Here is a 128,944-nt window from a genome sequence, read left to right on the forward strand (position 1 = left end):
CGTGCTGCTTGGAACTTTTTGTTCCAGGTAGCGAATCTTTAACAACATTTGAAACCGATTTCCTGATTTCGTCCAGTAGACATCAGTACCCAGAGAGCCGTCACAGTTAACTTTCCGGAAATTAGTTTTCTAAAGCTGCAGCAAATTCTTAATTAAAATCATCTTTTTTAAGACTAGTGAATTAGTTTCCTGAAATTATTTTGTGACGAGGGAAAATGAAACGTGATAAAGTACCAAGTTTATTCTCCACTTTTGTTGATAGCGTGACGAATATTGTCTAACTATACTAGTATTTCAACTTTCCACTTTTACATACCTTAATCCCTATAAAAAATGATTATAATATTAATGTTAACAATAGCAGTAATCCGTAATATTAACATAATAATCGCTATATGTGTGTGTGTTTGATATTAAAATATAAGCTTGCACAGAAGCTTAAATAAATGACAGAGTCCCCCCTCCTCTGTCACACATAAAACATATTTCTATGCACCTAATTACAGGGCAGCCTTATCAAAAAGGCTTTTATCAAACGCTAAAATGCATTTATGTAAAAATATATATTTGCCTTTAAATAAACCACAATGTCAGAGGGAAGATATTAATCCTTATTTTTAATTCCAAATTTTGGTTTTAAAGATAAATATTGATATTGTGAGCTTTACTCTATAAAATAAAATATATGCCGATAAATTAATGTACAAACATTGATACCTGTTTTATTTACGTGTTACCTTATGTTGATTTCGGGGCTCATCGTCCCCGCGGCCCGGTCATCGCCCAGGCCTCCTCGTTGCTGGATTAGGGGGCTCGACCCAGGTCGTTAGGTCGAGCCAGAGGGGGGGGGGGTCTTATACAATTAATAATGTCATGTAAACTGGGAAACCGGTCAAGTTGATTGCGGTCAAAGATACCTAATTACCCAACCAGCCAGACGTCAAACAAGGGCGGGTAATTTACCCTCCAGCCTGTGGCAAAATGAACGACAGGATTTTGGGGAGGCCATTCTAATAGAACCCTATTTCAGTCATGTTCTTCCTATTATAGGGCCTATTTCAGGCCCTATACTTACTCCGGCCAGCCTATGTCCGTCCACAGGAGCGGGGCAAGTAGCACGGGCTATGGTGAGCCCGTAGTGGACTTACCTGGCACAGGAGCGGGGCAAGTAGCACGGGCTATGGTGAGCCCGTAGTGGACTTACCTGACACAGGAGCGGGGCAAGTAGCACGGGCTATGGTGAGCCCGTAGTGGACTTACCTGACACAGGAGCGGGGGCTTGAGACAGGTGTTGTGACGGTAACAGGAGCCCCAACACCTGTGCCAGACCTGCAGCCTAATCACCCGTCTATTTATCTAGCCTAAGATGACAGGAAAGTCAATTTAGCCACGGCAAGTTGGGACAAAAAGTTAGTTGTGTTAAGCGTGTGTTCGGCCGACACAAAGGCGTAGATAAATGAATGTTCGCATGCGTATAATAATATTCGTGGTGCTGGTAGCGGAGGAAGGTATGCGTCAAAGGGAACGGTTGAGCATATTCTTTGTTGTTCTTCAGCTGGTCGACGGTCTGGTCGGGCGTGCTGGACCTGGTCGTGTGAGCGACATGGATGCGTGTACTCACCTATTTGTGCTTCCGGGGGGTTGAGCTCTGGCTCTTTGGTCCCGCCTCTCAACTGTCAATCAACAGGTGTACAGGTTCCTGAGCCTACTGCGCTCTATCATATCTACATTTGAAACTGTGTATGGAGTCTGCCTCCACCACATCACTTCCTAGTGCATTCTATCTGTTAACTACTCTGACACTGAAAAAGTTCTTTCTAATGTCCCTGTGGCTCATGTGGGTACTCAGTTTCCACCTGTGTCCCCTTGTTCGCGTACCTCCCGTGTTGAATAGTTTATCCTTGTTTACCCGGTCGATTCCCCTGAGGATTTTCTAGGTTGTGATCATGTCTCCCCTTACTCTTCTGTCTTCTAGTGTCGTAAGGTGCATTTCCCGCAGCCTTTCCTCATAACTCATGCCTCTTAGTTGTGGGACTAGTCTAGTAGCATACCTCTGAACTTTTTCCAGCTTCGTCTTGTGCTTGACAAGGCACGGGTTCCATGCTGGGGCCGCATACTCCAGGATTGGTCTTACATATGTGGTGTACAAGATTCTGAATGATTCCTTACACAGGTTCCTGAACGCTGTTCTGGTGTTAGCCAGCCTCGCATATGCCGCTGATGTTATTCTTTTGATTTGGGCTTCAGGAGACAGGTTTGGTGTGATATCAACTCCTAGATCTTTCTCTCTGTTCGTTTCATTAAGTACTTCGCCTCCTATTCTGTATCCTGTGTCTGGCCTCCTGTTTCCACTGCCTAGTTTCATTAACTTACATTTACTCGGGTTGAGCTTTAGTAGCCATTTGTTGGACCATTCATTCAGTCTGTCTAGGTCATCTTGTAGCCTCATACTGTCTTTCTCCGTCTTAATCCTCCTCATAATTTTTGCATCATCAGCAAACAATGAGAGGAATGATTCTTTACCATCTGGAAGATCATTTACATATATAAGAAACAGTATGGGTCCAAGGACTGAACCCTGCGGGACTCCACTGGTAACGTCTCGCCAATCTGAGACCTCACCCCTCACAGTGACTCGCTGCCTTCTGTTACTTAGGTTCTCCCTTATCCAATGGAGTACCTTTCACTCCTGCCTGCATCTCCAGCTTTCGCATTAGTCTCTGGTGTGGCACTGTGTCAAAGGCTTTCTGACAATTCAAAAATATGCAGTCTGCCCACCCTTCTCTTTCTTGCCTGGTCGTAGAATTCAAGTAACCCTGTGAGGCAGGACTTGCCATCCCTGAACCCATGTTGATGCTGTGTTACAAAGTTCCTTCGTTCCAGATGTTCCACTAGCTTTTTTCGCACAGTTTTCTCCATCAGCTTGCATGGTATGCAGGCTAGGGACACTGGCCTGTAGTTCAGTGCCTCCTGTCTATCCCCTTTCTTGTTTATCGGGACTACGTTTGCCGCCTTCCATATTTTTGGCCGTTCACCTGTTGCCAGTGATTTGTTATACACCATGGAGAGTGGCAGGCGCAGTGCTTCTGTTCCTTCCTTTAGTATCCATGGTGACATTCCATCCGGACTTATTGCCTTTGTCACATCCAACTCTAGCAAAAGCTTTCTTACATCTCCACAGGTAATCTCAAATTCCTCTAGTGGTGCCTGGTTAATTATTCCTTCTCTTATTTCTGGAACTTCTCCTTGCTCTAATGTGAAGACTTCCTGGAATTTCATATCGAGTTCCTCGCACACTTCTTTGTCGTTTGTAGTGAATCTGTCTGCCCCTATCCTCAGTTTCATTACCTGTTCCGTCACTGTTGTCTTTCTCCTGATGTGGCTGTGCAGCAATTTGGGTTGGTTCTTAGCCTTGCTTGCAATGTCATTTTCGTATTGACTTTCTGCCTCTCTTCTCATCCTGACATATTCATTCCTGGCATTCTGGTATCTTTCTCTGCTCTCCAGTGTCCTGTTATTCCTATAGTTTCTCCATGCCCTTTTACTTTGCTGCTTAGCTAGCCTACATCTCTGATTAAACCATGGGTTTCTCATCTTCATTTTACTGTTTTCCTTTTGGACTGGGACAAACTTGTTCGCTGCGTCCTTGCACTTCTGCGTGATGTAATCCATCATATCTTGGCCGTCTTTCCCTTTAGCTCTTGTTCCCATGTTATATCCGTTAGGAATTTTCTTATCTTCTCGTAATTTCCTCTTTTGTGTCCTCGCTTTTGAAAACCACTTTTATCAATCGATCTTTGTCCTTGTTGTACCGGCCAAGCCTGAAAACCTTTTCTATATTCAGTTCTTCCCCCTCCATCTGTACCCCTTCAAGGATCTCTGTGGCCTGTGGACTGTGACTTTGTCCATATCTCTCCTCACCCTTGGAGTGGCCCCTATTTGCTCCTTAATACCTACTACGACTACTGCTCTTTTCCTCTCTTATCAGTCGGCTGGTGCATCTTGCTGCTTCCTGAGAAGTAGCAACTTTCATGGCAATTTCCTGTACTGCAGAGAAGACTTCCGGGGTCCTTCTAAGTACGTCTGCAAATGAGGGTTGTAGTGTAGAAGTCCCTTCTATAGATACATTACCATTACGCACAGAAATCACAATTGCATGATGCATCAAATGAACAAATCCACAAGGGCCGTGACGAGGATTCGAACCAATTGCATCACACAATTGTGATTTGTGTGTGTAATGAAGTAAGGGCGAAGAGGGAGAACGGCCTATTGACATAGCTCGAGTGCATGGGGGAGTTGTGTAAAACCCTGGTTTGTGTCTCGGAGAGGCTGCAGGATCCAGTAAGTTCAGTAGAACTTCGGTTTCAACTCCTTTTGACCATGCTGTAGCTCAGTCGATTAAGGCGTCTGGGATGCTCTCGGACGCAGGTTCGAATCCTCGTCACGGCCCTTGTAGATTTGATACATTACCATCTTCCTGAGGGCTGGATCGTGTCTGATATTGGGGATTCTCTGGGGCCCTGACAGCTGGCCCACACGGACCAGGATACACACTACTGAAGCTCAAATAGTCAACAACCAGACTCAACCTCTCAGTATTGATCAGAATGTTCCTGTCTCAGCCCCTCTCCCCCCTCCCTGTCTGTCTGTCCCACTGTCTCGCCTCTCTCTCTCTCTCTCTCTCTCTCTCTCTCTCTCTATCTATCTCTCTCTCTCTCTCTCTCTCTCTCTCTCTCTCTCTCTCTCTCTCTCACACACTCCCTCACTGCCCCGCCCCTCTTCCCTCCAATTTTGAATTCACTGGGAGAGTTTTCAGAACACTTTGTACCAATTTAAAATACCGAGAATTTTTCTGATTTTGTTTTATTTTCAATGTTAGCTTCTACGGCTTTATTCTCTCGTGTTGTGTGTGTGTGTATTTACTATTTGAATTTACTATTTGTGTCTGCAGAATCGAGCTATTAGCTCTTGGACCCCGCTTTTCTTTCCAATCGATTATTCCTATATATCTACTACATATATTTCAAACACACACACACACACAGGAAGCAGCTCGTAGAAGCTGTCTAACTCTTAGGTACCTATTTACTGCTAGGTGAACAGGTACATCAGGGTGAAAGAAACTGTCCCTTTGTTTCCGCCTCCGCCGGGAATTGAACCCTGGCCCTTAGGACTACGACCCCCGAGCGCTGTCTACTCAGCCGCGAGGCCCCCTTAACATATATGCGTGTGTGTGTGATATTGAAACAATGTTTTGTAAAGTAGTTCTTATATTTTGTTATGATGATGTTGCTTAAGATTCGCTACTTGGAACAAAAAGTTCCAAGTAGCACGGGCTATGGTGAGCCCGTAGTTATGATAAACACACTAATATTTATATATATATTCTCTGTTTACAGAGTTCCTGAATGGTGAGATGTGACAGAGCCAGCCTCGATTCATGTCATCTATTCAACTCCATATAACTTCCCTTCCGTATAAGGCCTATGAACCAGGCCGTCAAAATCCTATATTATAATAATTCTTGCCTACGATGAAACTGGAATTTAGCGCCGATAAATGTCAAGAGAATTAAGAATCATCAAGAGAAAATGACTTTACCGCTAACTAAACTAAAGTTTAATCGCCAAAGTTATCGTAACATTAAAGAGGGAGATAAGCTTGAAAGTGACTTGGTAATTAGGAAAATGGCCTGTAAAACTCTATATATATATTATCAGCACAGGTTCCTTGACGACATTCATGCTAAAGGAGTTAGAACAAAAAGATAATGTTACTAAGAAAACGCGATTAATGCAACTAGAGAAAATGGGATTCAATTTACATAATAAGCCGTTGTATTATTGTATGATAAACTTCGATAAAAATAAACGAGAGCGCATACGACTGAAAGAATCAGCTGCAGGCAGACAAAACACACGCGCACACGCGCACACACACACACACACACACACACACACACACACACACACACACACACACACAATCCTGTTGATTGATGGTTGAGAGGCGGGACCAAAGAGCCAGAGCTCAACCCCCGCAAGCACAATTAGGTGAGAACACACACACACCCACACCCACACACACACACACACACACACACACACACACACACACACACACACACACGGCAACGAATACACACACATTTAACCGGACGAAAAAAAATGAATGGACTCGTATATGCTATTATATATCGCGCGAAACAAATGGCCCAGGAGGACGGGTATATGCCCCCGAGGTATGCTGGGTATAACTGTGGCAGCAACACAAAGTCTTATGTTTATATCAACACTCAACTGACATTTCAGGGTAGACTATAAACAGAATATTGTAAATTATATTTGAGGTTTTATTTTTAGAAGAGTGATAAAATGAGAGTGAGAATACAACAGAGACGGAACAGAGGAAGAGAACAGGATGAGAAGGAATTGAAGATAATAATAGAAGGAATAGAAGAAGGATAGATATTCAAATATCCGCGGATAACAAGATAACAGCAAAATACAAATGGTCGCCGTTATCATTTCAGAGCAGAAACAAGTAATTATGGATTACGGTCAAAGAGAAATGAAACTATGTAGTGGAAAGAATGACACCTTCGGCACTTATTTATATATATATAGTTGTAGAAAACTTTTTTCGTAACAAAATGTATTCCAGATCAACATTTTTCTAAGCAACGTGTTGTCCAAAAGTGATCCAAGCCTCCACTTAGTGAGCCCAAGTGCAGGTTCGAATCCCTCGGGCACAAACTCGCTCAGCTTAAGCTCTGATTCTGAATTCATATCACCTGTCTCTCAGCTTCCCAACCAACCAACCAATCACACGTGCCATTCTCGCACTCAACCTAATCCTCAAGTTGTGTTTCAGAATCAGGGCTCAAGTATAGCTGCTATATTTACTTAAAAATTTGTATAAACTGAAAGTTATTGTGTGTGTAGTATATATTACATAATATTTATAAAGTTATCAAATATATGATTGGTAGATGTACGATTATTTGAAGCCTAATGTGATTATATATATATGTAGAATTTTAGTAAAATAAATGGAATATTGGAGTTGTTTAAATTCTTCAAACCCAAATATTTTGTTTTGTTTTTATTGTAGCTAAAAAAAATCACTGAACAAGATTGAATTAATGATTCTACAGTCCCCCCCCCCCCCCCACCCTCAACCTGTCCACTTAGATCGATAAAAAAAAATTATACCGAAAGACTTTTTTTTGTTATAGTTCTTCCTGTCTACGACGCCAACGGAGATTATATTCACCGGGAAATTGCAAGAACCCAACTTTAGGAAGCAAACTGGAGAGCGATCATTTAATCTCCCGACCTGTTGCTCGGCGCTTCCCAACGTTGGCATTCCCAGGAGCTCGGGGCCGGTAAAACATTACATTAAATATATTGCAAGTTTGCAACGCTGAGCAACTCTTGAAAAGTCAACATTCCTGCAATAATGTTTCAGAAGTTTTATTGAGTGTGTAGGCGCCAGCGTGTAGGATAACAAGCGTTAAACACAATCCTAATTCTCTGAAAAGTGTTTTTGGTATCGATCTTAAGGGACTAGATTCACGAAACAGTTACGTAAGTACTTACGAACCTGTACATCTTTTCTCAATCTTTGGCGGCTTTGTTTGCAATTATTAAACCAGTCAATGAGCTCCGAAGCACCAGGAGGCTGTTTATAACAATAACAACAGTTGATTGGCAAGTTTTCACGCTTGTAAGCTGTTTAATAAATGTAACCAAAGCCGTCAAAGATTGAGGAAAGATGTACACGTTCGTAAGTGCTTGCGTAACTGCTTCGTGAATACGAATCCTTGACGGTAAGCGAAGCCTCGTTGGGTGGGTGTGTGTGGTGGTGGGGGGCGGGGTGGAGCACGACCCCGAGGGACGCTGTCTCCTGGAACAACTACTGCCTGTCTCAAGACATCAAAGAGTGTCTTTGTTGTCGCTGGTTTACCTGCCAGTGTTGGCTGGCACCCAGTGTCAGGCAGTGCCACACTGAGGGCCAGTAACCCTGACCCGACTTAGTTCTTCTGCCCCTTCCTCGGCATCCTTCGCCTCCTCCACTAGAAGACAAATACCGTCCAGGGGAGATATATATTATATATATATATATATATAATATATATATATATATATATATATATATATATATATATATATATATATATATATATATATATGCAGAAAATCCACAGACAAATGTGAAAGGAAGTGAACGTTTCGGCCTGATTAAAGCCGTTGTCAACACCAAACTGTCCTAGAATCGTGGTCATTTGCATATTATATATATATATATATATATATATATATATATATATATATATATATATATATATATATATATATATATATATATACAGGTTCTTGTATATTATTATTATCAAGATCAGCAACATACGAAGATGTTAGGCTATGACTTAATATTATTACGTTGATGTGAAATGATAACGGCAGTAATTATTAATAAACAAAAGCATAACTAAAAAGCGCTATCAAAATTACACAAGCTGCATAATTTCCAGCCAGCCATTAGCAATGGAAGCCAGCTATCATTAAACAGTATTAAAATAACAGCTAAACTCCCGACAGCTATTTTTTTTTTCTCTCCGGCATTAATTTATACTAATATGAAAGATTTCCGCGCAAACTGAAGCATTTAATATTGCATATGGAAATTGTCGAGTCAACATCATGCAAAATAACGTAAATTTAAGTCCTGTGGAACTCAGGCCAGACTTAGAAATATATTTTATAGTTTATAAAAAATTAAAATGTTTGAGAGCTTAGGATTATGTCTGACGACAAGGTTATTAACGCTGCGAAGCATTATTCTTAAGCGAGAAACAATCCTTGATGGCACTGGGTATGTCAGGGTGACGCCCAGTGTGTATGGGCACACTGCTTAGGGGCCCCACGATTCTAGGACCACCCCCTATCCCCCTATGAATCGCTAATTACCGCCTACTGGTCATGAGAGTGGATAATTACTCGAATTCCCGCTGGAAAAATCTGGGATTGAATTCCCTTTTCCAAATTATATTTATAATATAATTTGTATATTACTCTGAGGGTAATCCTGTGATTTAGCGGGCATCAGAGGGCCCCAGTGCCCATCATCTGGGTAGAGGGCCCCAGTGCCCATCATCTGGGTAGGTCCCAGTGCCCATCATCTGGGTAGAGGGACCCAGTGCCCATCATCTGGGTAGAGGGACCCAGTGCCCATCATCTGGGTAGAGGGGTCCCAGTGCCCATCATCTGGGTAGAAGGTCCCAGTGCCCATCATCTGGGTAGAGGGACCCAGTGCCCATCATCTGGGTAGAGGGGTCCCAGTGCCCATCATCTGGGTAGAGGGACCCCAGTGCCCATCATCTGGGTAGAGGGGTCCCAGTGCCCATCATCTGGGTAGAGGGACCCCAGTGCCCATCATCTGGGTAGAGGGCCCCAGTGCCCATCATCTGGGTAGAGGGCCCCAGTGCCCATCATCTGGGTAGAGGGCCCCAGTGCCCATCATCTGGTTAGAGGGTCCCAGTGCCCATCATCTGGGTAGAGGGGTCCCAGTGCCCATCATCTGGGTAGAAGGTCCCAGTGCCCATCATCTGGGTAGAAGGTCCCAGTGCCCATCATCTGGGTAGAGGTTAGCAGAAAGGTTATGGTGTTTGACAGCATGGGTAACCTCAGTAAATGTAGCCTAGTAAGGATAAAATAGGTTTGACAAGAGAAATACGATGAGGCTATAATCACAACACAACTCTTTCTCCTCTCTCTCTCTCTCTCTCTCTCTCTCTCTCTCTCTCTCTCTCTCTCTCTCTCTCTCTCTCTCTCTCTCTCTCTCTCTCTCTCACGCCCCAGTACCTGGAATGTAACTCAAATGGTTTCTACGAGTTCCTCTACTTCCTATATAGTTCCTGAGGGGCCCCCATAGACCCATGTGTGTCTATTTCCATCTGGGTTAGTGCGGGTGGTCCGTCCATCTTCATACCGCAATGTTTCCTAGGCTTTTTGGGGGGAGGATATTGAGAAGCGTTGGACCTCGAAGGTGCATACGGTGTTATATATTATTGGTTTATTTATTTGTATATGTACAAGAAGGTACATTGGGTTTATGAGAGCACATAGCATTGATGTTTTGCCATTTTTGTAAAGCCGCTACCACGCATAGCGTTTAGGGAAGGTCTTTAATCTAACAGATAATTTTAAGTAGGTAATTTCTTGGAAAATTGAAAAAACTGTTAACAGGTACATTGTAAGAAAATTTGACAAAGATTAGTAGGTATATTAAAGTAAAATTTGAGGGTTATCAACAGGTACATTGTAACATAATTTGAGGATTATTTCATGTCATTCACCATTTCCTACCATATTTTTCCACTCCATATTCTACGTTGCAAAATCTGGGACTTGGCCTTCCTGTATCTTCCATGTATTAAGTAATACCTCTCTCTCGTCTTCTCTCCTGAGAATATATTTGAGAGCTTCGAGACGGCTCCAATAGCTTAGGTGCTTTATCGTGTCTCAGTTCAATGTATGTTCTCCACATTCCCAGCATTTCAGAAATCTTTTCTGCTCTGAAACATTTCCTCCCTCCGCCTAAACAGGCCCCCCACCCACTTCAGGGGTACCTAGGAGAGCGTTCTTATCCTCCTCCCTCCCTTAGCTATAGGCTGCACGCACAGAGAAGAGAGAGAGAGAGAGAGAGAGAGAGAGAGAGAGAGAGAGAGAGAGAGAGAATGAGAGAGAGAGAGAGAGAGAGAGAGAGAGAGAAAAGGGGACTTATCAGGGGGGAAAGCGCCAAGCCATTTCGACTATATATTATAGCACTTGGAAGGGGTCAGGATAAGGATTTGGGATGGACGGAATGGTGCCCAACCACTTGTGGACGGTCGAGGATTGAACGCCGACCTGCATGAAACGAGACCGTCGCTCTACCGTCCAGCCCAAGTGGTTAGGCAGAAAGAAAAAAGAGAGAAAGAGAAAGAAAATTAGAGAAAATAAGAGAGAAAGAAATAAAAAGAGAAAGAAATGGACAGAAAGAAAAATATAAAGGGAGAGAGAGAGAGAAGGTGGGAGAAAGAGAGGGGGCAGAGAGAGAGAGAGAGAGAGAGAGAGAGGAGAGAGAGAGAGAGAGAGAGAGAGAGAGAGAGAGAGAGAGAGCACAGACCATGAACAGGGGACACAAGAACAATACAGACACAAGTGAGACAAGAGACAAGCAAGAGACACGAGATATTCCGACAATAGCTACCAGAACCTCAAGTGCCGATAGCTAAGCTATATTACAAGCAATTACAAAGGCATAATTGCTCCTAGGAGTCGCTTCCCTTGGGAGAGAGAGAGAGGTCCTGTGTCTGAGTCACAGCGTCCTGTCAGAGAGAGGTTACCTTGGGAGCGAGGAGAGGTTACCATGGGAGCGGGGACCATCCAGGTAGACTTCTTGCTGTTCCAAGCCATGACAATTACCATCCTCCAGCGACACTGGAGACGAACGCCTCACATCTCGTACCCCACTCCAGCTACTGTCCGGCAGGTGGAGGCGACATACACGGTCGCTACTGTGAACTACGGGTGTCCGGAGGGTGCGGGGCGGGGGGGAGCCGACACCATTACAACATTAACACACTTAGAATAGCAACGCCTCACAAAATATTCACATTTTCTATGCCTGGGACTCGGTAGGTTGGGCTGTAAACCTTGGGTCCGATTCTAGGCTCGGCTAAAAAGAGAATTGGATTCAGTACAGAGTGGCAACTCTAGAGAACTTGGCTGCATATATCAACCTCTACGGGGAATCCAACTCTCGTTGTGGGTTTAGAGTCAGCTACTCGGAACAAAATTTCCATAGTGAGCCCATAAAAATCCTCGCATATGTGGCTACGCTACACATTTCAGCATCGTAGCCTCCGCAGACACCGCCCGCGGGAGGGAAGGTAATGGAACGCCATCCGGAACGAAGCACTTGACATAATGCAACAAGGCGCCAATACGCTTCAGGCTGTGGTAACCCAGTATGATGGAGGCAGGAGAGAGAGGCGGAAGAAACTGCCCGAAACGCTTTGCATAATAGAGGCTTTAGACATTGTCTGTACTAGCTCTATCTATAAATCCATCAACTTTTGTATCTTACCCTATATGTATGTACTTTACCTGAACAAATATTTGTATTTGTAAGAGAGAAAGCAGTAACGTGTGGAAATGCAGAACGCGAGGTTAGTAAGGCAGAGGTGACTAAAAAATTTGGTTAGGCTAACATGTTATTCAGAGGCCCCACTGTTGGTTAGGCCCGTGGGTAAGGTCATTCTGGTGAGTAAAAGCTCTAAGCTATTATCACTGTATCTTGAAGGGATATAAGGGCAATGAGCTGGGATTGGAGGATTGGCCGGAGGAAAGGTGCCCAATCACTTAGACCAACGAGGATCAAAAGCCGACGATTCTATACCAACCAGTCCGAGTGAATGATGAGCAAGGAACGTGGGAGGACGGTAGAACGTGGGAGAAAATGATAGCGAAATTGACATAATGTCTTGTTTTCTGTTCGAGGTCCTCTGGTTAGGTTAGGCCACGTTAGTACATCAGTTTCTTGACGTTGGGAACACACGAGAACGTGCTGTTGAACGCCGAAGAGAACGAACTTCATTACGATCACATCGGCAACAATTACGACTATTGGCTGCCACATGGAACGCTAAATGACAGTGAAGAGGTTAAAAATATTGCCGAAACCTAGAAATATAACCTTTAGAGAAGAGGAGCAGAGTGGATATGATCACTCCCTACAAAATACAAAGATTGTTGCGAGTTGCTTGCTGGGGAAATACGGTCTATACACATTTATGATTGTATAAATCGTTTATCGTGGACCGGAAGCCTATCTTTATATACAATATATACGAGCAACAACATCAAGAAACATCAATATTAAACAAAAAATGTGATTACATTGCACATAATAATTATATATAATAATAATAATAATAATAATATTTTATTTAGGAAAAGTACATACATAGATGCAGAGTTACATAGAGTCCAGATAATTTATAATTTATAATTTTTAGGCATCGCTCGAGGGGTCCCCCAAGGTGGAACTACTGATCCTCCCCCTGACTACAACCTTACAACTGTATTTTGACCAGACCACACACTAGAAGGTGAAGGGACGACGACGTTTCGGTCTGGACCATTCTCAAGTCGATACAACTGTACCCTAACTCAACCCGTCCTTTCATAAATTACGTCGTCTTTCGCTCGTATGCGCTACGGCCAAAAGAGACCGTAATTTGAATTTTTAAAATAATTGAAAAAATTGGTTTAGATTTTTTTCCCCAAAACAGCAAGTTAATGGTCCTTTGGTAGGTTAGGAAGGCAGGAAGTTCTCCTAAGGTTTCAAAACGTATTGAAAAGCGTTAATTGAAAATTTCTTCTTCTAACCTAACAGCCTAAGCCAGAGGACCCAAAACAGAAAACGGGACAGTACGTCACTTTCGTGAGCCGATTTCATTTAAATTACGTCTTTTTTTTTTTTTAGCCTGAGTGCCCATACGAGCGAAAAGCGACGTAATGTGTAAGAGGATGAGTTGAACTCCCGGGTACCTTTGTACAGCTAGGGGGGATAGAGGCATTAGGTTAAAAAAAAAAAAAACATGCCCAACCATTTCTGACGAACCCGGGATCTCTGATTATGAGTCCAGAACGAAGTCATCTGTACTACGAGACCCCTGAATGTGTTCCCTAATCGGTCTTTTTTTAATTTATGTACGAAACGTGTTAATGCATTCATTATTTTTTCCCCACATTCTTACAGACAGGAAGCCTACAGTTGGAGTTAACGAGACTTCCTTCCTTTGGGCAAACTCCTGACCTTCTCCAAGATGCGACCCACAACAGTCTACTGCTTCTAGACATCGTTTATACCTGAAGATAGCCGTCAGGTATAAGAGGAAGGTGTCCAAACGTCCATCTAACTCAGAGCCAATCAGTTGTGTCAATATGCACAACACTCCACGAATCTGTAGATATGACTGGTGGAGGTCGTTATTTTTGGGGACACCTGTACGACTGCCCTTAACTCTGACGTGAATAGTTGTGAATAGGAAGAGAGGCAAGGTGAGAGGAGAAAAAGAAAAAAACAGTGAACTGCTTGATGTGGTTTTGGGAGTTCTTCTAACTCCCCAAGCCCCAAGCTCGGGGTGTAGAAGAACTCCCCAAGCCACAAGCTTCTACTCCCCAAGCCCCAAGCTACTAGCCCCTTCTACTCCCCATGCACCAAGCTCGGGAGTAGAAGAACTCCCAAGCTACTAGCCCCTTCTACTTCCCCAAGCCCCAAGCTACTAGCCCCTTCTACTCCCCAAGCCCCAAGCTACTATAGCCCCATCTACTCCCCAAGCCCAAGCTACTAGCCCCATCTACTCCCCAACCCCAAGCTACTATAGCCCCTTCTACTCCCCAAGCTACTAGCCCCTTCTACTCCCAAGCCCCAAGCTACTAGCCCCTTCTACTCCCCAAGCCCAAGCTACTATCCCTCTACTCCCCAAGCCCCAAGCTACTAGCCCCTTCTACCCACCCCCGCTACTATAGCTCCCTTCTACTCCCCAGCCCCAAGCTACTAGCCCCTTCTACTCCCCAAGCCCCAAGCTACTATAGCCCTTCTACTCCCCAAGCCCCAAGCTACTAGCCCCTTCTACTCCCCAAGCCCCAAGCTACTATAGCCCCTTCTACTCCCCAAGCCCCAAGCTACTAGCCCCTTCTACTCCCCAAGCCCCAAGCTACTATAGCCACTTCTACTCCCAAGCCCCAAGCTACTAGCCCCTTCTACTCCCAAGCCCCAAGCTACTATAGCCCCTTCTACTCCCCAAGCCCCAAGCTACTAGCCCCATCTACTCCCCAAGCCCAAGCTACTATAGCCCCTTCTACTCCCCAAGCCCCCAAGCTACTAGCCCCTTCTACTCCCCAAGCCCCAAGCTACTATAGCCCCTTCTACTCCCCCAAGCCCCAAGCTACTAGCCCCTTCTACTCCCAAGCCCCAAGCTACTATAGCCACCTTCTACTCCCCCAAGCCCCAAGCTACTAGCCCTTCTACTTCCCACGCCCCAAGCTACTATAGCCCCATCTACTCCCCAAGCCCCAAGCTACTAGCCCCATCTACTCCCCAAGCCCCAAGCTACTATAGCCCCATCTACTTCCCCAAGCCCCAAGTTACTATAGCCCCATCTACTCCCAAGCCCCAAGCTACTAGCCCCTTCTACTCCCCAAGCCCCAAGCTACTATAGCCCCTTCTACTCCCCCAAGCCCCAAGCTACTAGCCCCTTCTACTCCCCAAGCCCCAAGCTACTATAGCCCCTTCTACTCCCCCAAGCCCCAAGCTACTAGCCCCTTCTACTCCCCAAGCTACTATAGCCCCTTCTACTCCCCCAAGCCCCAAGCTACTAGCCCCTTCTACTCCCCAAGCCCCAAGCTACTATAGCCCCATCTACTCCCCAAGCCCCAAGCTACTAGCCCCTTCTACTCTCCAAGCCCCAAGCTACTATAGCCCCATCTACTCCCCAAGCCCCAAGCTACTAGCCCCTTCTACTCCCCAAGCCCCAAGCTACTATAGCCCCATCTACTCCCCAAGCCCCAAGCTACTATAGCCCCTTCTACTCCCCAAGCCCAAAGCTACTATAGCCCCATCTACTCCCCAAGCCCCAAGCTACTAGCCCATCTACTAGCCAGGAAGTGAAACGTAATACCAGAAACCATGGAAGAAGCAAAAGTAAATAGGGATGAGGTAAAAAAAACAAAAAAGAGTAACAGAAGAAAGAGAAACTGGCTAGAATAGAAAGTAAGAGAAAGGGTCAAGGAGATTTAAGAAACATTTAAGTTGCTCTACCGGATCTTGGAGTTCACATTATAATATAATATATCCCGCAGCCTCGAGTATTTTTCACATTTAATTGGGTGCCGCGAAAAATGATAATATGAGGAGACATGTTACAACTGATATGAGTGGGACTCTATGGGTTACTGGTACTATTAATGGGTATAGGCAGTTAGAAGGACAGGAGTATCAAATATGGGAGAGCTAAAAGGCCCGGCCCCCAAAATAAACTATCCACAGTAGTAATAACTTGCTACAAGACCAAATATGTTAGTCTAAGGGTTGATCACTGCGCTCCCACCTTGGAAGAAGAGATACTCTGTAATTCATGTACTTATTTATTAACCCGTTAACAACCCCCCATATACACTCACACCAATAACAATAATAATAATAACTTTACCACACTATCTTACGTTAAAAGCCTTGGTCCACGTAGGCAGGATACAAGGTTTACACTAATAACAAGCTAGGGTAAAGTACTACTGGATAAGCACTGAAGCTGGATGCAGCTTAGGGTAGTGAAACCACGTGGGACCCTAATACAAAACACAACACTTAGGGGTACCCAAACACTGGCAAAATACTATCCCCAGGTCTCCCCAATCGTTACTACCAGAGTAGGCACACTTACACCATATAATACTTAACTTAAGGGTACAGGAACTTCAGGTAAGGGAAATAAGTAAGAGGAGAAGGAAGGAGAGTAGGGATACAGCCACAGAGTAAGTCTTAACCTCACGCCACCAGCCAAGAGAAGAGCGAGCTCCTCGCGACCACCTGGCCTCCCTCATGTCGTGGTGCCGGAAGGAGCCTAATTGATCGTGCAGCTAAGCACATTAAAGATCTTCCCCTATGCAACGTATTGTTACTTTATGAATGATTAGAAAGTATTAGTAAGCAAAGTTGGTGCCTATGTTATTATTTAATAATCAACCCCCAGCTCAGTCTTTAAATGCTCTTTGAGAAACAATAATAGTCTTACGTCTGGCAGGGAAGATACAAACAATTTCCATTCGAAATGCGCCAACTGTACTACTTAGGAAGTTTAATAGCTCAATTTTGACCTCTGGTTTCCACTGGAGAACCCAGGGTCGTAACACTCCTCCCCCCTTCAGAGAAAAAAAAAAATGTGACTACTAGAATAGTAGTCATATTTTTTTGTAAGAGTATACAGAGAAAAAGAAAAACATGACAAAACAAAAAAAATCAATCAAAAGCAATTTCTCTGCAAAAAAAAAAAATACAAAGGAGTTCTCTGAAGAAAAAAAAAACATACACAACAAAAATAAAAGAACAGGGAAGTAAATAAATTGGACACGGAATATTTAATGTCACAGGAGAACCTAAAAAAAATTAACTAAAGCATGACGGTTGGTAAATGGCTTTCTGTGGCTCAGATGAATGTTATTCAGGCAACCGGGACAGAGCGTCGGCTATCACGTTGAGTCTGCCCGGTAAGGTGGGTAATGGAAAGATTGAAGTCCTGTAGGTACAACGCCCACCTGAGGATGCGTTTATTCTTACCCTTCATCTGAGTCAGGAAGACTAGTGGGTTATGGTCCGTGTACACTTCCACTATATTACCTGTGAGGTAAACTTCGAACTTTTTACATGTTAACACTAGCGCCAACGCCTCTTTTTCTACCACTGAATAATTGCGTTGCGCCTTGTCGAATTTCACAGAGTAATAATATACTGGGTGTTCCACCTGATCATCCCCAGTTTGCAACAACACTGCACCAGCACCCGAGTCAGACGCGTCAACATGAATTTTAAACGGTCGGTCGAACCTTGGACTAGCAAGCACTGGGGCGGAAGCTAAGATCAATTTCAAATTTTTAAATGCCTCTGCACAGTCTGATGACCACTTAAATTTAACGGCTTTCCGCAACAAGTCTGTGAGAGGAGTGGCAACACTGGAAAAGTTCTGACAAAAACGTCGATAGTACGCACACATACCGATAAATCTTTGAACGTCCTTTTTAGACTTTAGTACTGGATACTCCAGAATGGCACTGATTTTATCTTGCCGAGGTAACACTTTTCCTTGGCCCACTTCATAACCGAGGTACGTCACTGTGCCTTGGCCAAAATGACACTTTTTAGCATTTAAGGTAAGATTTGCCCTTTTCAAGATGGCAAACAACTGGCGTAACCTAGCTATGTGGTCAGCCCAATTACTGTCAAACAGCACGATATCATCTAAATACGCCCGACAATTTGGCACCTTAGCGAGCAGAGAGTTCATGAGTCTCTGGAACGTGGCAGGGGCATTACGCAAGCCGAACGGTAACACTTGATACTCAAAAACACCCTCGGGTGTCACGAACGCAGTGAGCTGTTTAGCACGTTCAGTGAGTGGGATTTGATAATACCCCCTCGAGAGGTCGAATTTCGAAACGTACTTGGCATTTCCCAACTCGTCAATGCAGTCCTCGAGGAGGGGCAGCGGATAGGCATCCACAATGGTCACCTTGTTGAGCTGCCGATAGTCGGTGCATAATCGCCATGAGCCGTCTGGTTTGGGGACCAAAAGGCAGGGCGAGCACCAAGAGCCCTGGCTCGGCCGGATGAGGCCGTGCTGGAGCAAGAAGTCGACCTCCTTCCGTATGATGGCCTTCTTTTCTGGACTCATCCGATAGGGTTGAAGGCGAATGGGAGTGTAGTCCGTCAACTCGACATCATGGCAAATGGCATCAGTCTGGGTCGGGACCTCCCCGAACAGACTGGAGAATTCATCAACCAACGACTGCACCTCTTCACGTTGGGCCATCTGCAAATGGGACAGTTCCTCCACAGCATTCACAGAACTAGAATTATTGAAAATGAGATTAGTTGGGTCCCCAGAACAATCATCCCCTCTCTCACTGGAAATGGAAACATTGGTTAGTGCAATGGGCCTGGGGCCCTGGAACTTCTTCAGTCGATTTACATGTATGAGCATTACCTGGTTACGTTTGTCAGAGTGCCTCACTTTGTACGTGAGGTCCCCAGTCTTTTCTGTCACAATGTAGGGGCCTTCGTACTTGTGGGACATAGTGTTCCCTAGTCGAGGCTTTAATACCAGGACAGGGTCGCCAGGCTGAAATACCCGTAACTTAGATTTAGCATCGTTACGTTCTTTCATCTTTTCTTGGGCCTTGCCAAGATACTTTAATGCAGCCGCCTTGCAGTCCTTGAGTCTCTGGTGGTGTTGCGCAAAGAAAGCCGAACCTTCGGATAACGTTACGTTCCCTAACAGATTCTCCTGTAACATTTGCAAGGGTCCACGAACTTTATGGCCAAAGACTAACTCCCGGACAGGCCCCCACTTGTTACAACTGATATGAGTGGGACTCTATGGGTTACTGGTACTATTAATGGGTATAGGCAGTTAGAAGACAGGAGTATCAAATATGGGAGAGCTAAAAGGCCCGGCCCCCAAAATAAACTATCCACAGTAGTAATAACTTGCTACAAGACCAAATATGTTAGTCTAAGGGTTGATCACTGCGCTCCCACCTTGGAAGAAGAGATACTCTGTAATTCATGTACTTATTTATTAACCCGTTAACAACCCCCCATATACACTCACACCAATAACAATAATAATAATAACTTTACCACACTATCTTACGTTAAAAGCCTTGGTCCACGTAGGCAGGATACAAGGTTTACACTAATAACAAGCTAGGGTAAAGTACTACTGGATAAGCACTGAAGCTGGATGCAGCTTAGGGTAGTGAAACCACGTGGGACCCTAATACAAAACACAACACTTAGGGGTACCCAAACACTGGCAAAATACTATCCCCAGGTCTCCCCAATCGTTACTACCAGAGTAGGCACACTTACACCATATAATACTTAACTTAAGGGTACAGGAACTTCAGGTAAGGGAAATAAGTAAGAGGAGAAGGAAGGAGAGTAGGGATACAGCCACAGAGTAAGTCTTAACCTCACGCCACCAGCCAAGAGAAGAGCGAGCTCCTCGCGACCACCTGGCCTCCCTCATGTCGTGGTGCCGGAAGGAGCCTAATTGATCGTGCAGCTAAGCACATTAAAGATCTTCCCCTATGCAACGTATTGTTACTTTATGAATGATTAGAAAGTATTAGTAAGCAAAGTTGGTGCCTATGTTATTATTTAATAATCAACCCCCAGCTCAGTCTTTAAATGCTCTTTGAGAAACAATAATAGTCTTACGTCTGGCAGGGAAGATACAAACAATTTCCATTCGAAATGCGCCAACTGTACTACTTAGGAAGTTTAATAGCTCAATTTTGACCTCTGGTTTCCACTGGAGAACCCAGGGTCGTAACAAGACACATTACGTCGCCATGAAGGTAAATATTATCACTGTTCACCGGACGAGGCTTTAAGGGCGCGCGTTTATCTTCCCGCTCTCTTTGAATTTAAATCATTTTTAAATTTAAATTATTTTCAAACAGAAACGGTTTTATATAGTAGCCAACCTAACTGAAGCATTAGGCATACCATATAAAAAAAAGGCAAGAATTGAGAATCCCAGCAATACAATCTGGTTCAATCTCGACTCACAATCCAGAATTCCGGGTTCGAATCACGGGCGGGACAGAAATATTTGGGGCCAGATTCACGAAGCAGTTACGCAAACACTTACGAACCTGCATCTCTTTTCTCAATCTTTGGCGGCTTTGTTTACAATTATTAAACAGTTAATGAGCTCCGAAGCACCAGGAGGGTGTTTATAACAATAACAACAGTTGATTGGGAAGTTTTCAGGCTTGTAAACTGTTTAATAAATGTAACCAAAGCCGTCAAAGATTGAGGAAAGATGTACACGTTCGTAAGTGCTTGCGTAACTGCTTCGTGAATCTGGCCCTTGGCCCCCCCACCCCCCATTTCCTATCACCTAATCCAGCTGCTCACCTAGTACCCAAGAGACAGATAGCTTGTTGTAGGGGTCGCATCCCTGGGGTTCAGTAATTCGACCTTGGAAACGACCCTTGACATAAGCCTAACATTATATATATACACTGGCTACCTGTCCCCCGACACAATGAATTATTGATGTTGGAGCCGTGTTCAAACATGTCACCCTGGGTGAGGCGCACAATTCAATCGTTACGTCACTAACTGATGATTTTTTGAGATATATACAAGAGTTGTTACATTCTTGTACAGCCACTAGTACGCGTAGCGTTTCGGGCAGGTCCCTGGAATACGATCCCCTGCCGCGAAGAATCGTTTTTTCATCCAAGTACACATTTTACTGTTGAGTTAAACAGAGGCTACAGTTAAGGAATTGCGCCCAGTAAATCCTCCCCGGCCAGGATACGAACCCATGACATAGCGCTCGCGGAACGCCAGGCGAGTGTCTTACCACTACACCACGGAGACTGACTTGGGGGGAGGGTATTTGACATTTCACCCGGGAAAATCCAACTTAAAAGAGACAATTAGAACAGCAAAAGTAATTACGTAAATTTCTTGAAAGTCTCCAGCCTGAGGCGCTTAAAGAACGAGGCAAAGGTCACAGAGTTACAGAATAGATGGTAGTTTACACTGACGGTACAGCAGCAGGGGGGAGGGTTCACAGTGAGGGTACAGCAGCAGGAGAGAGAGCTCACAGTGAGGGTACAGCAGCAGGGGGGAGAGCTCACAGTGACGGTACAGCAGCAGGGGAGAGAGCTCACAGTGACGGTACAGCAGCAGGGGAGAGAGCTCACAGTGACGGTACAGCAGCAGGGGAGAGAGCTCACAGTGACGGTACAACAGCAGGGGAGAGAGCTCACAGTGACGGTACAGCAGCAGGGGAGAGAGCTCACAGTGAGGGTACAGCAGCAGGAGAGAGAGCTCACAGTGACGGTACAGCAGCAGGGGAGAGAGCTCACAGTGACGGTACAGCAGCAGGGGGGAGGGTTCACAGTGAGGGTACAGCAGCAGGGGGGAGAGCTCACAGTGACGGTACAGCAGCAGGAGAGAGAGCTCACAGTGACGGTACAGCAGCAGGAGAGAGAGCTCACAGTGACGGTACAGCAGCAGGAGAGAGAGCTCACAGTGACGGTACAGCAGCAGGGGGGAGGGTTCACAGTGACGGTACAGCAGCAGGGGGGAGAGCTCACAGTGACGGTACAGCAGCAGGAGAGAGAGCTCACAGTGACGGTACAGCAGCAGGGGAGAGAGCTCACAGTGACGGTACAGCAGCAGGGGAGAGAGCTCACAGTGACGGTACAGCAGCAGGAGAGAGAGCTCACAGTGACGGTACAGCAGCAGGGGAGAGAGCTCACAGTGACGGTACAGCAGCAGGGGAGAGAGCTCACAGTGACGGTACAGCAGCAGGGGGGGAGGGTTCACAGTGAGGGTACAGCAGCAGGGGAGAGAGCTCACAGTGAGGGTACAGCAGCAGGGGAGAGAGCTCACAGTGACGGTACAGCAGCAGGGGAGAGAGCTCACAGTGAGGGTACAGCAGCAGGGGAGAGAGCTCACAGTGACGGTACAGCAGCAGGAGAGAGAGCTCACAGTGACGGTACAGCAGCAGGGGAGAGAGCTCACAGTGACGGTACAGCAGCAAGGGAAAGCTCTGTACTCTAAAGTACCGTTTAATTCCACAAATATATGTATTTTCACAACATATTTGTACATACGCACACAAAAAATAGTTATATCTCAGGGTTTGTTGTTTAAGATTCGCTACTTGGAACAAAAAGTTCCAAGTAGCACGGGCTATGGTGAGCCCCGTAGTGGACTTATCTCAGGATTTTCAGCCTCCATATTTACCTTGCGACTTTCTTACACGCATCTTACGAACTAATAATCTTACTTACGAACTAATCTTAATCTTATCTTACGAACAAGCCAGACTCATTACAAGTCTTACGAGCAAGCCTCATACCTCTTAAGTTGATGCATAGGCTTGTGGAAATATTTCTTTCAAAACTGGTTTGTATTATACGTAACCAAAATTCCATAACTATATTATAAATGTAATATATATTCCATAATTCCATAATTATAACTGTTCTCGTAATTAACAAGCATACATTAGACACAATAGGTGTCTACTGGCAGGAATATTCCAGCGTGTTCAAAATCCATCACGTAATTATCAACTGATAGCAAGATAGCAAGATAGCAAGAAGGACGTTTTACTGGGATTAAAATAGTTATTTTTTACGTTTCAAGCTAAAAATGTTTGACAGTTCCACGAATGAATGTATTCAAAATACATTAGTTTAACACCAACTGATAGCCATTGTTCTAGTGGGCATTGATTTTATTTTTGTTACGACACGGCCCGATACAGTAGCCTGTGATATGCCGATACAGTAGCCTATGATATGACGATACAGTAGCCTATGATATGACGATACAGTAGCCTATGATATGACGATACAGTAGCCTATGATATGACGATACAGTAGCCTATGACACGCCGATACAGTAGCCTGTGATATGCCGATACAGTAGCCTATGATATGACGATACAGTAGCCTATGATATGACGATACAGTAACCTATGACACGCCGATACAGTAGCCTATGACACGCCGATACAGTAGCCTATGACACGCCGATACAGTAACCTATGACACGCCGATACAGTAGCCTATGACACGCCGATACAGTAGCCTATGACACGCCGATATAGTAACCTATGACACGCCGATACAGTAGCCTATGACATGCCGATACAGTAGCCTATGATACGCCGATACAGTAGCCTATGACATGCCGATACAGTAGCCTATGACACGCCGATACAGTAGCCTATGACACGCCCCGATACAGTAGCCTATGACACGCCGATACAGTAGCCTATGATACGCCGATACAGTAGCCTATGACACGCCGATACAGTAGCCTATGACACGCCCCGATACAGTAGCCTATGATACGCCGATAGAGTAGCCTATGACACGCCGATACAGTAGCCTATGACACGCCGATACAGTAGCCTATGACACGCCCCGATACAGTAGCCTATGATACGCCGATACAGTAGCCTATGACACGCCGATACAGTAGCCTATGACACGCCCCGATACAGTAGCCTATGATACGCCGATACAGTAGCCTATGACACGCCGATACAGTAGCCTATGACACGCCGATACAGTAGCCTATGACACGCCCCGATACAGTAGCCTATGATACGCCGATACAGTAGCCTAGTGAGAATAATACCGAAGAATACTATTGAATTAACATAGATAACGTTGATTCAACGATCAATTAATATTACTCTTAGATTACTTTCCCAATGGGAGGTGGGAGTTACCGAAAATAAAAATATATCTTCTGGTAATTGCCCTAAACAAAATTGTGCCAGCCTGGTGTGGGTTATGTAACTCAGACATTATATATATATTTCAGAAGTACCAACATGTTTCTCAATGTGTCCAAACTGGGGCAGGAAAAAATAAGTTTAAACACAAACAAGATACAACCTTCATATTCTCACATGCTAATTCACGTATTCTAAACAAGGTGATTACTGAACTATCGGTGATTACTGAACTAATCACCGTTTCGCGAGCCTTTTGTCGTGGGTTCGTATCCTGGCCGGGGAGGATTTACTAGGCGTCAATCCTTAACTGTAGCCTCTTGTTTTCGCAACAGTAAAATGGGTGAAGTCTAATCCATTTGTGATTGACTGCTAACAAACTTATCCGTAACGTTGACAAGACGTTCTACATATGCTATGTAACTGTTATCATTTTTATAAATTTTGCAAGTATTTTACCTACTTATAAGTTTCTTAGATTAAGGACCTGCCCGAAACGCTGCGCGTACTAGTGGCTTTACAAGAATGTAATTACTATGCTATGTATCCTCACAATCCCAATGTACCTTCTTGTATATATATATATATATATATATATATATATATATATATATATATATATATATATATATATAAATAAATAAATAAACATATTGCCCGAAACTCTTTGCGTAATAGTGGGTTTAGGCATTGTCTGTACTAGCTCTATCTATAAAGCCATCAACTTTTTGAATCTCACCTTGTATGTATGTACTTTACCTCAATAAATATTTGTATTTGTTGTATTTGTATATTGTTTGGTCAAAAGTTCAACAATAGAAAACTTAAAATTAAAAATACCCAAATTACGAGCAGAGTAGATGGGAGTAGATGGGTTGTCAATGTTGATATTGACAACAAACTACATTTTCACTGTCATATACAAAATATTACTAAAAATAAAATGTATACAACAGTAGACATTCTGCAGGCGATGAGTCACAATAACGTGGCTGAAGTATGTTGACCAGACCACACACTAGAAGTTGAAGGGACGACGACGTTTCGGTCCGTCCTGGACCATTCTCAAGTCGATTGTCAACAATAAAATCACAACCGACTTGAGAATGGTCCAGGACGGACCGAAACGTCGTCGTCCCTTCAACTTCTAGTGTGTGGTCTGGTCAACAAGTAGGCATTCTCTCTAAAGTCAAAAGCTATGTTCCTCGCCCTGCCCTAGTTACTCTGTATTATTCACTCATTTATCCATATCTCACCTGTGGTATCTGTGCTTGCGGATCCACTACCCTCTGGTCCTGGGTTCGATCCTGGGCGCCGGCGAGAAACAATGGGCAGAGTTTCTTTCACCCTATGCCCCTGTTACCTAGCAGTAAAATAGATACCTGGGTGTTAGTCAGCTGTCACGGGCTGCTTCCTGGGGGTGGAGGCCTGGTCGAGGACCGGGCCGCGGGGACACTAAAAAAGCCCCGAAAATCATCTCAAGATATCTCAAGATAACCCTTAATTACCTGCGACCAATCATTACTCAACAAAAACCAGCAATTAGAATATCAAATTCCAGTCCCAGACACCACTCTGCTCCCTTACTGAAATCTTTGAACGTGTTAAATATCCTCAAATGTTCTCTATATCTACAAAACTCTGAATTGCAATAGCAATCGTGACCTTAAGCGCTGCCTAGAAGGCTGTAATAGAACTCATGGCCACCACACGAGGAAAAAATACCTCCTTAATATTCCTAATAATGAGGCTTAACCAAAGCAGAAATGCTATGCAAATCAAGGGTCCCAAATTATGGAATGGCTTCTTGAGATTATTGATTTCGGGGCTTTTAGTGTCCCCGCGGCCCGGTCCTTGACCAGGCTTCCCCTAATGTAGTTAAAAGATATATGTAGTTACGTCTCTTAACCAGTCTAATAGATTGATTGATGAAGATTAAGCCACCCAAAAGGTGGCACGGGCATGAATAGCCCCTAAGTGGTGGCCATTTTAAGCCATTACCAGTATCAAGAGCGGTGAGTCTAATAGAGAGACTTAAGAAATATCTACTTAATATCATGTAGTTAATATCAATATACTCGATATCATATGTAACTAATGTCTCTGACACTACACTGCTATTTATGTCTCTGACATTTTCCAAATTTTATGTTGTTATTGTGTTAATCTTTTCTTACTAATAAACATGTTCTTTCTTAATTGTCATCAAATTTTGTGCATTTCATTTATAATGTGATTTATAAATGAATTGCAAAAAAATAATACTGACGGAGGCAATAATCACTGTGTAACAGTGGTCACCTCACCGTATAATATAGATGAACTTGCAGTATATAGTATACCGTTTTCGGGTTCATTTAAATTAAATATTTTAATTACAAATTAAATTAAAAAATTTCAAAGCTGGAAGTTAACAATTATAAAATAGCATAAGAACATGCAAAAAAAATAAACTTACCGTATGTGAACTGGGAATTACAAATAAATAACATTAAATTAAGACAATCACAATCGACTTGAGAATGGTCCAGGACGGACCGAAACGTCGTCGTCCCTTCACCTTCTAGTGTGTGGTCATCAATAAATAACAAAATGTCATGATAAGTAACACTCCCAGAGTACAGACCCACAGTGCTGGCATAAATGCCAAGGACGGCAGTTAGTGAGAGCCGGCTCTGGAAACTTTAAAATGCCAAAAAACAACACATATGACTTAACTGCTCCCTGTAGTAGGTCCTTGTTTGTCAACGTTGCCAGACACACGATCAAAGTCTCGTTACACTCCCGGGGTACGGTGGATAATTGGATCATGGCAAAAGTCTGTATATATATATACTTGGCCTAGGGACAAGAGTAAGCCTATGTATAGGCCTCCAGCCGTCGAGACCTCACATCACTCACTGACTGACTGACAGATTGACAGGTGAAGACTGACCCCGGACACGTGGTCACCTGCCCCGGGGAGCTACCAAGAAAACGGAGGCCGGTGGGAGGTATAATTGCGTGTCCATTGTTTAATGGTACTTACGGGCTATTCATGCCCGTGCCACCTCTTGGGTGGCTTAATCTTCATCAATCAATCTTAATGGTACGTTTTCGTACTCTAAAGAACAGCATCATGATGGGTATATTCAACTCCTTGTTTAGTATTTGATTTATCTGTATTTTGTTAAAGTCTTATGGACGTTAGTGCTATTAATAAGAGTTGAACTAGCTTCATGAAACAGGTTTTGCTGTAAGTGATGGTATGTAAGTTGTTACTTACCTGCTGGAACTTACCAGTTTGGTAAAGTATATTGGTTGAGGCAGGTGATGGGGGAAGTATTAGGAGTTATATCTAGTAACCTGTCTTCGATGCAGCTGGTGGGTGTATTGGTATGGCTTATGCGTCCTCATGAAAATCTATTTCCATCTTTTTATAGTTCTTTATACTTGATTTATAGTCTTTTTTTAATGTTCCTTCTCTGGCTACTATGCAATATCACTTTCATACATCCTCGTGAAATCTATGAGTGACTGGGGGACTTATAGTTACGTATAACTATTGCACTCTTTAACCAAAGGTTCTGAGGGAGTATGAGCACCGAGGTGGTTTAAGGTATACATTGGTGGTTTAGTGTTTGGAACAAGCAGAGTAGAAAGCTGCTGCTGCTGCTACTGCTGCTGCTGCAAGGGTAGTTAGTATCCATCGACAGCCACCAGTGTGATGCGACTATGTTGGGAGTGCATAAACTTCTTCACATTTGAGGTATTGAGATAAGACTTCCTTGCCAGTCGCTCGTAGGTTGTCGTACTTCCACATCCAGATTTTGACCTAAATTTTACTCGAGGGGGCCACAATCTCTAGTTGCCTCGGAGACAGAAAGCCAGCAGCTTGTCAAAGGTCTCATTATTGTTCCGGAGGATTTTTCCAACTGGAGTAATGTCTTGGCATTTACAGCTTTGGTGGGTAGGCGATTCCTTGGGTTTATGACCCTATTTTTCCAAATGCAAATATGTCCTTTAGAAAGCAAGGTTCATGCTTGGATAAATTAGTCTAGATTGGGGCACACCAGACGCTTTTACAGTTGAATAACCACTTCCTTTTCCTTCAAGTCAAAAGTTCGTTTGATTATTCCTAAGGTTTGGTTGCCTTTTTTTTAAAGTCAACCCCCTTGTGCAACTTTTAATGACTGGTGGATCCTAACTTCTAATTTTTGTTCTTCTTTGTCAATCTTGCTGCATGGCGGTGTTATGTTAATCGCGATGTGCATGTTATGCCCTACATGCATGGTCTTCCATTTTCGATATTAAAAAGCAGTTTGCTAGTCTTCTGACCATTTGTGGAGTTCATGTAGATCTCTTGTAAAGTTTCAATATCGTTTTTGCTTTCTACTTTACCAAAAATCCTAAGTGTCATCTGCAAATTTGATGTCGTTTGTAATATTCTCATTTATGTCTTTGAATGTATGACAAAAAGGGTTGGCCCAAAGATGGTTATCTTGAGGTTATCTTGAGATGATTTCGGGGCTTTTTAGTGTCCCCGCGGCCCGGTCCTCGACCAGGCCTCCACCCCCAGGAAGCAGCCCGTGACAGCTGACTAACACCCAGGTACCTATTTTACTGCTAGGTAACAGGGGCATAGGGTGAAAGAAACTCTGCCCATTGTTTCTCGCCGGCGCCTGGGATCGAACCCAGGACCACAGGATCACAAGTCCAGCGTGCTGTCCGCTCGGCCGACCGGCTCCTTATGGTACCCAAAAACCTTAAGGGGAGCGGTCGGCTGAGTGGACAGCACACTGGACTTGTGATCCTGTGGTCCTGGGTTCGATCCCAGGCACTGGTGAGAAACAATGGGCAGAGTTTCTTTCACCCTATGCCCCTGTTACCTAGCAGTAAAAAATAGGTACCTGGGTGTTAGTCAGCTGTCACGGGCTGCTTCCTGGGGGTGGAGGCCTGGTCGAGGACCGGGCTGCGGGGACACTAAAGCCCCGAAATCATCTCAAGATAACCTCAAGATAACCTACCACACTCACACAATGCTTCCAGATTAATTTCCATTTACATACATTTCTAAATTCAAATGAATGCCTTTTTGCCTGTTTCAATATGGTTATAATCAACTTTAGTGCTATTACCCAGGACATTGAGGTGAGATTGTCAAATATTATATTTAATGTTTGTGTAATAAATATATATCAAATATATATCAGTTTACATTTTATTCTTAAAGCAGGAAAACAAACAATATACCGTGCCTTGTAGTCAAAATTGGTCATAGCATGCAATGAATGACACTACCCTGCAAATGATTCAGCAACTCTTCAACATGCATAGTAGTAACAGCTGTCATACTACTGTACCAAATATAATGTGTACAGTACCATGGGCTCTACAAGTCAATTTATACTTGCTATAGACCTGTGAAATCATAATTAAATCTACCATTGATATTTTCAAAATACAACTAAGATATAAACAATTCTTCTAGTCAATTAGCATTTAACCACCTCAAACGCGTGCACCAAGCTCTCAACAAAATGTGTTCTTTTTATGCTTTCCAATCAAGTTCAGCTTCGGTAACTAACAGTGATGTAACTGTAAATAAACACAGTACGCAGTACGGTAAAGTTGAGAGTTCAGCACAATCATAAAATACACCATGATAAAACTTCTAATACTCCAGTACACTAAAAATTTATTTGCATGCAATTTAATACATATCAAAATTTTTTTTATCAATCTGCTAATCAATATAGTTTCTTGTTAAGGACAGAAAGCCTGTTAGGCGTATCCAGGTCCCACTAGGTCAACATCCAACCTTTCCTTGAATAAAATTCCACCAACAGTTGCCTACCAACTCCCTATTTACTGCTAGGTTAACGGAGGTATTAAGGGTAAGGGAACATGTCTAAACATCTCTTTATGTGTGGGAAGTAAACCCAGACTATCCAGTAGTGAGCAGATGCTCACAAAAACTATTTCAATGTATTCTAATTTATGCACAATTAGGCAAATATGTGCAAGAAATTATTATTTATATACCCCTGGTGGGTGGGGGTGTGGGTGTGTGGCTACTCACAACTGTGTGAGTAGCACAACTACTCACCTAGTTGTGCTTGAGGGGGTTGAGCTCTGGCTCTTTGGTCCTGCCTCTCAACTGGCAATCAACTGGTGTACAGATTTCTGAACCTATTTGGCTCTATCATATCTACATTTGAAACTGTGTATGGAGTCAGCCTCCACCACATCACTGCCTAATGCACTCCATCTGTTAACTACTCTGACACTGAAAAAGTTCTTTCTAATGTCCCTGTGGCTCGTTTGGGTACTCGGTTTCCACCTGTTTCCCCTTGTTTACGTACCATTCATGCTAAATAGTTTGTCTTTGTCCAAACTACCCTGAGAATTTTATGTGTGGTTATGTCTCTCCTTACTCCTGTCTTCCAGGGACATGAGGGTTGGCTTCCGTAGCCTTTCCTCTTAGCTCATACATCTTGGTTCTGGGATTAATCTGGTGTTTTCTGAACACCAGTCAAAAAAATAACTGATTTTATGACAAATGCAGTCCTGAAAACAAAACACTTGCAAACATTTAAACATTTATTTTTACAAAGATTTTGGTATCAAAATTTGCACAAATATGTTCTACCATTTTAACTAATAAAACAAAATTGTGACAAAAGATAGCAAGAGAAGCATTTATTCTAATTACTGAATATTGCATAGAAGTAAATGCAATATAAAAAAGGTTGTTTGCAAGTCATGGTCTAGGGAGCCGGTCGGCCGAGCGGACAGCACGCTGGACTTGTGATCCTGTGGTCCCGGGTTCGATCCCGGGCGCCGGCGAGAAACAATGGGCAAAAGTTTCTTTCACCCTATGCCCCTGTTACCTAGCAGTAAAATAGGTACCTGGGTGTTAGTCAGCTGTCACGGGCTGCTTCCTGGGGGTGGAGGCCTGGTCGAGGACCGGGCCGCGGGGACACTAAAGCCCCGAAATCATCTCAAGATAACCTCAAGATAGCACAATTGAATCCGTTTGAGTAAATTCCAATACAATACGTATATAAAAAATTAAAGGGATATTAGACTTTAAAACTCATTTAGGCAAGAAAGAGACTACTGTATGTCAGAATTTACTTGGGTAATTCAGCATGGGTCAAAAATGAGTTAGCTAGGATATACTCCACATATTTTATCAGTGACTTAGTTTTCATATCTTCATATTTTGATACTTGGGTTTGTACCGTATAAGGTAAACTTTATGGTGGACAATAGTCTTGCCGTGTCAAACAATAGCAAGCACAATTTCACTTCCATGAAACTTATGTAGTTTGGTATCAAATACAAAGTACTTTATGTACTTTGGTATCAAATACAAAGTACTTTATGTACTTTGATATCAAATACAAAGTACTTTATGTACTTTGATATCAAATACAAAGTACTTTATGTAGTTTGGTATCAAATACAAAGTACTTTATGTACTTTGGTATCAAATACAGAGTACTTTATGTACTTTGGTATCAAATACTAAGTACTTTATGTACTTTGGTATCAAATACAAAGTACTTTATGTACTTTGGTATCAAATACTAAGTACTTTATGTACTTTGGTATCAAATACTAAGTACTTTATGTACTTTGGTATCAAATACTAAGTACTTTATGTACTTTGGTATCAAATACAAAGTACTTTATGTACTTTGGTATCAAATACAAAGTACTTTATGTACTTTGGTATCAAATACAAAGTACTCTATGTACTTTGGTATCAAATGCAAAGTACTTTATGTACTTTGGTATCAAATGCAAAGTACTTTATGTACTTTGGTATCAAATACAAAGTACTTTATGTAGTTTGGTATCAAATACAAAGTACTTTATGTACTTTGGTATCAAATACAAAGTACTCTATGTACTTTGGTATCAAATACAAAGTACTTTATGTACTTTGGTATCAAATACAAAGTACTCTATGTACTTTGGTATCAAATACAAAGTACTTTATGTACTTTGGTATCAAATACAAAGTACTTTATGTACTTTGATATCAAATACAAAGTACTTTATGTACTTTGATATCAAATACAAAGTACTTTATGTAGTTTGGTATCAAATACAAAGTACTTTATGTACTTTGGTATCAAATACAGAGTACTTTATGTACTTTGGTATCAAATACCTTTCACCAACTAGTACTACAATGTACACAATGACATTTTGATGTCCAATAACTTCACAAAACCTAGTGACATTACCTCATTACAAACTATTACAAATTATATAAAAAAAATCTCACTACTAATACCAAGAAATATTTCATAATAATATTAGAATATTTGTTATGATCACTTGACATTCCATCTAAGGAAATTACAATGCATGTTAAGGTATCCACCTGAACTAAACATGACTTTTGAAGCTGAACAATTAATCAGCAGCAGAATTATGGTGGTACAAATATGCTATCTCATTATTTAGCATTAGTTAATGCCCACAATGTACAACTCATACTTCTGAAAGCTTCATGGCATCTTAAAATATGGTTTAACTATTCAAGTAATACCGACGTACATCACAATGAAAAATTTATCACAGATGTACATGTCATGACAAAATGAGTATCTCACGAACAATAAATGCCTCGGGCACAGCAGTGTTAAAGAAATAACTAAACACATGGTGTACGTACCGAGGCACACATCTTTGTTAACAGACAGCAAATGAAAGAAAAAATTACTTATGATTAGAACACTTAAAACCCCTTTGTAAAACTATCCTTGATCCACTGAACTTGGTTATCTTACTCGTGTAAACTCAAGTAACACTAACACGCAAACAAAGTCTCACAATTGTGATACATATATCTGTAACAATCATCTATATTCAAATTTATATTTTCTAGAAATGAAACTCACATTCTAATAAAACATTCTCCACACTGCAAATTTATTACAAAACTGGATAAAAATCAAATTATCAAACATCACCCTTATCAGCAACACGAAGTTGAAACATAAGTTAAGAAATATCATCCAAATACTTAAAAACCTCTGCCTTTTTCCATCAATTAGTTTTCCAGCAGATGCTCATCTCATCAATTAAAACAAAAACAAAAATGAAGCTATACCATACTGGCATCCTTGGGAAAATGTATCGGCAAATACAGTACATAGAAAATACAATCACACACAACTGATGCACTAATACAGATACAAAAAGCTAATCAAAGTTATAGGTAAAAGATGAATTATGGATCTGGAGCAAATGTGTTGCTATTAAAGAATGCAGTGGGCATGAACAGAGAATGCTGGCCATGTACAAAGAATGCAGGCCATGTACATAGAATGCAGGCTATGTACATAGAATGCAGGCCATGTACAAAGAATGCAGGCCATGTACGAAGAATGCAGGCCATGTACGAAGAATGCAGGCCATGTACAAAGAATGCAAGCCATAAACAAAAAACATTTCAGGTAGGAATGGTAATACATTGACTAGTAGCCATAAAAAGCTTAAGCTACAAAACATTCACTTTAACTTATTACACTCAAGTGTGACATTATACATGAAACCACATCATTAACATCGGTCACCATAATACCAAAAAAAAATATTACCTACTGCCTTCAGTGCAGTGTAACAAAATTCACGTTCTCCATTCGTAATAATGTGTCATATTTACAGAAAAAAGATTAGGCAACATTTGTAAAATCTTTTTCAAAAACTTTAGTCACACTTCTATATTAACGTGTCGGTGGTGACCGCAATCATCTAACTACTTGCCGAGGAATACTACACAAGTGACTTGACCCCCAATATGAAACCTTTGGGAGCTGGAGCGTAAAGATAGTTATTATATGTTTCATATGTATTAGAAATATGAGGAAACCAAAAGCTCAAGAATAAACATAAAAGGCAACTTCTCATGCCAACATGTAACATAACAAGAGTAGATGTAGAGGACCTTGGTCAAGTACAGCATGCAAGCCTCTTATGATGTGCGGCTTAAACACGGATAAACGGATGTATAATTATGTACATATTTTCCATTAGACCTCAAATTAAAGAGCATCACACAAAGCATTCAATGCAAGTTGCCTCATTAACGGGAAATATGAAACATAAAATTTATTTTTACTGTACGTCCTCGCGCACGGTACTGTACGTGAGTACGTGTACAGTACTGTACGTGTACACATACTACTGTAGTGTCCTACTGTACACGAATATTGACGAGCACTGTTGCAATGATTTATCACTTGGAATATTTTCTAAACAAATTTGTTCTTATATTACATTGATTTTTTAATTCCACTATAGTTTCCCTGAAGGAATGCCAATTAAATAGTTAGACTGTTAACTGTAAAAAAAAATCAAAGCTGATGTTCATCTAAAGTAATGTATCTTTAAATCTTCAGCTTATCATGAACTAAAAGCCTAAAGTACTATAAATACTTCTCCTGAAATTATTAAGTGAATAATTAACATACAGTATAACCAATTTAATACCACAATTACTGTAAAAATTTAAAATATATACTTTTATCTCAATTTTGGTCAACATTTTGTTATGGTTTTCACCTGCATTCAGGCTTTTATCTCCATTTCAATATACCGTACTTGGCTAAATCAAAAAAACATCTCACCAAGAGAGCATTCCAGATTCTTTTAACTGTGTTGACTAAGCTAAAGGAACATCCTTCTACAAGCCCACACCAACTTCGCTGTACACATATGGTTATGAAACCATCTCTCGAGAGTTAACTGAAAAACAGTACAGGACCAGTACTGTACCTTTAAAATTACCTATTCTGTTTCTACAACATGACTAAATAAATCTACTAGACTAATATTCGAAATGTACATCAAGGAACTCTCACCTAAAACATGACCTAGAAATGAATTCTCTCCAAAAAGGGATGTTTGATCCAGAGGAAAGAATTAAGCATTTTGCATCACCCAACCATCACACACCTAGGGGAGCCGGTCGGCCGAGCGGACAGCACGCTGGACTTGTGATCCTGTGGTCCTGGGTTCGATCCCAGGTGCCGGCGAGAAACAATGGGCAGAGTTTCTTTCACCCTATGCTCCTGTTACCTAGCAGTAAATAGGTACCTGGGTGTTAGTCAGCTGTCACGGGCTGCTTCCTGGGGGTGGAGGCCTGGTCGAAGACCGGGCCGCGGGGACACTAAAGCCCCGAAATCATCTCAAGATAACCTCAAGATAACCAAAATACAACTTCCCAATAGAACACTGATTCAGGTACAAAGCCTCTCCACTTAGCTCACTTAATTCAGATAAAAAAAAAAAAATTATACTAGACTGACTAATCAAATCACAGCACTCAACTAACAAAATGGGCAATGAAGATACGAGAATTATACTAGCGAGATCAAAACCAGTAGCAAATTCTAGGAACGATCAAGAAATGTTCAATTCAGACACAATAAACCTTTACAGTACAGAATATACACCACGTTATGCCATGATTGACGTCCTCAAATCAATAAATTCCAGTCGCAAGACAAATAGTATAAAGCCGCAGAAATCGTGGCTTTGTGCCAACAGACTTGTGCAACACTTACTAACGTGCAGCGAGTAAATAGTAACACTAACGTTCCCTACCATTAATGTAAATTATGACTTGTGCATAACAGCCGTTGTTCAAGTAGAGAGGGCATTTCTTTTGGGGGGAAAACTGCTATTATACCAGTCACAAGTTCCATAAACCACTTTCCAAATTTCTGGATTGAATCAGAAGGCAACAAACTAGCTTTTTCTCTGCCTGAATTTGTAACATGCTAACTGGAAACATAACCCTCCAAACCTGGGCTAAAACCCCTATACACAACAGGAGCAGAAACACTTCAAATAGTCATTCAGCACTTGAAGCCTCAAAACACTTTCACGCAAGAACTGCATTTATCAACAGACATTGTAAAGTTGTACCAACTTTTAGTCCTTTTTATTACGTCCTTAATTATAAAACTTTTAAAAATCAAGATTCCAACATGCGATTTGGCACAAACTCTCATACTAGGCAGCTAGTGTGAAAGTTAGTATGAATTATGTATAATGACTAATACGAAGATGTATCATCAGTGCATAAGGCACAAAATAATTATGGAATCCATAATGTAATTATATATATATATATATATATATGTATGCCTGTGTGTTGTGTAAACATATAATTGTGCATGTTGTGTATATGCATGCACCTATACGTACATGTGCGTGTATTTTTATGCACATGCACATCTGTCTGTCCTTGCCAAGTTCTGCTCATCGAGATGTGCTTGCAGTACCGAGCAATTTTTTTAGACCTGCTTTGTGCAGGCGTGTACTTTTATGTGGCTACAGCTATGCAAGCATACACCGAGACACACATGCATATATGTACATGTACACATACACACACAAGATCTACTACAGTACAAAGCAGTACTCAACAACAATGATTTATAAGACAATTTTCTTAATATTCCTTCCTTGGTTTTAGTATAGCAATTTCCTTTAAAATACACACATACACACTCATAAGTGCAACTGTTTTACTTAAACCTTAGTATCCACCATAAAAGAAAACAAATATGTATGTTTTGGAGTTTTAGTCAAGAATTTCACACATACAAATTTCATCTCTTACAAGAAAAACCAATTGCTTATTCCAAATTGTTGTAATAAATAAGTCTTCTTTAGTGCTACTGTACACCGCATAAAATGATATCATACCTAACTGTGGGTGTCATCTTCAACATACACTCGTGCCACTTCTAGTGCAGCAAATCTGGTTTAAGAAACCACTAAAAAGTTTCATGTCTTATGACAAAACATTTCTAAGCAGTTGTATTATCAAGACATTCATGGATGCCTACAATATCGGTAGCAATTTAAAGTTAATTAAGAAACGCCAAAGTTTCCTTGCATGTGCTAAACTTCACATAGATGAGATGTGAAGCGGGGTGGGTTGTGTTGGGTTGGCTTAACATTCTGTACAGTACCAGTACATAATTACAGTTCAAGAGAGAACTGGATAAGCAGCTCCAAAGGATACCTGATCAACTGGGCTGTGACTCATACGTCAGGCTGCGAGCAGCCGCGTCCACCAGCCTGGTTGATCAGTCCAGCAACCAGGAGACCTGGTCGACTACCGGGCCACGGGGACGATAAGCCCCGGAAGCACTTCAAGGTAACCACCCGACTTCACCAGGTAAATTCACCATTTTCATTTGCAACTAAAGTCAATAACTAATTCCTGTAAAAAACTAATTAATAGGAAATAAGAGGGGGACAGAAAATAAATGGAATTGAAAAAAAAAACCTGCTTTCATTAATATAATAACATACTGTACATCTATAGCATAACCTACGACGAGAGTACCAAACCACACAACACAAGATGGAGAAACGACAGTGTTTCGGTCCATCCTGGACCCATTATCAAGTCGTGATCACAAGACATGACAATGAATGGTCCAGGAAGGACTGAAATGTCGTTGTTTCTCTGTCTTCTGATGTGTTCTTTAGTTATCATATCTTCAGCCACGTTATTGTGACTCGTCGTCTGCATAACCCATAACATTGCTAGTTCAGTATATAATAGAACCATTTGTTAAAAAGATTCATACATATTTGTTTTCTTTCAAATAAAGCAATGAAATTTTATATTCATATATATATATATGTTTATTTATAACCATATGGATTAATATTCTAAAATTTTCAATACCACATTTATAAAAAATTTAATCCTGATATTAAACTGATAAAAATTGGTATAATTTTGTAAAGTGAATTTGATACTGGTGTACATTATATAACTATGATGACACCAACATCTTTCTTCCACTAGAATGCACATTAACATCTGTAACAAACCAACAAGATGAACAATTCAGGTCCAGCCAAACCGTACAGCCAAATGATCTTTACAACAAATTGCCACTAGCAAAAATGTTTTCAGGATCAAAATACTCCTTAATAGCTCTGACTGCACCTATGCTCGGCTCCGAGAAGGTTCGACTCATCCACTCGCGTCTTATCTTCCCAACACCATGATGGTGGGAGATGCTCCCGCCACACCCCAGGATCTCGTTACGAGCGTTACCCTAAAGGATGACATTTAAGCCGTTTAATGTGACGGTAATAAAATTGCTTGTGTTATATTATAAAAGGAAGATAGTACTAGAACATCACTTAGGAAGCTTGCTCTGGGAAGTCTTCCAAAAGCCTTATGATTATAACAACACATTTGCATCTGATATTCTGATATATATAATAACACGCTAACATCAACTATAATACTAAAAATGACAATTTAAATACTTACCTCAATCTCTTCATATACATGCACAGGATCCGAGAGGCCTCGATAGTTGAAGGCAAAGTAGAAATACACACAGGCACCGGCATCATACGTTTGAGTTACTCGGCACGTAACAAACGTGTGTTTGATACCCCTCTCTGTAAACATTCATTTTGGGAATTAAGTTGCTAAGCTTATCTTATGGTTTGCAAGGTAACAAATATACTTTGTTCCCTAAACATTATAAGAAATACATTGCACAAGAAGATGCAATTGTTTTGACTTCTACTGCCAAAAATATCATTACCTAGGTAAAAGGGCAAATATTTAATCACACTGCCATTATCATTATTTGATGATTGTTTTATTAGCTATATTTAAAATAGCGTTTTCTGCACCTCAATTTTGTGGACATTTTTGTACTGCCTTTTCTCTACATAATTAGAATTCTGCTTGCTTCTAGTTCTATTTTTTGTCACCAACTAAGTGACTATTCCAAATCGTAAATGGTTCATACACTGGGGATTGACCATCATACAATAAATTGGTTTTTACCATAAAGATCTAAGATGTCAGGTTATAAGACACACACACCCATACAGGTACATATATATACATAATGTTTCTTAGCTGTGACTTGATAAGGGGCTAGGATGGGCCAAAACGTTTTCACTTGCATTTAATTTCATATGCATGGGTTAAATTATTTGAATGATATTATTGTAACATTCTCTGCATATTAAAATCTACTATACAGTATTTGCAAACGTAAATAAATCTTCAATATAAAATGAAAGCAACATTTAATTTCAAACTGAGCCCTTAAATTCACTAACCTTTACATTCAGACTTGATGCGATGCTTCACATTGTGACAGAGGGTATACACACGATCCCAGGGTACAGACGTTTCAAAAGACTCGGCAACTACACCATAGTCAAATCCCAAATCCTGAAAAACAATATTCAACATTATTTACAAAGCAGCATACCAACTGTATAAATATGGTCTTCAGCCCAATGAATTTTATACTACAGAAGTTAAAAATGAACAATTCAGACGTGCCATTCTGATAATATCCCAGTTACGACTGAATCTAGACGTTACTGAAGAGAAGGGCCAATTCTAGCTATAAACAACTCACCCTTATGTAGGCTATAACAAAAGTCAACATATAGCCTCTTTCACCATTTGCTTCCCCTGCAGGGATGCCCCCATTGTTCAGTGCTATGTCATATATCCGCTTCTCCTGTGTAGCCACCTCTTGCTCACAACCTATTAAAACGGAGTAATGTAGTCTCAGTACATCTATAATAAAATAATTGTCCTCATCTTGACCCATGCAGACCATTAATCATTCCACTCTCTCATAAAAGCATTTTTTTACACAAAATCTGCACACAACAGCTTAGCATTTCATTACAATACTATACTGTTATATTTTTAAGTCTTCCAATCTATCAACATAACATTAAAAAACAAAAGAAATAGGTTTGATGGATATAAATTGAACGAGAAAAGGAAAAAGACAACAATACAATGACGAGAATAAAGCTATGTAAAATTTGTAAGGATAAAATACAGTATACACAAAAATAACAATTCGGGAAACTGGAAGCTCTTCTAGAAATAAGAAAGACAGTGCAACATTAAGACTGGTGGTGGAGTAAATAGTAATGTTAAAAGAAAATTGGAGAAAGATAATATTCTCACAGTCCATTATTGCAGGTTGAAGCATCCACTTTGAAAATCGTACTCGAAAAATAATACTTTTGGTCAATATCTGCATGCAGGTGCTCGAATCGAGTCTCCAAACAGCCGAGGACCACAAGTGGATGGAACTTGGGTTCCCTTGTGTTGTGCGGCATGAACAACAGGTTCAATATAAAGACACCGAGAGTGATGCAGTTGAGAATACCACATGAGAAACTAGCAATAATTACTGTACTACCATGTTTTTATGCTAAACATGGTGAAAATACAAATTACAATGACAAAAATATGCCGATATAAGCCTTACTTCCAGGAAATTTGTGATAAATCGTCAAATTTGCGGGTACAGTATTGATAAGGAGTACTGTATGCATAAATGAAACAGAGAAAAACAAAGTGAAAAACAAAGACTGAACATTTTTCTTTTGTCGGTGGATGATTTGTTTTGGGTGTTTACATGCCAGGATACTAACATAGGGTCAATACTGTATTCCCGAGTGTCGTCAAAGAAATTATATTAATGTAAATTCAGTTCTTTCTTATATGATAAACTGATACACTAATGCAATGACTGGAAGGATTAGAATTTAGTCAGAGTTTGCTCGATGACTAAATCACCAAACATTATTCAACTTTTCACTCTTCTAAAATGGCCTAAAGATACGTTGAGTATCCACTCTGCAAACTGAAGCAAGAACATGGGATAAAAATTAGTAATTAAGAAACCTTAGGTATATACGGTACACACAACTCAAGAGAGGCATTACAGTACCTTCAAAGAGAAGAGTTGCCACGCACATTGTGTCCAAGTTGAAACCTCGAATACGTGTAATATACATTTTCTTTATGCCATCACTGAGCAAGCCCATCAAGCCTGTTGGAGGCTTTAGAGCATGACCTGGAAAAAAAGATCCAGTGTTATTTAAACAAAAATTATATATGTATATATGCGAACAAGCCTGAATGGCTTGTGATGGTCAAGCGGATTAAGGCGTCCTGTAGTTACCAGTTGCATTGCTCCTGGTTCGAGTCACTTCTGGGGTGCGAGTTTTCAGTCGTCATATGTATATATATATATTATATATAATTTCATTAAATACAAAATATTTTCGGAGAGTTGAATGAACAGAATTAAAATCACAGAACTTCTAGATTCTTCCAAGGTGATAAGTGCATGAATACTTCCTAGAACCCCACACACCATTATGACACCCAAGACTTGTTGCTTTAAGGCAAGTGCAGTACAGTACTGTATATGCAGCTCTTGGACCCATTTATCCGAGACTTGGGAGTATCAAATTCATTTACTGCATGTCCGAGACCTATAGGTGTTGCAAATGAATCACATTTTTATAAGAACAGTGTCATGTATTTTTGTACACAGGTAAAGTGGCACCTTTGATGATTGCAGCTAGACAAAGGTTAAAATAACAATTTACAGGAACAATTTTACATCCAGTTGTATGAGCAAGCAAAGGGTTGGTGATGGAGGAAATGTTGTGCGACAGTGCTGCCTGCATGCAGTGCTGCCTGCACGCAGTGCTGCCTGCATGCAGTGCTGCCTGCACGCAGTGCTGCCTGCATGCAGTGCTGCCTGCATGCAGTGCTGCCTGCATGCAGTGCTGCCTGCATGCAGTGCTGCAGCACGAAAAACAGTATGTGCCTTTAATGATCTTTTCTTATATTGGTTCACCACATGGTTTATCCAGAACCTGGGATGGGAAGCCTGTTAGGTTTATTGAAGTCCCTTGGGCTAATTTCCAAACTTCCCAGGATACAAACCACAACATTTGCCTAACACCTCCTGGGTACCTATTTACCGACAGTTGGCTAGAAAGAGGAAACGCCATCCAAATGCTTCTGTCCTACCGCAGGACCTTACAATTTGGACCCAACTGTGCTTACCACTGCTCCCCCCCCCCCCCCACCCCATGAGGGTGGCAAATGCACATAAATGATGATCAATGTTGATAATACTGTATCCTTAAGAGAAATATCAGTGTTATTAAAGAACAAAATTACGCAATACAAATCCCTCACCAAATTTGAACTGTTCATTATCCATCAAGCGTATGGAGGCTGGTTGGCAGCGTTGTAGAGCAACTTCACGCATACAACTCACACCACTTGTAAAATCTGGAAACGCAATGGAGCCATAGTGCTGGACAAGAGGTAAAGGCCGCACCTTCATGGTCACCTCCGTCACCACGCCCAGTATACCTGAAACATAAAATAAAATACAACTTATTAAACCCTCTTTGTTCATTCAAGGTGAAAATATCAGTCACTTATTAACTTAATAATTGTTTACTTCATCACAGTGTGTATGTCTAGTCCAAGAATCATCAATAGCAGTGCTTTAATTTCTTCTTAAGCACTGGAATTCTGATGCTGTGATCGTCAAAACTGCAATGCATGAAGTGTGATAACAGGTTGGCAGAAGACCACAAATGAGCTACTATACAATTGTCTCATGTAATGATAATACTGTATACCAAGATCATGATTTTAGACTGGTCAAGTTTTGCTTTTAGATTACACCCACACATCACCATTACCAAACTTCCCAGAGAAAAACAGGAAATGGTTTAGTGAAAAGGATGTAAAACATTAAAATCACCTATACATTTTTGTCATTCACAAAAAACAAAAGAAAATATAATCTGCCAATTCAGGAAGCTAAAGAAAAAAAGTTACCTTCAGATCCAAGAATGAAGTGGTGGACATCTGGGCCAGCCGACACTCTGGGTCCAGCTGTGTAACGCTCTACAGTGCCCTTGGGTGTAACCACTTTTAACTGAACTAAAAGGTCTTCAATATTTCCATAAATATTTTTCTTCATTCCTGATGCTCTTGTTGCAACCCATCCACCGAGACTGGGTAGAAAGGCAAAATAAAGACCATTATCATCAAAAGGACATGTGCTTTTGTACATCCATGATATTGTATATCAGAAAAAAAAAGAATAACAAAATACAGTACTGTATACATATAACAAATGTATAAAAATTGGGTGAGGGTGTGTGTGTGTAGGGTGTGTGTGAGTTGTGGTCAGGTGGCTGTGAGCAAGATTGAGTACGAGTGAGTTGGAGGGCTACAATTAATTAGTATTGTACAGTGCTGCTAATTACCTAGTTTTATTAAGCCTGATGAGTTTAGCACCTATTCTCAAAGTTCAAGAACTTTCCTTGAAGTTCTGTCTCGGTAAGTTCCTCGTACACTTCTGTCATTCTCAGTGAATTAATCATTTACTATCCTCAGATTCATCACCTGTTCCTTAAAAGTGTTGTCTTCTTGGTGTGGCTGTGAAGCAACTAGAGTTGAGTTTTTGCTTTATCTGCATTGTTGTTTTCCAATTGCCTTTCGGCTAGCTTCTCACTCAGCAGTACTCATTCCTGGCCCACTGGAATCCCTCTGTTATTATTGTAGTTTTCCCTAGTGCTGATGTTGCTGCTTTTCATTTTTGGTTAAACCAAAAGTAAATTCTATCTTTCATTATCTTTCCTATGAACATTGTTAAATTTGGTGACTGTTTCTCAGCCTCTTTTTGTAGAAGTGAACAATTTTTTTTATCTTCCCAAAGTTTTATATCCTAAGGTCGCCTTAACAGGAAGTCTCTCATCTCTATATACTTTCCCCCTTGGTATGCCAGCTTTCTACCATCTGGTTGTTCAGTGAAGAATGCCCTAAAACCTGTATACTCAGCTTAACTTTTATTTGTCTACCCGATTGTCATATTCCTCCATTACAAGTTAAGAGCAGTGTGAGAGACTAAACTTTTATCTATCTGTAATATGTGGATTTAGCGTTCATCTGCTAGTAGTACTGTATTTCAAGGAACCAGTACACGAAAAATGACAGTGAATGCATGTCGAAGGGAAAGAGGAGTCTATATTTCCAGATATGAAATTCATGTAACAACCCCATTTAGCCAGGTGTGCTTTTCATTCTTTACAATTATCTTTACAAACGGGACACAATATAGCTGCTTTCAACCCAATGCCTCGAGTTGCCTACCACCTTACCCAGACAAGCACAGTCATTACCCAGTCCAATGCTTGCCAATTTTTGGGTTTTCTTTTATCCAATGAAGCAGGTGCTATAGGTTTTTAGGAAACTAGCTGGATATGGCTGCATTTACTCTATAGTATACTTTGTTTTTAACAATAAAATAAAATAAAATAAAATAAAAGGGAACCCCTCTTATAGAACAGTCACTCTAGGGCACAGTTTTGCAGTGAAATTACCTGAACCCATAGTCACTGAAAATTAGAGAAATGACAAGGACGAGACAGATTTTAACTTCAATACACAACAGAAAAATTACAATAAGAAAACTTACTCCTGTGATCTCCCTTACCTAGAAAATTCATAGGAATCAGGTTCATGGCCAGTAGTGTAGCCTCGGGCTTGAAGTTGTCTCTCAAGATCTTGCCCGATAATCCCTGCTTCTATCCTTGCCGTTAGGTTCTTCTCATCTAACCATAAGATACGACACTGAAAAAACATACCTTCGTGATATCCTTCAACAACCAGACGTTTGACAAGGAAATATCAAAATATATGTACTTAAGACTACCTTATTCTTATGAGGCATATATAACCTCCTTATTCTGTTTTGAAAACATTTAACTCCACTTCTAAGCAAACTCCTTCACTATCATATATGCTTAGCTTCCAGCAGCAGCAGGAAAGAGCCCAGAAATAACATAAGCAAGATTAAAAACTGAACACGCCAATCTATTCATCCAAAGTGTTTACCTAAAGCTTTTAAAATCTTGCTACAGGCTCTGCAATTCCATATATAACTCAGATTGGGATAATAACTTTCCTAACAAAAACTTGATTGAATTTACTCTCAACAACACAATAAAGCCATATAATTTTGTCTTTAATGAAAATTTGTCAAACAAGGAAAGATATTCCCAGATAAAAAGAGTGTGCATTTCATTTATGTATTATTGTTCCTATACAGAGGTGCAAATAAACTAAATAAATGAATCAATACAAATCCTCAAGATTCAAACAAAATATCTTATGTATACTGCACATCTCTTTCAGACTCACCATCTGCGAGGTATCGAGGGACACAATCATCCTGCTCTCCTCCTCTGGACATAACAAAGCTCCGGAAACGCTCGTCCCTCCACCAAATGGAATTAGAGCCACCTGGCATCTACCGGCCAAGTCAACAAGTTTCTCCACCTCACTATGGTTTTCTGGAGAAAATTAAACACCAGGGTACTGTATGCCAAAACTATCAGATGATTAAAAACATCACATACCAAACATTATAGGGAAAATGAGACACCACGAGTATCCCGCCAAAGACACACCGAAACTACAACGTTGATACAATGTTGGAACAAGTTTTAACACCTCCTAACCAGTTATAACAACCAATATAGCAAGTTGTAACAACGTTCTAATACGTCATAAACACGTTAAGCCAAGCTGTAACAACTGTATTACAAGTTGTAACAAGTGGAAAATAGAGACAGTTTCAGTTTGTGTTTCTAGGGATAGCTCTTATCTTGTAACCACACTTGGCTAATTACACTTTGGTAGAACTACATTAGCTTCAGCTTTTCTCCATACATGTTTTTTACAATTTTAATTTTCTCCGATAAGTCTTATTATTACCCCCCACCTTGTCTAACGTGCCTATCACCGTAAGACAGTTTATAGTACTGTATATGTATCCCTTTATTTGATACTCTGCTGAAAATCCTGGTTTCAACAGTTACTTACGCTCCTGTGATGGCAACAACATCTATTTGCAACATCTATTGGCAACAACATCTATTTGCAACATCTATTGGCAACAACATCTATTTGCCTGAAACGCTATGCGTACTAGTGGCTTTAGGTATTGTATGTACTACCTCTATCTTTAAATCTGAAACGCTATGCGTACTAGTGGCTTTAGGTACTGTATGTACTACCTCTATCTTTAAATCTAACAGAATGTTTGTACTGTAACGCTGCAGCTATGTATGTACTGTTCGTAAATATATTATTATTATTATCTATTACAGTATTTCCAAACACACTAGTAAACTTAACTCGTCCATTTTGTTTAGAATACTCCTGCCACTTGTGAAGTACAGTATATATACACCTCAATAGCATTATGATTTGCATGCCTGCATCAATCTTTGTTACCACTATCTGAAAAATACTTCTTAAAACCTTTCACGTTTTCAAATTTGCCATAGAATTGTCAAAAGTATATTTAAGAATACATTAGATTTGCATAGTATTTGTCCAGCCAATACAACAATTGATACCACTTGTGCTAAATCATTCATCACCCAGTTAATTGTCAAATATGATCGGTATACTTCCCTCGGCCCTAATTAACTTCATTGATGTCCTAAATTTGGTCATTAATTCCTCGCAATATTCCCCAATATAATAGCCACCATCATTGAGAAACACTATGGATGTCTTCCCATTTCCAGCCACTGTGATATTAATGTTATCAATAATACCTGGACAGCACACCAGCATTCTCTTCTGTCTAATCTGGTTACAGAATGTCTTATATGTAACCTGTTAGCGCCCAACTATCGGTATGCTTTTACCTTGCTTGCCAATGCTCTTCATTGTCCTATCTTTGTTGCCCCATATAACCCCATCACTGTGCTCTCCACGAAGGCACAGCAAAAGAAATTATCGTTTCGATCCTCTTCTGTACATGACCTGGATTTTCTCGTTTCTCGCCTTTGGGTAATTTGTACACACTCGCAGATTCTTTCTCAGCTCCACACTCTCTCTCTTATAAACACTAATTTTTTCTCAAAGTTGTTCCACCTCTACTTTCAAAACACCGCACAATGTAAACAAGGTCCGAGACAAAATTATCTATTTGATAATAAAGAGTGCTATACAGTTAATGGATACATTGATCAAATTGAATATACAATATGTTCAATGAAACTCTGAAGTAACTATGGTGTTAAGACTTACTTGGCCATACGACTAGATCTGGAATTCTTGGAAACATTCCTTCTCTAAGAGTAAATATCTCTGCCAGTGTATGACCATGAGCGCGGAACAGACGATCTTCTCCATCTATGCTATGGGTGATCCCCTCTGTCTGTATTTCATCCAGGAACTCTGCAAACATGTATTTAAATACTAATAACAAATTTACTAATTCATTATCATTGCCCCCATCTTCCTCTGGATAGAAAATATCAGTCTGGAACCAAACAGGAAAAAAACACAGAAAAAAGAAACTGAAGAGATTACAATGGACACTCGTTCACTCGCCATATCTTACAATATATTATCACTGATAATTAAAACACTACTCCAGCAAATCCTCCACAGCAGCACTCCACCACACACACCCACACACATCCACACCCACACCCACACCCACACACATCCACACCCACACACACATACTAGGTGTACACTGCTCACATACACTATTGTCATAGTGGAGGGGGTACCCAGCTATGCCCGAGTCTCAACCCCTCTCACCACCTTTATCCCCCCCTCTTCCCCCACCCCCCGTTCTCAGAAAAATTATACAACAAATAACTGAAATTGCTAAAAAAAAAAAAAAAAGTCCAGATAACACAACCAATATTTCAGATTTGGAAAATTCCACAGGAAGTGGAGGGAGGGGGGGGGGGGTCAGATGCTGATATTTCTAGATAGTGTGACACTGGAGCCAACCCAAACTGGTCTATGACCGTCCCATACTCAACCTGCTTCATGTGTGAAAGTCGGGCGAGGCCAGCCCCAAGCATCTGGCCTTCAACCTTGGGCAGACACTCTCTCTTATAAAGAAATGGAACACGGGCCTTTTGTCACGCACGGGCCCCTCGTCCTGCATGGCCCCCTCGTCACGTATGGGTCCCTTGTCCCGCAATGCCTCTTGTCACACACGACCGTTCGTCATGCAAGACCCCACTCAATGTAACCCAAGCAAATTTCTGTCATTGCATCCACACACATCTATTCAAGTAGGATCTTACTGTATGTAATTATATACCTTGCTGTATAGTAGGTTGGGGAAAGTCTTGGGGTCGAGGTAGAGGTTGTGGTGGGGTGTAGTCATCGAAGTTGACCCCTAACGTCGCTTTCACCCAGTCGGCAAAGTGAGGTAAAACCAGGTTGCCAATTTTGTACCTTTAAAAGTAATACAAAACCATAGCCCTCTTTATCATATTGTTGGTAGTTTTGCTAATCTTTGAGACAAACATAAATACTGTACTGTAATGTAATCTAGACTAGGCCTTTGAAGAGAGCCAGTTCCCCAGCATTCAAAGTTAATGATCGCCATTCACCTTTTTCATAAGGAACATCTAAAACTGGCAAATCTACACATGCTCCCAAGATGTTGTACTGCCCTAAAGTGCCAGATAAACAAATCTTAATACAGTACTAATACATCTTAATACACTAACATTTTTCCAATGGTGGTTTGCGTACCAAATCATACTGACATATGAGCCTAAACACTTTATTATCATTTGCTAAAAAGGTTAAAAATAAAATATAAAAACAATGACTTCATGCTTGCCAAATTTTAATGTTTTTAGCACTGTAACAAATATATTCTCATGCTATAATTATTTATACTAAATATTTGACAACAAAATATTGCAATCAGGGCAATACTGTAATCATAAACTGTATTTGAAGCACCACATTTAGGGCAATAAACATTATTATTATTTTGAATTTAAGTACACTAGGAAGCCTTATTATTATTATAATATGTGGAAATAACTAATCATGCTTGTTAATGAGTAAATTATTCGAGTTACACTGGACGCTCACCTGTCTCCCGTAAACGCCACATAGTAGTCCTTCTCCTTGTGCACCACGAACTTAGAGTCCTTGTATCCCCACCCATTCCATTTTAGCAATTCTTGCCTGTGGGAAGAAACGTTATTTTATCGATTTACGATTTTCACAAAATATGCCACCAAGGTCACCAAACATACATGGTGCAACACTTTGTGTATGCTAGATATCCAACGAGTCCAAGGTGACCGATGTCTTCCATTGATGGCGTCGTGTTATCGTGTTGGCACTATTTAATTATACTTAAAATGGAAGACCGGGGGAAACAGTACGGAGCAATCTTAAGGGACAAATGCCACCTTCCTGACAATGTCAGTCAAAGCACTTGGCTATTCGACCTGACAGGCCAGTCTGAATGTAGACCCGGTTCATCTAATTATCCAAAGCTATCCAAGTCTACTTAAAGCTACCCAAAGCTTTCTAGTATTATGTAAGTAGTGAAGAAATGTGATATATTTACTCACTATAATGTTGGTGCCGAATGTAGAACATGAAAAAATATATTTTTACTCTGAAATAATATAATTTCATAGTGAAATTGAGCTCATCTAATTACCCAAAGTCACGACATTGTCGCTTGGATCATCGACTCAGCCACTTGGGCTGGACGGCAGAGCGACGGTCTCGCGTTATGTAGGTCGGTGTTCAATCCCCGACCGTCCAAGTGGTTGGGCACCATCCCATCCCCCCGTCCCACGTTCCATCCCAAATCCTTATCCTGATCCTTTCCCAGTGCTATATAGTCATAATGGCTTGGCACTTTCCCCTTGATAGTTCAATTCAAATTCTGTGTAGCATGACCTGCACTTTGTTTCGTCTAATTTCGTTATAAAATTATATTATTTCTGAGTAAAAATATATATTTTTTCAAGTTCTACGTTCATCACCAACATTATAGCAAGTAAATATATATGTCTTCATTACTTACGTAATGTTAGGAAGCTATGAGTAGCTTTGGGAAATTAGGTGAACCCTGTAGAGCTGTTCGACCACCGGACTGATGCCGAACGTAGAGCTGCTCGACCACCGGACTGGTGGTCGACCAGTCCGAACGTAGAACTGCTCGACCACTGGACTGGTGGTCGACCAGTCCGAACGTAGAACTGCTCGACCACCGGACTGGTGGTCGACCAGTCCGAACGTAGAACTGCTCGACCACCGGACTGATGCCCGACCAGTCTGAACATAGAGCTGCTCGACCACCGGACTGATGGTCGACCAGTCCAAACGTAGAGCTGCTAGATCACCGGACTGGTGGTCGACCAGTCCGAACGTAGAACTGCTCGACCACCGGACTGATGCCCGACCAGTCCAAACGTAGAGCTGCTCGACCACCAGACTGATGGCCGACCAGTCCGACCATACAGCTGCCTAAACAAAGCTGCCTGACCACCTGACACAGGACTCACCTCCTCCTGGGGACTGTGTTCCGAGGCTCCACAGGCTTGCCTGGGGTCTGGTCTTGGCCCCGCCCCGCCGCCGCCCCTGCCGCCGCCCACACCACCCCTTGCCGCCCCTCTCCAGCCCCACCCTCACGCCCTGTGGAGGGTGCGGCCTCGCCTGCGGCCTCCTCCCGCCTCCTGCGGCCACTCAGGTGTCTGTTGATGACAGAGAGCCTTTGAGGAGCAGACGACGCCATGGCTGTTGTGGTCCCACTGGCTAACCTCCTCCACACACACCCGCTTCCTTCAATCTCTTTACAATCTCACACTTTTACAAGCAAATAATATGCATTATGTCCTTAAAAACATTAAATATTACAATTAACCATACGGAAATTATTTTAATTTAAATTTTGTGTTATTCAAATGAAAGCGGCCTATCTTGTTATCTCTGTTCGTCGCATTAATCAAAAAAATTGATATTAATACTACCAAAAATACCCATTATCCGCTGAAAATCATAGTCACACAATATCCAGAATATTTATATATATAGGGATTAAAATTAACAATATAATATTTCAAATTAATTAATAATATAACAAATGATAATATAATATACATTCAATTAACGAAAGCGACGCATATTTGCCCTATCGATTGAGAGCTATAACCTTGGCAATTGATGAAATCGTAAATCTGTTTTATTATTAAATATATATATATATATATATATATATATATATATATATATATATATATATATGTCGTACCTAGTAGCCAGAATGCACTTCTCAGCCTACTATGCAAGGCCCGATTTGCCTAATAAGCCAAGTTTTCATGATTTAATTGTTTTTCGACTACCTAACCTACCTAACCTAACCTAACCTAACTTTTTTGGCTACCTAACCTAACCTAACCTATAAAGATAGGTTAGGTTAGGTTAGGTAGGGTTGGTTAGGTTCGGTCATATATCTACGTTAATTTTATCTCCAATAAAAAACAATTGACCTCATACATAATGAAATGGGTAGCTTTATCATTTCACAAGAAAAAAATTAGAGAAAATATATTAATTCAGGAAAACTTGGCTTATTAGGCAAATCGGGCCTTGCATAGTAGGCTGAGAAGTGAGTTCTGGCTACTAGGTACGACATATATATATATATATATATATATATATATATATAATGCAGAAGCTCATTGGTCGCTTACCCAGTTATCTTGCTAGTTAGTGGAGCTTTCTAGTCGTATGAGAAGTCAAGTACAATGATTATTCTTGAGTTTTCAGTTACGGTTGCATTAAAGGTTTAACGGGAAGGTGTCTCTGTTGAATGGCAACAGTCTCATCATGGTAGGAAGTCTGTTAACGGGAGGGTGTCTCTGTTGAATGGTAACAAAGCCATCATGGTAGGAAGTCTGTTAACGGGATGGTGTCCCTGTTGAATGGTAGCAATCTCATCATGGTAGGAAGTCTGTTAACGGGAGGGTGTCTCTGTTGAATGGTAGCAATCTCATCATGGTAGGAAATCTGTTAACGGGAGGGTGTCCCTGTTGAATGGTAACAAGCCATCATGGTAGGACGTCTGTTAACAGGAGGGTGTCCCTGTTGAAGGGTAACAAGCCATCATGGTAGGACGTCTGTTAACGGGAGGGTGTCCCTGTTGAAGGGTAACAAGCCATCATGGTAGGACGTCTGTTAACGGGAGGGTGTCCCTGTTGAAGGGTAACAAGCCATCATGGTAGGAACTCTGTTAACAGGAGTGTGTCCCTGTTGCGTTCCTATTACGCACCTGTTGGTCTCCCTGTCAACCATGGTGTCAGTAGCAACATACCAATAACATGAATAATACAGTAGGGATCGTTCGCGACTCACACTCAAGATTTTCGGGTTCGAATCCCCGCAGGGCTGAACAGAAATGGCTTGGGCGCGTTTTATCCACCTAATACCTCTGTTCACCTAGCAGTAATAAATAAGTACTTCTGAGTTATTCAGCTTACTATTGGGTTACATCCTGGGAAAGGGTCAGTGGTTCAACCAGCCAAACATGTATATATTTATATATATGTACACTGGCTGCCTGTCCCCCCGACGCAATGAATTACAATTATTGGTTAACAAGAAGACAAATAGGCATGACGATCGTTAATATAGCAAGAAGCAACCTCTTGGAAATTGAAATTGAAATTGAAATAAGTTTATTGAGGTAAAATCCACACAAAGGGATGAGGTAGCTCAAGCTATTCTCACCCCGTTCAGTACAACGTGTTAATACATACATAGACACACATCACAAACAATATACATATTACCGAACATTCTGAGAGATAAACATATACATTTCCTCCTTTACAAACCTCTTGGAAGAACGTCAGATATGAAGGTCTTGAAATCTGACTGTCAGGGACACTTGATCTAATCTGATAAGATGTCTTGAGTTTTGTATCACAGTTGAGAGGTCGGTGTGACCGGCTAGGCTAACACAGGTGGAGTTTTTTTTCCATTAATTGTCGGGAACAGAAAGACTGTTAGGCCTATGTTAAGGGGAGTTAGTGAGGTTATAGGTGTTCAACAACAGGTTAGTGTGGAGTTAGTGAGGCTACAGGTGTTCAACGACAGGTTAGTGAGGCTACAGGTGTTCAACAACAGGGTAGTGAAGCTACAGGTGTTCAACAACAGGTTCGTGTGGAGTTAGTGAGGCTACAGGTGTTCAACAACAAGGTAGTGAGGCTACAGGTGTTCAACAACAGGTTAGTGTAGAGTTAGTGAGGCTACAGGTGTTGAACAACAGGTTAGGGAGGAGTTAGTGAGGCTACAGGTGTTCAACAACAGGTTAGTGTGGAGTTAGTGAGGCTACAGATGTTCAACATCAAGTTAGTGAGGCTACAGGTGTTCAACAACAGGTTAGTGAGGCTACAGGTGTTCAACAACAGGGTAGTGAGGCTACAGGTGTTCAACAACAGGGTAGTGAGGCTACAGGTGTTCAACAACAGGGTAGTGAGGCTACAGGTGTTCAACAACAGGGTAGTGAGGCTACAGGTGTTCAACAACAGGTTAGTGTGGAGTTAGTGAGGCTACAGATGTTCAACAACAGGGTAGTGAGGCTACAGGTGTTCAACAACAGGGTAGTGAGGCTACAGATGTTCAACAACAGGGTAGTGAGGCTACAGGTGTTCAACAACAGGGTAGTGAGGCTACAGGTGTTCAACAACAGGGTAGTGAGGCTACAGGTGTTCAACAACAGGGTAGTGAGGCTACAGGTGTTCAACAACAGGGTAGTGAGGCTACAGGTGTTCAACAACAGGGTAGTGAGGCTACAGGTGTTCAACAACAGGTTAGTGTGGAGTTAGTGAGGCTACAGATGTTCAACAACAGGGTAGTGAGGCTACAGGTGTTCAACAACAGGGTAGTGAGGCTACAGATGTTCAACAACAGGGTAGTGAGGCTACAGGTGTTCAACAACAGGGTAGTGAGGCTACAGGTGTTCAACAACAGGGTAGTGAGGCTACAGGTGTTCAACAACAGGGTAGTGAGGCTACAGATGTTCAACAACAGGTTAGCTTACCATGGAAATTGTGGGAATCGATGAACAAAACACAAACACAGGGAACTGTATAAAATTTAATCAGAGTAAAACTAAAATAAGGAGAAATTAGCAAAATTGTTGGAAATACAGCGCCATATACGACTGGCTAGTCCTCGTAGCCTGGCTAGTCCTCGTAGCCTGGCTAGTCCCACGTAACCTGGCTAGTCCTCGTAGCCTGGCTAGTCCCACGTAACCTGGCTAGTCCTCGTAGCCTGGCTAGTCCTCGCAGCCTGGCTAGTCCTCGTAGCCTGGCTAGTCCTCGTAGCCAGACTAGTCCTAGTAGCCTACCATGTCTGCTATTCCGGAACCTGTCAATGAGACCCATAGTTGCAAAAGACCTTGCGACACCCATTGCATAATGTGGACTTCATCAGTATTCAACACGATACCATTATAATCATTGATAGTAGCGGATGTATCAGTAATAGGGGAGAATAGGCCTACCACCTGACGGTATCTGGGGACAGGGCTGCGTCACGCCTATTAACTGGAAGCGGGTGCTGGTCTGCGTCTGCGTCAGTGCCTGCGTCAAGTATTGCGTCAGCTGCAGCGTCGTTGTCAGCAGCAGCGACTGGCACTGTGAATGGCACTCAGAGGCTTATGTATCAAATATAAGACATTCCCAGCTCAGGAAATGTTATATCAACGTAACATCAACATTATCTACGTTAGAATAACAAAGAATCGACGTTGAACCAGTCATCAAGACTAACGTCAGCGTTACTAGGCTACTGGTGGCACTAAGCTACTGGTGGCACTAGGCTACTGGTGGCACTAGGCTACTAGTGACACTAGGCTACTGGTGGCACTAGGCTACTAGTGACACTAGGCTACTAGTGACACTAGGCTACTAGTGACACTAGGCTACTAGTGGCACTAGGCTACTAGTGGCACTAGGCTACTAGTGGCACTAGGCTACTGGTGGCACTAGGCTACTGGTGGCACTAGGCTACTAGTGGCACTAGGCTACTGGTGGCACTAGGCTACTAGTGGCACTAGGCTACTAGTGGCACTAGGCTACTAGTGGCACTAGGCTACTGGTGGCACTAGGCTACTGGTGGCACTAGGCTACTAGTGGCACTAGGCTACTAGTGGCACTAGGCTACTGGTGGCACTAGGCTACTGGTGGCACTAGGCTACTAGTGACACTAGGCTACTGGTGACACTAGGCTACTGGTGGTGACGTACTCTGGTCTTGGAGAAGGTGTTGACGTGGTAGTAGGTGTCAGTGAGGTAGGTGGTGAAAGTCTCCGTGCTGGTGGTCACTTCTTGTAGCCTTGGTATACAAGAACCATCAATCTGTTAGGAAGTCATATGTCATAATTAGAAGCCATATGTATATACCCGTCGGCGTCCTCGGTGCATAGTTTATTTACATATGCATTACCAGTCTATTGACAAATTATCAAACCATCATGGTGAGACTCGTAGGTGTCCAGAGTTTACCTGAATTTACCTGAGGGCCACCATCTCACTAGTGGTCTCGACGAGGACAGAAAGCAAGTTTTTATTCAAAATTGTTCTTCTGGAATGATTTTTTGTCGTCCAGGTGATGTACTTTCTCCAAATGGAGGAGCTATGTCCTTCTTGCGTTTTTCAATATTAAAAAAAAGTATTTGCCAGTCTTCCGGCCATTTGTAGATTTCATGAAGATTGTAAGGCCTCAATATAATGTTCGCTTCCTAGTTTACCATAGATCTTAGTGTCATCTGCATGATATTGTTTGTAATATTCTCATCTGTATCACTGATGATCCTATGGGTGAGACTTCAGCGTCTCATCATGTGTCAAGAACGGTCACAATTTGGTATACTCAGTGTGACTATTTTTTATAAATATCCGTCTCAGGTTCAAGTATGTTTATTGAGACAAGAAAATACATCCTAAAGTGATAGAGTAGCTTAGGCTATTTCTACCCTTCCCCCCCCCCCCAATGTCTGTTTCGTTGCGCATGCGTGAGTATCTTAAGAGGGTTATTCAACATGGCGGCTATGGACGTGCTGAGTAATTATCAAAAGAAAGGCCTTTCCATTTAGGGTAAAATGCACATTAATCCCAAAAGAGGTGAAGCTCAGTCATGTTAAGCCTAGTGGGAGCTTACCTGGACTGTGTCGTAGTTGCTGTGAGCGGTCACTACGGCAGCCATCGCCAGGGCCGCCGCCACCACCAACACGCTTCTGGAAGAGTTGTTGTTTTGGATTCAGCTAAACGGAACAAAAAGTTCCAAGTAGCACGGGCTATGGTGAGCCCCTAGTGGACTCACCTGGCACAGGAGCGAAGCTGTGCCCGCTGGAAGAAACGTTGTCAGCCATATATATATACTGCCTCCGCTGCCAACTATATTTCAAAACCTTATTATGGTTCAATACTTATGACCATTATAATGAAAAACAGAACTATGAGTAATAGTTTGGGTTTGAATGGGCCCACTGATTGGTTCCTCTGAGGGAAGCAAGAGTCGTTGTACCAGGAAGCTATCGTGCCCCCAGAACGAGAGCCAATCACCCCACCAGGAGGACCTCCTCCTCCTCTAGCCAAACATTCCATGAGAGAAGATCGTCAGGTTGGGTCGCCCGGCCCCGTCTGCTCCACCACCGTCCCCGAAATCATCTCAAGATAACCTCAAGATCTCAAGATAACCGTTGACAACATCCCTACATGTCTTCAACATTGAATTATTGTTAATCAATGTCATTTTTCCACATTTGCTCGGGGATGGGAGGGGGTTGCATGGTTCTGGAAATGGCTAGATTGGTTTTGTCAAATTTAATTTGGTTAGGTTTGCTGCTTATTAGCTTAAATATAACCAACACCATTTTAATATAATGTTCAAAAGCATTCAATATTGGCGGCATTTCCGAAACCAGTGATTGCGATTCAAGTACTGTTGTTTTAGATTCAGCTACTCAGAACAAAAAGTTGTAAGAAGCACGGGCTATGGTGAGCCCGCAGTGAACACTGTTGCCCACGTCCGTATGTATAGGTTAGGTGAGGAGGGATAGACATGGGTCTGCCTCCTTTAGTGAATTAGTTAAGGATGTCATACAGTCAAGTGTTCTTAATAAGAGGTCCACTAGTTAAGGATCTCATACAGTGTTCTTAACTAGTTAATGATCTCACACAGTGTCGTTGTGGACGTCTAGTTCAGGATCTCATGCTCTGAATAAAATCCTTTATATGCATGTGGTTGTACTAACCGTATCATGCCGGTGTGGACGCAGCGTCACGGAGATATGATCCATGTGCTAGGCTTCTCAGGTCTATATACCATTCCCAGACCCCCTTCCCCCCGCACTTCCTCTAAACCTAGATCAAAACATCGTAATTTTTAATTGTGCTTTCTCTGTAGTAATTGCGGTGGTCTAAATAACCCTCCAGCGGTTGATAGGCTTCAAGCCACCACCAAATTAACAGGGAAAATTTGAGGAATGTGTCTTTGGGGGAGAGTTACGGCTTGGAGGCGACCAAGACTTGGACGAGCATAATTTGAGGATGTGTTGGGCTCACACCTGCGCCATGATCACCCTCAGAGAAAATGCAAACACTCCAAAGAGTGAGTGGTTAAGGGGAGAGGGACTCTGGGAAGGGAATGTTGATATATAAGACGGAAGAATGTCGCACACTGCCACATTTACCGCGCCAACTGTGCTGTCTTCAGGCCAGCGTGTTATTTGTGGGATTTTGTTTGGTGAACTAGTGACAGTTTCGAACATTCGTCGCCATGATACGGTGAGCTGTGGTCCCACCATCTTCACCTGTCTCGCTCCTGTCCTCGCTGGTGGAGAGGAACGGCTGGGAAACAACTCTTAGCTCAAGCGACCACAGATGTCCTCGTGCTGGCGCGGGAGTTTAACCGCTCCAACGCCGTTATTTGAACTGTAACGTCCGATTGGCTCATGTTCAAATGTGGCTTGTCCCGTGACCTTGGATTTTCGAGTTGACCTTTGAGCTGGCGGTTTTCTTCTCGATGGTTTGGGTTATGGGTTGAATTTTTAGATGTAGTTGAAACGAGAGCCAGTTGAAGGACTAGTCTGGGCCACAAGATATTCAAAGAATATTCAAAGATATCAAAGAATTTATCATTGTATATGAGTACATTGTATATAATGCTTGTATCGCGGCCCCCCCCCCAGGACACAACCCCACAACAGTTGCCTAACTCCCGGGTACATATTTAATACAAGGTGAACAGAGCCATTAGTTGAAAGGAACCGTGTATTTTTGCTCCGCCTGGGAATCGAACCCCGATTGAGAGTCGAGAACGGAGCCAACTGCACTACAAGAGCCATATACATACTAGAGAGGGGGTACCCGGCAGTGCTCAGGTCTGTGACTGTCTGCCCACTTTCTCTCTTTCCCTTACTCTCCCCTCTCTCTTTCTGTCTCTCTCTTTCCCTTACTCTCCCCTCTCTCTTTCTGTCTCTCTTTCTCTGTCTCTCTCCCTCTCTCTTTCTGTCTCTCCCCTTCTCTTTCTGTCTCTCCTCTACAACATCACCAATAACACTATAGGAACACTAAACATATAATTTAGCAATGATGATCACCAGACATTAACACACAAGCCACTAAGTCCAAGGATACAAAATTATATCAAGGTTTATTGAGGGTTTAAGGGTAAATGTTATCATTAGAATTTTTTCTTAATTTTGGGATGATCAGCACCCTATGTTGCATACACCATTTAGTGCGCACCATGTTGCATATACCATATGTACACCATGATGTGTACACCATGTGTACGCGTTAATAGATACACAATGTGTATTCCACGAAGCATACACCCCGAGATAAGAAGTAGTGTAAGTAGAGAGACACACGTTGTTGAGGTCCTGCGTCACAAGTATAATGTATATAATGTTCAATTTATTTTGACAGTGAATGCGGGAGAAGGTTGTCCCTGCTGCCTCTGCTGCTGTCCCTGCTGCTGCAGGCTCCAGTGGGAAGCTGCGGACCTCCACCCACAGCACTCCAGGTACGTCTGTACTACGGTGTTTGGAACACAGGGGAAAAGTGTGTGTGTATTCTGGGGTATTTACCCGAAAAAAACATGTTGTGTTGTGTATTCACCTTGCGGGGGTTGGGTTTTGGCTCTTTGGTCCCGCCTTATGTACACAGTGTACATGTATATGCGTGATGAGGCACTTGTATGCGTCTCGGTTGATCACTCGAACTGTTTGTGTCTACCTGGGTGATCAGATGACAGCTGGAGAACACAAACTAGCCTCTTATCGCACAGTAATGTTAACGGTATCGACTTCATCGTCTTAATTATTGCATTTTAGTGAAATTAAAAAAGCATTGTAACATTGACGATACTTTTTGGATTCACAAAAAGCACCTCACTTTTAACGCTCTTGTGACCCTGTGTCCGTATGTGTACTATCTACTTCGTTCTGATTACTGTATTATATATGTCGTAATCATGTCCAATACTCAGCAATATTCAGCAACCACCATTTATTAATGCTACCATTATCATTTCTCAACCCCCCCCTATCCCCAAACCCCTTCCTGCCCCCCCAAATCCCCCTTCTTCCTCTCCCCTCCCCCCCCCCCCACAGTACTGCCCCCCACAGCCTAGCACCGTCATCGTTACACAGACCGTCTCCCAGCACGTGACACAGACCAGTTTCCGCACTCTGGTTCACTACGAGTCTACGGTGAGTGCCACCCGGCGAGTTAACACAGTGCCAAGGTAAGACAGTGGTGCCAAGTCCAGCTAAGAGTCCACAATGTTAATGAATAATAATGAAATCCGAGTCATGATTACAAGTGACGAATGATCAATAACGAGTACTAAATCATGAGTAACGGACGTGGTGGTGGGGGGGGGGGGGTGTCCAGGTGAGTACAGAGTGGCTGACGGAGACGGTGACGCAGGCAGTGACGCAGCATCAGGGCGTCACCACCACCACTACCACCATTACCTACCCGCACAGCGTGACGCTGCGGCCGCAGTGTCCCCCAATCACAGGTAACTAATCAACAACGATTCAACATTTTGCAACATCAAAGTTGCTTGCATATGGCCCCCTAGGGGGAGGGGTGGGGGGGGGGGAGGGAGCTACTACCGCTACTTATAATGCAAGTAAATGCTTAAGTGTTAATTATAATTCCCCCCGGTATTATTCAGGTTACGGCGGCCAGAGGAAGGATGATTACCAAGGGTAGTTACGTCAGCGTCGTGGTGACGTCACGGCTGTCAGCGACGTCAACGTAATGACGTCATGGGTCATTAGGGTTGATGATGTCAAGAATGGTTCTTGAGACTTGTTCCTTGGGAACCACCGACTTGTAGGGGAGATAAGCACGAGAACGTAGCACTCAACACACACACACACACACACACACACACACACACACACACACACACACACACACACACACACACACACACACACACACACACACCCACCAGCACCCCTCAGTGTTTAAGGTATAAAATATAGAGTTATTTCATACTATTCTGTCTCGTCCTACACAGCTCATGTATTAATTATTCATATCATAATGTATAATCTAGCTTTCACCTGTAAATATATATACATTTTCCATTGACGTATAAACTCCATTTACATACTTTATTCCAGATGCTTAAATAATTGCTAAAGGATATTAATTTATAATAATAATAATAAATGATAATTATTATTGGTAAACAATGCTATAAAGGGTTCGACAAAATGATCCACTTAACATTTTCTTTTGTAATATATAATGTAAACGAAATAGCTGTGTTTATTTTTTCCTATCATTCAGAAACTCTAGAAATTATAGCAAAATGGTGAGATTAAACACCCTCACCATACAACCCGTTCTCGCAAATTTAATAAGTCAATATTGACTTATTAAATATGTGCATAGGTGACATACTAAACATAATAGTTTCCCTTGAAAAGCTTCATAGAAAACACCGACCTTACCTAACGTATGGTGCAACCCGTTCTCGCAAATTTAATAAGTCAATATTGACTTATTAAATATGTGCATAGGTGACATACTAAACATAATAGTTTCCCTTGAAAAGCTTCATAGAAAACACCGACCTTACCTAACGTATGGTGCAACCCGTTCTCGCAAATTTAATAAGTCAATATTGACTTATTAAATATGTGCATAGGTGACATACTTAACATAATAGTTTCCCTTGTTCGAATCATGGTCAGGGAGGATTGTCTGGGCGCCAATCTTTAACTGTTCGCCCCTATTCACTCAACGGTAATTAGGTACCTGGTTGTAAACCGACTGGCGAGTGGTGTTCCAGGAACTACTAGTATGGGAAGCTCTCAGCTCCGATAGCAGCAGTCAGAAGTCAGGGCTGTACTCTGTACTCTGTGCCTGTACTCTTGTTATCCTATGAGTACAGGGCCTCCTGTACTTACCTGTGTAACAAAATACTAATTTGGACAGCGAGAGGCAGGTTACTATCTGTGAAATGGTCCCTATTAGTCAGTGGCTTAATGATATGTGTAATTACTGTACCACTGAGTAACCGCTGTACTCTCATCCTCTGTAATTTGCAACCCGTTCTCGCAAATTTAATAAGTCAATATTGACTTATTAACTACGTGCATAGGTGATATTCTAAACATAATAGATACCCTTAAAAAGATTCATAGAAAACACTGACCTTACCTAACCTTGTTAGTATCTTAAGATAAGCATCTTATTGCTTTAATTGCTTTGCTAATTTTATAATTATCAAAAGAATGCACCAACCAGGGAAGGATATGTGGTGTATTTTTGATTTATCATTATTATAATAATTTATTGATGACAAGACGTTATACACAATTCATGACAGCTTTCCCAATCACTTGGGCTGGACGGTAGAGCGACGGTCTCGCTTCATGCAGGTCGGGGGTTCAATCCCCGACCGTCCAAGTGGTTGGGCACCATTCCTTTCCCCCCGTCTCATCCCATATCCTGACCCCTTCCAAGTGCTATATAGTCGTAATGGCTTGGCGCTTTCCCCCTGAGCATTCCTTCCTTCCTTACGGCTCATATTCGGGTTACACGAGGAGGGTCAATGACATCAATCATTTTCTACTTCAGATAGTTTATTGCTTGTAACTCATCAATAGTTTCAGTGTTGATTACCTAGTGCAACTCTGCATAAATAGTGTTGTGCCACAGAGCCAGGGGCCGTCAGACTATGTACTGCGGAGTGCCACAGTGCCAGGGACAACGACCTCACCAGCCGAAGTTGATTGGGGTGCCATATCCTGGAACACAGAGAGCCACTCTTGTAACAGACACGATGATTAAAACCACTCTTCCTCACGTAGAACAATTATATTACGTGTTGTGAGGAAACAGATGGTCAGCCTTTTATAAGGTAATGAAACAATGGAACTACTCACCCGCCGAAGACTGAAATGACAACACTGCTCCAGTTCAAAATGCAACTGGAAAAAACCCAAGGAATAACAGTAGGGAGGGGGAGCACCTTTGACAAACCGTCGGCTTTCTGTCCCCCCTGGAGATGGCTGCCCTCGGGTAAATTAAGATAAAATCATGATAATGGCTTAGCGCTTGCCTAGATAATTACCTTAACTGCTGTTACCATCGTTAGTGAGCCGGTCACTGTTGTTGATTCAGGCACTGAACAAAAAGTTACAAGAAGTAGGGGCTATGGTACAACCCATCCTCATACACATTACGCAGGCGAGGAGTCACAATAACGTGGCTAAAGTATGTTGACCAGACCACACATTAGAAGGTGAAGGGTCGACGACGTTTCGGTCCGTCCTGGACCATTCTCAAGTCGATTGTGAATGGTCCAGTCGACTTGAGAATGGTCCAGGACGGACCGAAACGTCGTCGTCCCTTCACCTTCTAGTGTGTGGTCTGGTCAACATACACATTACGTCGCTTTTCGCACGTATGTGCACTCAGGCTAAAAAAAAAAGGCCGTAATTTAAAACAGAATCGGCTCACGAAAGTGAAGTTTTCTGTTTTGGATCTTCCGGCTTAGGCTGTTAGATTAGGAGACGAAACCTTCAATTAACTGTTTTCACGACGTTTTGAAACTTTAGGAGAACTTTCCGCCTTTCTAACCTAACCAGAGGACCCTTAACTTGCCGTTTTGAAGAATAAAACCCAAATTTATTTTTCAATTATTTATCATTTTCAAATTACGATCTTTTTTTTTTGGCCGTAGGGCATACTAGGGAAAAGCTACTTTAATTTGTTAGAGGACGGATTAGTACTCGCCTGGTCCACCGGAGTACAGAATATTATCTGGGTTATCACCAAGACTTTCCTGCCCGAAACTCTTTGCGTAATAGTGGCTTTAGGCATTGTATGTACTAGCTTTATCTATAAACCTATCAATTCTTGTAAAAATCTCTTGTATGTATGTACCTTACCTGAATAAACCTTTATTATATTTATTTATTTACTTACCACCGGACCCGACGCCTCCACACCCCTTGGTCATGGTGACGAACATCTTCTGGACGACGGTGGTGGTGAAGAGCTGGTTCACCGTCTTGGTGATAGGCTCAGCCGTCACTGTCTTCGTGGCTGTTTCTGTCTTCGTGGCTGTCTGGGTGGCTGTTTCTGTCTTCGTGGCTGTCTGTGTGGCTGTTTCTGTCTTTGTGGCCGTCTGTGTGGCTGTTTCTGTCTTCGTGGCTGTCTGTGTGGCCGTCTGCGTGGCTGTTTCTGTCTTCGTGGCTGTCTGTGTGGCTGTTGCCGTCAACGTGGCTGTTGCTGTCTTCGTGGCTGCTTCTGTCTTCGTGGCTGTTGTCGTCAACGTGGCTGTTATTGTAGCCAGCCGTGTCGTCGTCTGTAAATTTAATATATTCTTCAAAGTTTGTTCATTAAGTGCTACAAGATAAACTTTTGTAAACAATGCATATTTCAGTATAATATTAATTTGGTCTCAGAATCGCGTAAGGACAGCCATATTATCACGCATACCAACCTAACAAAAGTCAATTAGGCTTGGGTAATATTGAATTTGAAAAAATCGGGAAAAGATTTTGTATTTATGTCGCTAATAAAGCCTAACCTAACCACCCTAGGACTAATACATGGCTATATTTGAGGTGTAATATAGTACATATATGTGCTATAACGAGGCTTAGGAATATTTAAATTAGATTTTTAGCTATATTTTTCCCCGGATCACGAAGTGAGTCGCACCAAATTCTACCATGTAATTGTCCATTACGTCAATATATGTAGTTACACAATGGTACCCACACATTTGAGACCACTATACGCCACATATAATAATAAATGTCATATTAAAGTTTATTTTGAATTTTAGTTAACCTGTCACCGAAATTTGAGCATATATATGATCTTGAACGTACTGGATACTTGGGCTTATTAAGTAGTTTCTCAAAGTGTTTTGATATCTAAAGTAATTATCAACAAGATCTAAATTCTTGTTTCAGTCTTGTCTCTGGATCAAGACGGTACTAAGTTCATCAATTAACATTAATTACATTATTTGACGAGTGGTAGCTGCATCAACATCATCAATTTCTAACATAGAATTAGACTTAAAAGTCCTAATATTCAAACAGTTCGCTTCACACGGTGTCCTACTCTAACTCCTGTTAGGAATACTGGGCGTTAGGAGGCTTAATTTGTTGGGAGACCGGGCCGCGGGGACTATGAGCCCCGAAATCATCACCAGGTAACCAAAGGTCAGCTTGTCGCTGTCATAGCGAGCCCATATTTCATTTCACAATGAAATCACAATGAAATTTCACAACGTGAGTACGAAACCAGAAGCCTCTTCCGAAATATTCCTCGGGTGTGGTTACTCCACACAAAGAATAGATGAGAAGATGGGGGCCCAAGAGCTCAAATTCAGCCCTAACTCTTCGTAAAACACACACCCAGGTGATCGTGTTTGCGCGCGCGCACATATCGGATACTTCAAGATAAAATATTGCAACTGTTCACAGGAAGCTGGGTACCAGGAGCCACAGATACACCATCAGACATCTATCACTCAAATACTCACCATTGGGTACATCTATCACTCACAATACTCACCATTGGGTACATCTATCACTCACAATACTCACCATTGGGTACATCTATCACTCACAATACTCACCATTGGGTACATCTATCACTCACAATACTCACCATTGGGTACATCTATCACTCACAATACTCACCATTGGGTACATCTATCACTCACAATACTCACCATTGGGTACATCTATCACTCACAATACTCACCATTGGGTACATCTATCACTCACAATACTTACCATTGAGTACATCTATCACTCACAATACTCACCATTGGGTACATCTATCACTCACAATACTCACCATTGGGTACATCTATCACTCACAATACTCACCATTGGGTACATCTATCACTCACAATACTCACCATTGGGTACATCTATCACTCACAATACTCACCATTGGGTACATCTATCACTCACAATACTTACCATTGAGTACATCTATCACTCACAATACTCACCATTGGGTACATCTATCACTCACAATACTCACCATTGGGTACATCTATCACTCACAATACTCACCATTGGGTACATCTATCACTCACAATACTCACCATTGGGTACATCTATCACTCACAATACTCACCATTGGGTACATCTATCACTCACAATACTCACCATTGGGTACATCTATCACTCACAATACTCACCATTGGGTACATCTATCACTCACAATACTCACCATTGGGTACATCTATCACTCACAATACTCACCATTGGGTACATCTATCACTCACAATACTTACCATTGAGTACATCTATCACTCACAATACTCACCAATACTGACGTCTGTATCTCCGTAACAGACTGGATGATGTACTTAACGTGGGTAGCACAGGGCTGTTCAACGACACAATCCAAGAACAGAAACATCGTTAATTGCCGTTAAAACATCGTTAATTGCCGTTAAAACATCGTTAATTGCCGTTAAAACATCGTTAATTGCCGTTAAAATTCTCCATATAATATTCTCAAAGGCGAGTATCTCACATATATGACGTGACGAGCAAGTGCGTTTTTCATTTCATAAAATTCAAAAAATTCAAAAATTCAAATGTTTATTTAGGTAAAGTACATATAAACACTGGTCTGAGGTTGACTTGGACTGACCTGTGGCTGGTCCTGGGTCTGGTAGCCGTATTTGCCTGCGCGAACCAGTCCGAACGCCAGTCGGAGCATCATCAGGAACACCGGCCCGAACACTGACAGCCTATCAGTAACGGGGATAATAGTAAAGATAGTAAAGATAATAGTAAAGGACGTCTTCATCAACAAGGGTAAAATGCTCATTAATTACTCCATCGAAACAAATGGGCAAAATGTTTCTTTCTTCCTGATGCCCCTGTTACCTAACAGTAAATAGGTACCTGGGAGTTAGACAGCTGTCACGGGCTGCTTCCTAGGGAGGGGTGGAGGCTTGGTCGAGGACCGGACCGAGGGGACACTTAGCCCCGAAATCATCTCAAGATAACCTTTCAAGATATACACATTTTGTTCGAACCACAACGCTGTAAATGCTTCACCCACGTACTAATAATAATAATAATAATTTTATTTAGGTAAGGTACATACATAAAGAGATTTTACAAAGTTTGTTGGCTTTATAGATAGAGCTAGTACATACAATGCCTAAAGCCACTATTACGCAAAGCGTTTCGGGCAGAAACTATTGTACTGTACTTTGTACTACAAGTACAAATAATCGCCAACAGGCACTGCACAGACTTCATCTGTGATAACTCACTTGAACATCGTGCTGGTGGTAGTAGAGACCAATCCTGAAGTGAGGTTACTGGCGGAGACGTCTTTAATGTCTGTGGTACGATGGGTCGGGAGGCTCTTTTTATATTATGAGGCCGCCGCAGCCTAGGACTCCACCAGTGTGAAATACCATCCACGCACGCACGCACACGCAAGCACACACGCACGCACAACCGCCGTGATGTTCTCACACTCCAGTGGTTAACACAGTCATGCCTTCCCAGTCTTGGCGAGCTCGGTCAAACGACGCTACGGCCAAAAAAGGCCGAAATTTAAAATTGAAAAACAGAAAATTGGATAATTTTTTGTCTAAAACAGCAAGTTAAGAGTCCTCTGGTAGGTTAGGAGGACAGGAGGTTCTCCTAAGGTTTCAAAACGTCATGAAAACCGATAATTGAAAATTTCCTAAGAGGAAATATCCTAAGAAACTAAGCCAGAGGACCCAAAACAGAAAACGGGACAGTATGTCACTTTCGTAAACCGATTCCATTTTAAATTACGTTCTTGTTTCTTAGTCTGAGCGCGCATACGAGCGAAAAGCGACGTAATGTGTAAGAGGATGGGTTCAGAGACAGCCGGGTATTAGAGCTGTCTATGTTACGTGATCGCGGGTCTTGGGGTCACAGGCTATTAATGGGGTTCCCTGTCAAACCCAATTTGTCAGTTAAGTGGGGGGGGGGGGGTTACCTGCAGTGGGTACTGTGTCAGCCAGATGGGGGTTATCTTGAGTTGATTTCGGGGCTTTAGTATCCCCCGCGGCCCGGTCCTCGACCAGGCCTCCACCCCCAGGAAGCAGCCCGTGACAGCTGACTAACTCCCAGGTACCTATTTACTGCTAGGTAACAGGGGCATAGGGTGAAAGAAACTCTGCCCATCGTTTCTCGCCGGCGCCCGGGATCGAACCCGGGACCACAGGATCACGTGTCCAGCGTGCTGTCCCCTCGGCCGGCCGGCTGGTTCTTCCAAACAAAAAAGATTATGAATCACTGACTTGGCAATGAGCAATCTGAGAGCAGCAGTACACCGAGAACTTCAACAAGATCTTGTAAGTCTGAGGCAAAGTGAAATCGACACCAGAAATTCCAGCTATCATCATACTATCATGCAAGAGGAGCCACACATCTATGGTTCATCTAATACAATCAGCAGACTTCTAGATGTTACTACTGCTCGGCTTAGACTCGGTTACAAGTATCTCTGGGAATTCTCATTATCTGCTGATGTAGACCTGACCAAATGTAAACTGTGTCAACAAAATTATTCGCACACCCTCCGTCACTATGTGATGGAGTGCGAAAAGATCGTGAATTCAGAGACAATTCTATAACCAATGTTCCAGCGATGTGTAAATATTTCATTCAAAATGATCTGCTGCCAGAAATATTATCCAAATATCCCCAGGTTGCTAACTGTAGGTAGTAACTAATATGATTTTAACCTATCCACCGCTGCCCACTGGATGGGGGGGCGGTGTGCAGGATAGACATATCAATTGTGACACTAGGCTCTCCACATATGTCACTTGCTTAATTTAGAACCTGTACTTGTGGTCGATCTCGAACCCATTGTTGATGTGACGACTTATACTGAATGTTATAACTAACTCATCAAGATTGTAACTTGCTTAGCTAAATGAATTGTGGGGTTCAGTCCCTGAACCCATTATGTGCCAAAACTGACTAGACGAACCTCGATAAGGCCAACAAGCTTCATGTTACCGACATTAAACACCGCAGTTTATTAAACACAGCACGGAGACATCATCATCACACAGCCAAGATTGTCTGTGATTCCCAAGTCGCGAGCGGGGAAAAAAACAAAAATCATTTCTCCCTGAAATGGAAAAAGCATATCATGATGTGAAATACATTATACGACGGAGCTGCGGTATTTTACGTATTATTACACTCAATTCCTTCCTGGAAGTAATAAACACTTAATACTGTGTGCATTTAATTGTAACGCCATTTCAATAAATTTATGAAAAATGTATATATATATATATATATATATATATATATATATATATATATATATATATATATATATATATATATATAAACTGCTTATTTATAGTTTAAATGCACTGAATGTTTCCGTTCCGCACGAATGTCGAGCGCAGTCTGGCGATTTTTGCAACGGAAACTATCAGAGGATTTTCGTGGTCGTTTTTTTTTCTTTTAATGCACGAATGGATGAGATTGCTTGTGTGTTTCATGATTTCCTGGAGTGCATGGTGTATGTGGTCTATGATTAGAGTAGTAGTGTATATTGATGAGTCAAAATTTATAGAGGACTTGTACAGTTATTTATTTATTTAGATACAGGAAGATACATTGGGTTTGTGAGGATGCCCGGTACCCCAGCATGAGGGCGCCTGACAGCTGGGTGGACAGCGCTTCGGATTCGTAGTCCTAAGGTTCCGGGTTCGATCCCCGGTGGAGGCGGAGACAAATGGGCAAAATGTTTCTTTCACCTTGACGCCCCTGTTACCTAGCAGTAAATAGGTACCTGGGTGTTAGTCAGCTGTCACGGGCTGCTTCCTGGGGGGTGGAGGCCTGGTCGAGGACCGGGCCGCGGGGACACTTAAGCCCCGAAATCATCTCAAGATAACCTCAAGATAAGATAAGATAAGGAACCCTGTACCCCAGCGTGAAGAACAAAGCATCACCAAGTAGCCTACACAATTCCCCGTGAAAGCTTAAAATAATACGGAACCCAGAGATCGAAATTAGGCTCGAGCAACTTTATGCAAATTTCTCCGGTCGAGTAATCATTCCGAGAAAGTCCTTTCCAAGATAGAGAGAAGTAAGAAGCAATTAAACCATCTCCGCGAGTATTCTCAGGATTTATGGTCATAATTTGGAAGGAAGTTTTCCCTGTAGCCACGAAAGCTACAATAATTTACGAATGAGGCTTCACAGACTTTCACAGCGCGATAGCTTGCAGAATGAGGCTTCAGATTTTTAGTAATAGATATATATATATATATATATATATATATATATATATATATATATATATATATATATATATAACTGAAAACTCACACCCCAGAAGTGACTCGAACCCATACTCCCAGAAGCAACGCAACTGGTATGTACAAGACGCCTTAATCCACTTGACCATCACGACCGGACATAATGAGGTGATAGCCGAGGCTATTTGAACCACCCCACCGCCGGCACTCGGATAGTAATCTTGGGCATAGCATTTTACCAAATCACCTCATTCTTTGGGGCACACGTGAGGAACACAAATGCGAACAAGCCTGAATGGTCCCCAGGACAATATGCAACTGAAAACTCACACCCCAGAAGTGACTCGAACCCATACTCCCAGAAGCAACGCAACTGGTATGTACAAGACGCCTTAATCCACTTGACCATCACGACCGGACATAATGAGGTGATAGCCGAGGCTATTTGAACCACCCCACCGCCGGCACTCGGATAGTAATCTTGGGCATAGCATTTTACCAAATCACCTCATTCTTTGGGGCACACGTGAGGAACACAAATGCGAACAAGCCTGAATGGCTTGTTCGCATTTGTGTTCCTCACGTGTGCCCCAAAGAATGAGGTGATTTGGTAAAATGCTATGCCCAAGATTACTATCCGAGTGCCGGCGGTGGGGTGGTTCAAATAGCCTCGGCTATCACCTCATTATGTCCGGTCGTGATGGTCAAGTGGATTAAGGCGTCTTGTACATACCAGTTGCGTTGCTTCTGGGAGTATGGGTTCGAGTCACTTCTGGGGTGTGAGTTTTCAGTTGCATATTGTCCTGGGGACCATTCAGGCTTGTTCGCATATATATATATATATATATATATATATATATATATATATATATATATATATATATATATATAAACATGTGTATATACATATATAGGTATATGTGAGAGGTTGGTTATTGGTTCAGTCGGTACACAACGTGCTCTCTAAAGCTCTGTCATCCAAAATTCGGCGAGGCATTTTTATTAATATTTTACACACTACATCACATCCACGGTTGTGGAAAGCGAAGAGAAGCTGTGCGCGAACATCAGTGATATTTGGGATATTCCCGAGGGGGCGTCGTGATGAGGTGGATGACACAGGAAGAGTTCTGAGGCATGGAACTGTGTGTGTGTGTGTGTGTGTGTGTGTGTGTGTGTGTGTGTGAGGCATGGAACTGTGTATATGAGGCATGGAACTGTGTATATGAGGCATGGAACTGTGTATATGAGACATGGAACTGTGTATATGAGACATGGAACTGTGTATATGAGGCATGGAACTGTGTATATGAGACATGGAACTGTGTATATGAGACATGGAACTGTGTATATGAGGCATGGAACTGTGTATATGAGACATGGAACTGTGTATGAGACATGGAACTGTGTATATGAGGCATGGAACTGTGTATATGAGGCATGGAACTGTGTATATGAGGCATGGAACTGTGTATATGAGACATGGAACTGTGTATATGAGGCATGGAACTGGGTATATGAGGCCTGGAACTCGACCCACACCTGTATAGTATCCACACCTGTGGCTTGTTAATTATGGCTTTGTACCTAACCTTATTAGAAGTGGATAACATGGTCTATCATCGTCAAATTAACATAGCTTGCCCAACATGTGCTCACAGAGAAAGTCTTTTTAACCATTAAAAAGACTTCAACAATTCATATCAACATTATATATCGCTAAATAGATGTTACGAATATTTTTAATCTGTACATGTGTTTTAAACACGAAATAATATAACGTAAGTGAACAGGTATTCGCCAAACGCTTTAAGAAAGTAGAAGTCTGTGAACAATGTTGTCAGACTTGCTTCATGGAACAAAATTATGTGCAACTTATAATACGAGAACCTGCAAGCAAGCCAACATTGGTCTGAGAATATAGGTCTATCGAATAGACCGCCTATTACAACAGTAAAGCATTTCTTAGGAAATAGCCTGAGCTACTCTATCCTTTTGAGACGTATTTTAGTCTTAATTAAACGGACTTGAACTTGAATGGTTATATAACATTTATTAAAAGCTGGCGATTGTTCGTTTTATTTACTGTATATATATTAATGAATGTCTATGATAACACCGAGCTAGGAGACATGATATAACACTGAGCTGACCAATGATAACTGAGCTAGGAGACTAACCTCCAGCATGTACACACTCATCTCCAGCATGTACACACTCATCTCTCCAGCATGTACACACTCATCTCCAGCATGTACACACTCATCTCTCCAGCATGTACACACTCATCTCTCCAGCATGTACACACTCATCTCTCCAGCATGTACACACTCATCTCCAGCATGTACACACTCATCTCCAGCATGTACACACTCATCTCCAGCATGTACACACTCATCTCTCCAGCATGTACACACTCATCTCTCCAGCATGTACACACTCATCTCTCCAGCATGTACACACTCATCTCTCCAGCATGTACACACTCATCTCCAGCATGTACACACTCATCTCCAGCATGTACACACTCATCTCTCCAGCATGTACACAAACGTCTGCTGCTTCATGACTCGACACATACAATGGCTACTTCTTATGAAAAACAAATTTCTTCTCTTAACAGCAGTTTTTACCAGACATGTTTTAGCTGCTTGATCTCATATTGGCCGACCTCTCAAGACGTCATATTCCTCACTAGCTGACCTCTCAAGACATCAAGTTCCCCCTCCCCCACTAGCTGACCTCTCAAGACATCAAGTCCCCCCCCCCCTCCCCCACTAGCTGACCTCTCAAGACATCAGATACCCCCCCCCCTCCCCCACTAGCTGACCTCTCAAGACATCAGATACCCCCCCGCCATCTGACTATCGACCAGTACGTCAAAATTCTAGAGTTTATTGGAATTATTGACGTTTCCTTATAATAAATATGATCAAGCATTTATTTTCTATTTACTTTATATACAATAAAGTTCATCAGGTTTACTTAATAATAATAATAATAATAATAATAATAATAATAACTGATTTAGGAAAAGTACATACATAGTTGCATCATTACAGTACAAACATTCTGATTTAAAGATAGAGGTAGTACATACAATACCTAAAGTCACTAGTATGCATAGCGTTTCGGGCAAACTTGATACCTGATCAACCCGGCTGTGAATCATATGTTCTGGTCTGGTCACCCAGGATGCTAGTAACCTGGGTGACCAGACGATTAACAGAGAAGCCTGGTTGGAGACTGGGCCGCGGGGCTGTTGATCACCGGAAGCCACACACGGTAGGTTGTGAAAGCATGTACACTGGTGTTTGAGTGTTACATTCTTGTTTGGTGTAAGAGATTAAAAGAGTTAATATGTAAGAAAAAGATTTAGAGTGCAAAAGTCAGTAAACTGGAAGATTAAGAAATGTATTGGGATATTTTGGGTATGCAGACCAAATGGATGACAGACTGGTATTCTAAAAAAATTTGAAAACCAGAAAGATGAAAAGAATACTGTATGGGCAGACTTCCTGAATGTGAGAGAAAGTGAGGTTAAATAAATAAATATAAATAAATATGTTTATTCAGGTAAGGTACATACATACAAGTGATGTTACATTAATGGATCAATATATAGATAGAGCTAGTACATACAATGCCTAAAGCCACTATTACGCAATGCGTTTCGGGCAGTGTGAACAACATATGGGACATGGAAGGGGAATAAAGCTGGGTGGCAACGATTCACAAGGAGTGACTTTATAATGTACTTGGCCATTAACAAGGAGCACAATATACCTGGTAATGCTAAGCAGTGGAGTGCTCTTTAAGTTGATTATCAGTGTGGAGGTAATAGAGGGTATAGAGGGACTAGAGGGGTATAGAGGGACTATAAGTAATATTGCCGGAACAACCGTGGAGAGGTATAGAGGAACTATAAGAAATATTGCCAGAACAACCGTGGACATCTTCAAGAGAAAACTGGACCGTTTTCTAAGAGAAGTTCTGGATCAGCCGGGCTGTGGTGGGTATGTAGCCCTGTGGGCCGCTCCAAGCAACAGCCTGGTGGACCAAACTCTCACAAGTCGAGCCTGGCCTCAGGCCGGGCTTGGGGAGTAGAAGAACTCCCAGAACCCCATCAAGCAGGAAGGTACTTCTTGGTTACTGTAATAGTATACAGTACAGTGCAGATGACGACCAACTGGTAGTTTTTATGACCTTTTCCATAACATTGCTTCCCTTTTATCTCCCAATGGTGCCTCCTACCCCATAAGTTAGAAGCAGGTTAATAATAAAGTATAAGTATGAAAATATAACATTTTATTTCAGGTAATGTACAAACCTTTTTGCTATGTATTTACAAGTCAAAACAATGTTTGAAGGCATGATAAATTGAAACTGCTGTATAAAACACAATTAAGGAAATTGTGCACATTCTTGTCAGATTGCAAAAAACATGCACCGAATATGATGAAATATCTCATTTTGGTGGATTCTCGGTGGTTCTGCCACTAGTAATCTGGACAGCTCTACTTAATTTGAGTTACACCAGGCCCTTACGAGTCATCATGAGGCAAAAAAATGGTCCCCTGTATATAGCCACAGGGAGCTGAGGAGGCTAGATCTCTCAGACCAAAAAAAAAAAGCCACCAGAAAGGTAGAGGGAAGTAAGTAATTATTAAAAGGCATCAAGCCGGGAAGGCTATGTAACACCATCAAATGTGCGGGATAATCATAGGATGCTAAATATCACTAAGGATACCAATAGGAGAACAAAAATGCATAAGGCGAACGATATCAAAGGTATCCGATTCACCAAGAATTCTATCGAGGGTCAAGTGACCGCAAGGGACAGTCAGGAAGCAAGACGTCCTGGAAGTCGGGACATTCAACAAGGATATGCACGACTATAAGAGGGACAATGCAGTTTGGACAATAAGGAGCAGGGCGGCGCTCCATTAAGTGCCAGTGAGTTAAACGTGTATGGCCAATACGTAACCTTTCCAGAGCTGTTTCCCACCATTTCCGTTTCCCGGTTACGGTGGTAGGAGGAAGGCCATTGGGGACACACTACTTTCAAGAACACAGTTTGTTACCAGTTACAGATGACCAACAACCCTGCCAACGGGCAAGGATGGAGGAATGAATAACCGGGTAAAAGTCGGAATAAGGAATACCTTTACGGGAGATGGGACAAGTGCGGATAGCTTCCCTAGCGGCAGTGTCCGCATGTTCATTTAAGGACATACCAACATGGCTGGGAACCCAGCAAAACTCCACTATCTTAAATCTACTGGAGATAAAAACAGCCAATGTTGAGTCTCGACTATCAATGGATGGACAGGATTAAAGGACTTCAGAGCCATGAGGGCACTGTGAGTCAACTACAACAACAAAGGAGGATTGACAGTGAGAGAGCAGTTGACGAAGAGTATAGAGAATAGCATAAAGTTCTGCCGTGAAGATGCTAGTCTCTGGAGGCAGGCGACACACACAGGTGTGGTCAGGAAAAACAACAGTAGCCTACACCATCAGCAGACTTGGACCCATCAGTCTTTGGACCCACCGGAGAAGACAGAAATGGAGCAGGAGTGTGAAGAAAAGTGTTCAAGGAAAAGGCGTTTCAGAACTGCAGGAGGGATAAACGCTTGTCACGTGGGTCAAGGTTTTACAAAATTTAGGAAGGGGGACCCTACACGGGGGCAAAGGCGGAACGACACGAGGAGAAATATTGGTAACACGAACTGAAAGAGCATTTAATAAGAGAGACTACTGTACAGAAAAAGGCAGGTGGTGAAGAACAGGAACCACAGGAGGGGTAAAGGTCAAGGCACGACATGAGCGAGAGTGAGGGTGTTGTAAGGACCGTGCAAGGATCCACGTGAAGGTTTATACTAACTACAAAGGTAATATTCACACATGATATAGCACATTACACATTAGTTTTGCAATAAGTGGTGAGCATGGGAAAGCTAGAGGAAGATGTATTGAGGAGTTATAGGGTTAATCTAAGGGGATACCATTATCTGTCATGATTATCTTTTTTGCTTCATTAAATATTCTATTATGAATAAGGAGTTTCCTTTTGGCCTCTGTGGGTCTAGAAATCTTATGAGGGAGAAGTAAGTAATTATCAAAAGAAGGCACCAAACCGGGAAGGTTATGTATTATGAGAGAGAAATAAAAATCCCTTGGCTAGTTCTCAAGTAGATTCAGACAACAATTGTGGGGAAAAATTAAACTAAGTATTTGCAATAAGGCCCAAATTTACAGCCGAGAGAGGTCTTCTCACATATTCAGCTGTGGACGTGATACAAGACAACAGGTATCTGCGAATGTGGATTTTCCTTAAGGTGTGAGACTTATCCAAGTGACTCTTTAGGTACGGGGTCCACTCCAAGCAACAGCCTGGTGGACCAAACTCTCACAAGTCAAGCCTGGCCTCGGGCCGGGCTTGGGGGAGTAGAACTCCCAGAAACCCATCAAGAAGGTTACTGCCATCTATGAAGTACCAGCACGAGTGATGTTTTGTTTCCTTTTTTCTTTACTGTAGAGAAAAGACTGGTGGAAATAAGGGTCCCCAGGTTTTGACTTCTAGGAGGGAGCTGGCCAAGTCTTTGCCTCTGAGGGGGGAGCTGGCCAAGTCTTTGCCTCTGAGGGGGAGCTGGCCAAGTCTTTGCCTCTGAGGAGGAGCTGGCCAAGTCTTTGCCTCTGAGGGGGAGCTGGCCAAGTCTTTGCCTCTGAGGGGGAGCTGGCTAAGTCTTTGCCTCGGAGGGGGAGCTGGCCAAGTCTTTGCCTCGGAGGGGGAGCTGGCCAAGTCTTTGCCTCGGAGGGGGAGCTGGCCAAGTCTTTGCCTCTGAGGAGGAGCTGGCCAAGTCTTTGCCTCTGAGGAGGAGCTGGCCAAGTCTTTGCCTCTGAGGAGGAGCTGGCCAAGTCTCTGCCTCTGAGGAGGAGCTGGCCAAATCTTTGCCTCTGAGGAGCTGGCCAAGTCTCTGCCTCTGAAGGGGAGTTGACTAAGTCTCTGCCTCTACAGGGGAGCTGACCAAAACTTTGCCTTTGAGGGGGGAGCTGGCCAAGTTTGACCTCTGAGAGGACCTCTGCCCCCCAGTAGGCTCATAATGACTTAAAGGCCTGGTGTGACTTGAATTGGCTGGAGTTATCCAGGTGGCTGGCAACAAGAAGCAACCATAGAAGTTACACACAGAAATCACACTAACGTGATACATCAAATGAACAAATCCACAAGGGTCGTGACGAGGATCCTCGTCACAGCCCTTGTGGATTTGTTCATTTAACCATAGAAGTCCCTCTAGAAAATATGTAAATGTCCTAACATAGGACTCTATAAAAGATTCAATTACAACTAACTAGAGTTTAACATAATGCGTCGACTACCTGTCAACACACTGACAAGTGGCCTCGGTGTGATGCACCAACTGGTGAATATTAAATCATGCACACAAGCAAAGTGCTGCAGAATCAGTTCAAACTAGCAAACAACAAAATATCTCAAGTTCTGCATCATCAATAGTTATGTACAAGAAAAGCAATTCATGTACAGTAACAAATAAATATCACAAGAAAAATACTAAAATCAGCAACTCCAGTTCATAATAAATGAACCTAATTTACATCATTTAAAAAATTACAAAAGGGGAAAAAAGATCTATAAATTGTCTTAATTGGTACCTAAAAAGCAAAATGATTGTTTTTATTTTATCTTCTCCAATTCCAAGGAAAATTTGAGGTTGGATAGTTAGACCAAAACTCTTGCGGAGGTTGAATATGCTGTTGCTGATATGACCATTCCCCGACACCTGCTTGATGGTGCATACCTTGAAACTGATTATGGGTATTATCATGCACTGAATTGTTGGTCTGGAACCTGTTTTGGCGAGAATGGTATTCTCCCATCAAGCTAGGATGCTCCTGGTTCTGTTGGTACACATTCCCACAGTTCTCTCTCTGAATATTGTAATGCGTAGCTGGCCTGCTGCCACCTCTGCAATGATCCACGCTGTTCTCCAACTCTAAGGCATCCCTAATCCGGTTAGCGTAATGCTGAGCTAAATCCCGGGCAGATTGAACCTCATCGTGATAAGATGGAGAACCGTTATGGGAAGAGTGAGCCATATTATAGTCATTCTGAGGGGACGAGTGAGCCATATTATAGTCATTCTGAGGGGAAGAGTGAGCCATATTATAGTCATTCTGAGTCCTAGCATAGCCAAAATGAGGCATGTTATAGTCAGACTGAGCCATGTTATAGCCAGGCTGAGCCATGTTATAGCCAGGCTGACCCATGTTATACCCAAGCTGACCCATGTTATAGCCAGGCTGACCCATGTTATACCCAAGCTGACCCATGTTATAGCCAGACTGAGCCCTAGCACGAACATATTGAGCCTCCTCACGGCCAGACTGAGCACCGGCATGGCCAAACACACTACTGAATTCTCTTCTATTTTCAGTGGTCTCTCTCAGTCCTATTACTGAATTTTCTTTTTGTCCATGAAACCCTGATACTTCCATGAGTGGAGGCAATAAACTTGGAGCAACACTGACAGATGTCCTTGCTCTCTTGTCACTTTCATTTCTATTACCGCTCTTGAATGGTCTCTTCTTACGAGTCGCCAATCGATGTTTTCGAGTTTCTGCTGCAAGAAAGTAAGCTTATTAAACTTGATTGAATTCTATGACAGGGGTCTCGAAAATAAGACAAGAGAAACTTCAAGAGAAGATGGACAAACTTCATCTTCATAGACTGCCAAAAAGCTTTTGAAACAGTTCTTCATAACAAAATGATACCCAAGATGGAGACAAGTGGGGAATAACAAGAAAGACACTGAACTGGATATGGGAGTAATTGTCCAACAGGAAACAAAGGGTCGTAGACAGAGAGGTGAAGTCAGGCTACTGAGAAGTGGAAAGTGATGCACCACAGGGCTCTGTGGGGGTCTAACAGCTGAATGAACAGCGCTCAGGATTCGTAGTCCTAAGGCTCTGGGTTCAATCCCCAGTGGAGGTGAATGAACAGCACGTTAAAATTTATGAATGCATCTTTCGGGAATGGATGGATGGAAATGGACATAGGATGACCAAACCACACATCAAGTTCGGGACTCGGACGTCTACCTACTGGGGATCGTGTGGTCCAACCTCTGCTTCAGGATGGGTTCATTCTTGCCCTTGATGGGGTGGTTCTTCTCCGGCCCCGACCACGGCGGTCTCCGGGTTTGGAGTCCCTGTGCCTTCTTTTACCCACCTCAAGGTAAACTCTTGAGCAGGAGCCCCTAAGGCAGTTTGTTGTTGCCTTCAACATCGTTGTGACAGTTCCTGTGATGGCACTGGAACCAATCATATTGGCGTTTGCCTTTCCAATGGAATCTTTCGCCATTGTGGAGAGGAGGTGGGGAGGGGACCTGCTGCTTGGGTAACAGCTTCTCCTCCATATCAACCTACCCTGGCTTTGTGCCCTGGAGAGGCCACTCCAGACCGACAACAGCGCGCAACTCCATAGTCTCCCGAGACTGATGGATGTCTACTACTACCACGGCAGCTTCCTGGGGATGTGCGAGTGCACATGTGTAAGAAATATACGTAGTAGATATAATAGAGGAAAAATACATTGGTTAGAAAAGTGGGGTCCAAGAGCTAATAGCTTGATTCTACAGACACAAATAGTAAATACACACATACACACACACACACACACACACCAACATTTTCAAAGATTCTGTAAAAATTTAGTTTTTGTACCGAAGGAGAACCTACATTATATTCCAAGTGTTTTAAATGGATGTTTTCATATCCTCAAATTATTTAATTTAACATATTAATCTTCCCACAGACACCAGAATTATTAAGACTCATGAGTTTTGTAAGTGATTCTAGCAATAATCCACTGCATACCTGGAGATAACATATGGTAAGTACATGCACACAATTCACCCAGAAAGTTTAAGATGGAGGTTGACCTCCATTCCATTTCCCGATGATAAATATTTACTACTATATACTTCCACATACAACCATAGTAGTTGTATTAATGTGGGCACCAGCTGAGGCACCCAAATGAACCGAATCACAACTCCAGTTGATGGATCACGCAGGGGGCTAAACTAATCGATCAACACAAAGCAATGTGTATCAAAACTAGTCTGCCATGAACCTCTTGCCAGCTTGCAAATTGTTGAACCTTCCCTCGTGCATTTCCAGTCTTAGTTAAAAACAAAATTCTACAGGTGCAAATTGAAATTCTCTGAACCCGTGCATAGCGAGGCCCAACTAAACATTTATATAACACAGTAACACAAATATTCTATGGTGGTGTTGAAAAATTAAATTACAGTATTTATCTTAACTCTTGAATCCAAAGAATTATTTATGAACATACAAATTTGTTAATTTCCTCAATTTTCAGATCCTAAACCTGTTTGATTTAAAAGTACTGTACTGTATTTCACTCAAGTTACTGTAATACATGAGTCAATGTATTAAAATCAAAGATGCATTCTCCTATAAAACAGAATAGACGAAGCAAGATGTAGCCCTACGTCTCTTCCCTGTACGTATATTCTTAATATAAATTGCATACAAAAAATATATATATTAAATATGCTATACAGTATAAAAAAAAAAAGAATCATGCTCTTACCTCTGGTATTTGCCTCATCGTTTGGTTTCCCTTTGACGTGATCATTTACTCCATTCCCAGGTGAAACTCTAGTTATTTTATTCAACGTTTTTTCTTGTGATTTCTTCTGAATGTACTGCAAGATCTCCTGGTCTAGCTGAACCTTTTCCTGAGAGAGAGACTTTTTGTTCAGTGAAACAGAGTTCTCCCTGCAAAAACCCAGTCTCAAACCTCTCTCTCAAACTTTACATAATGACTCAAAAGCCAATCTCTCAAACATTATGAAGTGAACACTTCTGAGTACCCACTCAAAACAAACTGCCACAAAACAGTGAAAGAAACCAAAGAAAAAATCGTTAAAACCAAAACACTGGTTGTAAATCTTATTTTATATTGAAGCGTTGGTTAAATTAGTAGACGAGCGATGTCAAATATAGATTCTTCACAATAACATGACTGTACTTGGTTGGTGCACCATAATTGTCAATAAAGTTAAACACAGCTTTGTAACATTTGTCAAATTATGAGAGAAAAATAATAGCACCCAGCAAATGAACTGAAGTCAACATTAGAAAATGAATGGCAACATCTGTTTCAATGCAAATGCACAATTACATATATACTAATTGATTGTATTGTCATTGTTCTTGCACACACAGGCAGTAGTAGGTTTTATAACACTAACACACACACACACACACACACACACACACACACACACACACACACACACACACACACACACACACACACACACACACACTCACACTCTCCAAGGGTTAAACAATCTGAACAATGAAAAATACATACATTTGTCAACTACCAGCAATACTTTTCTCTATTTCCAGGACGCTTGAAACTCGTACCTTATCTTCGAGGGTTCCTTCTGTGATACGAGATATAGCACTTCGTACGTAGCTACCAACGAAGTTACCCGGCAAGGGTTTCTCCCAGCAGAGGGCTGAAAACAAATACAGTAGCAAAATTTGAGATTTACACTAAATGGATACAATATTTATATTCTGGGGACTGGGCCAATATTCATAACCAAAATGTCAAGAGACCAAACACAAATGTGCACAGACATGAATGTGTATATAAACAACCACAAATGGCAGGATGCATGCGTGCACATAATTCAAATCTCGCCAATTTTACTTCTGCACTCTCACTCAAATTTTGTTAACCTGCGTGTTTGTATTTTTTTCATTTAATTATTTTGTCCTTGCTAACCTTTCACACGTGTGTGTAAACACACGTGTGTGTAAACACACGTGTGTGTAAACACACATTGTCATTACCTTGAGTCTCATTTTCATGGGATGGGGGGGGGGGGACATTAGCCCAGAGCAAATAGAGGAGCAAAGTCACACTTGCTCTGTCTCCATATCTTTCAACACTGAATAAGCATCACAATATTAGTATCAACACACCAATATTCACAATAGCACTCACTGCTTCACGTGACTAGGTTTAAAAGGGCTTAACGTGAGCCATCATTTAAAAATTTAATATAATGACTCCCTCTTAAAACTGATTAAAACCTAGTCTTATTCCCTATCACTTAATGAGTCCCAACATAATTAATCCCTGCCTTCTATAGCACTGTCTACTCCCAATCTCTGCCTTCTTCCCACCCTTAAATCCACTCTACCAACTCAAAGATAGCATATATCTTCTATTTAATCTCCATTTTTTCAATAACACACTACTTAAACAGATCCTAACCAAATCTACTACGAGGAAGATACGAGCAGAACTAGTGGAAGGAAATCTCGCTCACCTATGTGTGTGAGCATTAAATTGGTAATGTGCCTTAATGCTGGAGGTTCCCAGTGTAGACCATCATTTGTTCGCCTGAAATACATCAACTCTCTGTATATAACTACAAAGATTTAACTTGTTTTCTTACAGTAAAATCTGATATAGAACACTATTCCATTTTTTACTAAAACAGATACAGTACCTGCCTTGGCAAAAGAACTCCAGAAGTGCAAGGGAACATATTTCAGCCTGAAAAATTCTCACAAAACATTTCATATAAAGGAGAGAGATTTTAGCTACTTGGACTATCTTACAGACTGGAAGGCACTCTAGGAATGATGGGAACATCTCTGATGAACAAACCCCCCTAATCCCAACAATAAACACCCAGTGGGAAAGGTGTAAGCAGCCCCAGATAGAAACAATCTGTGAAAGCATAAAGCTTTCCCCCCCCATGTACAACGAGCAGAGAGAGGAATGACCGAAATGCTCCCCACTGTTCTGGGGACACCTAATACCACTTGACTCAACCATGAAGTAATAGATAGGTTAAGTGATGGAGGTTAGCTGTCAGTTCCTGCAGGTGACCTGGGTTGCCACCTGGTGGCAGTCAGTTATAACAGGGTTGGAATGTTTACGTTGTGGTAACAATCATTCCCATTGTTGCCTTTAGTGTCCCTAACATCGTTCAAGCGATGGCTTGTGTATGTTGGGTATATGCACTCTGGTGATTCTTTGCTTTTTGTTTGATCTATGATACCCTATGCTTGCTTTGCCTTGAAGAGTGTTTTTTTACGGTTCCAGCTTGCACTTGCGCTTTCATCATGCGCTTATGCAGCCATTTACAAAATCTGTACCTCCTTCCTCAATCATCCCAGCTTTGTTTGTATTAGTAAACAGTTTATACCCTCTGAAGCACTATAAGGTTGTTTATAATAATACCCTTGGAGAGTGAAGTTTCAAAGTTCGTACACTGTTTAGTAACTGTGAACAAAACTGCCATGATAATTGAAAGATATACTGGTTTCATAAGTGGATACTTGATGAATTGTGGCCTGATGCATCTCCCTAAGATATGGCTTCCTTCTTGAGGTTATCTGGAGATGATTTCGGGGCTTAGCGTCCCCGCGGCCCGGTCTTGACCAGGCCTCCTGTTTGTTACACACCCCCAGGAAGCAGCCCGTAGCAGTTGTCAAACTCCCAGGTACCTATTTACTGCTAGATGAACAGGCGCATCAGGGTGAAAGAAACTCTGCCCATTTGTTTCCGCCTCCACCTGGAATCGAACCTGGAACCTCAGGACAACGAATCCCGAGCGCTGTCCACTCAGCCGTCAGGCCAGTACTGTCAGGCTTAATCAGTACTCAGCACAGCAAAGTTACTTGGAATGTCCTCGAAGAAAAAGAACATCAATCAAATTTATGGAATGCAAATCAAAGTGGGTGTAAGGTCACTAAATATATATATCAAAATGACAAATATGAAGGACTTGCAAGTTGAAGGATGGAAGTATCATGTACAGTATAAGCAATTACAGTATTTGTTGACATTTAAATGTCTTTCCCAGCATTAGTCTTGCACTGCAGCATATTAAAGGTACTATTCTACATATATTGTACCTTGTGCCTTCCCAGTCTTCAAGTCTCACATCCAAGTTTGTCTCAGTGAGAATTACATGTCTCTCCATGCATTTGATGCAAGGTAACAATCCACATGGGGGGTTATTGGTATAAAAACAATGTCAAAGACCAAACCACATTTCAGGAGAAGAAATATTAAGTATTAAGAAGTATCAAGGCAATGTTCAACAATGTTGAATAATATTGCCTTGATACTATTGACAGAAGAATCAAAGCACAATATGCAGGCGAGGAGTCACAATAATGTGGCTGAAGTATGTTGATCAGACCACACACTAGAAAGTGAAGGGATGATGACGTTTCGGTCCGTCCTGGACCATTCTCAAGTTGATTGTCAATTGACATGAGAATGGTCCAGGACGGACTGAAACGTCGTCGTCCCTTCATTTTCTAGTGTGTGGTCTGGTCAACAAAGCACAATATGACAATTCAGTCACCAAATGGGGGAGGAGAGGAGGAAAAAATTCTCTCTCTCTCTCTCTCTCTCTTTTCAAGTAAAAATGTAGTTAGTGTTTGTTCAGTACTGGATATATATTTTTGCTTTGATGCAAGGATGAAAACAATTTATGTACAGCTTGTTTAAGAAAAATATTTTCTTCACATTTTTATAAAACATATCATTTTTACAATTATATACAAGGTACATCAAATCAAAATGACCAGGAGAATTAGTACAGTACCTGCATATTCATTCAAAACCTTCCAAGCCATGTCTTTACTGGAAATTATTTAAATCCCTCAGTTGCTCTCCAAGTCCACCAGGTCCACCTAGGAGACTGCTCACATGCTAAGCCCTCAGTAACTTTGAACACAATTTTCACAAGTAATGTGTCAAATGGTCTTCCAGCATAGCTTGAAAAATGACCCCTCAAATGAACCGACACAACCAGGAAGATGACTCCACGGGGACTGGGAACACACACCAGGATATCTGGAGCACATCAGAGGCTCACCTAAAGTACCGCCAAACCAAGAGAAGTTGAACCATACTAAAGGCTACCTAACAACCATAAATAAGATATCTGGCCATTGTTGGCCAATGATAATCCGTACCTGAGAAAAGAACCTAGAAACCAACTTGAAGCCAGAAGAAATGGTCAAATGTAAGCCAGCAACTCAGCACACCACTGTCAAGTGAACACCAAAGCAAAGCAACTTCCTCCCGAGACAAAACCTTGAGAAAAATTTAATTGAATTGACTTTTGAAAAGTTGCAGCAGCAAGCCCGGTAGATACCAGGCACAAAGATACGTTAGCCAACATCCGCAACCCTGTAGTGGATTGCAGTGGGTAGTTTGGTCGATAGTCTGCTGAGCTATTTAATTCACCATACTTGTGATGCAAATCATCACTTAAGGGGAAATGATGAAGATTTTGATCCATTCTTTGGTATCAAAGTGAGCGGTATCTTGGGTGTGTGAGACAAAGCTCTGTTCCCCATTACCATCCTACCCCTTAAACTACACTTCAAGACCATTTGAAATTTGTCATCACTGTAGGATTCCCGAGTTGATGAGGGTATGGCATGTGATCAGTCTTCTCCATGATCCCTAGCCCTGGCTATGAGAGCAACCAAAGGGCTTGTATTCACAAAAGTACCTTTCTAAGATCTAAGCTTCATTCACCCTTTACAATATATCTTTAGAGAATGAGCAAGCAATCTGAATATTTAACAGCTGAAAGGAAAAACAATATGACATGACAACAAGAGCATACCTGTGGAGCTGAAAGCACATGTGGTAGTGCAGGTCAAGTAGGTCTATATCAAATGCCATGCATAGCTGCTGGGCAAACTTATTGGCTTCCATAATCATGAACCGCATGCTATGTGTCATGAACTCCAGCTGTAATCCACAGGAAAATTACAAAAATTGGCAAGCATTAAAGGGTTCAGTGTCCCTGGAGTACTGCAGTGGACACCTGGAGAAACCAGCCACCTGAATACAGTGTAACAAACTGAAGAAATAATAAACCCAACACCGAAAATTGGTTATTCATTATACATGTACTGTAATTACAAAAAAAACATCGCTATGAAGAGTTAGAAATTAGCATTGTTTAATAAAGATGCCAATGTTGAGGTTCCAAACCACATGGGAGAACATCAGAGCAAAACACAAGTGTGTATCATTTTGAGATTAACTATAAACATTAAAAAATATATATATAAAAAAATGCAAAGGTGAACATAATAGTAACAAAAATATACAAAAGCAAAATAAATTTGGGGAGGTGTAAGAAAGGTAACCAGCCACCAGAAAGCAAGCATACTAAACCAAATGTAAATGTGTAAAAGGTAAGATGCATAATTATCAGGAGAAAGTGCTAAGCCAATATGGTTACATAGCACTTGGACAGGATACGAGTATGGAGTGAAAGAACCCAACCACTTGAACCAACGGGAATCAAACACTGACCCTGCATGAACCGAGGCAGCCCATCCTCCGAATATGGGGAAGGTAAATGTAACGGCACAAGTAAGTGTAATTATGTACTATTCCTAGCAGTCACGAATTGTACTTACACTTAGTATCAAACCGTACTGTTAATTCGGAGGATGGGTTAATGAACCGAGGTCATTGCTGCCGACCAGTTCAAGTGGATGGGCTTAACAAGGAAACATCACTAATTCTGAGGCCGCAGGTGTATTTCGTTACTACAAGCATCAGGTACTTTGTTTTTCTTTACAACTACAGCCAGTAATTGGCTATCTATTCTAAATAGTATAAAAAATCTGATATTACTAGATGCAATACTGTACAACAGTTTCACCTGTTTTATGAAGACTCCTCCTTTAACTTTTTCGGTTGAGACAGGTAACGTTGTGGTCCATATAATTAGAGTGTCATCAGGCAACAGACACTGCAGATGGTGAACCAAATCTACCATTTCTTGCTTGTATTTGTCTTCCCTCATTGCTCCCCATCTATAAGCACACATATACGTACAGTACTTCAAACTGGTACCCATGTTACATGTGCCCAAAAATCCTGTGTATTAGAGTACTGCCTTTATTGAATGTGCACCTTCATGTAACAAATAAACAACCATCATTATCTTACGTTTCTGTATATTATTTTACAAAAATTTAGATGATTATTATTACACCCATCACCCTCAATGCCACTAGCATTAGGTGCAATTTCATCCTCGTTAAGGGGGGATTATTCCCGGTGAGAACTTCCCTCTACCTCAAATCATCGACATAAAATAGCATTGCTGCTTTATTGGTTATAATAAACCCTTGTCATTGGTACACTTTGTCCAGCTGAAATGCAGATATATTATTTTAGATGGGTACATACCATAGGCGTACCATAGGTGGGTACACCTACCATAGGTGAGTACATCAGTTGCAAACAATTGTTAGAATAAACATATCACAAATAATTATTAGCAGATACCTGTCAAACAATTTTAAGCAGATACCCTATACAAGGATATTGTTAACAGACCTTTCACAAACAATTGTTAGGAGAAACCCAAACAAAAATTGCAAGCACACTGACTGCACTCCAGTACAAATTGCTTGTAACTCATTAGTGTTTTGAAACAGATCACATACATACCTTGTTATATCCCAGAGACAGGAGTTGACTATCACCACATCTGGCACGGAAAGCACACCCTTTTCAATGTCTTTCAACTCTCGCTTGACCAGGTTTGAGTACACTCGAGTTATGTAGCAGTAGCGAATGATCACATTGTCATCCTGTTTGAAGGGTCCAAACAAAAAGGTCACAATAGCAATCATACTTTGTGAACCTTTATTCTTTTCAGGGATGACTGGCAATTTTAACATGTGGTCTATACAACCAGATAAATTTGTAAGTAGCATGCATTAAAGCTAAGTAAATAAACATTTCCATACAGCTTCTTACAAATTTCACAATCTCTTGACTGTACAATTCATTATTACTTTTATCTGCTTAGCTTAGGCAATAGAGAAAACAACAACTAACTGAAGTGGTAAAGTGTGTAGGAACGTCGTGAAGCTAAAATTGTCAGTAGTTTCAAAGCGTCATATGACAGAGTACTGGGATAACGAAACATCATGAGTATAGATAGATCTCATCCTGTAATTACACCGAAGTAATTACAACCAGCAATGATAGACACAATACACTATAAGCCTTGGCTGTAACCAAGACTGGTTCTAACATTCATACATCATCATTTCCCTGTTCCCCACTTTCATGGGATGGGCAGGCATCACCTTATAGAAAAAAAGGCCAATAACATTGAAAGAAATACTTACACAAATATAAATATCACTCGTCCATTCATTGTATCATTCATACTAAACAGCATCACAGAACAACAACAAGACCCTCAACACACTTGCAGATATCAACAGTAGTGCTTCACCACTTCACAAGATCAGGAGTACAGTGTTTCGTGTAAATTATTATATACAGTATACAAATACAATCCCTAACAAACACCATCCACACAGTCTTGTTCCTTGGCATATCCATTATGTTGAACAAAGTCACTTTCCACTTTCTCACACTCACTTGCAATGTCTACCAACCTTCTTCAGGTCTTCCTCCTCTCCTTAACCCTTAAGAGACCTTTATTGCTCTATCTTCACCAGATCATATACCAGTATATCTCAATTTTGCTTTTTTTTATGCATTATTTCACTTCACATCTCACTAGCACTTTCATTCCTAGCTCTGTTCATTCTTCTAACATTCCACATCTTTCTAAGATTACCCATTTCTACTGCTATTAACCCATGAGCATCTGTTCCAATTTTATTCCTCTCACATTCCACACATCCTTTACTTTCAGAGGCCTGGATAGATAAGAGCCCCAATCCTTAGACTACTTCCTACTTTAGTGGGAAGAAATTTTGGGATTACAGGTTCACAATCCTTATCCACTCCTACAATTTGTGAATTTAAGGCTGATTGTCCAATCATTATTTACCAAATTTCCATTTAGTGAAATCAATAAAGCCAGAAATAAATAGATCAGGTTCGCCAAATGAACTTGCATAGAAAACTTTTAGAGGTATTGGGGTACCTTACCTTGAGGTTACCTTGAGGTGCTTCTGGGGCTTAGCGTCCCCGCGGCCCGGTCGTCGACCAGGCCTCCTAGTTGCTGGACTGATAAAGAGGGATGCCTGAAACTCTCTCATCACCAACCTTTCCTAGCCCCCTCTTCAATTTGATTACCTTTCATTTAAATCTGAATGTACCTATTACTTCAGTTAATTGGGTTCACACCAAGTGGTGGGTAACCACATCTCTATAACTTCACCTGATATTGGCGTATTTCAAAAAAATTTCGTCCATGTGCGGCACTCGTAGACACATCCACTAATTTGTCACCACAATATGATGATTTTCCCTGTAAAAGAAACAAAAATTATTTTAAAGCAAACAAAACATTATTTAATAGTAATTCTTGAAGCATACGAGTACATCATCATTTATTTTGAAGCCTCAGATGCCAGGACATATCCAGCATGTCTAACATGTGGAAGAATTAATAATTCATCAGTTCGGCACAAAATTAATTAGCCTCCAAGTCAAGCTGAAAATACACCTGGAAAGTTATTTGAGCAAATTGTGGGGGAACCTCACCATCTGCAGACATCCCGCCCTTCTTAAGGCCACTAGCGATAATACTTACTGGACCGCCCTTGCGGAACACATGTGCTGGTGTAATACCACCTTCCTTTAATAGGTACAGCAGGTCTAGGTAAAATGAACGCATATCTGAAAAGGAGCAAACAAATAATTACGAGGACATGTTTGACATCACCTAAGTGACTGGGAAGGAAAACTTGCTTTTCGGCAACAGGTTTCCCATAATATCAGAACAAAACTAATCTGCTTGAACACAACTTTGCATGTACTGTACAGTATTTAAATATGCAAGTACTGTACTTTATAAAAAATGAAATGTTTATATAATAAAAAATATGAAATTTTTTTATAACCTTAATGAAGGTAATAACAATATTTGTTTGTTAGGCCTCTAATTTACTGCCAAATTTTTTGCGACTTATTGTCTGTATGTCTAACACAGCTTCAGACTGAACTTGTCTTCAGATTAGAACATGTGACTTGACACATAATATATCTCTGTGACACTGTCTACACAGTTATTAGTACTTAAATAGTCATCAGAGTATGATACCTTACACACCACTGCCTTGCCTAGCACTGTTAGGTTAGGCAAGTTGTTTATGATTCAATGCCGACGAGATGCCGTCTTAAATTATATTGTACATATCAGACAACATATCTTTCCCGAAATATACCAATGGGAAGGAATTGCCCAACTTTACAAATAATATGTAGGTCTAATAATCTAAGGATGGGCTTAAGATTAAGACAATTCAAGATCTATGGAATAATAATTGTACTGCTTCGAGTTCATAGCAACGTAACAAACTTGAACAAAATTACTACTATATACAACTGTTTTACATTTTGATACCATGACAAGAATTAAACTTACTTGAGTCTCCAATCAAGTAAATGAATTTCTTTTTCAACAGACGACAAGCATCCTCAGACCTAAATATATCTGCCATGGTGATTTCTTCGTGCACGCTGCCAAAGCAAACCTATAAACATCAACACATTATTTAAATAAATCTATTATAAACTAAGGTACAGTACTGTATATCATAAAATGGCACATGCCTAAAAATGCATTGCACCATTTAAATACAAATGTTAGGCTAGTCTATTTAGATTATTTATTTTCATAATTTATATCTTTGCGATGACCTAAAAAGTTCTAACCTCACTTAATACTTTTGGGTGGCTCGGTGGCCCGATTCACATATCTAGTGAAAATTTCAAATTTTTTTGAAAATTTGAATACAAAAATACAAATGATGAAGAAATGTCTATAATTCAGAATGATGTTATCAGAAAACCTAACCAAATATCCAAAGTTTGCTTGCGTAAATTTTTTCCGATTTACTTGAGGCCCACTAACCCTAGTGGCCTCGGTAAGGAAAGGAAGCCGGCGGCTTGTCGAATGTTTATAAATAGTTCATGCACACGACAAACTTTCCACCGCAGCCCATTATATAGGTGCGGTGAGCATGATTAGTAAACATGTAATTGGTTCTGTCTCCCGTGACTGTAGGATGCCTACTACTAATGTACTAGTAATTGGTTCACTAGGAAATTGCTCGGTTTAGAGACTTGTGGTCCAGTTCTTGAACCAATTGTGCTATAATTGACTAGATATATATACAATGACTGTACTCACCTAGTTGTGCTTGCGGGGGTTGCGCTTTGGCTCTTTGGTCATAGCTGAGCATAGCATTAGCTTTGGACTGTAACTAGCTTATCAGACTAACTTAAGATAAATGAATTTGGAATTCAGTTCCAGAGACCATTATATGCTTCTATCCTCCTCCACTACCCCCCACTGGATGGACTCATGCTGTGCACAATAAATGAAGAAACTAACTCATGTATAATGTGCCATATACCTGGGTAAATCTAAATTGAACTAAAACTATTACCAAACTACTAAAAATCTAAAAAAATATATAGTCACTAGGTCAGTCATGTCATATACATAATCATATCCAATAGACCTACTGGCTGTTTGCTTCATATATTATTAAAACACTGTATTTTTCGTATTTGGTCCATCTGAAATCAAGCTTCACACATACTTAAGTAATATTATAGGCTTATAAAATGAATTTATAGGCTTATGTTTGGTTGGAACATTCGTACACGACCCATCTTCTATGTACAGTCAACTGTATCCAAACAATTCTGCTTCATTTAATGAAATTAATGCCCAGCTTTATGTAGCTCACACACACACCAAAAGCTGGAATATTCAGCACGATACAATTCCAACCATGCACAAGACCTCGGCTCTAAGGAGCAGGATAATCCTTACAAAGTGTGACGAGAGCCGCACGTGTTGTGGTTGTGTCCTGCCAGGCGACACCTCGGACACCTCACTCTCACCAACATTAACTAACGCCAGACTTGACTAGTTGGACACTGTAAATAGTTACATCTTAGTAATATAGATGGCGCTGAACATCTCAGTAATTGAGCCGCTGGAACATAGATGGTGTTGAACATCTCAGTAATTGAGCCGCTGGAACATAGATGGCGCTTAACATCTCAGTAACTAAGCCGCTGGAATATAGATGGCGCTGAACAGCTCAGTAATTGAGCCGCTGGAACATAGATGGCGCTGAACATCTTAATAACTGAGCCGCTGGAACATAGATGGCGCTGAACATCTCTGTAACTGGGGGCGAGATTCACGAAGCCGTTACGCAAGCACTTACGAATCTGTACATCTTTTCTCAATCTTTGGCGGCTTTGTTTACAATTATTAAACAGTTAATGAGCTCGGAAGCACCAAGAGGCTGTTTATAACAATAACAACAGTTGATTGGCAAGTTTTCATGCTGGTAAACTGTTTAATAAATGTAACCAAATCCGTCAAAGATTGAGGAAAGATGTACACGTTCGTAAGTGCTTGCGTAACTGATTAGTGAATCTGGCCCCTAGAGCCATTCCAACGTTCTTCAGCTGCCTCAACCTCTTAAGTTTTGTAAGCAGTCTCCGTGGTGTAGTGGTAAGACACTCGCCTGGCGTTCCGCGAGCGCTATGTCATGGGTTCGTATCCTGGCCGGGGAGGATTTACTGGGCGCAATTCCTTAACTGTAGCCTCTGTTTAACGCAACAGTAAAATGTGTACTTGGATGAAAAAAACGATTCTTCGCGGCAGGGGATCGTATTCCAGGGACCATAGGATTAAGGACTTGCCCGAAACGCTACGCGTACTAGTGGCTGTACAAGAATGTAACAACTCTTGTATATATCTCAAAAAAAAAAAAAAAAAAAAAAAAAAGTAAGTACCTCGTTTCCTGTTTGTCATAAACAGTCCAAATATTATTTATTGGCCTTTCAATATTATTAATAACATACCGGTTAGGAGGCGCCTGAGACCTGGAACTTTAAGAACAAGAGGTCATAGATTTAAACTAGCTAAACACAGATGCCGAAGAAATATAAGAAAATTCACTTTCGCAAACAGAGTGGGAGACGGTTGGAACAAGTTAGGGGAGAAGGTGGTGGAGGCCAAGACCGTCAGTAGTTTCAAAGCGTTATATGACAAAGAGTGCTGGGAAGACGGGACACCACGAGCGTAGCTCTCATCCTGTAACTACACTTAGGTAATTACACTTAGGTAATTACGAAGCTTCATGTATTTCTTCGTAAGTAGGTTTGCTATGAGCGAAAAGGACATGAACAGTTTAAGTAGCGAACGCATACCAACGAATACCGTTAGTAACTATATAACAAAATTATTGTTCTGTGAAGTTGATTTAACTTCCAGACACTTTTTTTTAACTAAATATTAAATATTTCGTGGCTATTTATGAAAAATATTATTATAAATACGTATTCTTCTTGTTAATATCACCAATTAAATTTGCGACAATTTGAGCCAAGAAGTGCGACGACTGGATTACTGTGTACAGGAGGCTGATATGACAGCAAACACTCCGGGCGACCAGGGGCCTGATTCACGAAGCAGTTACGCAAGTACTTATTAAGAACGTGTACACCTTTCCTCAATCTTTGATGGCTTTGGTTACATTTATTAAACAGTTTACAAGCATGAAAACTTCCCAATCAACTGTTGTTATTGTTATAAACAGCCTCCTGGTGCTTCGGAGCTCATTAACTGTTTAATAATTGTAAACAAAACCGCAAAAGTTTGAGAAAAGATGAACAGGTTCGTAAGTGCTTGCGTAACTGCTTCGTGAATCTGGCCCCATATATCTTGGTGTTCGTGTAAATCTCTTAATTTATAAGGATTCCACATTATTATCATGTCCCACTTTACCATAATTCTTTGTGTCATCTGCAAATTTTTATACTGTGGTTTGTAATATTCTCATCTCTGTCATTGATGTATATGACAAAAAGGGTTGGGGCCCAAAACAGGACCGGAACACCGCTCCTGTGCCAGGTAAGTCCACTACGGGCTCACCATAGCCCGTGCTACTTGCCCCACTCCTGTGCCAGGTAAGTCCACTACGGGCTCACCATAGCCCGTGCTACTTGCCCCACTCCTGTGCCAGGTAAGTCCACTACGGGCTCACCATAGCCCGTGCTACTTGCCCCGCTCCTGTGCCAGGTAAGTCCACTACGGACTCACCATAGCCCGTGCTACTTGCCCCGCTCCTGTGCCAGGTAAGTCCACTACGGGCTCACCATAGCCCGTGCTACTTGCCCCGCTCCTGTGCCAGGTAAGTCCACTACGGGCTCACCATAGCCCGTGCTACTTGCCCCGCTCCTGTGCCAGGTAAGTCCACTACGGGCTCACCATAGCCCGTGCTACTTGCCCCGCTCCTGTGCCAGGTAAGTCCACTACGGGCTCACCATAGCCCGTGCTACTTGCCCCGCTCCTGTGCCAGGTAAGTCCACTACGGGCTCACCATAGCCCGTGCTACTTGCCCCGCTCCTGTGCCAGGTAAGTCCACTACGGGCTCACCATAGCCCGTGCTACTTGGAAACTTGTTCCGATTAGCTGAATCTATAACAACACCAAAAACAGGACCGTGTTATCAGCATTATGGGCCCCCTTGGGCAGTGTGCTGGGGGCCCCTATGACACCCACTCACAGGGATAAAAATTAAATGGTCGATAATATTAAACACATTTATATTTTATTGGCACTTTCCAAAACAGGTGTTAAAAAAATTAACAACATGCTGTAGAGCCACAATTAATCAACATGATAAACATTTGAACAATACACATGGCTTGAAAGAGACAATAATACTCAGTAGGCTACACATTAGATGGCACAGTATGAAACATTTACGCTCCACTTAAAACATTTCTTTTCATTCCTGTTTTAAGGTTTGTTCACCTGGAAATATATATCTTAAATATTTAGTATTTAGTTCTACACCAGGATGTAGGTTTATATTATATAAGTGTACTTGGAATAAGATGTAAATATTTAACACTTCTCCTTCCATAATGAACATGTCCTCTGCTCGTGGGGCCCCAGTACTCGTGGGCCCATGTAATTAGATTAGATCTGTTAGATTCAATAGAGAACAGAGAACAGAGGCAGTCTCCGTGGTGTAGTGATAAGACACTCGCCTGGCGTTCCGCGAGCGCTATGTCATGGGTTCGTATCCTGGCCGGGGAGGATTTACTGGGCGCAATTCCTTAACTGTAGCCTCTGTTTAACGCAACAGTAAAATGTGTACTTGGATGAAAAAACGATTCTTCGCGGCAGGGATCGTATTCCAGGGACCATAGGATTAAGGGTCTGCCCGAAACGCTACGCGTACTAGTGGCTGTACAAGAATGTAACAACTCTTGTATATATCTCAAAAAAAAAAAAAAAAAAGAAATCTGTTAGATTAAGGACCTGCCCGAAACGCTGCGCATACTAGTGGCTTTACAAGAGTGTAATTACTGTACTATGCTATGTATTCTCACAAACCCAATGTACCTTCTTGTATATAAATAAATACATAAATAAAAATAAATAAATTAGATGGTTCTGCCTCAATATGGTCCCCCTGTGGAATCCCACTTACCAAATTTTTTCCAATCAGATTCATTCCCAGTTAGCGCCACTCTTTGTTTTCTTTGTTTTAACCATATTTTTTTATCTATTCTAGTATTCTTCCATTTATTCCATGTGCCTGTAATTTTTTTGTCAGTATTTTATATGGTACCTTATCAAAGGCTTTAACAAAATCCACTTTTTCTACACAAATCGAAAGTCCTTTCAGTAGCTGAAAGTTTACAAATTTGTCTGGAAATACTAAAGAAATTTAAATATATATAAATAATATAGGCTATGGCTCCGAGGCTAAATTTATTCTTAACTAAATTTATATATCTGTTAATGCCACTGTTAAATGAACATATTGTGTCCTTTTTATTAGTTATAACTTATTTCTGTTGGCCTTACTAAAAGGGTTAACTTGAATTAACTTGGGCCACTCTCTCTCTAGGCGGCCCCAGGTAGGCAGTATGGGTAATGCCGCTAACATGCATATATCGTTTTGGAAAAGTCCTTAATCTAACACATAATTATAAGTAGGTAATCTGTAGCAAAATTCTCAACTCTCAACCTCTCAGCCTCAACCCTCAACCTCTCAGCCTCAACCCTCAACCTCTCAGCCTCAACCTTCAACCTCTCAGCCTCAACCCTCAACCCTCAACTTCTCAGCCTCAACCCTCAACCTCTCAGCCTCAACCCTCAACCCTCAACTTCTCAGCCTCAACCCTCAACCTCTCAGCCTCAACCCTCAACCTCTCAGCCTCAACCTTCAACCTCTCAGCCTCAACCCTCAACCTCTCAGCCTCAACCCTCAACCCTCAACTTCTCAGCCTCAACCCTCAACCTCTCAGCCTCAACCCTCAACCCTCAACTTCTCAGCCTCAACCCTCAACCTCTCAGCCTCAACCCTCAACCCTCAACTTCTCAGCCTCAACCCTCAACCTCTCAGCCTCAACTTCTCAACCTCAACCCTCAACCTCTCAGCCTCAACCCTCAACCCTCAACTTCTCAGCCTCAACCTCTCAGCCTCAACCCTCAACCCTCAACTTCTCAGCCTCAACCCTCAACCTCTCAGCCTCAACCCTCAACCCTCAACCTCTCAGCCTCAACCCTCAACCTCTCAGCCTCAACCCTCAACCCTCAACTTCTCAGCCTCAACCTCTCAGCCTCAACCCTCAACTTCTCAGCCTCAACCCTCAACCTCTCAGCCTCAACCCTCAACCTCTCAGCCTCAACCCTCAACCTCTCAACATCAACCCTCAACCCTCAACTTCTCAGCCTCAACCTCTCAGCCTCAACCCTCAACTTCTCAGCCTCAACCCTCAACCTCTCAGCCTCAACCCTCAACCTCTCAGCCTCAACCCTCAACCCTCAACTTCTCAGCCTCAACCTCTCAGCCTCAATCCTCAACTTCTCAGCCTCAACCCTCAACCTCTCAGCCTCAACCCTCAACCTCTCAGCCTCAACCCTCAACCTCTCAACATCAACCCTCAACCTCTCAACATCAACCCTCAACTTCTCAGCCTCAACCCTCAACCCTCAACTTCTCAGCCTCAACCTCTCAGCCTCAACCTCTCAGCCTCAACCCTCAACTTCTCAGCCTCAACCCTCAACCCTCAACCTCTCAGCCTCAACCCTCAACCTCTCAGCCTCAACCCTCAACCTCTCAGCCTCAACCTCTCAACATCAACCCTCAACCTCTCAGCCTCAACCTCTCAGCCTCAACTTCTCAACCTCAACCCTCAACTTCTCAACCTCAACCCTCAACTTCTCAGCCTCAACCCTTCAATTTGATTCAGTCAAATATCCGATTACAAGAACATATTCAATCACGATTGGCACCAAACTAAGAGGACTGGAGGTTGTTGTAAGTGTATTGGTCTAGAAACTGACTTTTCTCTCTTTCTGGTTTTGTTAACATGAATAGTATGGCTGTACTATCAAATTGTGTCATTGCTTCAGTCTTCTTTAGTTACTCCTACACAACAAGAGTCTGATCATAAAAAACGGAATTGGATAGTAGGTGAAATTTCTTGATGAACGAATACATTTAAATTTATAAGTTTGTTATATATATATTTTGTGGATATTAGCTCTAATATAGGGATTTTCATCCTCATTAAAACAAATGCAAAAGCAGTTTTCATCCAATATTTAGTAAGCTCACAATAATATACTGGGGAACTCTTCACAGTCGTTGGCTGTGACAGCATTATTTTAAGACATGAAAAGTAATACAAATAATTAAATAGCAATAAAAAATAGATCATGACTATGCAGACGTAAGTTGACTTAAATTATAAGAAATTGCGCAAATGTTTAATAGTTATATAAATAAATTTCCATTTTAAAAATACTGAATGATATGCCTTTTTAGAATTTAAACTGTATACACGCGTGCTATCAGCGATTGTTCCCTGGTATCACAGAAGACGATAGTTCTTTATCCAGTGATCCGTATGAATAATACTACAATTTTAGAGGCTTAACTGCCCTGTGTCCTTAAGCATTAATGACACTATGTATACGACACATCAAACACTGTATGTAGGGCATACGTAAATCTGCATATCTATGTATTTACGTATGTAGGTTAGCTTAACATTTTAAAAGCACCGAATCACCTTCTGTAGTTGAGTGTTCAATAAACCCTTGAACTATATGTTTAACACATCTCTAACCCTGTCCATGGAGGACAGAAGAAAATGTATATATGCTGGTTAGCATTGCAAATGTGTGGCCACGTCTGTGGTAAAAACAAAATAATAAAGAATTTCAAAAGTTCTACAACTCTGCTTGACCTTAACTATTCTTATTCCTTGGTGATCTGGGTCGACAGCATTGGTTTTGTCTATAGACCACATCAGACCTTGGCCAATCAACTGATTTTATTATAGGGCCTTGCAGCTCCATAATGGTATTCTCTGAGAGCAGTTAGATACTCACGAGTCCACACTTCATTCCACCTGCCTCTCACTCTGGAAAGATGTTTATCACGTTCCACCAAGTCGTTCCTTCCGACAAATGAGGAGGTCGTCTGGATTCTCATCTTCTAGAGATATTAGAGGATAAGGAAGACTACAATAGAGCAGATGCGAGGGACTCAGTGGCTCTCTTTGTGAGAGGTTTGTTGTTGACTCTTTGTGAGAGGTCTGTTGTTGACTCTGAGAGGTCTGTTGTCGACTCTTTGTGAGAGGTCTGTTGTCGACTCTTTGTGAGAGGTCTGTTGTTGACTCTTTGTGAGACGTCAGTTGTCGACTCTTTGTGAGACGTCAGTTGTCGACTCTTTGTGAGACGTCAGTTGTCGACTCTTTGTGAGACGTCAGTTGTCGACTCTTTGTGAGAGGTCAGTTGTCGACTCTTTGTGAGAGGTCAGTTGTCGACTCTTTGTGAGAGGTCAGTTGTCGACTCTTTGTGAGAGGTCAGTTGTCGACTCTTTGTGAGAGGTCAGTTGTCGACTCTTTGTGAGAGGTCAGTTGTCGACTCTTTGTGAGAGGTCAGTTGTCGACTCTTTGTGAGAGGTCAGTTGTCGACTCTTTGTGAGAGGTCAGTTGTCGACTCTTTGTGAGAGGTCAGTTGTCGACTCTTTGTGAGAGGTCAGTTGTCGACTCTTTGTGAGAGGTCAGTTGTCGACTCTTTGTGAGAGGTCAGTTGTCGACTCTTTGTGAGAGGTCAGTTGTCGACTCTTTGTGAGAGGTCAGTTGTCGACTCTTTGTGAGAGGTCAGTTGTCGACTCTTTGTGAGAGGTCTGTTGTTGACTTTTGGGCAATGCAGGGCTTTCCTTAAGCATCGTTTCACACTGCCTACCATTCGTTCGTAGACTCATCCTTGCCACGGTGCTGTGGGAGGCAATCCGGATTTTTTCCGGATTGTGTTTACAAAGCCTGTTAAAATAAGCGTTCTTGTGTGATCTACCCCAGTGGTCTCAAAAGGACGAAGATGTACGACTCGTTCCGTAGGTAAGGACACACCCCCGAGCGTCGTACCTCTGGCAGATTACACAAGATTTAATGATAGATTTGACAGTTTGACGCCCCTGTGGAAGCCTAAACTTCTGCCTTAAATTAGTGAGTGTGTCTAACACTCCCCCATGTAAAGTGCCATATTCATGACAATGTAATACAGTACTATTAGTTTGCTAATGATGTGGTGACGAGGAAGAAGCATAGGATAGAAGAAGATACATAGAGTTCTGGTATCCGGCCCCAAGTAAGTAGTGGCTTTGAAGGAGTGAGCTCGGTAATGCAAGTAAAACAAAATGGGGGTTGTATTGAATACTACACTTCATAAAATGTCGATATATTTACATATGATAACTTTTTCCATCACCTCATAAATAATCCTAACAAAAGTATTAGTACACCTAATATGTACAAAAGTGTCTCATGGAACACTAAGCGCTCTTCAATGATGGCGATGCAGTCTTGTAAGCTATCGTGTTTCCTCATCCGTGGTACTGTCCTCAGCAGGTACCGGGAAACAACAAAGAGTCTACCCTGGCCACGGGCCAGCCAACCCACAGTCTCACTACGTGCTTCCTCGTGAAGGCCCACAACCACAGTCCAGCCTCATGCTGGCAGATACCTTCAGCCTCGCGCTGCTGGGCCACTTCACGTGCAAATACTAGGGTAGCGAACCCTAGGCAGGAGCTTCTTGCACTCGCTGGTTACTCTCCTCTTCAGCACCATAGTCAGTCGTCTCTTCTGTTAGCCAGCCCCGGGTACGGCGAATCCCGTCACTGCCACTCCACAGGCAGACAGTAGAACACTTCACAGTTCTCTTCCGGCGGCAGCTCTCTGCTTCCTTAAAGCAGACTGGTGTAGAGACCTTGGCTGCCCTGGGTAGACTGGCTCTCCTGGTACCACAGCAGCCCTCCGTCGACTCTGTGAATACAGACACGTCATCAGTACACTGGGACACTAGGAAACAACACTTACGTACTCTGACATAGACATACATCTCTTCCTTCAATAGATGGCGCTGATTGTCTAAGCACCACCTCACTAGAGGTCAGCACCAGCTACTTCTTGAGCTACTAGGACAAGAATCTAGCATTTCTGGCTGGTATAGTCCTACCTTGAGGTTACCTTGAGGTGCTTCTGGGGCTTAGCGTCCCCGCGGCCCGGTCGTCGACCAGGCCTCCTGGTTGCCGGACTGATCAACCAGGCTGTTGGACGCGGCTGCTCGCAGCCTGACGTATGCTTTTCCTGTCACTACTTTTTGTAGTGTCTACTATAGACTCAAAAAAAAAACAGCTATAAGCTCATCCAACATCCCCACCTCACAGGACGGCAAGTCATACATGGAATCAGGACATAACAAAATATGTAAGGCTATTAGTCCCCACTGGCAAAATCTAATTACAGCACAAGAATATCTTCCAATATTCCTGAGTGTACGAAGCAATTACAGAGCTCAAAGTACCTAATACCATTTGGTATGAAGTCACTGATAACAGGACAATCACAGATATAGTGTTGGAGAGTATGTCCTCTCAAGTAGGACTGAAAACAGATGTTTTTTTCCACCAAGAGGGTTATAAACCCATGGAACCGCCTACCCGCTGAAGCCGTAAATGCCAAAATCCAGCTAAAAAAATATCATTAAGACAATTGGCGGGCCCTTTAACAAGCCGCCGGCTTTCTGTCCTCGTCGAGGCCACTAGATAGTTAGTGGCCCTTGGGTAAATTCAGTAAATATATACAATAAGTGTCAGCGCATCTCCGAGCAACAAGGACAGCTACACAGTATCTCTTAGAATTACGTAGGTAAACAACAAATGTAACATATTTGTTTACTACAATGTCGGTGCTGGCTGTAGAGGTTGATAAAACATTGTTTTACTTCGAAATATACTAATTTTATAAGAAAATTCGACGTAAATAGAGGGCAGATGAGCTCCGATAAGCCAGCGTCGTGATTGGCTAAATCTTCAAGATGAAGAATGTTGCCTGCTCTCTGATTGGTCAAACGAAACACAATAGTGACCTCTATCGGCACGCAGGTGAACCAGACCAAAAACCCAAATATCTTCGTAAGAATACCCTTCTGAATCGCACCTAAGCATCTTCTTAGGGCATACTTAGGAACCTTCGTAGCAAACCTACTTACGTAGAAATACATAGAGCTTCGTGAATCTAGGTCCAGATGAGCCACAGAAACATTAGAAAATTTTTTTTCAGTGTCAGAGTAGTTAACGGATGGAATGCACTAGGCAGTGATGTGGTGGAGGCTGACTCCATACACAGTTTCAAGTGTAGATATGATAGAGCCCAGTAGGCTCAGGAACCTGTACACCAGTTGATTGACAGTTGAGAGGCGGGACCAAAGAGCCAGAGCTCAACCCCCGCAAGCACAACTAGGTGAGTACACACACACACACACACACACACACACACACACACACACACACACACATCCTTGATACCTCTCCTCGTTTTTCAGGATTGTAAACTGATACATTGGCAAGATTCTCGTACACCAGCCTGATATATTGCTTCGCTTAAAATACACAATTTATGAGAATCTAGCCGCACCCAGCCACACACAGCCTCGTAGGGCCTCGGGGGGGGCCTCGTAGCCTGGTGGATAGCGCGCTGGACTTGTAATTCTGTGGCGCGGGTTCGATTACCGCACCAGGCAGAAACAAATGGGCAAAGTTTCTTTCACCCTGAATGTCCCTGTTACCTATCAATAAATAGGTACCTGGGAGTTAGTCAGCTGTCACGGGCTGCTTTCTGGTGTGTGTGTGTGTGTGTGTGTGAAAAAAAGGTAAACAGTTGATTGACAGTTGAGAGGCGGGCCGAAAGAGCAAAGCTCAACCCCCGCAAGCACAACAGGCGAATACACAACTAGGTGAATACAGCCACACCCAGCCACACCCAGCCACACACAGCCACACCCAGCCACACACAGCCACACACAGCCACACACAGCCACACACAGCCACACACAGCCACACACAGCCACACCCAGCCACACCCAGCCACACACAGCCACACCCAGCCACACACAGCCACACACAGCCACACACAGCCACACACAGCCACACCCAGCCACACCCAGCCACACACAGCCACACACAGCCACACCCAGCCACACCCAGCCACACACAGCCACACACAGCCACACCCAGCCACACACAGCCAGTTGTTGTTGTTTAAGATTCGCTACTAGAAACAAAAAGTTCCAAGTAGCACGAGCTATGGTGAGCGGTGAGGGAGTGGACTTACCTGGCACAGGAGCGAGGCAGTAACTCTGTACCAGGCTGAGTGTGGCACCCATTCATTGATTGATGAAGATTAAGCCACCCAAGAGGTGGCACGGGCATGAATAACCCGTAAGTGGTGGCCCTTTTGAGCCATTACCAGTATCAAGAGCTGATACTGGAGATCTGTGGAGGTGCAACTGCACCCTGCGTGACGGGAGATGTCTCTCCCGTGCGTAATCACTCAGCCACACTCCGCTTATATATATATATATATATATATATATATATATATATATATATATATATATCAGAAACCATCGGGGGTGAAGATAAGTGCGTGAACACTAACCTGAGTGAAGGGATAGGAGGAGGGACGCAGGACTGGAGGCTCGGGGATGAAGGAGGCCGCTGGTCAAGGCCCGTGGGGGGAGGAGAAGAGGATGGTGGTGGTGGCGACGGCCGTCGACAGCAGGAAACACACCAGCAGGAACCTGTCGATCACCAGCGCCACCTGTAAACATACGTGGGTGTGTCAGCCTCAGTCTCCAGTGTTCCCTCAAGCCAACTTGCATCACAACACTCGACTTAACCCCTCCCTCCTGAAGGACTCGAACCTGGTCAGTCGGTCGCTTGCCCCTTGGCGTGTGACTCGTGCTATATAGCCAGTCTCCGGTTATACTGGTTGATAATATAGTGGTTTTGTACAGTCTGTGGCTGAGTGGTTATAGTTTTGGACACGCCAAGGGGCATATATGATGGCTCTGACTGACCGGGGTCGAATCCTTCAGGCGTCAAGAGTTTTCTGATGCACACACACACACACACATTGACCTACATTTATTTTTAACCTAGGTCAGACCAGTCCTAGAATATGCATCCTCGAGATCTGACTAGAGACATGATCTATAGCTTTCTCGATAACACTTTACAACATAATCAATAACTCATCTGACAGTTGTATGTTCATTACTGGAGGAGCTGGTCCAGTGTGGGCCATACTAGCGGTGTGTACTATACCAGCTGTGTTGAGTTAACATTATTGTTTTGAATTCTCACTAACATTTGTGAGTGTTTAATGTTAATGGTCTTAGTGACGAGGACTGACGACTGTCCCAACATTCTCACTCTAAATATTACAACCAAGCTCCTCTAACTCTATAATAATGAGTAATAATTCATTGTGGTTAGGGGACAGCCAGCCTGCGTATATATATATATATATATATATATATATATATATATATATATATATATATATATATATTGTGACGGTAACGCGTTGGTGTTCGGCTGTTTAAGGCTAGGGGTATGGCCTCGTCACATAGTTATAAAAAAAAAAAGAAAAAACTGGAACTTCGTCTGTGGTAAGGTAAGGAGAAGACACACAAAACACAAGTAAACTTTAACAATGAAATTTTAATTACGTTAAATAAATCAAAACATGAAAATAATGCACAAACAAATTCTTATAATAAAATCAATGAATCAAAATAATAAGAATACTTAAATGACACAATGAAAAGTTACGTTAAGTCAAAATAACAAGAAGTGCAACAAAAGTTTAGTGGGAGGTGCTGGAATATTGGCTTAAAGCCACCACCTCTCTCAGTACACTCTAGAGTCTAGCTGGGAGGAGTGCTGGCTACGAAAGCACGGAACATTCTGAAGACTGATGTTGGGGCGACCCCAGACATCAGGTAGTATTGGGGGGGCGAGGCAGGTGCAGCCAGACCGGCGACCAATCAGCGGAGCCGTAGCGATCAACGGGTAGTTTGGTGGTTGGAGTTCGAACAGGTGGCTGGTTGCATACGTTTTGCTCACCCTGGCAAGCCTTGCTGGTGTTGTTGGACATTTCTTCCATAGTCTTTTTAAATTGTGAAGACGTAATTATGGAGGGAAGAGCAGGCTCAATCTCTTGAAGGAGATTATCGTCACAACTCTCCCCCGAAGCCTGCGGTTCTGGAAGAAGTACGTCGTTATGTGGTGGAGTAATGGATGGAGTTGCTTCTACTTCATAAACTCTGGAGAGATCATGGGCTAAGATGTTGTCAGACTCTTGGTATAGCGTGTCTCCAGGTTGAATTTCTGCAGTTAGCAAGCCCATAGTAGAAGACGTTGAGATGAGAAGTGGGCGTGCTGCAGGAGGTGTAGGGTGGTGTGGTCCGTATTGATGGTGGACCGAGCACTTTTCAGGTGTGGAGTGAAGTGCTGAAGCTTCAGGATGAGGAAGAGTAGCTCCTTGCCAATTGTTCCGTAGATCCTTGTAGCAGTAGTCGCTGACAGGTGTATTCTTCTCGCCTCGTTGCTGCATCACGACACCACCCACGTCGGTACCATTGGCGTCGACATGGAGGATGAAGGGCTTATCTGACGAGGTGAGAGTGGAATTAGAAGAGGGCATAGGAGCACGATTATTATCCTGAAAGCATTTGGGAAGATCATTAAGGATTTTGGAATTAGAAAGCGCCGACTCCTTGTCAGTGCTTTCGGGAGAAGAAGCCGGGATGGTCTCACTGTGGATGTAGGGTTCTGTGAAGGTAGAACAATTAATCAAGACAGTGGGAGGAGTACCATTATATTGCTTCAGGAGGTTGACGTGGCACAGCTGGGTCTTCCGCCGCCTATCTGGAGTCTCTATCACATAATTATTATTATTCCTGCACTCTTTGACGCAGTAGGGTCCTGAAAATCTGTTTTGTAAAGGTGAACCTGGGATAGGGAAATAAGCAAGGACGAAGTCTCCCGGCTTGAATTTTCTTACTTTGCTGGTCTGGTCGTAATGAGTCTTCATTCTCACCTGGGCTTTCAATAGATTATCATGGGCAAAGCGGTGGACTCTCTCTAGAATGTGTTGAAGGTTTTGAAGAAACTGGGGCACATTCTGATGCTCACTGAAGGTGGCATCTCTGAGAGAGTCTTTGAAAGCCTTAAGGGGAGTACGGCACTTACGGCCGTAGAGCATCTCATAAGGAGATACTCCTAGGGACTCATTGGGGAGACTTCTGAAAATACACATTATTAGGTCAATCTGCTTATCCCAATCCTTCGAGGTTTCACTACAAAACTTTTTCAAGAGTGCTTTGATGGTCTGATGACTACGTTCAAGAGAACCCTGTGAAGCAGGATGATAGGGGCTGGACAATACCTGTTTGATGTTGAACTCCTCCAGTGTCCTTTTGAAGAGATCACTGGTGAAGTTGGTGCCACAGTCACTTTGAATCTCCCTGGGAAATCCGTATTGAGTGAAGATCTTCAATAGATGTTTGATAACCGTAGCAGCCGTGATGTTCTTCACTGGAACTGCTATGGGAAATCTGGTGGTAGGACACAGGATGGTTAGGATGTAGGCGTTACCTGAACTGGTCCGAGGTAAAGGACCGACACAGTCTATTATGAGTCTGTGGAAAGGTTCCGCAGGCACCTGTATGGGAATCAGTGGTGCTCTGGGAATGGAGACGTTCGGTTTGCCTGCCATCTGACATGTATGACACTGTTTTACGTACTGTTTGACGTTGTTTACCATACCTGGCCAGTAGTAGTCTTGACGAATCCCATGGTAAGTCTTGTTGAAGCCGTAGTGGGAGAATGCTCCATGGGCCAGGTGTAGAATAGTGGGCCGCAGGCTGGTGGGAATCACAAGTTGTTCGGTGTTGGCCCAATCGTCCTCCTCCTTCAGTTTACTGGGTCTATATCTGCGGTAGAGCAAGTCGTTCTCTAGGAAGAACCCAGGAATACTGTCGGGTTGAGTCTCAGCCTGGAAAAACAATGGTGTTAAAGTAAGATCTTCCCTCTGCAACTTACGGAACTCCAACTTGGTCAGATGCGGGGGTAGTTTCTGAGGGTCTTGAGGGACAGCGGTAGCAGTAGAGTCAGCTGGCTGTGGACGTGCGGCTTGTGCACGGGTGGTCACGAGAACCGGAGGTGAAACATCATCACTCTCTTGAACCTCTGCTGGAACATACTCAAGAATAGGGTTACTTGGCACAGAGTTACACACCTGGGGTTTGTCCATGACGATCAGGTTGGTCGGTTGCAGGTCTTCTGCCAAGTCGTTGCCTAGGAGAAGTTGCACTCCAGGCATGGGAAAAGGCTTTTCCCTGACGGCGACTTGGACTTCCCCGTTCACGTAGGGACAATCCAGGTGGACTCTGGCGAGAGGGTATGGAGTAGTAGCAGTGAGGTCAGTGATGAAGACTGTTTCCCCGGTGTAGACTATGTTGGGCACAGCCGACTTCAAGATGATTGATTGTAGAGCCGCTGTGTCCCTCAAGATCTTCAATTTGAAACGTCCCTCCGGATTTGAACCGTTGGCAGAGACAGTTCCAGTATACAGGTGGTTACTGAAAAGAGAAAGATCATTAACATCAACACCAACATTCATCACAGGCTTACCGGACTTAGGAGGAGTTGGTTTGGGTCGTTGTTGGTCAGTGGTTCCCTTGTATTGAGACTTACCACACTTGTCTATGGTATGTCCATAGAGTCTACAATACTTGCAGTACAGTTGTGAACCAGCTTGATCGGGGCTCACCTTCTCGTAACTGTACCACGACTTCTTACTGGAGGATGGTTCAGGTGTCAGCCGGTGGATGAGGCTGTAAGTGTCAGCCGACTTAGCACACTTCAGGTAGTCGGTTTCTTCTTTATCTGCTAAGTAGAGGCGGACAGGAGGCGGCACACGTCTCAAGAATTCTTCAACAAGCATCAGGTTGACGAGTTCTGTAAAAGTAGAGACATGTGCTGCTTCCAGCCATTTCATGAAATACCTCCGTTTCGTGTTAGCAAACTCGAGGAAGGTAGTGGTACTTGCCTTCAGGTGGTCACGGAATTTCCTTCTATAACTTTCAGTAGAGAGGAGGTAGGCGTCCAACACTGCTTGTTTCAGAGTGTAGTAGTCATTCTCAGACGCCAAAGTACTGAGTGTGACTGCAGCTCTACCTGTAAGATGGACTCTGAGAAGTGTGGCCCATTGGTCGACAGGCCAACTGAGTTGATTAGCAAGGGTTTCAAAGGTGGTAAAAAACACATCAACTTCTGCTTCTACAAAGGATGGCATTAACTTACTTGCATGTGATATATTAAAACTGACGGGAAGATTGGCAGTAGCTTGCTGGCGTTGAGTGAAGTGTGAAGTTTCCAAGGCGATTTCACGTTGACGACACTCTAGAGCCAGAGTTGCTTGTTGCTTGTCATGTTCGCGTTGTATTTCCAACTCGCGTTGTTTGGTTTCAAGCTGTACTCGTTCACGTTCACGGAGTAATGCGACCTCGCGTTCGTGTTCTTCTCTCCTCAAAGCAGCTTCGCGTTCTTGTTCTTCCCTTCGTATGGTAGCTGCTTCCCTTTGCTGCTCACGTTCAATCTTAGCCAGCTCTAGTTTAAGTTTCATCGTAGCCAAGTCAGTTTTCTCTGCAATATAGTAAGTTTCATGAGTTTCAGAGTCTATCTTACCTTGCTCTAAATAGTAATCCAGCAACAGGTTGTGTAGGTCATTTTTGTTGGCTTGATAGGGAACTTCTAGTTGATACTCATGTGCAAGAGTTTGTAGTTCAGTCCTCTTGGCACGACTTAAAGTCCCTATTTCACCTGCTGGATTTGCACGGAAAGTTTGGAGACGAAACATGGTGAAATTAGCAAATAAAGGTACACGAATGTTCAATAATGAAATGTCAGAAACAGGACAACGTGGCAACTGGTACCTATCCTGTGTGATCTTTAACAATTAACGTTAAGTGAAAGATATTAAATGATTAAATTAAATCAAGGGCGCAGGAAATCTTGTACCCGGTACTCATGTAAGAGAATAAGGGCAAGAAAATCCTACTAACAAATGAAACAAAGTTTCGAAAACAAATGAAACAGTTAAATGCTTCAAAAGTAAAATTGGTAGTCCAAGAATGTAGGCATACCTTGCCAAGTCTCTAAAGGACATAAAGCAAGTTTTTCCTACTGAATTTAATATGATACTTACAGAATTAGCGAACTTTTGTGCTCTGAAAAAATAAGCTAATTCCCTACCGTTGTATGTATCATCATCTCTGACTGACGTGTAGGGGTGCGAGGTGTCAACTGGTGACGAGAACTGCTGCTGAGGTCCCAATTCAGCAACTAAAGTTCGAGCTAGAGGAACTATGGCCCTCTTTGTCCTCCTACAGTCAGATTGCAGAAGATTGGGTACTCTTGACCCGGGGCAGACCACAGTACCAGGGTACCAATATGATGATCTGTCAGAATGAGAAATATTCAAGGGACATAGATGGTAAATACGAGTAATAACATGGAGGGAGAGATGACCAATTAAGAGTATGACTGCGGCCTACAGTCACCACGTAATCCAAAGTTGTCTCACCTTCACTATATGTTACTCTCGTAATGCACAATACACCGCACCTTATAAAAAATGAAATTGAATGAAAAATAGTAAAGCTACGTTAACAGAGTTAAATACGCTTACCATAAATTACCACTTGGCACCAGTACCTGAGTGAAGCTCCTAGGACAGGCCCCCATATAACTTGTGACGGTAACGCGTTGGTGTTCGGCTGTTTAAGGCTAGGGGTATGGCCTCGTCACATAGTTATAAAAAAAAAAGAAAAAACTGGAACTTCGTCTGTGGTAAGGTAAGGAGAAGACACACAAAACACAAGTAAACTTTAACAATGAAATTTTAATTACGTTAAATAAATCAAAACATGAAAATAATGCACAAACAAATTCTTATAATAAAATCAATGAATCAAAATAATAAGAATACTTAAATGACACAATGAAAAGTTACGTTAAGTCAAAATAACAAGAAGTGCAACAAAAGTTTAGTGGGAGGTGCTGGAATATTGGCTTAAAGCCACCACCTCTCTCAGTACACTCTAGAGTCTAGCTGGGAGGAGTGCTGGCTACGAAAGCACGGAACATTCTGAAGACTGATGTTGGGGCGACCCCAGACATCAGGTAGTATTGGGGGGGCGAGGCAGGTGCAGCCAGACCGGCGACCAATCAGCGGAGCCGTAGCGATCAACGGGTAGTTTGGTGGTTGGAGTTCGAACAGGTGGCTGGTTGCATACGTTTTGCTCACCCTGGCAAGCCTTGCTGGTGTTGTTGGACATTTCTTCCATAGTCTTTTTAAATTGTGAAGACGTAATTATGGAGGGAAGAGCAGGCTCAATCTCTTGAAGGAGATTATCGTCACAATATATATATATATATATATATATATATATATATATATATATATATATATATATATATATATATATATATATATATATATACATGTTAGGCTTACATGGAGTCCCCCCCCCCCACAACAAGCTGGGTGTACCTATTTACTGCTAGGTGAACAAGTTGGGCATTATAGGTGATAGGAAACGCAACTCATCATTTCTGTCTCGGCCGGGATACGAACTCGGAATTCCCGATTATGAGTCGAGTTTATAAGCCTGAGTTTATCCCGCGGCCGCTTGACCTTATGGCAACACTGATAATCGTTGCCATATTGCAGTTTGTACTTTATTTTGATGTTATGTACTTTTAGAATTAAGGAAAATAGATGGCATGTAGCACAGTGGTCTTCGTCCTACAATTACAACAATTTTATTTAGGTAAGGTACATACATACAATAAATTTTTACAAGGATTGGTTGACTTATAGGTAGAGCTAGTACATACAATGCCTAAAGCCACTATTACGCAAAGCGTTTCGGGCATCACAACCTAGGCTCACAACCGAGGGACAGGACAGAAACGTTTATGCACCTTTCCTTTCACCTGATGCCTCTTCACTAAGCAATAGACACCAGGATGTTAGGGGAATTCTTGTAGGTTTACTACCTGGGATGGCTAACTTGCAGGCTTCCTGTCCCGGATAGTAGTAGCCTAAAAAGCAGCAAATGGTCCAGGTTCGTTTCCCCCAATTTTTCGACTTGTTCGATATGAGGGTTGCGTTTTGACAAGGTTTCTTACGCGGGAGTCGAACCCGGGACCATTGATTTGGGATCCGAGTGCTGTGCTCACCGCGTCGTCGGTAATTAAAGAAAAACAACAGTAAAGGAGAGGAAAAGCGAGTTAACGACCGGAAAGAGAAGGAAATGACTCGTAACTGAAGAAAAGAATGAATTTCTCCTCCGCCGCCGACTGGATCAAAAGATCACTTTCTTCAAAGGGATTAAATTGCAGAAATTATGCTTCACATTTTCACATTAAAGGTAAATACTGATTTATATGAGTTAGTGAACTGATTAAAATGTGTAAAAAGTGAAAATTGTATAGATTAAAAAAGGTAAAAAAGCATAAAAGGTTTTAAAAAGGTATAAAAAGCATAAAAAAGTTATAAAAAAGCATAAAAAAGGTATAAAAAGCATAAAAAAGTTATAAAAAAGCATAAAAAAGTTATAAAAAAGCATAAAAAAGTTATAAAAAAGCATAAAAAGTTATAAAAAAGCATAAAAAAGTTATAAAAAAGCATAAAAAAGTTATAAAAAAGCATAAAAAGTTATAAAAAAGCATAAAAAAGTTATAAAAAAGCATAAAAAAGTTATAAAAAAGCATAAAAAAAGTTATAAAAAAGCATAAAAAGTTATAAAAAAGCATAAAAAAGTTATAAAAAAGCATAAAAAAGGTATAAAAAATTAAAAAAAAAAAACGAAAAAAGACTGCGGCAGAAGTGAGTGAATGAAAGTGCATTCATCGCCAGCGTTGACGTCAATGAAAGCGTATTCATCACCAGCTATAACGTCAACAATTCCCCTCGTTATAGCGAGTCTGAATTACGCCCAACTAAAATACACCACTTTAGCTGAGGATCAAGCGGCCTTCAAACCACCGCTCAGCTTTTGCGGACGTGGAAAAAAAAAGGTCAAGTTCCCATTCATTTGCGCGGCACAAATTTCACTAACAATTTATAGGGATCATTCTGAGCGCCGGGCTGATAGCATCTGTAATTTCTCTCCTTAACTTATCGCTCCATGAATTGAGCTGCAAAAATATTATTTTAGATAACAGCATTTTTGGGAGAGGCGGTAGGTAATGTGGGTATCCGTGGGAGGGGATAGGGGGTGTCTGTGGGGGGGTGGATAGGGAGCTTCCGTAGGGTATCTGTGGGGAACTATCCTTCGTGGGAAAAGAGGAATAGTAGAACTGGAGAGAGATATATAAATAGGAGAGGCCTGCTTTTTTGGCAGTCCCAGAAATGAAATTACTCAGCACCGCTCCTGTGCCGGGTAAGTCCACTACGGGCTCACCATAGCCCGTGCTACTTGCCCCGCTCCTGTGCCGGGTAAGTCCACTACGGGCTCACCATAGCCCGTGCTACTTGCCCCGCTCCTGTGTCGGGTAAGTCCACTACGGGCTCACCATAGCCCGTGCTACTTGCCCCGCTCCTGTGTCGGGTAAGTCCACTACGGGCTCACCATAGCCCGTGCTACTTGGAACTTGTTCCGAGTAACTGAATCTATAACAACAACAACATGCTTTTTTGCGAGGCTTGTTGTATCAATTTTGTTTTTTAATAGCAAAAATATCTCAGCGCGAGAGAGGGATGTGACTAGCCACAAGCGACAGAACCTACCGATAATTATCAGGCCTATAAACCGTCAATATTGCGTTCCTTAAATCGCCACAATTTGGTGACATTTTCGCGGTCGTTTAAATATTGACATGTTATGATTATTGTTGTAGGTATTACTTTGTTGTTCTTGTTTTGCAACTGGTCATCGGGTACGAATGGTGGGGAAAGACTGTTTTTCCCATTGTTCGGGGAGAATAAGCCTGTTGTAGGCTTATCGAGTAAACAGGAGCCGTTCGTGTATACTTGACGAGCGGTACCGCGTGTTGACGTTCGTGTAAGCGGCAGCCGCCTATGTAAACAAAGAGCCGTTCGTGCAAGCAGGAGCCGACTTTGTATGCATGACGATAGAGAAGAGAGATGTTCCGACGCCGAATGAACGAAGACTATATATTCTATATATATTCTAGATATATAGAAAGGAGACTATATTCTCCTAAATATGGCCAGAGGTCCATTGCACAATGGCCATGGGGCGGCGTTGCCAGATCAGGTGTTGAGGGAAGTGCAGGTTCTCGAGTATTGGCAACACTGTCATCAGCTGTGTACAGTTTTGTTCATGGTGTACAGGAAATTATATGTACAAGCGTTCGCATCAGAGCGTTGTGTCCTGCGTCAACCTGTCCCCCAGGCTGGGCTCGTTAAAGCGGCGACCGAACCCCAAAGATGAATTCGTCAATTCCCTCGTATTCAGCACTGGCATTTACTCAAAAGTTAATGTTACTATACACTAGAATACACAGAGAACTCACAATAACGTGATATATCAAAGGAACACATTCACTAGGACCTTGATGAGGGGTTCGAACCTGTGTGCTGGATGTTCACAGACGCGCTCAAGTCAACTATACCACGACATGGTCAAAATATTGCAACCTGAAGTGCTTCTAGTTCCCCACGAGGATAGAGCGCGTCTGGGAACATCCCGGAGTTGCGAGGGATGAAATATGAAGAGCGACTGAAGGAACTGAACCTGACGACGTCAGAAAAAAAGGAGGGAGCGGGGAGATATGATAGCAGCATACAAAATACTTAGGGGGGGGGATTGACAGAGTGGAAATAGACGAAAAGTTTATGTAGAATACCAACAGGACAAGAGGACATGGGTGGAAGCTGGAAACTCAGATGAGTCACAGAGATGTTAGGAAGTTTTCTTTCAGCGTGAGAGTAGTGGGAAAATGGAATGCACTTCAGGAGCACAGTGTGGAAGCAAACACTATTCATAGCTTTAAAACTAGGTATGATAGAGAAGAAGAAGAACAGGAGTCATTGCTTTAAACAACCGAAAATTAGAAAGGCAAGATCCAAGAGCCAATGCTCGATCCTGCAGGCACAAATAGATGAGTGTACACACACACACACACACACACACACACACACACACACACACACACACACACACACACACACACACACACACACACACACACACACACACACACAAAACAGAGTGGTAGACGGTTGGAACAAGTTAGGGGAGAAGGTGGTGGAGGCCAAGACCGTCAGTAGTTTCAAAGCGTTATATGACAAAGAGTGCTGGGAAGACGGGACACCACGAGCGTAGCTCTCATCCTGTAACTACACTTAGGTAATTACACACACACACACACACACACACACACACACACACACACACACACACACACACACACACACACACACACACACACACACACGGGCTTACCTGCTGCCACTCTAGTCTGGTGGCCTCCCTCCTGTCCTGCTCGCCAAGTCTGAGTTCATTCTTCTCAATTGTTTCATGTACTTTATTGAGGACGAGAAGGAACTGGCGCTCGAAGTCTGCAACAGCACGAGGGAGGGGGTTAGCTGGGGGTGTGGGGGGAGGCTGAGGGGGTGTGGGGGTGGGGGGAGGAGGCTGGGGGGTGTGGGGGAGGAGGCTGGGGGTGTGGGGGTGTGGGGGGGAGGCTGAGGGGATGTGGGGGTGGGGGGGAGGAGGCTGGGGGGTGTGGGGAGGAGGCGTGGGGGTGGGGGGGGAGGAGGCTGGGGGGGTGTGGGGAGGAGGCTGGGGGTGTGGGGGGAGGCTGGAGGGGTGTGGGGTGTGGGGAGAAGGGGGTCGAGGGGTACATGGGTCTCTTGGGGGATGGGATGGGGGGATAGTATACAGGTCTCTCTTACCTTAACCTAAAACCATATTCCCTCACCAATATTATCCTCGTACGTGTATTAATACTGTATACACCACGTGATCCAGCGACGGGGATCATACAGGCCAGGAGGGAAGTGTATGCAGGTGTATTCACAAGACCATGTAAGGTGTCATACAACCCCCAAGCACAGGATATACACAAGCAGTTTCATTTATCATATAGCCATGGCTGGGGATATACAGGTGGTATACATAAGCATCATCCAACCCGTTCTCGCAAATTCGTAAAGTCAATATTGACTTATTAACTACGTGCATAGGTGATATACTAAACATAATAGTTTCCCTTGAAAAGCTTCATAGAAAACACCGACCTTACCTAACCTACTTAGTATGTTAAGATAAGCATCTTATTGCTTCGTAATTACAATTATTACCTAACCTATACCCATCATCAGAGGGGGTCATACAACCCTAGCTGTAAATATACAGGTGTATACATAAGCATCATCAGAGGCCATACACGCCAAGCTCACCCATTCTCTGACCAAAATACTGTATACCGGAAAACAATTCTAGAAACCCGCTTGAAGTATAACAAAGTATACCTGAATCATTCAGGTATACTTTGCTGCGTATGACACAACCCAGGCTTGTACAGACAGGTAGGAAGACTCACCTGAGGCGTGGGCGGGCGTGGGCGTGGGCGTGGGTGTGGGCGTGGGCGTGGGCGTGCTGGTGTCCGTATTGGTCGCCGGACCTCTCCTGTGGCTGGTCCTGGTGGGCGGTCTGATGTGCTCCGTCGGGTCTAAGCTGGTCATGTGGACCTTGTGGTCTCCGCAGAAGGCCAGACGGACTTCGTGGTCCCCCCGCTGGTCTTGTGGTCTCAGGTCCTGTAGGAACACCTCAAAGGTACACAGGTACCTCATAGGTACACAGGTACACAGGTACCTCACAGGTACACAGGTACCTCACAGGTACATCAACCAAGTCTGTCTCTCCTAGACAGTCTACACACACACACACACACACACACACACACACACACACACACACACACACACACACACACACACACACACACACACACACAGTTGAGAGGCGGGCCGAAAGAGCAAAGCTCAACCCCAGCAAAAAACACAACTAGGTGAACACAACTAGGTGAACACAAACACATCCATAGAGCCCAGTAGGCTCAGGAACCTGTACACCAGTTGATTGACAGTTGAGAGGCGGGACCAAAGAGCCAGAGCTCAACCCCCTCAAGCACAAATAGGTGAATACACTAAAGTGCAATTGCTTGCAAGTCTCTAACTCGCTTAACTCCTGACAAGATAATGTCAGATACAGCGATATAATTTCATTACTTTGTAACTTCATCGCAGATTTCAGGCCTAACAAACTAATTCACTACACATATTGTTTGGAGCATTGGGAGTACAGTTCCTGAACCCATTATGTAACTGTAACTTTCTGGTAATTAAACTAAACTAACTAAAACTTTGAACAACGTGTTGATGTATATATCAAACTCTGTAAGTAGCTCATCAATGCTGTAACATGCTTACCTACACCAATATTGATGGGGGCTGAGGTCCTGAGCCCATTATGTGCTTCTGTAATCTTGTACCCCTTTAGTTGTGTTGTGTTGGACGAGAGATTGTGGACTCCATCCTCTCCTCCATCCCTATCTTCATCCCTCCTTCTATCCCTGGCTTCATACATCTGTCCTTACTACCCTCCATCCCCTCTCCATCTGACTAATGAGATTGAGGTCCTAAGTTGTGTCGCAGATTGCTGAGCCTTCACTAATCCTGAGGGAGGCCTTGCCAACCATCTTGGCCCTCAACCACTGTTCTGCCCCCTCTTGTTGATGCTGAGGTGTGGTGGTAGTAGTGTTAGTGGTGGTAGTAGTGGTATAGGCTCGCCTGAAGGAGTTAGATAGTGTCTGGGAGGGTCTTTATCTACTGAATGTCTTATCTCCAGAGTCATATACAATCTAAACTGACAAAGATCTAACCAGAGACAGTGTTATCGTGCTTTACGACACTTGCATTCATTTATTATTCTCTGCCTTAGCTTAACGTGTCAATAAAACGTGGTTACACGTGACAATATGAGCGTAGTGTCAGTCACGTGGTTGACGTGTAGTGTCGTATGACCTCCAGGTATTCAGTAGTGGTATTCATACACGTATCACTACAGGTATGTATGACCTCCAGGTATTCAGTAGTGGTATTCATACACGTATCACTACAGGTATGTATGACCTCCAGGTATTCAGTAGTGGTATTCATACACGTATCACTACAGGTATGTATGACCTCCAGGTATTCAGTAGTGGTATTCATACACGTATCACTACAGGTATGTATGACCTCCAGGTATTCAGTAATATGTATCTGCCGTCACACCTAACACTGTCTGCTGGAATGTCATCAGCAATAATACCTCTGTTCCGTTTTTTTTTATTATTATTTTTTTATTTTTGCTCCGAGGGCAAAAATTATACACTATTAAAGTGTATAAATTATACACTATTAAATTACTGTCCTGGTTATTAACGTAATTTTTATGTGTATTAGTAATTGTCCTAGCGATAGCAAATGTTAATTACTAGTTATGGATTGGTGGTGCACTTGCCAACCACAATAGTTTGTTGTTTCCCAACGCAGTAAATGAGGCAATTTCTCCCAGGTATAAGGAGGAGCCGACCTGTACAGGAGGACAAGGCGAGGTCATCTTGGCTAGGGTAGTGAGGCTGTGAGGTTAAATCCCGTTGCTGTGGAGCCTTTGGGGGAATAAATTGGGCTGTTGCGGTGTACCACGACCCCCATCACAGCCGGGCTGATCACCTATGCCAGGTTTCGAAGCCAATTCTGAGTAGCAATAACATTTAATGAGTGAATGACATTTCACTTGAGTGAAATGGTAAGAGGAGACGGAACCTGGAGAGAAAAGTTAGTGGAGGCAGCAGACACAGCTTCCTGGAGGACATCGCTACCCAATGATAGTAGGGGGATAGGTCCCCTGAGACAGAGGGGGAGGAATGACATCCATACTGGGTGTGGGGGTGGAAAAGACTGATTTTTTTTAATTATCAAGGGAAAGCGCCAAGCCATTAAGACTTTATAATACTAGAAAGGGGTCAGGATAAGGATTTGGGATGAGACAGGGGAGGAAGGAATGGTGCCCAACCACTTGGACTGTCGGGGATTGAACACCGACCCGCATGAAGCTCTACCGTCGCTCTACCGTCCAGTCCAAGTGGCTGGGTGAGGCAGAGGTGGCTTATACTGAACAAATCCACAAGGGCCGTGACGAGGATTCGAACCTGCGTCCGGGAGCATCCCAGACACTGCCTTAATCGACTGAGCTACGACAGGGGGATCCAGTAAGTTCAGTAGAACTTCGGTTTCAACCCTTTTAATCCTGTCGTAGCACAGTCGATTAAGGCAGTGTCTGGGATGCTCCCGGACGCAGGTTCGAATCCTCGTCACGGCCCTTGTGGATTTGTTCATTTGATGCATCACGTTAGTGTGATCTCTGTGTGTGGTGGCTTATACCGTCAAGGAGTGGCAGCTTACGTTAAGGTGAAGATGATTGTCTTGAGGCGTGACGGGGCGTGTTGTGGCCGGGTTGTGGAAGTGGAAGAAGAGGAGCTTGGAGAGGGGCCCCACCAGGAGCCTCTGGAGGGCCCGGGGGACGGCGGCGCCCCTCGCCCCGCGGTGGTGGACGTTGAGCGTCACCACGGACAGGCCGCACGCCAGGCTCACCAGGCAGATGCTCACGCCGTAGTACATACCTGAGGCACGGACACCACGCTCTACACTCATATACGTTGTTGTCATAGATTCAGCTACTCGGAACAAGTTCCAAGTAGCACGGGCTATGGTGAGCCCGTAGTGGACTTACCTAGCACAGGAGCGGGGCAAGTAGCACGGGCTATGGTGAGCCCGTAGTGGACTTACCTAGCACAGGAGCGGGGCAAGTAGCACGGGCTATGGTGAGCCCGTAGTGGACTTACCTAGCACAGGAGCGGGGCAAGTAGCACGGGCTATGGTGAGCCCGTAAGTTACCTAGCACAGGAGCGGGGCAAGTAGCACGGGCTATGGTGAGCCCGTAGTGGACTTATCTGGCACAGGAGCGGGGCAAGTAGCACGGGCTATGGTGAGCCCGTAGTGGACTTACCTAGCACAGGAGCGGGGCAAGTAGCACGGGTTATGGTGAGCCCGTAGTGGACTTATCTGGCACAGGAGCGGGGCAAGTAGCACGGGCTATGGTGACCCCGTAAGTTACCTGGCACAGGAGCGGGGCAAGAAGCACGGGTTATGGTGAGCCCGTGTGTATGTGAGTGTGCATATACGTTATACTCCTCCAGTTATACACGCCCACCGCTCAGCACAGCACCTCTGACTGTTGAAGTTATATAATGGCCTCGGTGAAAACGAGTGGATATGCTAATATGTACAAGTAGACTAGAGTATAATGTACACACACCTGGAAAATGGGAAGATATGATGTGTAAGAAAACGGGGTTTTCTCTACTCTCATTCTCTGGTCAACTGTGACAGTAGAACAGGTTGGATGTTTAATATAGCGTGGGAGAAGACTCCCATGAGGACTTGTGTGTAGCGGGAGATGCAGTTGTGTGCCTCCAGAGATAGAGCGCTGCCAGGAGTGTGTGGGAGAGTGTGTGGGAGAGTGTGAGGGAGAGTGTGGGGGAGAGTGTGTGGGAGAGTGTGAGGGAGAGTGTGGGGGAGAGTGTGGGGGAGAGTGTGTGGGAGAGTGTGGGGGAGAGTGTGGGGGAGAGTGTGTGGGAGAGTGTGGGGGAGAGTGTGGAGGAGAGTGTGTGGGAGAGTGTGGGGGAGAGTGTGGGGGAGAGTGTGGGGGAGTGTGGGGGAGAGTGTGGAGGGGCGCCAAGATGCACTTACTTATGAGCGGCGTCTTCTCAGTGGGCGGCAAGGACTCCCGGATGGTCATCAGAAACACCGTCATAGAGAGAAGCGCCGAGATGCCCAACGTCACCTTCTCTCCGCTCTCACACGGCACGTAGAACACCAGCAGCGCTGTCCGGGGCACCCACGGCCACGTATGAGAATTGATTGATGAAGATTAAGCCACCCAAAAGGTGGCACGGGCATGAATAGCCCGTAAGTGGTGGCCCTTTTGAGCCATGACCAGTATCAAGAGCTGATACTGGAGATCTGTGGAGGTGCGACTGCACCCTGCGTGACGGGAGATGTCTCCCGTGTATGAGAATTGATTGACTGATAAAGATTAAGCCACCCAAGAGGTGGCACGGGCATGAATAGCCCGTAAGTATGAGAATTCCCGCGTATCCCAGTATATATGAGAATTCTAACCTATCCCAGTATGAGACCACTAACCTATCCCAGTGAGTATGCGAGGACTCACCTATCCCATTAATGAGGAGACACGGGAGTATGAGGTTGAAGATGTAGAACATGGGTCGCCGGCGGAGCCTGAGGGTGAAAGTGACGTCCGGGTAGGGCTCGGGGCAGCAGGAGTAGTAGGCCATGTTCCTCGCCACAGAGAACTCCAGCAGGTCGAACTCCCCGTTGGAGTGATAGTTGGTGATGTCGCCCTTGTCCGTCTGGTTCACCAGGTCCAGCTACGGGACGAGGGCCTTGCTTACGCCTTGTTTACATCTTGAGGTTAGAAAGACAGGGGTCCAAGAGCTAAGAGTCAGGTCAGAGCTAATCTCTGACCGGAGACTTGGGCCGCTGACGAGAGCTCATAAGAGTCAGGTCAGGGCTAAGGGTCAAGAGCTAATCCTGTCGGGTAGAAATAGGTAAATGGACTGACCTGGAAGCCGTCGTAGGTCCAGGAAGCCCACTTGAGCCGGCAGGACTGGATGTCGAAGGGGAAGTACTCGACGTTCATGTCGCAGGAGGAGCGGTAGATGCCGTGGGACATCCACGTCACCTTCCCCTCGGAGTTCACTATCACGTTAGTGCTCACGGTCGCCAGGGAGTACTGGGCGTCCGCACTGGGGGGAGGAGGGAGAGTACACGCTGTACTGGGGCAGAGGGACACACACACACACACACACAGGCGAGAGGCTGTGTCGGTTGATAGGCGGGATCAAAGAGCCAGAGCTCAACCCCCCCACCCCGCAAGCACAACTAGGTGAGTACACACACATACACACATCACACCACCGACGATTAGAAAGGTGGGACCCAAGAGGTAAGGCTCGGTCCGAGAGTCACAATTCGGCTAGAAGTCACAAACTGACCCCACTTAAGAGGAGAGAGAGAGAGAGACAGAGAGAGAGAGAGAGAGAGAGAGAGAGAGAGAGAGAGAGAGAGAGAGAGAGAGAGAGAGAGAGAGAGAGAGAGAGAGACAGAGAGACAGAGAGAGAGAGAGAGAGACAGACAGAGACAGAGAGAGAGAGAGAGAGAGAGAGAGAGACAGAGAGAGAGAGAGACAGACAGAGAGAGAGAGAGAGAGAGAGAGAGAGAGAGAGAGAGACAGAGAGAGAGACAGAGACAGAGAGATTAACCACAAGAAGCGACATGATAATCAAAGGCTTGTCAACAGGAGAACCTCACTTGTTATAGAGGATCACGTCAGGCTTCCAGACTAACTGGAAGGGGACCCGGATGACCGAGATGCCGCCGAAGTCCGAATCGTTCCAGGTGAGATGAGCGTCCGTCCAGACTTGCATCAGCCAGCAGTTAGTCGTCAGAATCTGGTTCCTCTCGTCCTGTAGGCAGGCCATTACGTGGTTAGGGGGGAGGGGAGGGTTGTTAGTGGCACACGCAGTCACACTCACACACACACACGCACACACACACACCTTAATGACTGCAACTCAGCGAGCGTTCAGACGTGCGTAATTTACGACAATTAGCTCAAGATTGTGCTAATTACAGCATACGTAAATAATTTATAATACGAGAGAGAGAGAGAGAGAGAGAGAGAGAGAGAGAGAGAGAGAGAGAGAGAGAGAGAGAGAGAGAGAGAGAGAGAGAGAGAGAGAGAGAGAGAGAGAGAGAGAGAGAGACAGAGACACAGACAGAGAGACAGACACAGAGACAGAGACAGACAGAGAGACACAGAGACAGACAGACAAACAGAGACAGAGGAGACATACTCACCACATCAATAATACTATGCAGCGCCACATCGAAGACGACAGTGAGAGCGTGGGAGGAGTTACTGGCCGGCCTGACGGACGGGTCGTAGTTCGCCAACAGGTACCGGGTCAGCCGATACTCCTGCTCGTCCGCTCCCACCGCTATACCGGCAAGTACCGGGATAAACAACACTGTTTACACTCCACCCAGTACACACGGGGGTCAGTCAAACCAGGCAATTCAATGTTTATACTGGTAAATACCGGAGGATTGGGTAGTGGTTGAATGGGTGACTAGGAGTGTTGTAGGGGTACCGGGATACCAGTAGTGTAGGAGGACTACCGGGAGAGGGGTACCGGGATACCAGTAGTGTAGTAGGACTACCGGGAGAGGGGTACCGGGATACCAGTAGTGTAGTAGGACTACCAGGAGAGGGGTACCGGGATACCAGTAGTGTAGGAGGACTACCGGGAGAGGGGTACCGGGATACCAGTAGTGTAGGAGGACTACCGGGAGAGGGGTACCGGGATACCAGTAGTGTAGGAGGACTACCGGGAGAGGGGTACCGGGATACCAGTAGTGTAGTAGGACTACCGGGAGAGGGGTACCGGGATACCAGTAGTGTAGTAGGACTACCGGGAGAGGGGTACCGGGATACCAGTAGTGTAGTAGGGGTACCGGGATACCAGTAGTGTAGTAGGACTACCGGGAGAGGGGTACCGGGATACCAGTAGTGTAGTAGGACTACCGGGAGAGGGGTACCGGGATACCAGTAGTGTAGTAGGACTACCGGGAGAGGGGTACCGGGATACCAGTAGTGTAGTAGGACTACCGGGAGAGGGGTACCGGGATACCAGTAGTGTAGTAGGACTACCGGGAGAGGGGTACCGGGATACCAGTAGTGTAGTAGGACTACCGGGAGAGGGGTACCGGGATACCAGTAGTGTAGGACTACCGGGAGAGGGTACCGGGTAGAGCACTTAACGACCATTCTCATTACTTATAAAGTAATCAGAACCCGTAAGTGTAGCAATTATCTACTTAATCCGGCATATACTTAGAAATCTAAATATCTTCAGTATACTTATACACAATATACATACACATACATGCAAAGCAAATGAATAATACCAGAGTGCATATGTATAAAAATCATACATGAACGGAATTTCTGCTAAGGTTACCTAGGAGATAAATATTCTCATGCAAATTGAAGTCACATAGAAGTGAAGGCTATATGTATTTACTAGAGGCAGTAGAGTTAATGATCAACTATCTCTTGAACATATCCCCGCACCAGTTGTCCTAAGTCCTGAAGACAGACAGATAGTGTTGAAGACACGCAGACACATATAAAACCGATTAACAGACACGGATACATACGCTCACATAGATACATACATACACAGTTAGACACAAAAGAGCTGTAGAGTTAGTCTGAGACATGGCTACTGTCTATATATATATATATATATATATATATATATATATATATATATATATATATATATATATATAATAAACATATAACCGGTTTCCATATATCATAAATTAATTTTTACCGTTATTTTAATCATTCTGTTAACTCGTGTTTTATAATATATTTTTTTTCATTAGTTATTCAAAGGATTAACTTCTTTTTTGATAACAAATGAACTTGTTTTGACGGCTGATTGCAATATTAATACCTACTGTAATGTAATGAAATAATAATAATAAGTAATCAAATCTCATTAACGTGATATCTCAATAAACAAATCCAATGTGCATTGGCGGACACATAGATTCGAGCCGTCATCACAGCTCCTGTGGATTTGTTCGATAGTAATATTATTAATTCTTATATTCACCAGGCCTGTATGGGTTTCGAACCCTGGACCCCTACGTGTGGGAAGCCGAAGCTCTATAGACTAGGCTATGAGTGGTCGTAATAAGGCAGTGTGAGCGGTCTACTTCTGTGGAACATCTATTGTAACGACCTCCTGAAACCTAAACCACTAACTGGGGATGCTTCTCCATGGAAGAGGTGAGTATCTATTGAGAGGTGGGTATCTATTGAGAGGTGAGTGTCTATTGAGAGGTGAGTGTCTATTGAGAGGTGAGTGTCTATTGAGAGAGGTATCTATTGAGAGGTGGGTATCTATTGAGAGGTGAGTGTCTATTGAGAGGTGAGTGTCTATTGAGAAAGGTATCTATTGAGAGGTGAGTATCTATTGAGAGGTGAGTATCTATTGAGAGGTGAGTGTCTATTGAGAGAGGTATCTATTGAGAGGTGGGTATCTATTGAGAGGTGGGTATCTATTGAGAGGTGAGTGTCTATTGAGAGGTGAGTGTCTATTGAGAGGTGAGTGTCTATTGAGAGAGGTATCTATTGAGAGGTGGGTATCTATTGAGGTGGGTATCTATTGAGAGGTGAGTGTCTATTGAGAGAGGTATCTATTGAGAGGTGGGTATCTATTGAGAGGTGAGTATCTATTGAGAGGTGGGTATCTATTGAGAGGTGAGTGTCTATTGAGAGGTGAGTGTCTATTGAGAGGTGAGTGTCTATTGAGAGAGGTATCTATTGAGAGGTGGGTATCTATTGAGAGGTGAGTATCTATTGAGAGGTGGGTATCTATTGAGGTGGGTATCTATTGAGAGGTGAGTGTCTATTGAGAGAGGTATCTATTGAGAGGTGGGTATCTATTGAGAGGTGAGTATCTATTGAGAGGTGAGTATCTATTGAGAGGTGAGTGTCTATTGAGAGGTGAGTGTCTATTGAGAGAGGTATCTATTGAGAGGTGGGTATCTATTGAGAGGTGAGTATCTATTGAGAGGTGAGTGTCTATTGAGAGAGGTATCTATTGAGAGGTGGGTATCTATTGAGAGGTGAGTATCTATTGAGAGGTGAGTATCTATTGAGAGGTGGGTATCTATTGAGAGGTGGGTATCTATTGAGGTGGGTATCTATTGAGGTGGGTATCTATTGAGAGGTGAGTATCTATTGAGAGAGGTATCTATTGAGAGGTTATCCCTGTGCTATACATGCCGACTCATCAGCACAGAAGAGTTAACGGGGCTATTCATGCCCGTGCCACCTCTTGGGTAGCCTAATCCTCACCACCATCACATCACGTGACAGGTATGTGTATGTATGAGGTTATCTTGAGATGATTTCGGGGCTTTTTAGTGTCCCCGCGGCCCGGTCCTCGACCAGGCCTCCACCCCCAGGAAGCAGCCCGTGACAGCTGACTAACTCCCAGGTACCTATTTACTGCTAGGTAACAGGGGCATTCAGGGTGAAAGAAACTTTGCCCATTTGTTTCTGCCTCGTGCGGGAATCGAACCCGCGCCACAGAATTACGAGTCCTGCGCGCTATCCACCAGGCTACGAGGCCCCTAGGCCTGATGAGGTCACACATCAGTTACATATCACCCATGTAGCAAGCCCATGCCTCAAGAACAAACTACACATGAACTATAGCAATATGTGACCACCAGATACATATGTGCTTTCCCCCTGCTTGCTATAACTCACATATTATTTCCTTTTTTCACATATTTCCTTCACCTGTACCCCAGCATCCTCTTCCCTTGGGGAAAAAGGTATGGGGGAGGATGCTTGAATATCCTTATCTATCGTCACTACGTATTAGGCAGGTCTCTAGCTGTTTACACCCTATAAAGACTTTTTAAAGTCTTAAAGGGACTTAAAGAATCCCACATTTTATACACTAGATGCTGTCATTCTCTTTTAGTTAACGTTTTCTGATAGTTGGATTGGGTGTCGTGTCTGACCTTGTGGGTGGAGGTGGCTTCCACAATTCAGTCTTCCGGTAGATCTTTTAGTCTTGTTGCAAAGCTCAGTACGTTATTTAGTTCAGTTTGTGCTTCACAAGATGCATGCTTGCGCGTTTATCACGCTGGGGGGGTGAGGTGAGGCGTAGTGAGGATGTTTCAAAGATTGTGAGTGTGTCAGGGTGAGTGTGTTTGAATGTGAGTGTGAGTGCGTCGTCGAGCTAATTCATCAAGGTGGATGCTTGTCATGATCTCTTCTCTCAAGATTATCTCCAGGTCATCTGCTTTCCTAGAATTTATGTTCTCCATTTCTCTCTCTTACTCTCTCTCTCTCTCTCTTACTCTCTCTCTCTCTCTCTCTCTCTCTCTCTCTCTCTCTCTCTCTCTCTCTCTCTCTCTCTCTCTCTCTCTCTCTCTCTCTCTCTCTCTCTCTCTCTCTCTCTCTTTCTCTGTCTCTCTGTCTTTATGAGAATTCTTTTCCTTTCTTCACTTCTCGAGAAAAATACGGCAGTTCTTCTTTTCATTCAAATTGCCTCATTACGTCTTTCATCAGTGAGAGTAACCTGTGTGTTGGCTCCCTTCCTCCTCTGTGGCCCTCTGTCGGCGGCTCGCTCTCCTCTCTCTCCTCTCTCTCTCTCTCTCTCTCTCTCGTCTCTCACTTCTCCCTCACTTTGCTCCTCTCTTTCTCATTTCCCTCCCTTTATCATTTTTATCATTAATTTCCCCTTCTCTCTCTCTCTCTCTCTCTCTCTCTCTCTCTCTCTCTCTCTCTCTCTCTCTCTCTCTCTCTCTCTCTCTCTCTCTCTCTCTCTCTCTCTCTCTCTCTCTCTCTCTATATATATATATATATATATATATATATATATCTCTATCTCTCTCTCTCTCTCTCTCTCTCTCTCTCTCTCTCTCTCTCTCTCTCTCTCTCTCTCTCGTCTCTTTCACTTTGCCTGAAACGCTTCATTGGGAATAGTTTCCTCCCATCCTACCCAGTTAAGTCTCTCCCATGCTAACAAGTTAGGCCTCTCCCATCATCCACACCCAGGTCAGTGGGAGCAGGTTTGGTCAGCTCCCAAGCCTCCCACATCAACTGGGAAGGCTTGGTCAGCAGCAACTCCCAATTAAGCTGAAGTTGTAATAACTTTTATTATTAATATTATTATTTTCTACCACAGACGTGGCCAGGCATTTACAATGCTAACCAACATATATATACATTTTCTTCTGTCCTCCATGGACAGTGAGAGATCTGTTGAACGTATAGTTCAGTGATTTATTGAACAATCAAAAATAGGTGATTGTAGTGCTTTTAAAATGCTAATCTAACCTATATCCATAAATACATTGCATAAATACATAGTTACGTCAGTCCTACATAAACAGTGTTCCATGTGTCTTTTTTTACATAGTGTTAAAAATGTGCGTTTACAAAGGTGAAATGTAATTCTGACACCGAGAAATGATGTCAACTGTAACAACCTGGTTTTACTTAACTATTGTTGCTCCAGCCTTAACTTCAGGTCAAGATGACCACAAAAATGGAGCAATATTAGATAGTGTGTGATATGGGGAGTTTATCCGTACTTAATTATTTTATTTTTTTAATTTTGCCGCGAAGGGTGGGTTTATTGGGCAGCGTCACTCATCCTGTGAGTGGACACACCGCCATAGTGACAGTATTGGGCAGCGCCACTCATCCTGTGAGTGGACACACCGCCATAGTGACAGTATTGGGCAGCGCCACTCATCCTGTGAGTGGACACACCGCCATAGTGACAGTATTGGGCAGCGCCACTCATCCTGTGAATGGACACACCGCCATAGTGACAGTATTGGGCAGCGCCACTCATCCTGTGAGTGGACACACCGCCATAGTGACAGTATTGGGCAGCGCCACTCATCCTGTGAGTGGACACACCACCATAGTGACAGTATTGGGCAGCGCCACTCATCTTGTGAGTGGACACACCGCCATAGTGACAGTATTGGGCAGCGCCACTCATCCTGTGAGTGGACACACCGCCATAGTGACAGTATTGGGCAGCGCCACTCATCCTGTGAGTGGACACACCACCATAGTGACAGTATTGGGCAGCGTCACTCATCCTGTGAGTGGACACACCGCCATAGTGACAGTATTGGGCAGCGCCACTCATCCTGTGAGTGGACACACCGCCATAGTGACAGTATTGGGCAGCGTCACTCATCCTGTGAGTGGACACACCACCATAGTGACAGTATTGGGCAGCGTCACTCATCCTGTGAGTGGACACACCGCCATAGTGACAGTATTGGGCAGCGTCACTCATCCTGTGAGTGGACGCACCGCCATAGTGACAGTATTGGGCAGCGTCACTCATCCTGTGAGTGGACACACCGCCATAGTGACAGTATTGGGCAGCGTCACACATCCTGTGAGTGGACACACCGCCATAGTGACAGTATTGGGCAGCGCCACTCATCCTGTGAGTGGACACACCGCCATAGTGACAGTATTGGGCAGCGCCACTCATCCTGTGAGTGGACACACCGCCATAGTGACAGTATTGGGCAGCGCCACTCATCCTGTGAGTGGACACACCACCATAGTGACAGTATTGGGCAGCGCCACTCATCCTGTGAGTGGACACACCGCCATAGTGACAGTATTGGGCAGCGCCACTCATCCTGTGAGTGGACACACCGCCATAGTGACAGTATTGGGCAGCGCCACTCATCCTGTGAGTGGACACACCGCCATAGTGACAGTATTGGGCAGCGCCACTCATCCTGTGAGTGGACACACCGCCATAGTGACAGTATTGGGCAGCGCCACTCATCCTGTGAGTGGACACACCACCATAGTGACAGTATTGGGCAGCGTCACTCATCCTGTGAGTGGACACACCACTATAGTGACAGTATTGGGCAGCGTCACTCATCCTGCAATGTTATGTTATGTAATGCACTCATTACCTTTAAAGAACACAATCAAGTAGCCGTCACAACTACAAGAAAAGTGACAGGTTTTAGTAGAGGGGCTGGTCCTAAACCTGCACACAGAAATAACATCACATGAGACCAGAAGGCGTGGCAGGATGTGCAGAATACCCCTGTTGAAGAGCAGAGGTACAACAGGTACTGAGCCCAGCGGAGTCCCACAGGGCTCAGTACTTGGACCCATCCTGTTTCTAATATATGTAAACGATCTTCCGGAGGGTATAGACTCGTTCCTCTCAATGTTTACTGATAATGCAAGAATCAAGACAGATGAAGATAGAGAGACTACAGGACAAACTGGAGGAATAGTCTAGAAAATGGCTACTAAAGTTCAACTCAGGTAAATGTAAAGTAATGAAACTAGATGAAGGGAACTGGAGGCTGAACACAAGGTACCATCTGGGAGGTGAAATCCTGCAATAGTCAAGCAGAGAGAAAGATCTGGGGGTTGATATCACACCGAACCTGTCCCCAGAGGCCCACATCAAAAGGATATCATCAGCGGCAAATGCTATATTGGCCAACATAAGAACTGCCTTTAGAAACTTGTGTAAGGAATCGTTCAGGACCCTGTATACCACTTATATCAGACCAATCCTGGAGTATGCAGCTCCAGCCTGGAGTCCATACCTAGTTAAACACAAGACAAAGCTAGAGAAGATTCAGCGGTATGCCACCAGACTGGTCCCGGAACTGAGAGGTATGAGCTACAAGCAAAGGCTAAGGGAGCTGAACCTCACGTCCCTGGAAAACATAAGAGTAAGGGGAGACATGATAACCACCTACAAAATTCTCAGGAAAATTGACAGGGAGGACACACACACACACACACACACACACACACACACACACACACACACACACACACACACACACATACGCCATATAAAAACATATCTCCAACATTACCATACCGGGGGACACACAATGGGTTTTATGCTTCAAAATCGTCGCCA

General features: G+C 42.8%; 6 protein-coding genes and 2 long non-coding RNA genes across 14 annotated transcripts in view; 3 read left to right on the top strand and 5 right to left on the bottom strand.

The window, feature by feature from the left end:
- LOC138363426 (uncharacterized) overlaps nucleotides 1-7,067 on the top strand; it is an 8,890-nt gene extending 1,823 nt beyond the window's left edge. Inside the window, exon 2 of the long non-coding RNA XR_011228071.1 lies at nucleotides 5,403-7,067. This is a non-coding gene — a long non-coding RNA (uncharacterized lncRNA). The remainder of the gene's footprint in view (nucleotides 1-5,402) is intronic.
- A 22,237-nt stretch (nucleotides 7,068-29,304) lies between these two features.
- On the bottom strand, nucleotides 29,305-50,607 carry Agps (alkyldihydroxyacetonephosphate synthase). The gene is made up of 13 exons (XM_045742447.2): nucleotides 50,363-50,607; nucleotides 48,927-49,022; nucleotides 48,136-48,272; nucleotides 47,097-47,246; nucleotides 45,192-45,343; nucleotides 44,485-44,621; nucleotides 42,822-43,000; nucleotides 42,165-42,344; nucleotides 40,897-41,022; nucleotides 39,556-39,686; nucleotides 39,248-39,362; nucleotides 38,436-38,569; nucleotides 29,305-38,214 (listed from the first exon to the last, which is right to left on the bottom strand). Exons 1-13 carry the CDS (start codon nucleotides 50,590-50,592, stop codon nucleotides 38,035-38,037), a joined length of 1,947 nt encoding a protein of 648 aa, XP_045598403.2. The 5' UTR covers nucleotides 50,593-50,607; the 3' UTR covers nucleotides 29,305-38,034.
- On the top strand, nucleotides 47,699-60,615 carry LOC123758272 (uncharacterized). The gene is made up of 5 exons (XR_011228072.1): nucleotides 47,699-48,059; nucleotides 58,798-58,894; nucleotides 59,484-59,582; nucleotides 59,767-59,896; nucleotides 60,056-60,615. It is a non-coding gene; the product is annotated as an uncharacterized lncRNA (long non-coding RNA).
- On the bottom strand, nucleotides 53,857-57,511 carry LOC123758273 (uncharacterized). Of its 2 annotated transcripts, none has more exons than XM_045742449.2 (5): nucleotides 57,120-57,511; nucleotides 56,024-56,099; nucleotides 55,111-55,221; nucleotides 54,367-54,499; nucleotides 53,857-54,230 (listed from the first exon to the last, which is right to left on the bottom strand). In XM_045742449.2, exons 1-5 carry the CDS (start codon nucleotides 57,125-57,127, stop codon nucleotides 54,199-54,201), a joined length of 360 nt encoding a protein of 119 aa, XP_045598405.2. In that variant the 5' UTR covers nucleotides 57,128-57,511; the 3' UTR covers nucleotides 53,857-54,198. The 2 variants fall into 2 exon arrangements, with proteins under 2 accessions (XP_045598405.2, XP_045598406.2); XM_045742450.2 differs by having other exon boundaries at nucleotides 53,860-54,230; nucleotides 54,370-54,499; nucleotides 57,120-57,508.
- A 1,259-nt stretch (nucleotides 60,616-61,874) lies between the features above and the next one.
- LOC123758536 (putative per-hexamer repeat protein 5) lies at nucleotides 61,875-66,166 on the bottom strand. The gene is made up of 4 exons (XM_045742992.2): nucleotides 66,040-66,166; nucleotides 65,707-65,769; nucleotides 63,331-63,712; nucleotides 61,875-62,147 (listed from the first exon to the last, which is right to left on the bottom strand). The coding sequence occupies exons 1-4, from the start codon at nucleotides 66,109-66,111 to the stop codon at nucleotides 62,116-62,118; spliced, it is 549 nt and encodes a 182-aa protein (XP_045598948.2). The 5' UTR covers nucleotides 66,112-66,166; the 3' UTR covers nucleotides 61,875-62,115.
- A 7,795-nt stretch (nucleotides 66,167-73,961) lies between these two features.
- On the bottom strand, nucleotides 73,962-91,707 carry LOC123758274 (PC-esterase domain-containing protein 1A). Of its 6 annotated transcripts, none has more exons than XM_069322551.1 (11): nucleotides 91,594-91,706; nucleotides 90,175-90,283; nucleotides 89,341-89,426; nucleotides 88,966-89,055; nucleotides 87,267-87,409; nucleotides 86,470-86,623; nucleotides 85,414-85,541; nucleotides 82,078-82,151; nucleotides 81,161-81,255; nucleotides 80,316-80,463; nucleotides 73,962-78,312 (listed from the first exon to the last, which is right to left on the bottom strand). In XM_069322551.1, the coding sequence occupies exons 2-11, from the start codon at nucleotides 90,248-90,250 to the stop codon at nucleotides 77,375-77,377; spliced, it is 1,932 nt and encodes a 643-aa protein (XP_069178652.1). In that variant the 5' UTR covers nucleotides 90,251-90,283; nucleotides 91,594-91,706; the 3' UTR covers nucleotides 73,962-77,374. The 6 variants fall into 6 exon arrangements, with proteins under 6 accessions (XP_069178652.1, XP_045598407.2, XP_069178650.1 ...); XM_045742451.2 differs by having other exon boundaries at nucleotides 73,962-78,315; nucleotides 91,594-91,705; XM_069322549.1 differs by lacking the exon at nucleotides 91,594-91,706 and adding an exon at nucleotides 91,564-91,582 and having other exon boundaries at nucleotides 73,962-78,315.
- A 1,240-nt stretch (nucleotides 91,708-92,947) lies between these two features.
- On the top strand, nucleotides 92,948-97,050 carry LOC138363657 (protein FAM186A-like). Its single transcript, XM_069323030.1, has 2 exons — nucleotides 92,948-93,001; nucleotides 95,797-97,050. The coding sequence occupies exons 1-2, from the start codon at nucleotides 92,948-92,950 to the stop codon at nucleotides 97,048-97,050; spliced, it is 1,308 nt and encodes a 435-aa protein (XP_069179131.1).
- A 2,489-nt stretch (nucleotides 97,051-99,539) lies between these two features.
- On the bottom strand, nucleotides 99,540-121,396 carry LOC123758276 (neuronal acetylcholine receptor subunit alpha-10; the record flags this gene model as incomplete). The annotated part of the gene is given in 10 exon segments (XM_045742452.2): nucleotides 99,540-100,139; nucleotides 102,816-102,977; nucleotides 113,707-113,822; nucleotides 114,809-115,022; nucleotides 117,717-117,934; nucleotides 119,064-119,198; nucleotides 119,548-119,764; nucleotides 119,959-120,142; nucleotides 120,708-120,862; nucleotides 121,257-121,396. Coding segments are annotated over 9 exon segments (1,478 nt in total), but the record flags the coding sequence as incomplete, so codon positions are not given.
- Nucleotides 121,397-128,944: the final 7,548 nt, after the last annotated feature.

Source organism: Procambarus clarkii, chromosome 11 (genome assembly GCF_040958095.1).
Source record: "Procambarus clarkii isolate CNS0578487 chromosome 11, FALCON_Pclarkii_2.0, whole genome shotgun sequence".
NCBI classification, from domain to species: domain Eukaryota; kingdom Metazoa; phylum Arthropoda; class Malacostraca; order Decapoda; family Cambaridae; genus Procambarus; species Procambarus clarkii.

Excerpts from the sequence above, each read along its gene's own strand:
- LOC123758273 (XM_045742449.2), bottom strand. Across the intron at positions 55,222-56,023 it reads GCAACTACGACACAGTCCAG|ATTGATGGTTCTTGTATACC; the intron begins GTAAGCTCCCAC and ends ACTTCCTAACAG. Across the intron at positions 54,231-54,366 it reads TCCCCAGATACCGTCAGGTG|GTTCCGGAATAGCAGACATG; the intron begins GTAGGCCTATTC and ends TCTCATTGACAG.
- LOC123758536 (XM_045742992.2), bottom strand. The coding sequence starts at position 66,111 with ATGATGCTCCGACTGGCGTTCGGACTGGTTCGCGCAGGCAAATACGGC. Across the intron at positions 63,713-65,706 it reads AGATACAGACGTCAGTATTG|ACGACGACACGGCTGGCTAC; the intron begins GTGAGTATTGTG and ends TTAAATTTACAG. Across the intron at positions 62,148-63,330 it reads TGGAGGCGTCGGGTCCGGTG|GATATGGCACCCCAATCAAC; the intron begins GTAAGTAAATAA and ends TCTGTGTTCCAG.
- Agps (XM_045742447.2), bottom strand. The coding sequence starts at position 50,592 with ATGGCGTCGTCTGCTCCTCAAAGGCTCTCTGTCATCAACAGACACCTG. Across the intron at positions 48,273-48,926 it reads GTGGCGTTTACGGGAGACAG|GTACAAAATTGGCAACCTGG; the intron begins GTGAGCGTCCAG and ends TTACTTTTAAAG. Across the intron at positions 41,023-42,164 it reads TAATGAACAGTTCAAATTTG|GTCATGCTCTAAAGCCTCCA; the intron begins GTGAGGGATTTG and ends CTTTTTTTCCAG.
- LOC138363657 (XM_069323030.1), top strand. The coding sequence starts at position 92,948 with ATGAGCGAAAAGGACATGAACAGTTTAAGTAGCGAACGCATACCAACG. Across the intron at positions 93,002-95,796 it reads AACGCATACCAACGAATACC|GTAATCTGTAGCAAAATTCT; the intron begins GTTAGTAACTAT and ends AATTATAAGTAG.
- LOC123758274 (XM_045742451.2), bottom strand. The coding sequence starts at position 90,250 with ATGGCAGATATATTTAGGTCTGAGGATGCTTGTCGTCTGTTGAAAAAG. Across the intron at positions 89,427-90,174 it reads TTACTTGATTGGAGACTCAA|ATATGCGTTCATTTTACCTA; the intron begins GTAAGTTTAATT and ends GCTCCTTTTCAG. Across the intron at positions 78,316-80,315 it reads CGATGAGGCAAATACCAGAG|CAGAAACTCGAAAACATCGA; the intron begins GTAAGAGCATGA and ends ACTTTCTTGCAG.